We start from the raw sequence: 144,179 nt of genomic DNA, 5'->3' as shown, positions 1-144,179 counted from the left end.
TACTGATTTCTTATTTCTGAGCAATCCATTCGGATTGTGTTAGTACTGCAGGAGCAGAAACCCAGTTAAAAGAACAGAGAAGCTAGCGCTCCGCGTGTCCTTATTTATCCTTTTTAACATGTTCAAATTAGCGAGGTAATCAGTTAACTCAAGTTAACTTTTTCCAATTTTTTGTGCATACTTTTTATTATCGCATTGTCAAAATACACTGAAAACATCCGAGATCCGTAATCTATACAGATCAGAACAACAATTCGATCCGTAATCTATACAGATCAGAACAACAATTCGATCCGTAATCTATACAGATCAGAACAACAATTCGATCCGTAATCTATACAGATCAGAACAACAATTCGATCCGTAATCTATACAGATCAAAACATCAATTCGATCCGTAATCTATACAGATCAGAACAACAATTCGATCCGTAATCTATACAGATCAGAACAACAATTCGATCCGTAATCTATACAGATCAGAACAACAATTCGATCCGTAATCTATACAGATCAGAACAACAATTCGATCCGTAATCTATACAGATCAAAACATCAATTCGATCCGTAATCTATACAGATCAGAACAACAATTCGATCCGTAATCTATACAGATCAGAACAACAATTCGATCCGTAATCTATACAGATCAGAACAACAATTCGATCCGTAATCTATACAGATCAGAACAACAATTCGATCCGTAATCTATACAGATCAGAACAACAATTCGATGCGTAATCTATACAGATCAAAACATCAATTCGATCCGTAATCTATACAGATCAGAACAACAATTCGATCCGTAATCTATACAGATCAGAACAACAATTCCATGTCAAAACAAGTTGACTTTGAGGTTAAAGAAAGTGTTTTGTTATCAATTTACCTGATTTTGCTAACTGTTACTTTGGACAAAATCAAAAGTTCAATTTGAGCAAATTATGAATTTGCCAATATACTTGAATAATCACAGCAAATCCTGAAATAAACTTGATTGCATTTAAAAAAAATAGTTTGACAGCCCCAATTGACATTAAAATGTAAAAATGTACATGTGAAAGTGTAGCCGACAGGAGTGGGTGATGGTTGCTCATGGTCACGCGACCTCAAATGTATGTTGCCCTCTTGTTCAAATGGTCAAGAAATTGGCTTCTCCTGTGGGAGACCCAGATTATAATCCTGCCAGTTGCAAAATTTCGGACACGTGTGATTTTTCTCATGTTAACAAATCACAAAATTTTGCAGATGTGATTCACACGTGTCTGAAAACCACGTTTTTTTTTTCAGATGTGATTTTTTCATGTGTTGTTTTTGTAAGGGTGTGGTTCCTTTCTACAAAGAAGACATTTTGCAAGGAACAGATTGGGAACAGATTGGGAGCTCAACGCTCCAATTAAGGATCGGATCAAAGACGCAAGCAGGTGGTGGTGAGAGCTCCTGTGTCGCACGTCACAAAGACTTCCAAGCCACCTGCGCGAGAGGAAGTCTGAGACCGAATTTGTGTGTGTGTACCGACACTGTAGGTAGCTAGTGCATCAGCGTGTTACTAAGGGAATTTCAGATGTGTGCAGTGTGTCACCTGGGGAATGTAAGGTGCTCAAAAAGACGCAATCACAGACGGACTCACGCACACACCATATTCACATTGGTCATCGCAACACAGTTCAGGTGTTTCTATATATATATATATATATATATATATATATATATATACTTACACACACATATATATATATACACACACACATTTGAGAGAGGCAGAGAGTGCTTCTACACCTGCATTGCTTGCTGTTTGGGGTTTTAGGCTGGGTTTCTGTACAGCATTTTGATATATCAGCTGATGTAAGAAGGGCTATATAAATACATTTGGATTTGATTTGATTTTAAATACATTTGATTTGAGAGACCGAGCGAGAGAGATTAACAGAGAGAGATTAACAGAGAGAGATTAACAGAGAGAGATTAACAGAGAGAGAGATTAACAGAGATAGATTAACAGAGAGATTAACAGAGAGATATTAACAGAGATAGATTAACAGAGATAGATTAACAGAGAGAGAGATTAACAGAGATAGATTAACAGAGAGATTAACAGAGAGATTAACAGAGATAGATTAACAGAGATAGATTAACAGAGAGAGATTAACAGAGAGAGATTAACAGAGAGAGGTTAACAGAGATAGATTAACAGAGATAGATTAACAGAAATAGATTAACAGAGATAGATGAACAGAGATAGATTAACAGAGAGAGCTTAACAGAGATAGATTAACAGAGATAGATTAACAGAGAGAGATTAACAGAGAGAGAGATTAACAGAGAGAGATTAACAGAGAGAGATTAACAGAGAGAGATTAACAGAGAGAGATTAACAGAGAGAGATTAACAGAGAGAGAGATTAACAGAGAGAGATTAACAGAGAGAGAGATTAACAGAGAGAGATAGATTAACAGAGAGAGATAACAGAGATAGATTAACAGAGAGAGTTTATCAGAGAGAGATTAACAGAGAGAGATTAACAGAGAGATATTAACAGAGAGAGAGATTAACAGAGATAGATTAACAGAGAGATATTAACAGAGAGAGAGATTAACAGAGATAGATTAACAGAGAGATTAACAGAGAGAGATTAACATAATGTCAGAATCTGTATTTTTATTATGACACTATAGCCAATGTCCTGACTCGGGTAAAGGCATGATCTGATTGAGTCTAGGCCCAAATGTACAATAACTGCAATGATACATGATTTGATAATTACTTCTGATTTCAGAGGCAGAGGATTTCTTGGGCATTTGTATTAAGGAGTTTATATGATATGGGAATACAGTAGCATGAAAACATAGGAAAAACCACGATATAAGGCATGCCATACGTTATTACATTGCACTCCCACATTTTTGGTGTGAATTGCTTGGTTACATTAGACAGGAATACCCTTAAACAATCTCTTAACAAAAGAAAAATCAAAGCTTAAGTGGTGTTACTTTACTTTCAGCCTGGTTGTTATGAGCTTTGGCCTGCACATGACACTGTGCTGTCAGGGGACGGTGAAAATGATGGCAAAGCAAGTCTTAAAATAAGAAGAAAATGAGATGTTTTATTGCCGTTGTGTTGCGCCGTGCTCCTCTAAGAGACAGCCCTCCACAACTCAGGAAGCTAATCTTCTCCACACGCTGTTAATAGCACGCCAGAAAGAGTTGTGAAAAAGAAGAAGGAGAAGACAGCAACAGCAGGAAAGAAAATGTCTAGCTCAAAGTACGCAATTTCACCTCCCCACGTGAACATTTTCAAAATTCAGATTTCTCACCTCCAATTAACAGGGAAAAGGAGGCTGAATTTAGAGCTCCCAGGACATGCTCAATCTGATCGCAACTCGTGGTTGGTAAGAGACCCCAAGAGCAAGGCTGCCTCACAAATCGCACCCTACTACCTTCATAGTTCACTACTTTTGACCAGAGTCCTATGGGCCCTGGTCAAAATTAGTGTACCCTATAGGGAATAGGTTACCATTCCGGATGCAGCCTAAATTAACGGGATTGCTGTTGGCTGACTGAATGAAACCCCGGTGTAAAAGGCAGTAAAGTTAGTTAGCTCAGTTGCTGGATGACGGGCGCCCTGTGGTGTGGCCAGCAGTGCCTTCCCATCGATCTCATCAGCAGCTCACGGTGGGAGACAATCAAAGAGGGCTTTGGAACACTTTGTGTTTTAGAATTGTAGAATGAAGGAAATGATTAACTATTGTGCTGTTGACAATCTGGCTTAGAGGGTGGTATGGGTTGAGGGCAATGTGTGGCATTTGCCTGACTGCCAAATAGTCAATGGTATTATGGTCTCTTTTCAATCAAGTTCTTTAGTGACGCCTTTTCCTAATGATGACAATGTATCACACTGTGAATGTAGTGCTGGAATACATGATAAGACAATAGAATCCCAGTAAGACATACGGATTAATCTGATTACAAAAGGAATGGCCTTCGAATTAGATCTTTTTACTATGTCATCTATGTATGAGGGCTCTGGGAGTGTGGTGCCAGGAAAATAACCTCTTGCTCAACGTCAACAAAACAAAGGAGATGAGCGTGGACTTCAGGAAACAGCAGAGGGAGCACCCCACTATCCACAGGACCGCAGTGGAGAAGGTGGAAAGCTTCAGGTTCCTCGACGTACACATCACTGACAAACTGAAATGGTCCACTCACACAGACAGTGTGGTGAAGAAGGTGCAACAGCACCTCTTCAACCTCAGGAGGCTGAAGAAATTGGTCTTGTCACCTAAAACCCTCACAAACTTTTACAGATGCATAATCGAGAGCATCCTGTCGGGTTGTATCACCATTTAGTATGGCAACTGCATCGCCAGCAACCGCAGGGCTCTCCAGAGGGTGGTGTGGTCTGCCCAACGCATCACTGGGGGCAAACTACCTGCCCTCCTAGACACCTACAGTCAATGTCACAGGAAGCCCAAAAAGATCATCAAGGACAACAACCACCCGAGCCACTGCCTGTTCACCCCGCTATCATCCAGAAGGCGAGGTCAGTACAGGTGCAACAAAGCTGGGACCGAGAGACTGAAAAACAGCTTCTATCTCAAGGCCATCAGACTGATAAATAGCCATCAGTAACACGTTATAGAGGCTGCTGCCTATATACATAGACTTGAAATCACTGGCCACTTTAATAAATGGATCACTAGTCACTTGAATAATGTCTACATATCGTGCATTACCCATGTCATATGAATATACTGTATTCTATCCTATTCTACTGTATCTTAGTCTATGCCACTCTGACTTCACTCGTCCATATATTTATATATTCTTATTTCCATTCCTTTACTAGATTTGTGTGTCTTGGGTATATGTTGTGTAATTGATACATATTACTTGTTAGATATTACAGCACCGTCGGCGCTAGAAGCACAAACATTTCGCTACATCCGCAATAACATCTGCTAAACACGTGTATGTGACCAATACAATTTGGTTTTATTTATGTATTAGAGCATTTTTTGACTTTGTTTTGTGACTCATTTGAAATCCTTTCACCACCCCAAACAGAGCTGCAGGTGTGTCATGTGCGTAGTATAACCACGAAAGAGCAAGACACATACCATGACTCTGTCAGTAGGAGTAACCATACCATGACTCTGTCAGTAGGAGAAACCATACCATGACTCTGTCAGTAGGAGAAACCATACCATGACTCTGTCAGTAGGAGAACCATACCATGACTCTGTCAGTAGGAGAAACCATACCATGACTCTGTCAGTAGGAGAACCATACCATGACTCTGTCAGTAGGAGAAACCATACCATGACTCTGTCAGTAGGAGAACCATACCATGACTCTGTCAGTAGGTGAAACCATACCATGACTCTGTCAGTATGAGAACCATACCATGACTCTGTCAGTAGGAGAAACCATACCATGACTCTGTCAGTAGGAGAACCATACCATGACTCTGTCAGTAGGAGAAACCATACCATGACTCTGTCAGTAGGAGAACCATACCATGACTCTGTCAGTAGGAGAACCATACCATGACTCTGTCAGTAGGAGAAACCATACCATGACTCTGTCAGTAGGAGAAACCATACCATGACTCTGTCAGTAGGAGAAACCATACCATGACTCTGTCAGTAGGAGAAACCATACCATGACTCTGTCAGTAGGAGAAACCATACCATGACTCTGTCAGTAGGAGAAACCATACCATGACTCTGTCAGTAGGAGAAACCATACCATGACTCTGTCAGTAGGAGAAACCATACCATCACTCTGTCAGTAGGAGAAACCATACCATGTCTCTGTCAATAGGAGAAACCATACCATGACTCTGTCAGTAGGAGAAACCATACCATGACTCTGTCAGTAGGAGAAACCATACCATGACTCTGTCAGTAGGAGAAACCATACCATCACTCTGTCAGTAGGAGAAACCATACCATGTCTCTGTCAATAGGAGAAACCATACCATGACTCTGTCAGTAGGAGAAACCATACCATGACTCTGTCAGTAGGAGAAACCTGTGGGACTAAATTACTCACATCAGTCTCTGCATGCAGGCCTTCAGAGTAAAGGTCAACTTGAGAGTTAGTGAGCCATCTCATTGGACACTAGCCTCAGGGATGGAGCAGCCTATGACATGCACAGTTAGCTAGTTACACTCTGCCCCTCCCCCCGGGTCGCTGATGTTGTCTATGGAACACAGGTTAATCCATGAAGATGGAAGCGCCCTGTCCTGCCTCCACTGACCGTGGTGTATCCACGGTGACGATCTGCTGCAGGGCTTATGCCATCGTTATTATAGGGGGCTAATGGGGACAATATTTCATCATGGCTGTAATAATTAAGTCCTGAAACAACCCCACTCCTGGTGGTTATACATGTCAATCTAGAAACACCATCCTCCAGGCCTGTAGTCCCAGCCCAGTAAACAACCTCCTTTTCTGAACAGGTTACATGCAGCCAAGTCCAGTTCTTCACCACTTTTCCCCCAACTCTCTAATTTCTCCCTGTCCCATCATTTCTCCCCTTTCTATCATTCCCTCTTCCCCCATCTCTCCCAGTCCCCATCCCAACAGTGGGAGGGTGTCAGTAATTAAGAGGTGGGCTGACACCAGGAGGCTCCAGAGTGGAAGGGAAGGGGCTGCTACACCCCTCCCCTGGCCAATGACAGGAGAGGAGAGGACGTCCTTCCTTCTCCTCCCCCCCCTCATTCACACAGCAGCCCCACTCAAGGTGACAAATCCAGGTTGGCCCTCAGAGGGATAGGCAACACATGGAGATGGGGTAGGGGAATGGAGGGGGTTGATTGCACACAGAGAAAATTGTGTAATTGAGGTTATGTAGAGAATGGGAACAAGGGGTGTTATGTATTCTATAGTTTGTAATAAAGGAGGTAAAAGTACCTTTTTGCGTTTGAAATGTCTTTGGACACAATGCTACATTCTCATAGTGATGCAGTACGACTATTCTGGACAACATGCTGGTGCAAAACGGACAAGTCTTTCTTGTGTCAAAGTGCTAATTTTGACCTCATGTTGTATGAAATCAATCAACTCAATGTGGTGCTTCCCACCGTGTAGGATGGTATGCTGTGTACAGTAATGGCACTGAGCTGTGTGTGTGTGTGTTTGCTGGTGTGTGTGTGTGTGTGTGTGTTTGCTTGTGTGTGTGTGTGTGTGTGTGTGTGTTTGCTGGTGTGTGTGTGTGTGTGTGTGTGTTTGCTGGTGTGTGTGTGTGTGTTTTCTGGTGTGTGTGTGTTTGCTGGTGTGTGTGTGTGTGTGTGTGCGTGTGTGTGTGTGTGTGTGTTTGCTGGTGTGTGTGTGTATGTGTGTGTGTGTGTGTGTGTGTGTGTGTTTGCTGGTGTGTGTGTGTTTTCTGGTGTGTGTGAGTGTGTGTGTGTGTTTGCTGGTGTGTGTGTGTGTGTGCGTGCGTGCGTGCGCGTGTGTGTGTGTGTTTGCTGGTGTGTGTGTGTACCATGTCGGAAGGACACAATTTGTCCTCGGCCACTGTCCCTCACCCCAGTGACCCTGCCAGCACCCCAACCGGGTTAGTCGGGTAAGGAGGCGGATGAGGTCAGTGTGTCCCCCGTGCCACCAGTGAGAGGACATCTGCCATGCCAGTCTGTGGGCCTGGGATGTCTGCCAGTCACTCCACACACACAGTCCCATCCACAGCCAAGACCACACAGTGCACAACAGAGACTACCATGCCACGCATGTAACAGATCCCGGTGGGTGAGCTCCCAAATTACAACAGAGAGAAAGAAAAACATGCAGGAGTTGTGTTGTAACAAAAAATGTGTGTGAACTGCAGAGAGTTCAAAACTGAATTAGAAATGCATGGATTTCACAAGGTTTCCTCAGGACTTGTAATTGATCTACTTTGGTTTAGATACAAGCATCATGAAACGTCTAACACAATAAATACACTTGACATGGTGAAATTCAGTTTTTTGGACCTAACTTGCTTACCACTTTATTCATGTGATTTCTTCCTTCACAGACCGAATGAAATAATGACCTCTTCCTTAATATTTGGTCAAATCCTTTTTATTTGATATATGGTTTCCTAGAAAAAAGGGTTGCTCAACTTAGCCCCCTCTTCCCTACCATCTGACAAAACCTGATTTTAATCAAATGATTAAAAGCTAAATTTATTATTTTAGTTCTTTCAGATTTTTTATTATCGGTTTCTTTCTATGTATGTTCTCAAGTTGTTATTTTTGACCCCAAGTCAGTCTTTATGCAAAGAATTGAAACCCTGACAACATCAGACAATCGACAATACATTTCATCAATCACAGCATACCCACAAATCCCCCGGAACTGGGAACCTAGCAACAGCAGAAGTGAAGCTCCAAAGATTTAACGATTCCATTCCATTGGTGTATCTTTTCTTAATTGGCAGTGTTTCCACATACTGTATCTCTCTATGTTATTTCAGCGAAAAGGGTGCATTCTGACAGATCTCACTTTATTGGTTTCGCGAAAAACCATGCCGCTCTCATCAACCTTTTATCCCCTTATTTTTAGACAAACGGTAAGGCTGTGGGGTGAAAGGATTCAACTTAGGCAGGAGTTATTTTAGAGTGTAGGCAGAGAGCGATCATTAGGAGAGGAAGCCAATTTTTTTAACCATCAGATACCACTCTGATTTCCCATTGGAGACAGCACACTGGCTATAGTGTCATAATAAAAATGCAGATTCTGACATTCTGTGTCATCTCCTGCTTGAGATCTGAGTACACAGACGTTAATATGCCCGTCTCTCACTCTCTCTCTCTGCTCTCTCTCTCTGCTCTCTCTGCTCTCTTTCTCTCTGCTCTCTCTCTCTGCTCTCTCTCTCTCTCTCTTTCTCTCTGCTCTCTCTCTTTCTCTCTGCTCTCTCTCTCTCTCTCTCTCTGCTCTCTCTCTCTCTCTCTCTTTCTCTCTGCTCTCTCTCTTTCTCTCTCTCTCTGCTCTCTCTCTCGCTCTCTCTTTCTCTCTCTCTCTTTCTCTCTGCTCTCTCTCTCTGCTCTCTCTTTCTTTCTCTCTCTCTCTCTGCTCTCTCTCTCTCTCTCTCTCTCTCATCCTCAATAACAGAAGCTAGGTGTCCTGTATTATCTCAAATAAAAGGCCTATCAAGTTGGATGTGTTAAGCTGTCTACCAAGTTATGTCCTAATCTTAGGCTCTATGTCTGTCTCTTTAGCATATTGTGTTTTCGGTGCTCAGTAAAAGTAAAACAGACATTTGAAAGTCAGACATCTGGTCGTCACTTATATCAGTGATTTTCATTCATCTCTACGTTCATCAGTCTTCAATCACATGTACATTTTTTAGCATTATTATCCCATATTTTTAAATAATCTCTTATCATGGTATGACAACGAACCGTACAGGGACAGCACCCTAACAGAAAGTCATCAAGCCGTCGAAAGTGTGTCCAGTAAATGAAAGGACATTCTTTAAGAAGGGGTCTGTTAAGAGTCTCCACTTTTACCTGGTGCATTGACACTGCCAGTGCCATGACCCCAGATACAGAGAGAGAGTCTGTCAGTATTTATGGTCAGGCACCTCTTTGTACCCCCCTCCCAGGAGAGGAGCACGGTGGGTCATCCTCTCAGTTTGAAGATTAGATTAAACAGAGGACCTGCGTCACCTGTGAGGCTCAGAATAGTCCCGCCTCCATTCTATCATTCTATATATCTATTTATCTCTCCAACAGCATATGGCATGATGAATGTGGAGTGTAGACAGTCAAGGGGAGAGGAGTGCGACTAAAATACGTTAACTAACAGGAGTGAATTACTGTGAATTCAGCTGTGGCAGAGCTGAGTAGCTGGAAAGATGTGTTGACCTCTCTACCCTTGTCTAAATGAATCCACTGGGAGCCACACTGAAAACAAAGAGAACATACACACAAGTGGGTTTTTTCTCTGTTATTTTGTTTTTTCAGGAGTTGCAATTATGGTATTGCGACCGAACTGATGCAGCAGGCGATGGTTTTCACAACTTACATAAAGGGAATACATTACTAAAAGAGGCCCATTAGCGGAGGTACATATGCATGGCTGACTCTCCAAACTAGAAAGCATCTCTCAATGTGTGGTTTCCCATCGTTCCTCTTCTAAAACATACACTGTATGCTGTATTTCATTGGCTGAAACACACTTGTTCGTGTTCAGTGAGACAGTATTGAGCTGCAGTACCATGATGATTCAAGACGACTTTCCTGTTTGTCAGAATCAGAAACATTATACTTTTACTTAAGTTTTAGCTAGGACATACCACAATCATAAACGTTCTACCATGTTAGTGCAGACATCTCATTGACATACTAATATTTTGACATATAACTACAATGGTTCAGCGCTCTATTCAGACTTTATCGCTGAAACATTATAGGTTGTGCGAAAGAAATGTAAAGGAAATTTCCTGCTAAGCCGACACATGCCACGTTGACCTTGCCTGGCTACCCAAACGCTACGCCACGCCCATTGACGTTAGTTTCTTCTCTGCCTCTCTGACGTTTTATAGAACGTAAACACAGTCTAACCATTCTGATTGGCCCAAGAAACCGATGGGTTGGGCCAGAGCACACGTGGGTAAAGTGACGTTGTAAAATTATTCTCTCGTTGGTTAGAGATGATCCAATCACTGATAACCTTGTTTTGTACAACACCCCTCTTTTTGACATCACCATAAACAACTTCAATGATGGCTGTCTCAGACTGAAGTATGTAGTGAATGATAGAGAGGCGTCAAGCAAGCATATAAGTTCAAATACTTTAAAATACTACATAAGTCATTTTTTTGAGGTATCTGTACTTTACAATTGATATTTTTGACTAGTTTTACTTCACTACATTCATAAAGAAAATAATATACTTTTTACTCCATACATTTCCCTGACACCTAAAAGTATTCTATTACATTTTGAATGCTTAGAAGGACAGGAAAATAGTCTAATTCACGCACTTGTCAAGAGGACATCCCTGGTCATCTACTGACTCTGATCTGACGGACTCACTAAACACAAATGCTTCGTTTGTAAATGATGTCTGAGTGTTGGAGTGTGCCCCTGGCTATCCATTAAAATAATGGTGCCACCTGGTTTGCTTAATATAAGGAATGTGAAATTATTTATACTTCTACATTTACTTTTGATACTTAAGTATATGTAAAACCAAATACTTTCAGACTTTTACTTTTTTTTTATACCAACTTTGACTTTTAAAGTAGGATTTTACTAGATTACTTTCACTTTCACTTGCGTCATTTTCTAATAAGGTATCTTTACTTTTACTCAAGTAAGACAATTGGGTACTTTTTCAACCACTACCTAAATGTCACAATTTCTTTCTTTTTTTTACATATTCTAGTGAAACCATGTTGCAGCCATGAGTCAAGAAGACAAAAAGCATATTTTTTTTATCCTGTAGAGTGATATTCAGCATGCTGCCAAGTTAGAAAGTCAGGTAGTTTTTTTATTTTCTTCATCTGTTCCTTAACAACCTGGCAGCTGAGAGACATCTGATTGGACAGTTCTTATCGCTGTGCTGATGCTGCAGCTGGGATATATTTTTGACCTAGCTACCTACACTGTGCTGAGACACCGAACGGAACCTACGTGTGTGTCAATCACAAAGTTTTCCCTGTAGGGGTGTGATGAGGTGCCCTGAGCCCCAGCTAGTGCTACATTGTCTGTCTCTCTGTCACACCAACAGCCCTGTCAAGACACACCCTAATGAGCCAGGCTGAGCCTTACCGTTCACCACCAGTGAAAGCCCCTCATCCCTTATCTCACATATTGATGCAGAAGCGAGACTAACACTGAAAGTTGAATGATTTTATGAAAAACTCTAAGCCATCACGACACCTTGACACACATGACAGTGAGGCCCAAAGTTATACATTTCAATTAAACTTCCTTTTCAAGACATCATTGTGTTGAACTATTCTCCCAGCTTTAATAACCAAGGTTGGAAAGGCCCCAAGGCATGTTTGCCAATAAAAAAATGACAGGACGGATTTTGACACTCTGTAAAGTGAGGGGTGATTCCGTACATGTCTCGCTCCCAGAAGATTACTCAAACAGCTACAGGAATAGAGAGAGACCTGTAGCCTAATGAACAAATGTAAGTCACCTTGGCTTAGGTGAGTGAATAATGGAATTGATAGCGGGCCTAGTTGGAACGTTATCTGCGGGTGTGTCTGAAATTATACTGTATTCCTTACAGTGTACTATTTCAGACCAGGGCCCATAAAGTTATGCTCAAAAATAGTGTGATATATTATAGATTGCCGTTTGGGCCGCAGGCTATGTGAGGCTGAACGTGGGGAGGACGTCACCAGCTTATAGACATACCTCCCGGGTGGTTTTGTCTGAAACAGGAGCTCACACGCGGCTCGGCTCTCACATGAAGGTGACCTTTACATATCTTATGAACAGCTATCTGAGATGTTAATACAAGTATTACTAGTATGTGGATGCTATGATATCTGGGAAATAATGTATGGCTGAATTTCAGAAGACTGTATAGACTGGGGAATGCACGGCTTATGGAATGGAATAGTACATAGCTACTTGCGGTTGCTGGCCCGCCCTCTCTAACCTCTAGGCTACCTGCTGTCCATAAATCACGTTTTATAAAAATATATATGATACAACCGGTCTGCAAACTATTATCTTAATGGGAGTGACTGATACAGTACAGGGGTTAAAGTCTGTTAATTCTAATGGAACGTTACACACACAGGCCTAAATATAGAAACAATTACAACTAAGGGCAATCTTTCTATTCTTCTAATCAATCAAAAATGTAAATTATGAAAGATTTTTCAGTACTTTTGTATCTATTTTTTTACCAGTAATTCTGAAAATAGTGCTCACAAGTCAAAAGTGGTCCCTGAAATTGAAAGAAGGATTTTTAGGCCTTGAGACATGGATTGTGTATGTGTGCCATTCAGAGGGTGAATGGGCAAGACAACATGTTTAAGTGCCTTTGAACAGGGTATGGTAGTAGGTGCCAGGCGCATCTCTTTGTGTCATCTCTTTTGTGTCAACAACAGCTCAGCTGTGTTTTTCACGCTCAACAGTTTCCCGTGTGTATCAAGAATGCTCCACCACCCAAAGGGCATCCAGTCAACTTGACACAACTGTCAGAAACATTGGCGTCAACATGGGCCAGCATCCCTGTGGAATGTTTTCGACACCTTGTAGAGTCCATGCCCCAACGAATTGAGGATGTTCTGAGGGCAAAGGGGGGTACAACTCAATACTAGGAAGATGTTCCTAATGTTTTGTACACTCAGTGTATGTGCAGATATAGTTTAGAAATAAAACACGTTTTATTTTCTATTTAATGTAACCTTTATTTCACCAGGTATAACTGAAAACATCTTCTAATTTACTCAGTTTCCTCCCCATCACTAGATAGGTTCTGAGGACAAGCATCCGTTCACTCTCTCAACACATGTTGGTGTTGCCGCGGCAGCGAGCGCTGGCAGAATTAATACTTGGATGTGAAGCTGCCGTCATGTTACTGAAGAAGAAGACAGTGGCAGAACAGAGCAGAGACGGCAGCCAGCTGTTACACCCCACTAACAACTCTCAACGGGCAACGCTCTTCTCCGCTACACCGTGTAGGTCAGGGAACTGAGGGTGCGTCACGTCTCATCTGACACCCTATTCTATTGGCCCTGGTCAAAAATAGCGGACTATATAGGAAGTAGGTTAGCCATTTGGGTTTAACCATAGGTTATCCGGCTCAATGTGATCGAAAAAACAGGCATCACTCAAGATTCACAGGTCTGATGTGTGTCGGCACGGTGATGACGCACAACATAGAAACAAACGACAGCAGGTGCTTCATATCTGTAGGCATCATCACTTTGTGTAAATGTTCAGGCGTTACCTTGACTATATGCTTATTTTCACAGACGTAAGAACGTGGTATTGTTCACAGAAGGTGGTGTTTAGACTCATGATCAGTAATCAATCAATCAAGCTGTGCACTTTGTTCAACTTTCTGAACAGTGTCCTAGATTTCCACTTGCCATGGATGACTTGGCAGGCTAATTGTCTCCAGTTGTTTCTCATAATAGACAACCTTTAGTAACATCTTAGTAATCATACAGCTACCTATACATCCAGAGACATGAGAAGTAACCTATTAAAGGGTTGAAAATAGAACCATATATATATACCGCATGAGTGAGTCATGTACCGTGGTCTCATGTTAAGTGTGAGTTGAGAAAATGGATTTGTATAAAGAATACGATTCTTAGATTTCTTGGTAAAAGGCATGTCTTTGGAGGTTTCATCAGCCCTGGACTTGACAAATTCCTCCGATAATGAGTCCTTTCGTCTGTGCCTGATACGGTCAAAGCTATATAAATGAAAAAAAATTTGGGGCCAAGCGTTCCTGTATCAGCATCGTATCAGGCACTAGCTGGCGAAAGTGGTGGCTGGCTGGCACTAGGGAATGTAGTGGGGGGGACCCAAAACTCAGATGACATTTCATAAAATCCATATGAGTCCCTGGCCTTTTGAGAGACTGCTAGACGGCTTCTCGGGGTGGAAAAGACAATTAGCAGCATTTCAGAGGCGCAGCGCAGAAGAAAGGCACGGCGTGATTCTTTTGATTTCACATTGACCTCTGGAGGAAAATGTCCCCAGCCACTTAAAAGTCTGTAAGACATTACGGGGGTCATTGTCGGCCATGAGGGCCTGCTTCTTATAGGAACACCTACCATGAGAAGTCCCCACTTAGACCTATATTGTCAAATAATTAAAACGATGTTCATTTTTTAGACATATTTGCACATAAAGTGTTTAACCTCGACAGCTGAGTTACGTCATTATCTACAGTAAATCCTCCATGTTGTGAAAAGGTATATGAAAGCCAAATCTACTGTCTGTGTGTCTCTCTGTACATGAAGCTTGCATCTGCATAGGCCTGTGTTTTGGGAATGTTACAGCCATCCATCCATGCTGAATTGTCACACTGCTGTCAATCATCAATGAGGAAAACTGTCATTATTCCATCACCCTTTGGGTCGTTATCTTCTGAAGGATATCACCTGTCTCCTCATCTCTCTCTCTCTCTCTCTCCCTGCAGACCAAATTAAGATATCTCTGCAGAACAAATTAAGATTTCTTCAAATATGGATTTCCACCGTCTCCCTCTCTTATTTACTATTCCATCCCTCCTCTTTCATTTCATCTGACGGTTACTGCAGGGTTTCATCACTACAGGCTAATAAAACAGAAAAGCTGTTCACAGAGCATACATCTATTTTTATGCATTACATCCATGCAATCAATTTCCGAATGGGTCCCAGATGGCATCCTATTCCCTACATAGTGCACTACTTTTGACCAGAGCTTATGGGCCCTGGTCAAAAGTAGTGCACTATATAGGGATTAGGGTGCCATTTGGGACAAATCTCCGGACAGGAAGCAGGAAGCCTGGGAGATGTATTTGATCATTTGATGCGATTGAGCAGAGAGGTGTCCTGATGGGTTTATGGATTGGTCTAGGAGCTAGGGCTAGCGTTTAATTCACAATCACACCTGAGGCATATTTCACTCCTTAATTACTGATCCCTGCTAACTGCTCCTTGTGGAGCAGCAGGCCGCAAATGACTCCATGTATTACCCATCTTGATTTTCCATTTGAGGAGGGGGAATCTTGATTTTCCATTTGAGGAGGGGAAATCTTGATTTTTCATTAATTTGTACAAATATAAAAAATGGTACCAAGTTATCCATCAAACTACTCATCAATAACATGATCACATTTCTAAGTAAACACAGTACAAAATAAATGATGGTAATTGAATTGCATGTGCAAGACATTTACTCCACAACATCAACACAGTTAGTAAAATTGGATGCAAATGAAGGAGGAAGCCTAGATTGTCCAGGGTCTCTTCATACGCACGGTGCTGAGGGGATAGGAACCATATGCTGCTCACCACAGCAGCTCGAGGTCAGGGTAGGTTGAGGAAAACGAGTTGGCAGTGAACCATCGAGTCAGCCTCATCCATACACCAACCACCATCAAAGACCCAGTGTCAACCCATGAGAGAGAGACAGAGAATGAGAGAGAGAGAGATAGAGACAGAGAGAGAATCGCAGCTTTCCGCATACCCCACCAGGAGCAGTGTAACACACCAATCAACACCCCAGAACCCCCTCCAGAATCCTCAACCCTCCTTCCTCTGGATGCCCTCTGAAACCTGATGATTTCTTTCTGGATGTTTTTGATCCTTGAAAGGAGCCAAAAAAAAAACTGGCAGCAATCAAACAGAGATCATTGGAATGGCAAAGGCTTGTTTATTTCTTTCATTTCTCTGCCTGCCTCCACTTCATCTCCGTGGAGAAAGAGGTCGGCGTGCCCTCTGAGAGCAGCTCTTAATGGCTGTTGATGGGGCTGTGTGATTACTGAGGCAGTACTGGTGCTTGTGTTCCTATAGGCTGCTCTCCTGTACCAGGGCTTAGTTCTCATAGGTTGTCAGTATCAATGCTACATTCCTATTGGCGGTCTCTCTACTCGCCAGCGGTGGCATGTCGGGGGTTAAATCTCAGGGCACAGCAGTGAGTCAGTTAGGCTGGAGGGGGTCTGAAGGTTTTGAAACACTAGCTTGTTCACTAATTTGACCAGGGTCCCAACAAACGCTGTCCGTGAAAAAAGGAGCGTTAGCAACACAACTTCCATTTTTAGCAACCTAGCAACGCCAACGTGGCATGGCAGCTCATTGGCTGCTTTCTCAATGTGTTGATTGGTCCTAAGGGTCCCTCGCTCATTTGTCTGGTCCTTCCATGGCTATTTCACATGTAGTGCACTACCTTTGACAATAGCCCACTGGGTACACACCCTAGTTGAATCAACGTTATTTCTACGTCATTTGTCAATGTATTTTGATGTGGAATCAATGTGGAAAATACATTGGATTTGAAAAAAGTCATCAACCAGGCATGTTTTCATCTAATTTCAAGCAATGTTGTAAACATTGAAATTAGGGTAAGACTTTGACTAACAGGTCATTACATCAATCTAATTTCAACATAACCATCAGAACTATTTATACCTTGACATTGCATTGAACAATCCACACACAAACTTAAAACATATTTTTCATCCTATATTCAATTTATTTGGGGTTGCGGAAATTATGTGGAATTTTAGATTGATTAGACATATTTAATTTGACCTGGTTTCAATGTTGATAGTTAAAATGGTAAGTTTTAATCAACGTCATTGTTTCAACTTAATGCAATCAACCTAAATAAATACTCTGTCCTAGCTTCAGGGGGAAGATGGGCAGGGACTCTGTCCTAGCTTCAGGGGGAAGCTGGTTCCACCATTGGGGTTCCAGGACAGAGAAGAGCTTTGACTGGGCTGAGCGGGAACTGGGGTAGGAGTGAGAGGGACAAGAGAACAGAGGTGGTAGAACGGAGTGCTCGGGTTGGGGTGTAGGGTTTGAGCATACCCAGAAGGCAGGGAGGGGTAGTGCCTCTTGATACTCCGTAGGCAAGTACCATGGTCTTGTAGTGGATAGTAAATATACACTGTATCAAATCAAAGTTTATTTGTCACGTGCGCCACGAATACAACCTTACAGTGAAATGCTTACTTACAGGCTCTAACCAACCAGTGCAAAATAAGGTATTATGTGAACAATAGGTAGTTAAAGAAATAAAACAGTGAAAAGACAAGCTACATTGCCTTGCGAAAGTATTCGGCCCCCTTGAACTTTGCGACCTTTTGCCACATTTCAGGCTTCAAACATAAAGATATAAAACTGTATTTTTTTGTGAAGAATCAACAACAAGTGGGACACAATCACGAAGTGGAACGACATTTATTGGATATTTCAAACTTTTTTAACAAATCAAAAACTGAAAAATTGGGCGTGCAAAATTATTCAGCCCCTTTACTTTCAGTGCAGCAAACTCTCTCCAGAAGTTCAGTGAGGATCTCTGAATGATCCAATGTTGACCTAAATGACTAATGATGATAAATACAATCCACCTGCGTGTAATCAAGTCTCTGTATAAATGCACCTGCACTGTGATAGTCTCAGAGGTCCGTTAAAAGCGCAGAGAGCATCATGAAGAACAAGGAACACACCAGGCAGGTCCGAGATACTGTTGTGAAGAAGTTTAAAGCCGGATTTGGATACAAAAAGATTTCCCAAGCTTTAAACATCCCAAGGAGCACTGTGCAAGCGATAATATTGAAATGGAAGGAATATCAGACCACTGCAAATCTACCAAGACCTGGCCGTCCCTCTAAACTTTCAACTCATACAAGGAGAAGACTGATCAGAGATGCAGCCAAGAGGCCCATGATCACTCTGGATGAACTGCAGAGATCTACAGCTGAGGTGGGAGACTCTGTCCATAGGACAACAATCAGTCATATATTGCACAAATCTGGCCTTTATGGAAGAGTGGCAAGAAGAAAGCCATTTCTTAAAGATATCCATAAAAAGTGTCATTTAAAGTTTGCCACAAGCCACCTGGGAGACACACCAAACATGTGGAAGAAGGTGCTCTGGTCAGATGAAACCAAAATTGAATTTTTTTGGCAACAATGCAAAACGTTATGTTTGGCGTAAAAGCAACACAGCTCATCACCCTGACCACACCATCCCCACTGTCAAACATGGTGGTGGCAGCATCATGGTTTGGGCCTGCTTTTCTTCAGCAGGGACAGGGAAGATGGTTAAAATTGATGGGAAGATGGATGGAGCCAAATACAGGACCATTCTGGAAGAAATCCTGATGGAGTCTGCAAAAGACCTGAGACTGGGACGGATATTTGTCTTCCAACAAGACAATGATCCAAAACATAAAGCAAAATCTACAATGGAATGGTTCAAAAATAAACATATCCAGGTGTTAGAATGGCCAAGTCAAAGTCCAGACCTGAATCCAATCGAGAATCTGTGGAAAGAACTGAAAACTGCTGTTCACAAATGCTCTCCATCCAACCTCACTGAGCTCGAGCTGTTTTGCAAGGAGGAATGGGAAAATATTTCAGTCTCTCGATGTGCAAAACTGATAGAGACATACCCCAAGCAACTTACAGCTGTAATCGCAGCAAAAGGTGGCGCTACAAAGTATTAACTTAAGGGGGCAGAATAATTTTGCACGCCCAATTTTTCTGTTTTTGATTTGTTAAAAAAGTTTGAAATATCCAATAAATGTTGTTCCACTTCATGATTGTGTCCCACTTGTTGTTGATTCTTCACAAAAAAATACAGTTTTATATCTTTATGTTTGAAGCCTGAAATGTGGCAAAAGGTCGCAAAGTTCAAGGGGGCCGAATACTTTCGCAAGGCACTGTATATTGTAACGTCTGTTTGAAGAAGTGGACCAAAGCGAAATGTGGTAAGTGTTCATGATTTAATAATAGAACTGAACACAAAATAACAAAATGAGACTGAACAAAACCAAAACAGTTCTGTCTGGTGCAGACACAAAAACAACTACCCACAAAACACAGGTGGGAAAAGGCTACCTAAGAATGGTTCTCAATCAGAGACAACGATAGACAGCTGCCTCTGATTGAGAACCACACCCGGCCAAAAACACAGAAATAGAAAATATAGAACACAAAACATAGAATGCCCACCCCAACTCACACCCTGACCAAACCAAAATAGAGACATAAAAGGATCTCTAAGGTCAGGGCGTGACATATATACAGTAGTGAGGCTATAAAAGTAGCGAGGCTACACACAGACACTGGTTAGTCAGGCTGATTGAGGTAGTATGTAGATAAGGTTAAAGTGCTATGCATATACAATGGGGAGAACAAGTATTTGATACACTGATGGAATCTAAAATAAAACTCCAGAAAATCACATTATATGATTTTTAAGTAATTAATTGGGCATGATATTTTATTGCAAACTGCAGCAGAATTTTGGCCCACTCCTCCATACAGACCTCCAGATCCTTCAGGTTTCGGGGCTGTCGCTGGGCAATACGGACTTTCAGCTCCCTCCAAAGATTTTCTATTGGGTTCAGGTCTGGAGACTGGCTAGCCCACTCCAGGACCTTGAGATGTTTCTTACGGAGCCACTCCTTGGTTGCCCTGGCTGTGTGTTTCGGGTCGTTGTCATGCTGGAAGACCCAGCCACGACCCATCTTCAATGCTCTTACTGAGGGAAGTAGGTTGTTGGCCAAGATCTCGCGATACATGGCCCCATCCATCCTCCCCTCAATACGGTGCAGTCGTCCTGTCCCCTTTGCAGAAAAGCATCCCCAAAGAATGATGTTTCCACCACCATGCTTCACGGTTGGGATGGTGTTCTTGGGGTTGTACTCATCCTTCTTCTTCCTCCAAACACGACGAGTGGAGTTTAGACCAAAAAGCTCTATTTTTGTCTCATCAGACCACATGACCTTCTCCCATTCCTCCTCTGGATCATCCAGATGGTCATTGCCAAACTTCAGACGGGCCTGGACATGCACTGGCTTGAGCAGGGGGACCTTGCATGCGCTGCAGGATTTTAATCCATGACGGCGTAGTGTGTTACTAATGGTTTTCTTTGAGACTGTGGTCCCATCTCTCTTCAGGTCATTGACCAGGTCCTGCCGTGTAGTTCTGGGCTGATCCCTCACCTTCCTCATGATCATTGATGCCCCACGAGGTGAGATCTTGCACGGAGCCCCAGACCGAGGGTGATTGACCGTCATCTTGAACTTCTTCCATTTTCGAATAATTGCGCCAACAGTTGTTGCCTTCTCACCAAGCTGCTTGCCTATTGTCCTGTAGCCCATCCCAGCCTTGTGCAGGTCTACAATTTTATCCCTGATGTCCTTACAGAGCTCTCTGGTCTTGGCCATTGTGGAGAGGTTGGAGTCTGTTTGATTGAGTGTGTGGACAGGTGTCTTTTATACAGGTATCGAGTTCAAACAGGTGCAGTGTAAAAAAATAGGGTTTGGGGGTGGCACACAATGTAAATAGCCATTTGGTTACCTGTTCAGGAGTCTTATGGCTTGGGGGTAAAAAACTGTTGAGAAGCCTTTTTGTCCTAGACTTGTCACTCTGGTAACGCTTGCCATGTGGTATTAGAGAGAACAGTCTATGACTGGGGTGGCTGGAGTCTTTGAAATTTTTTAGGGCCTTCCTCTGACACTGCCAGGTGTAGAGGTCCTGGACGGCAGGCAGCTTAGCCCCAGTGATGTACTGGGCCATACGCACTACCCTCTGTAATGCCTTGCAGTCAGAGGCTGAGCAATTGCCGTACCAGGCAGTGATGAAACCAGTCAGGACGCCCTCGATGTTGCAGCTGTAGAACCTTTTGAGGATCTCAGGAACCTTGCCAAATCTTTTTAGTTTCCCGAGGGGGAATAGGCTTTGTCGTTCCCTCTTCACGACTGTCTTGGTGTGTTTGGACCATTCTAGTTTGTTGTTGATGTGGACACCAAGGAACTTGAAGCTCTCAAACTGCTCCACTACAGCCCCGTCGATGAGAATGGGGGCGTGCTCGGTCCTCCTTTTCCTGTAGTCCACAATCATATCCTTTGTCTTGGTTACGTTGAGGGATAGGTTGTTATTCTGGCACCACCCGGCCAGGTCTCTGACCTCCTCCCTATGGGCTGTCTCGTCATTGTCGGTGATCAGGCCACTGTTGTGTCGTCTGCAAACTTAATGATGGTGTTGGAGTCGTGCCTGGCCATGCAGTCGTGGGTGAACAGGGAGTACAGGAGGGGACTGAGCACGCACCCCTGTGGAGATCCAGTGTTGAGGATCAGCGTGGCAGATGTGCTGCTACCTACCCTCACCACCTGGGGGCGGCCCGTCAGGAAGTCCAGGATCCAGTTGCAGAGGGAGGTGTTTAGTCCCAGGATGATCCTTAGATTAGTGATGAGCTTTGAGGGCACTATGGTGTTGAACGCTGAGCTGTAGTCAATGAATAGCATTCTCACATAAGTGTTCCTTTTGTCCAGGTGGGAAAGGGCAGTGTGGAGTGTAATCGAGATTGCATCATCTGTGGATCTGTTTGGGCGGTATGCAAATTGGAATGGGTCTAGGGTTTCTGGGATAATGGTGTTGATGTGAGCCATTACCGACCTTTCAAAGCATTTCATGGCTACATTTCATGACGTGAGAGCTATGGGTCTGTAGTCATTTAGGCATGTTGCCTTAGTGTTCTTGGGCACAGGGACTATGGTGGTCTGCTTGAAACATGTTGGTATGTTGACCCCGCAGCCTTGTGTATGTTGACCAGTTTAAAGGTCTTACTTACGTCGGCTACGGAGAGCGTGATCACACAGTTGTCCGGAACAGCTGATGCTCTCATGCATGCCTCAGTGTTGCTTGCCTCGATGCAAGCATAGAAGTGATTTAGCTTGTCTGGTAGGCTCGTGTCACTGGCTTTGGTAGTGTCACTTATTTAGGTAGTGTATGAAAGCTGATCAAATGTGTTGACATGATAGCTCAGCTGAAACAAACACAGCTTGCTTCCAAAGCTAAGTACGGTACGTTGAGTCTGATATCTGGATGGTGCATTACCCCTCATATACCGGTAGGAATCAATATTCAGGAAGTGTTAGACCATGGATTAAAATGTTGTATTTTTGGGGGCGGATTATGGCATGAGGATAATTCAAACATACCATTTAACTATTAACATTGAAACAATGTCAAATAAAATGTGTCTAATTAAACATGAATTTCAACTACCCAATATACTCTAAATTGAATATAGGATGAAAAAATTTACATTTCTATGTGGAATTATGTATACATAATATAAATTAGATGAATGTAACAACCTGTTAGTCAGATTAAGTCAATGTATTTACAGTATGTTGAAATGTTACCCTAATTTCAATGTTTACAACGCTAGTTGAAATTAGTACTGGTTGATGACTTTTTTTTAAATCCAATGTATTTTCCAAGTTCATTCCATGAAATAATACGTCAACAATTTATGTTGAAACAACGTTGATTCAACCAGCGTGTTCACAGTGGGAGGGTGCAATTTGACAGAAAAACCATGACATTTCTCCCTGGATTCCAATAGTACTCTGTTATTTTATTCAGGAGTCAATGGGTTGAATAACCAGGTTATAATCACATTCACTCACTATGGTCTCATGGAAATGTATGGTTGGAAGTTAACATGCAATATAGACAGGCGGAGGGTATAGGAAGCTGCATCATGCGTGGCCAAACTAGAGAGAGATTGATCTTCACAGCTTTCTCTGTCACCTACTGGCCTTTTCTCTCACAGCTCCTGGCATTATTATGTCGAGGCTCTGTGACAGACATTAATGAACACCACCCCCATTCCCTCAGCACTACTTTCCTCTACAGCGTTGACAGGGAGCGGGTGGCGGGTAGCTCTTCTGCTGATGCCACCCTTCCCTTTCTGATTCGCCTCAGGCTCTGATGCCAGCAGAAAAACTGACAGGATCGGTCTTTAGAATAGCAAGGTGGCAATGAACGGTGGAGGGGTCTGTGTTGCTGACACACAAATGCAAGAACGTACACTCACCCAAAGCAATCAGTAATTTACCTACAGTATACGCACATGTAGTGAGCAAACACCGACACATGCAGGTACTGACATTAACACACTCCTTCAGAAATGCCGACATAAAACCACTTTGAAGAGTGAGAGACAGACGCAATCAGAAGAGATATTTAGAATCTCTTGTATCCAACTAAATTGGGTTGATTCTGTGTCTGTCCTTATCTGGCACCCTGCAGATAGAAGAGGAGAGGAAGAGGGGACACGGTCGTCTAGCTAAAGCACTTAGCTGAAACTGAAACAAGCCGCTCAGCTCAGAAGAGACCTGATTTACACTGTGTCAGATTATCTTAATCCCGGGGGTATTGTTCAAGCCCCCTCTCACTCAGGGTTTATGTTTTCAGAGGGGATCTGTTTAAATCTGTAATGAGATTATGGTTGATGAATGGAAAGGAAGATGATGCCAGGATAGGGTCTGGCGAAGCAGAGGAGAGAGCGAGAGAGGGTTATCAATATACAGTATGTCCTCTTCCGCCAGTCAATCATGTCAACCTCCATCACCTATTGATCGACCAAACTGCCAAACCATGCACTATCATCCTGATTCCTGTCTCGAGACAAAATACCTGCTCCTGCGCACTCTCTCTCTCTCTCAATACAATTTCAATTCAAGGGATGTGAACAAAAGTGAAATAAACAATCAAAAGTGAACAGTAAATATTACACTCACACAAGTTCCAAAAGACTCAAGACGTTTCAAATGTCGTATTATGTCTATATACAGTGTTGTAATGATGTGAAAATAGTCTCTCTCTCCCCTCTCAACCAACTTCAGTTAAGATTTTTTTTAAACGTTAAAACCTGGTGGTTGGAAAACCCCAGTGAGTCAGAAACATCCATCCATCGATTGGCCATTTGATTAGCCATTTGATTGGCTAATTGATTGGCCATTTGTAAGTGATAGAAGGTAGGATAGCTTATATTCCTGTCAGGATGGAATTGGTTTTGGCTTCTGTGTGGGAGTGTGTATCATTAGGGGGTTTACTCGTTCTCCTCGCCCACCCGCTCACCCGCCCACGCGCCGAAGGGGAGGGCAGAGCGGCTGAGTAGAGCTTTTATCCCTATGGATGAGCCGGTAGAGGCACTGTGGGAGGATGGAGAGAGGATGGAGAGAGAGAAGAGAAAGAGAAGAGAAAGAGAAGTCTGACCTCCACCAGATCAGTGCACATGAAGTGGAGGATGAGCGTTCATAGTTGTTCTGAGTGTGTGTGTGTGTGTGTGTGTGTGTGTGTGTGTGTGTGTGTGTGTGTGTGTGTGTGTGTGTGTGAGTGAGTGAGTGAGTGAGTGAGTGAGTGAGTGAGTGAGTGAGTGAGTGAGTGAGTGAGTGAGTGAGTGAGTGAGTGAGTGAGTGAGTGAGTGAGTGAGTGAGTGAGTGATTCTGCGTGTGTTAAGCTTGCTGCTGTGAGAGAGTGCGCTCACAGCTTTCATGAGGAGGCCACATCTACACCCAAGGCAGTGTGGGGTTTTAAGGAACACAACGGTTTTCACTTTCCACATATGATCTCTTTCAGCTTCGGCTCAATACAACAACAACTGCAGGAGACAACGGTGAACCTTACAAGGAAACAGTGAAGAATTTAAAAACACTTCTGAAGTTCACACTCTTTTCAGTTGCCTTGGAGACATACAGCACCCCTTCCAAGATAACATGCTACTTATATACCCTTGTAAAGAACATGATATCCTTGTCTTTTACAAAAGTTTGAAAGCAGTTCAGCAGAGTTGAGTGACCCTTAAACACGTGTGGAGTGTAGATGTCTTTAGTCACACAACCCTATGTTTGGCTTCACACTATTTCCCTGAAGGTACTGCACTGCCTTCCAGGTAGATAATAGGAGGAGGCCCCAGTGTCTCTTCACTCCATTAGTGACAGCATTGAGGGGGAAACATGGCCATTAAAAGGTGTGAATCCTTGGAGGAACCAGCTCCATATGCAAACCTCCAGAGAGGTCACCTCTCAGTCCCCTACTGTTCATGTACGCAGGTGTCTCCCAAAATCTATTTGCACATTGCCCACCACCCCTCAACAAACACACACACCTCCTCCTATGACCCGAGCCAAACCAAACTCTGTCAGGGTGGGACGCACCTTTCATGTGGTCCTTTTCATCCTCTCATCCATTCCTCCATCCCTCCACTTCACTGCTCTGTGCTGCTCTCTGCAACATGCACAAACACACACACACACACACACACACACACACACACACACACACACACACACACACACACACACACACACACACACACACACACACACACAGTCTTTGAAGAGGAGGCCTCCCTTTCATGCAGATGTTCTGGATAAAACGACGTGAACTGTCACACTGCCCCTTTTGATGTGGTTTCCCTTCATTTATTCACCCTCCATGAACTATGCATCCATACACTCTCTCTCTCTCTCTCTCTCTCTCTCTCTCTCTGTCAGTATCTCTTTCCATCTCCCTCTCTCTCTGTCAACATCTCTTTCCCTCTCCCTCTCTCTTTTTGTCAGTCTCTCTCTCTCTCTCTCTCCGTTTCACACCTGGAAGTTTGGTGGATGGGACTACCAGCTCTGTAACCTTTGTAATGGTTTGTTTGTTTGTCAATTTGGGTGTACAGGGTGAATACGTGGTCTGTCGGACATTGTTTTCACTTAGGAAATGTAAGAGTCTGCTGTTAATGATAATACAGAAGATCTTCCCAAGGTTGCTGTTGACGCATATCCCACAGTAGTTATTGGGTTCAAATTTGTCTCCACTTTTGTGGATTGGGATGATCAGTCCTTGGTTACAAATATTGGGGAAGATGCCAGAGCTAAGGATGATGGTAAAGAGTTTAATTATAGCCAATTGGAATTTGTGGTCTGTATATTTTATTATTTCATTAGGACACCATCAACACCAAAGGACTCTTGTAGTTCATTCAATGTAATTGGAGAATCCAGTGGGTTCTGGGAGTCTTTAATAGTTGATTCTAGGATTTGTATTTGATCTTGTATATGTTTTTGCTGTTTGTTCTTTGTTATAGAGCCAAAAAGATTGGAGAAGTGGTTTATCCATACTGTTTTGGATAGATAACTCTTTGTGTTGTTGCTTGTTTAGAGTTTTCCAATTTCCCCAGAAGTGGTTAGGTTCTATGGATTCTTCAATTACATTGAGCTGATTTCTGATGCGCTGTTCTATCTTTTTCCACAGTGTATTTCTGTATTGTTTTAGTGATTCACCATAGTGAAGGCTCAGGTTTTCTGGGTATCTATGTTTTTGGTTGGATAGGTTTCTCAATTTCTTTCTTAGGTTTTTGCATTCTTCATCAAACCATTTGTCATGGTTGTTAATATTCTTTGGTTTCTGTTTGAAATGTTTAAATGTGAAGCTGAGAGGTCAAATATACTGTTTAGGTGTTCTTTTTTTTTCTTTTTTCTTTTTTTGAATTTTACCCCTTTTTCTCCCCAATTTCGTGGTATCCAATTGTTAGTAGCTACTATCTTGTTTCATCGCTACAACTCCCGTACGGGCTCGGGAGAGACGAAGGTCGAAAGTCATGCGTCCTCCAATACACAACCCAACCAAGCCACACTGCTTCTTAACACAGCACGCATCCAACCCGGAAGCCAGCCGCACCAATGTGTCGGAGGAAACACTGTGCACCTGGCCCGCCACAGGAGTTGCTGGTGCGCGATGAGACAAGGATATCCCTACCGGCCAAACCCTCCCTAACCCGGACGACGCTATGCCAATTGTGCATCACCCCACGGACCTCCCGGTCGCGGCCGGTTACGACAGAGCCTGGGTGCGAACCCAGAGTCTCTGATGGCAAAGCTGGCGCTGCAGTACAGCGCCCTTAACCACTGCGCCACCATGGAGGCTTTGTTTAGGTTTTCTACTGCCAAGTTTACACCTTCACCAATACAGTGAAACTTCTTGTCCAGGAAGTTGTCTAAAAGGGATTGAATTTGTTGTTGCCAAATAGTTTTTGGGTAGGTTTCTACACTACTTTCCTTCCATCTGTAGCATTTTTTATTAATATGCAGTTCGTTTGGCTTTGAAGCCTCATGATTGAGTATTGCTCTGTTCAAGTACACTGTGATTTTGCTGTGATCTGATAGAGGTGTCAGTGGGCTGACTGTGAACGCTCTGAGAGACTCTGGGTTGAGGTCAGTGATTAAGTAATCCACAGTACCACTGCCAAGAGATGAGCTGTAGGCGTACCTACCGTAAGAGTCCCCTCGAAGCCTAACATTGACTATGTACAGAACAAACCCCGCGTGTGACAGAGCTGCAGGAGTTGTGAACCTTTTTTGTTGGTTGTTTTGTCATAGTTGTGTCTAGGGGGGCACATTTGGGAGGGAATGCTGTCACCTCCAGGTATGTGTTTGTCCCCCTGTGTGGTAAGAGTGTCAAGTGCTTGTCCAGTTCTGGCATTTAGATCGCCACAGACGAGTACATGTTCCTGTTTTGACAAATTTAATAGAGTGGGTTAGGTCTGGTCGATACCAAATTAGCATACCCCCTGAGTCTCTTCCCTGTTTCACACCTTTGTTGGATGGGATTACCAGCTCTCTGTAACCTAGAGGGCAACCATATGACAATGTCTATATTTCCAATTTCTATGATGAAGTCTGGGTTCCTGCTCTTTAGGCCAAAGGCAGATGACCTCAGAACTTGTATATTTCAGGACAGAAACAGTTGAAGTAGAGCATTCGAAGTTTACATACACCTTAGCCAAATACATTTAAACTCAGTTTTTCACAATTGACATTTAATCCTAGTAAAAAATTCCCTGTTTTAGGTCAGTTAGGATCACCACTTTATTTTAAGAATGTGAAATGTCAGAATAACAGTAGAGAGAATCATTTATTTGAGCTTTTATTTCTTTCATCACATTCCCAGTGGGTCAGAAGTTTACATACACTCAATTAGTATTTGGTAGCATTGCCTTTAAATTGTTTAACTTGGGTCAAACGTTTCAGGTAGCCTTCCACAAGCTTCCCACAATAAGTTGGGTGAATTTTTGTCCATTCCTCCTGACAGAGCTGGTGTAATTGACTCAGGTTTGTAGGCCTCCTTGCTCACACACACTTTTTCAGTTCTGCCCACACATCTTCTATAGGATTGAGGTCAGAGCTTTGTGATGCCACTCCAATACCTTGACTTTGATGTCCTTAAGCCATTTTGCCACAACTCTGGAAGTATGCTTGGGGTCATTGTCCATTTGGAAGACCCATTTGCGACCAAGCTTTAACTTCCTGACTGATGTCTTGAGATGTTGCTTCAATATATCCACAAAATTGTCCTCCCTCATGATGCCATCTATTATGTGAAATGCACCAGTCCCACCTGCAGCAAAGCACCCCCACAACATGATGCTGCCACCCACATGCTTCACGGTTGGGATGGTGTTCTTCAGCTTGCAAGCCTCCCCTTTTTCCTCCAAAAATAACGATGGTCATTATGACCAAACAGTTCTATTTTTGTTTAATCAGACAAGAGGACATTTCTCCAAAAAGTACGATATTTGTCCCCATGTGCAGTTGCAAACCGTAGTCTGGCTTTTTTATGGCGGTTTTGGAGCAGTGGCTTCTTCCTTGCTGAGCAGACTTTCAGGTTATGTCGATATAGGACTCGTTTTACTGTAGATATATATACTTTTGTACCTGTTTCCTCCAGCATCTTCACAAGGTCCTTTGCTGTTGTTCTGGGATTGATTTGCACATTTCGTACCAAAGTACATTCATCTCTAGGAGACAGAACACGTCTCCTTCCGGAGCGGTATGACGTCTGCGTGGTCCCATGGTATTTATACTTGCGTACTATTGTTTGTACAGATGAACGTGGTACCTTCAGGCGTTTGGAAATTGCTCCCAATGATGAACCAGACTTGCAGATGTCAACAATTCTTTTCTGAGGTCTTGGCAGGTTTCTTTCGTTTTTCCCATGATGTCAAGCAAAGAGGCACTGAGTTTGAAGGTAGGCCTTGAAATACATCCACAGGTACACCTCCAATTGACTCAAATGATGTCAATTAGCCTACCAGAAGCTTCTAAAGCCATGACATCATTTTTTGGAATTTTCTGTTTAAAGCTGTTTAAAGGCACAGTCAACTTAGTGTAAACTTCTGACCCACTGGAATTGTGATACAGTGAATTATAAGTGAAATAATCTGTCTGTAAACAATTGTTGTAAAAATTACTTGTGTCATGCACAAAGTAGATGTCCTAACCGACTTGCCAAAACTATAGTTTGTTCTCAAGAAATTCTCAAGAAATTTGTGGAGTGGTTGAAAAATGAGTTTTAATGACTCCAACCTAAGGGTATGTAAACTTCCGACTTCAACTGTATATACACACACACAACAGACACCTCTGGGGAGGGCTGTAGGTAGGAAGGAACGGACCCTAGGGGACATGGGGTCTGACTATAGGACCGATGGGAAGGATAATCGAGCTGCTACCCAGCTAAGTAAAGTCCACCTACTGTCCAATGTCCGCTTCAAGATACACAGGGTTTGACTCTGTAAACGGGTGAACGTATCAGTGTCTCTGCAGCATTCGGGAAGATTGTAATTATAAATCACTAGGGCGGTGACGTACACTGACGTTAACTGTCATCATCAACAACAGGAAAGATGTGTTGCGCGTCTGTCTACTGTGGGCTTTCATGCCAACAAAATAACTTTTATGTATCTGCATTTGACAAATCAAATCACAGATCTTAACATGCAATCACTGAGGTAGACTGCTTAAACAAGACTGACGGGAAACAACAATTGTGAGTGAAGGGTTCAGTAATTGTTTAACCAGGCTATCATTTAGGTGGAGCACAGAGAACATCTAACCAGCCGAGATATTAACTCACAATATATGCAAGCTGTGTTATCAACATAACATGAACTACGGAGGCCACCAAGGATCAACATGAATCACATAACATATCTTTACAGAGACCAATCATCTAAGACAACAAACCAAGTACCTACAATACCAGAGCCCAAATTTATATCCTGTGGCGCTCAATCTACTCTCTAATGGAAGGTAAATGCTGGTGGTCATAGTGACCATGGTTACAGAGCACTAAGAATAGACCTGATAAATAGAGAGATGACCCCATCTGCAATCTGCAGATAGAGAACGGCTCTGCTGTCAAATCAAAACAATATCACCACCAGAGAATAGATATATTGTAATAATAATGAAATGTGAAACCAATGCTCCCTTCTCCAATATCATAGTGTTTGCTGAAGCAATTCCCCCTCCTCTCCCCCTGGCTCCCTCTCTCTGGGGGTTGTTCAGCTGGGTCTCCATATGGGTTTAGGACTCAAAGCAGAGGATACGATATCGCCTACAGACTGTTTGCTCTCCTGAGCCTTGCGGCATTTAAAAAAACAATGTCGGGCGGGCAGCTCAGCTCCTGGAAGAAGAGTGGGTGAATGTTTGGCTCTGTGGGGGATGAGGACTTAATCCACTGTCCGAGAGCTGAGGCAGGTGGAGCTGGAACCTCATTGGCTGGTTGGTGTGGACGTTGCCTTGGGAACAGCGGTGGGCTTTGCATTGAGCGAAGAAGGTCCCGGTGAAGAGCAGCTGGGGCTTCTGGGTAGAGCAGGATCTCTTGGCGGGCGAAGCACGGGTCAACAGGCTCTCACTGGTGCACCATGTGATATGTCCTCCCCTCCACAGAGAAACAAGGCAGAGAGAGCCATGCAGATAGAGCTACTTGATGCCAGCTTAAGCGTCAACTTCTGTGAGTGTGTGCGGTGTGTGCAGTGTGTTAGTCGGCATTCCAATTCATCCCAAAGGTGTTTGATGGGGTTGATGTCAGGTCTCTGTGCAGGCCATTCAAGTCCTTCCACACCGATCTCAACAAACCATTTCTGTACGAACCTTGCTTTGTGCCCTGGGGCATTGTCATGCTGAAACAGGAAAGGGCCTTCCCCAAACTGTTGTCAGGAAGTTGGAAGCACAGAATCGACTAGAATGTCATTGTATGCTGTAGCGTTAAGATTTCCCTTTACTGGAACTAAGGGAACTAGCCAGAACCATGAAAAACAGCCCCAGACCATAATTCCTGCTCTACCAAACTTTACAGTTAGCACTATGCATTGGGGCAGGTAATGTTCTCCGGGCATCTGCCAAAACCAGATTAGTCTGTCGGACTGCCAGATGGTGAAGCGCGATTCATCACTCCAGAGAACCCGTTTCCACTGCTCCAGAGTCCAATGATCGACGAGCTTTACAGCACTCCAGCCGAGGTTTAGTATTGCGCATCTTAGGCTTGTGTGAGGCTGCTCGGCCATGGAAACCCATTTCATGAAGCTTCCGAAGAACAGTTTTCTTTTGCTGACATTGCTTCCAGAGGCAGTTTGGAACTCAATAGTGAGTGTTGCAACCGAGTACAGACAATTTTTACGCACTTCAACACTTGGCAGTCCTGTTCTGTGAGCTTGTGTGGCCTACCACTTTGCGGCTGAGCTGTTGTTGCTCCTAGATGTTCCTACTTCACAATAACTCATTAATTTGACCGGGGCAGCACTAGCAGGGCATAAATTTGATGAACTGACTTGTTGTGTAGTCGAGTTTATACACCAGTCAGCAACGGGTGTGGCTGAAATAGCCGGATCTAATCATTTGAAGAAGGGTGTCCACATATTTGGGATTTTGATACTGTTCACCTCCTTATCATAGTGAACTCTGTCAATGTAATCTTCACGTTAACATAGAAATTACAATTATTATTTTTTAAAGCTGTGTAAAACAAAACTAAAAAAACTATTAAAAACGAAGTACTACTCAAACCAACCAAGTAACTGAAAATAACACATATTCATGCAGCATGTCCATCACCACTCCAATGCTGTGGATGTTATGGAACAGCTAGTATGACTCATAGTTGAGACTAGGGTAAGCCTACATGTATTCTCTGCAATATCTGATGTCAAGAGTGAACTTCATAAAGCTACAGCTCTGTTCTACAGTTCTACTAAGCCTTTACAATACCCTACAAGCACCTGGGTGAAAAGGAAAGAACATATTCCAACCCCTCAGTTCCGCTGTAGCTTCTCTGTCCGCGGCAAGCGTTACCTCATAAAGCGCCAGGAGAAAGACAAGGGCCGTCTCTGAAGCTGTCAAACAGTGCCATGGGGAGGGAGGGGGATGCGACACCAACACAGCCTGTCTCTCTCTCTCTCTCTCTTCCCCTGCGATCTGTGGCTTTGTGCTGGGAGAAGATAAACGATTTGGAGCAGCGTGGGATACACTCACCCTGGAAGAGAGCAACAATGCCAAGATGCCGGCGGAGAGATGGCGGTGGTGGGGGTACGATGGAGGGAGGGAGCGAAGGAGGGAGGTAGAGGGTGAGAGGAGGGTGGAGGAGAGGGGGTGGTGAGGGAGGGTTGGTGTCTAAGGGATGTGCAGATGCCTGTGGGCCTGTGAGATGCTTAGAGGAAATAGAATCCAGTCGCCGGGCGGAACTGGCATTGATTTCCCCCCGCAGCTCAGTGCCTGCCTTCAGCCACCACCCCAGCCCAATGGCCCTCTAATACTGTTTGCCATTTTCCCACAAGAGCCCCTAGAGACCGCTTCTCACAAATCAATGGCTGGCTTTTTGGCTGGCTAGACCTTCACCGTGACACAGAGGAAATAGCCAGGATAATAAATACTATCAGCAGCAAACATGATAAGTGCAATACAGTGGAGGTTCAGACCTCTTCTCCCTATAGAGTGGTGTACAGGGAGGGGACTGTCCAGATGTGGTAGTATTGGTCCCTGTTTAGGGGTAGGGTGTGTGTCTGTTTGTGTGTGTATGTGTGTGTGCTTTCAGGTTGTTGGTCACTCATTTAACCAGTTAAATGTAATCTACATAATCCCAAAAAGTAATTATTTATCATGAGAGGGCCATAAACAATAACTAGTAGTGCTGCATACTCCAAAAAAGGTTACAATTCCATCTTCCTGGTAAAATAGTTATAAATGAATGAGGTGTAGTCACTTTGAGGACAGAAGCTCAAGTACACAGTATAAATATGATACAAATATTAAAATACAAAATATTGGATATGATGTATTTTCTATTAAACAAGACTGTATGAATAAGGATTGAAATGACTTGTATGCTTTCTAAATATAGTTTAGCAAACTATCAAATTACAAACTATAAGATTTCACCCTCCTTATAACTGTAAAATACATATTTGTATGTTTAGTGAAAATGTGCATATGTTCTTAAGGTCTCTCTTGCCCCCATCACGGTGAACGTCTAATAGAGTTTCATGAACTCGTTAGAATCACACCTTTCATCTCATATTAATAATGTCCATCTATGACAACCTGGAAGTGTTTTTTCGTTCAAAATCTATTAATTATTTTAGATTAATGGCTATAAATTGATCACTGAATGTGCTACCGTGATGAAACCACTCTCTCCCACTGTGCTACGTTTTAATGATTGCAGGCATGTGCTTTGTCAGGAGTTGGTGGACATTCAGAAGAGCAAAAATAAATGGTAGGAGGGACATCCCAGCTTCAAGGGGTTTCAGATTTCACTACTTCACACAGGCTAAAAAAATATTAAACGATGTACATCGTAACCAGGGCTATCGCTCAATGCAAGCCATCTCGATCTACGGTGTCCACAGATAGATTTCTAAGTGAAAATGTCGGTCGGAACCGGTACCTGAACCACGCAGGTCCCCTAAATGTATTTACTTTGCCACCATGGGCTTTTTTTGCCTTTACCTCCCTTATCTCACCTCCCTTATCTCACCTCCCTTATCTCACCTCACTTGCTCACATCGTATATAGACTTGTTTATACTGTATTATTGACTGTATGTTTGTTTTACTCCATGTGTAACTCTGTGTCGTTGTTTGTGTCGAACTGCTTTGCTTTATCTTGGCCAGGTCGCAATTGTAAATGAGAACTTGTTCTCAACTTGCCTACCTGGTTAAATAAAGGTGTTCTCAACTTGCCTACCTGGTTAAATAAAGGTGTTCTCAACTTGCCTACCTGGTTAAATAAAGGTGAAATAAAAATATATATAAAAAAATAGGGGACTTTACATTGAGTCCTCTGGTTGTTCTCCAGTGCTGCTCAGCCCAGATTATTACTGTAGATACACACTGAAATGGAGATGGATTTCTATGGCCAGACTCCCCCATGGGTGTCTCCGCCTAAAGAGTCCAGAGGGCCCTCCAGGACTAGTCTGTGATTTTAAATACCAACATTTAACCTCATAAGCCACTTTGGGATTCTCTCTCTTTTTCTCTCCTGCTCAATCTCTCCCTAGAGTCCCTTGATGTTTCTTTTTACTCAATATGCAACTGTTGTTTCATTTCGTGCCCTCCCTCTCTGAAATGTGGCATCTATTGAATCAATTATTACTATGCTGGGGGAACATTATTTGTTAAGCCAAGTCAATGCTGCCCTTCAGAAAGAAAGAGATTAGATCCTAACTTCAGACCAGACAGCATCTGCAATACATCATCAACAATCAAGGCAGTCATCACTAGCTAAAGGGTTAGCCCTCCGGAATAGAATGTCGGAATAAAATATCGGAATAGAGCGCTGTCTCAAACAGAGAGGAGGAGGACAGGTTATCTGAGGCCACTAAAGTTCTATGTACGCAGAGACAGAGAGAGAAAAGCTCCATGCATGGTTTTCTTCTGTGAAATAATAGAGATTACAAAGACAGACTGACAATCCTCTGCAACAGACCTGAGACTTTATCCACATGACTCAATGAAATGGTCGCTCTGACTGGTGGACAGCATGTCAATAGAATGTTAGAAATAACTAACACAGAGGAAGGGCAACACTTGTCAAAAACGAGTGGCAACAAGAACCATGTGGGCTGTGTGAGTAAATAAAGAATAAAGAAATGCTATCCAAGTTCCCAATGACTTGACACAGAATTTAAAGCAAGCTTCACAGTGAACTACAAGCAGATTCCATTAAAGTGGCCTTAAGCTGAATAAACAAGAGAACGTATTTAAATCACACATTAGGATTTTCTACACATAGAAACTGTTTTGATGGATCGATCAGCAAACTTTGGCAAAACAAATCGCACCAGTATTTTAGAAGCACAGCACACAATCCTTTCATAGAAGGGTTGTATAATAGTTTCATATTTACAGCGGTTGTATAACGGAGAGCATTTTGCTCCTCAGTTCAACACACTCCTATTTCACTGGAGGTGTTGTAACAAAATCCATAGCATTGCTTGCTTTCCCTGTTTAGAAGGAGCATCTATCCACCACCCACTCTGTCCTATCTCTCCCCATTCAGAAATCACTTTAATCCAGATCAGCCAGCCACACCGCACAGAGACACTAATCTGACTGTCTGCTTTTCACCGTGACCGGCAGGAAAGCAAGCTCAAGCTGCAGAATCTCTTAAACACAGTCAATCTAAATATCTAAACAAGAGTGTCAGGTAGAGGTAGTTACAGGATACCAGTAAGGCCCTTTGCACCAAACACAACCTTCTCATCCTCATTCGTCAAGAGAGAAAAGTCTATTATTACCATTCTGTTGCCAAGCAAACATCGCCATCAGTGTAACTGTCAGAGTGCACTGTGTTGATTAGCCTGTCATCTCCCATTCACACAGAAGAATCTGGTGGAAAGGTGAGGAGAGCTACTTGAGACAGGAGAGCAGAAGAGCTACGACCCCAAAACGAACACCTCAACATTGATTGATGCATTAATTAATATATCTTTCTGTTTTAAAGCTACTTTATACAGCTAATCTGAACCTTGGGGTGACAGCTATTTCAAGAGGTAGCTTGCTACATGCCCTCTGCCTTAGAGAGGTAATATGAAGAAAGAGAAGCAAGTTCCCCTAAAGTACTGAAACATGGATGTGGATAATCCACAGTTATCCGCCTTGTATTTAATTTCTACTCCCAGAACTGCAGCCTATGCAGCATAGTCGAGTCAGATTTGATTTATGACAAGATTATCTGGCTCAAGGAGGGAGAGAGGGGAGGGGTGGTGTAGGGGGGTAGGAGGGAAGGAGTGAGTGAAGGATGGGAGAGAGACAGGTGGGAGGGGGGAGGGGACGTTTAAAAGTGCCACAGCTATTTTAAGTGGTGCGAAACTTTGTGAAAAATGCCAGATGCGATGTCTTCTCGCTGCATATTCAAGTGTGCTCTCAAGTTTCACAAGAAAGTTCTCCTAACATCTCGTCTGTTTGGCTTTGTCACATTTGCGTGGAGGGAAAGGAAGCAGCCTTCACTATTAACACACCAAAAAGTCCCTCGTCTTCTCTTCTGCGCTCCAGCCGACTCTTTTATCTGTGCCATTTGAGCTTGTGAACTTCACAACATACAGTATTCATACCAAGGTATGTGCTCCATTGGGCTGCCATTGAAACAGAACAAAGGGGCATCAGAATTCTCAGGTGTGTGTGAAATATATTGTTCCCGTCTCAAAGATTAATACAGAAGTGTGTGTGAGTGTGTTTGCGTATCGCTGCTCACATAACAACCCATCCAACTGTACTTTTGTGTTTGTGGCTGTATTACAGACAGAGTCCGTCGAGGTTGGGGGCAGGGGCTGGAACCAAAGTGCTGCGCGTCGCCATGGAAACAGCGCCTGAGTGATAAGCTGCACTGCACTTGGAGTGTGAAAACGCTTCACAGCCATATTTCTGTTTATGGAAACGCTACGGAACCAGCTAGCAGCCACCGATCAAGCTGTGAACAGCTCTCCCACTGAACAGATCTCATTGTGCCATATCTCAAGCTGTCTCACACGCTCACACATTTAGCCGAGCAAGAATGAGACGAAGGAAAGAAATACCAGCAACTTGATAGAAAAACGTCTGGGAAAGAAAGTTGTGGTTTTCCTTTCAGTCAGTCAAGGATGAGGCGTTTGAACAAGTTACAAGCTAAAAGCGCATAGAAAGGAGGCGTCATTATCCTGTTCGTGTAGGAGAAAACTCCCTAAAACACTTAGAAACTGCGTATCATTATGTGGCTTAGTTATAATGTCCTTTGTGGTTGCTCATTGTAATATATTTTAGAACAGTGACTTGATCTAGTCAAGTTATCCTATTAATCTCTACTCCACAAGAAAGAATCCTACAGCTCTTTTTTTCTTTCATCATAGAGATACTTCATAGCCCAGAATTTCTTCAAAGTAAAAGCCTCTTTTCAGTGTAACATCAAATTAGAGCAAGGACTGTCATTAATGTAGAGGAAGTCATGTTGCCCGGAATAATAACATGTTAATGGAGAAACACTTCAGTTGGCTAAAGGACATTAGGCGTACTAAAGAGACAGAAAGGAAGCCATTACAGCGAGGCTAGAGTACTTACATCCCTCTTCTGAATGAGGCACCAGCAGTGCATTGATGTGATAATGATTTTCACAGTCTGCTATTTACCTGCTGTTTACTTAGAAACAGCATTGTAAAATTGTTACCCAATATCTTACTTAATAACTGCAGTTTAGTATCTATGAGATTCAGTGGGAAAAAAGCACCTTTAGTACCAGAATCATAAGGTGTGAGTTGAACACAACACATCAACACACCAATTAAATGATACATTTTTATTTTGTGTTGAATTAAAACTTTATATATATATATATTTTTAACCAAAGTAACAGTACTAAACTTTGAGACATTTAGAACCGACACTGATTTGATTTGTACAGACTTTGGCTAGCTCCACATGTTGAATCATTCAAATACTGACAAAGTAGAAAAATATGTCCGCATTACTGAACAAGTAAAAGTTACTCAGTAATTTAACAACGAATAGCACTTGACATCATTCTTCATAGAAACAGCACTAACACCATCAGCTAAGACACTGGTCTTTCTGCTGCTATATGAAAGGCTGCGTCTTTACAATATACACAATCTTTCAAAAGTTTTACAACACCTACTCATTCAAGAGTTTTTCTTTTTCTACATTGTAGAATAATAGTGGAGACATCAAAACTATGAAACAACACTTATGTAATCACGTAGCAACCAAAAAAGTGTTAGACAAATCAAAATATATTTTATATTTGAGATTCTTCAAAGTAGAATTGCCTTGATGACAGCTTTGCACACTCTTGGAATTCTCTCAACCAGCTTCACCTGGAATAATTTTCCAACAGTCTTGAAGGAGTTCCCACATATGCTGAGCACTTGTTGGCTGCTTTCCCCCCGGACTCTGTGGTCCGACTCATCCTAAACCATCTCAATTTGGTTGAGTCCAGGGGACTGTGGAGGCCAGGTCAACTACAACTGATGCAGCACTTCATCACTCTCCTTCTTGGTAAAATTTGGGTTATTGTCCTGTTGAAAAACAAATGATAGTCTGACTAAGCTCAAACAAGATCGGATGGTGTATTGCTGCAGAATGTTGTGGTAGCCATGTTGGTTAAGTGTGCCTTGAATTCTAAATATATATCACAGACAGTGTCACCAGCAAAGCACACCTACACCATTACACCTTCTCCTCCATGCTTAAAGGTGGGAAATACACATGTAGAGATCATCCGTTTACCCAGACTTTGGCTAATGTTCACCTCCGTCTCACAAACACATGCTGTTGGAACCAAAAATCTCCAATTTGGACTCCAGACCAAAGGACAGATTTCCACCAGTCTCACGTGCATTGCTCATGTTTCTTGGCCCAAGCAAGTCTCTTCTTATTATTGGTGTCATTTAGTAGTGGTTTCTTTGCAGCAAAATTGACCATGAAGGCCATTCACACAGTCTCCTCTGAACAGTTGATGTTAAGATGTGTCTGTTACTTAAACTCTGTGAAGCATTTATTTGGGCTGCAATTTCTGAGGCTAGTAACTCTAATGAACTTATCCTCTGCAGCAGGTAACTCTGGGTCTTCCTTTCCTGTGGTGGTCCCCTTGAGAGCCAGTTTCATCATAGCGCTTGACAATTTTTGAGACTGCACTTTAAGAAACATTCAAAGTTCTTGAAATTTTCCGTATTGACTGACCTATGTGTCTTTAAGTAACAACGGACTGTCTTTTCTCTTTGCTTATTTGAGCTGTTCTTGCCATAATATGGACTTGGTCTTTTACCACATAGGGATATCTTCTGTATACCCACCCTACCTTGTCACAACACAACTGATTGGCTCAAATGCATTAAGAAGGAAAGAAATTCAACAAATTAACAGGTGTGCCTTGTTAAAAGTTAATTGAAGTGCATTCCAGGTGACTACCTCATGAAGCTGGTTGAGAGAATGCCAAGAGTGTGCAAAGCTGTCATCAAGGCAAAGGGTGGCTAATCGATGAATATATTTTGATTTGTTAACACTGTTTTGGTTACTACATGATTCCATGTGATATTTCATCATTTTGTTGTTTTCATTATTATTCTACAATGTTGAAAATAGTCACACAACAAAAAAAAACATTGAATGTGTAGGTGCTCTAAAACTTTTGCCCGGTAGTGTATAATTGCACTTTCCATCAGGATTCAATACATTTAAGTGACAAGGGAAAACCCTTCAGTAATTGCATGTATATCAATAAGCATTGATATGGTGAGAAATTCTTTAAAGTGGCAATCAGCAGTTAAAACAATAACGTGTTATCCCCACCACTGTTTTGCTAAAAAGCTGAGGGATGGTGCTGGAGAAATGGAACCACTCTCAAATTCATAGACAGAGTTATGGATGCAAGGACTGACCATCCATGATATTAAAATGATAGTTTTAATCACGGTTTGTTCAAATGTACATGTTTACAAGCATTGGAGTAAAACAAGCTTATATTTTGGGTTCTGATGGGGTACGACAGTTGAACTAAGCTCATGTGGCAATTATAAATTATATTCTTCAAGAATCAATGGGTACATATCAGAAATGTAAAAGTCAAACAAATTGATGTAGCAACGGGAGATTGTCCCTTTAAGACGTGGTAAACAAATGAACTGCATATTGTAAAGTGCGATGGGCAGTGTGAGTGTCTGGGCTTACAGAACAGACAGAGAGCGACAGCTTTCAACCAATGACTGATTGGGCAACACTGGTAAGCCACAAATGATCCCAATCGAGTAGAAGGGATTTTTAATGATATGCTAATTGGCATAGTATGACTCAGAAAGATGGGTCCAGAGAAATATCCTCGTTTTGGTTTCTTCCCAAACTCATTTTCTGCCACATTATCACACCAACAGGGTACAGTTCTTTTCCCCTGGCATGTTTTTTTTTCAGAGCTATGCAACATAAAAGCACAAGATTTATTTTACTACACAACAGTAAGTTCAGGTCCCAGGTGAGTGGTCTATTTTGCACTTAAACCCCAAACAACTGAAAAGTCAAATTAATAAAATTGGCAAAATCAACAATGAAATTAACAATGAAATTAACAATGAAATGAACAATGATAAGACAAGAAAGTAAACAGATACAATTCAAGGGATTCCAAATAAGTGAAAATGTTCACAACACAGATATCAGACCAATATTTTCCTCTCGCTCACCAAACTGAACTACAATGAACTCAATTGGGGGAGAGACTTAAACCACATAGACAGTAGCCCTCTGGGAACCAACCAACAGTCTGATATGAGTCGTCACACAGAGTGATAATGTCATGAGTATGGGCCACTCGCCGGCCTCTGTTCTGTTTCTCTGATGTTCCCAGAAGACCACTGAGATGGTGCGAGAGCCCTGAGCTGGGTGGAGCTTTCAGTTTTGAACCAATCAAATCACATATTATCCCATAGCTCCACCCATAATGCAATGCAGCACACACAGCCTTACTTCAGTCACTGACCACAGAGCCCAAATGCACATCTGACCTACCAACAAAACTCCAACAAAACTCCCTGGTTCATCTTCCAGACCAGTCCCTATCCCTCTCAGAAAAAAGAGGTGTCGGATGAGAAGGCCCCAACCAGCCTGAATTCGTCTCTCATCAGGACACAGATGAGGTGTTGGGGGAGGGCCTTGGAGTAGGGCGCGGGCCGCGGGACACATGTACGCAGCAGGATCTCACGCCCTACAGAGGGAGGGATATCTGGCACACTGGCACCTCCCAATGGCTTTCTGTCATCAGTGCCACCCCCACGTCCTGTGTCTTCTTCCAATGGAGCCAATAAAGCAGCCTGTGGGGATGGGGCAAACAGAAGGTGGCTAACATTCAGGTCGACACAAAATGGAGAATGCAGAGCCCAATACACTTTCCATAGAAAAAGCCAAATAAAAATGTGGAACTGGGCCACGATATATTTTTAGGCAGCCTAAGCATGACCTTCGTAACATACTACACTCCACCAATGAGAGTATGACACCTGAGACTAAGGAAAACATACAACTCATTCTATTGCTCCATATTCTAAGTCATGGGGGAATGAAACAACCTTGACAGCGATCAGAGCTGGCGCAGGAGAAAGCGACTGTACTGGAAAACGACAGCGGCAAATTAACACAATCTATTTTTACTGAGCAGCAACAAATTACATAAATTAACAAGCTGATTACAAATTAACAAATGCCTGCTCACATCACCCAAAATCTCGTTTAAGGCGAGGAAAGGTAAGGAGACATTTAGTGGGCTGGAGCGATGCGGTGCTTGCTTCCAGATCAATGTTTGCATTTGTTTCAGTGGTGCACAGCATAACTCTGGAGGTATGCAAATACAACAAAGCCACACTACGCTTATATCTAAAGCCAACTGGTATCAAACACAACAAAGCCACACTATGCTAATATCTAAAGCCAACTGGTATCAAACACAACAAAGCCACACTATGCTAATATCTAAAGCCAACTGGTATCAAACACAACAAAGCCACACTACGCTAATATCTAAAGCCAACTGGTATCAAACACAACAAAGCCACACTACGCTAATATCTAAAGCCAACTGGTATCAAACACAACAAAGCCACACTACGCTAATATCTAAAGCCAACTGGTATCAAACACAACAAAGCCACACTATGCTAATATCTAAAGCCAACTGGTATCAAACACAACAAAGCCACACTACGCTAATATCTAAAGCCAACTGGTATCAAACACAACAAAGCCACACTATGCTAATATCTAAAGCCAACTGGTATCAAACACAACAAAGCCACACTACGCTAATATCTAAAGCCAACTGGTATCAAACACAACAAAGCCACACTACGCTAATATCTAAAGCCAACTGGTATCAAACACAACAAAGCCACACTACGCTAATATCTAAAGCCAACTGGTATCAAACACAACAAAGCCACACTACGCTAATATCTAAAGCCAACTGGTATCAAACACAACAAAGCCACACTATGCTAATATCTAAAGCCAACTGGTATCAAACACAACAAAGCCACACTACGCTAATATCTAAAGCCAACTGGTATCAAACACAACAACCTACCAAAACACTTAACTATAAAACCAGCAGGCCAAAACTAGTATGTACAGTGCATTTGGAAAGAATTCATACCCCTATACTTTTTTCCACATTTTTGTACTTATTCTAAAATGGATTAAATTATTGTTTTCCCCCTCATCAATCTACACACAAAACCCCATAATGACAAAGCAAAAACATTTTTATAAAAAAATTTGGCTAAAAAAATTAAAAAATAATGAAATATCACATTCACATAAGAATTCAGGCCCTTTACTCAGTACTTTGTTGAAGCACCTTGGACAGCGATTACAGCCTTGATTCTTCTTGGGAATGACGATGCAAGCTTGGCACACCTGTATTTGGGGAGCTTCTCCCATTCTTCTCTGCTCATCCTCTCAAGCTCTGTCAGGTTGGATGACAAGCGTCGATACACAGCTATTTTCAGGTCTCTCAGGAAATGTTCGACGCTTGGCATTCAGGCCAAAGAGTTCAATCTTGGTTTTTATCAGACCGGAGAATCTTGTTTCTCATAGTCTGAGAGTCCTTTAGGTGGCTTTTGGCAAACTCCAAGTGGGCTGTCATGTGCCTTTTACTGAAGAGTGGCTTCCCTCTGGCCACTCTACCATAAAGGCCTGATTGGTGGAGTGCTGCAGAGATAGTTGTCCTTCTGGAAGGTTCTCCAATCTCCACAAAGGAACTATAGAGCTCTGTCAGAGTTACTATCAGGTTCTTGGTCACCTTCTTGGTCATTCTCCCGCGATTGCTCAGTTTGGCTGGGCGGCCAGCTCTAGGAAGAGTCTTGGTGGTTCCAAACATCTTCCATTACAGAATGATGGATGCCACTGTGTTCTTGGGGACCTTCAATGCTGCAGAAATGGTTTGGTACCCTTCCCCAGATCTGTCTCAGAGCTCTACTGACAATTCCTTCTACCTCATGGCTTGGTTTTTGCTCTGAAATGTACTGTCAACTGTGGGACCTTATATAGGGTGTATGCATTTCCAAATCATGTCCAATCAATTGAATTTACCACAGGTAGACTCCAACCAAGTTGGTACAACCACAAATCCGTAGACACGGGCACCCTCATAGATATCATCCTAACTAACTCGCCCTCCAAATACACCTCTGCTGTTGTCAACCAGGATCTCAGCTATCACTGCCTCATTGCCTGCATCCGTTATGGGTCTGCGGTCAAACGACCACCCCTCATCACTGTCAAACGCTCCCTAAAACACTTCAGCGAACAGGCCTTTCTAATCGACCTGGCCGGGGTATCCTGGAATGACATTGTCCTCATCCCTTCAGTAGAGGTTGGCTGGTTATTCTTTAAAAGTGCCTTCCTCACCATCTTAAATAAGCATGCTCCATTCAAAAAATGTAGAACCAGGAATAGAAATAGCTCTTGGTTCACTCCAGACCTGTCTGCCCTTGACCAGCACAAAAACATCCTGTGGGGTTCTGGATTAGCATCGAATAGCCCCCGCGATATGCAACTTTTCAGGGAAGTTAGGAACCAATATACACAGGCAGTTAGGAAAGCTAAGGCTAGCTTTTTAAAAAGAAATTTGCATCCTGTAGTACAAACTCAAAAAAGTTCTGGGACACTGTAAAGTCCATGGAGAATAAGAGCACCTCCTTCCAGCTGCCCACTCCACTGAGGCTAGGAAACACTGTCACTACCGATAAATCCACAATAATTGAGAATTTCAATAAGCATTTCTCTACGGCTGGCCACGCTTTTCACCTGGCTACCCCTACCCCGGTCAACTGCCCGGCACCCTCCACAGCAACCCGCCCAAGCCCCCACCATTTCTCCTTCACCCAAATCCAGATAGCTGATGTTCTGAAAGAGCAAAATCTGGACCCCTACAAATCAGCCGGGCTAGACAATCTGGACCCTCTCTTTCTAACATTATCTGCCGAAATTGTTGCAACCCTTATTACTAGGCTGTTCAACCTCTCTTTCGTATCGTCTGATATTCCCAAAGATTGGAAAGCATTTCCCTCCAGTTCTCTGCTGCCAATGCCTTGAATAAATTGCAAAAATCACTGAAGCTGGAGACTCTTACCTCCCTCACTAGCTTTAAGCACCAGCTGTCTGAGCAGCTCACAGATCACTGCACCTGTACATAGCTCATCTGTAAATAGCCCATTCAACTACCTCATCCCCATACTGTATTTATTTATTTATTTTGCTGCTTTGCACCCCTGTATCTCTGTCACGTTCTGACCTTTTATTTATTTTGTTTTGTATTTATTTAGTATGGTCAGGGCGTGAGTTGGGTGGGCAGTCTATGTTTGTTTTTCTATCATTTGGGTATTTCTATGTTTCGGCCTAGTATGGTTCTCAATCAGAGGCAGGTGTCATTAGTTGTCTCTGATTGAGAATCATACTTAGGTAGCCTGGGTTTCACTGTGTGTTTGTGGGTGATTGTTCCTGTCTTTGTGTTTTGCACCAGATAGGGCTGTTTAGGGTTTCACACGTTTCTTGTTATCAGTTGTTCATGTTTACGTATTAAAAGAACCATGGACACTTACCACGCCGCATATTGGTCCTCTGATCCTTTTCGCCTCTCCTCTTCGGAAGAGGAGGAAATCCTTGACAATCTCTACTTGCACATTCATATTCTGCACATCCATCACTCTAGTGTCTATATGGTATATTGTAATTACTTCGCCACCATGGCCTATTTATTGCCTTACCTCCCTTTTCTTACCTCATCTGCACACACTGTATAAAGATTTTCTTCAACTGTATTATTGACTGTATGTTTGGTTTATTCCACATGTAACTCTGTGTTGTTGTATGTGTCAAACTGCTTTGCATTAATCTTGGCCAGGTCGCAGTTGTAAATGAGAACTTGTTCTCAACTTGCCTACCTGGTTAAATAAAAGATGAAATAAAAAAATAAAAAAAGTTGATCAATGGAAACAGGAGGCACCTGAGCTCATAGAAAAGGGTCTGAATTCTTATGTAAATAGGTTACTTCTGATTAAAGCAGGCTAAAAACTAGTATATACCTAACCAGCAACCTGCCACTACTTTAGTGTACATACTAAACAACAGGATACACCTAGCCTACTGCATATACAGAAACATACAGTCATGGCCAAAAGTATTGAGAATGACACAAATATAAATTTTCACAAAGTCTGCTGCCTCAGTTTGTATGATGGCAATTTCCATGTACTCCAGAATGTTATGAAGAGTGATCAGATTAATTGCAATTAATTGCAAAGTCCCTCTTTGCCATGCAAATAAACTGAATCCCCACAAAAACATTTCCACTGGATTTCAGCCCTGCCACAAAAGGACCAGCTGACATCATGTCAGTGATTCTCTCGTTAACACAGGTGTGAGTGTTGACGAGGACAAGGCTGGAGATCACTCTGTCATGCTGATTGAGTTCGAATAACAGACTGGAAGCTTCAAAAGGAAGGTGGTGCTTGGATTCATTGTTCTTCCTCTGTCAACCATGGTTACCTGCAAGGAAGCACGTGCCATCATCATTGCTTTGCACAAAAAGGGCTTCACAGGCAAGGATATCGCTTCCAGTGAGATTGCACCTAAATCAACCATTTATCAGATCATCAAAAACTTCAAGGAGAGCGGTTAAATTGTTGTGAAGGCGGCTTCAGGGCGCCCAAGAAAGTCCAGCAAGCGCCAGGACTGTCTCCTAAAGTTGATTCAGCTGCTGGATCGGGGCTCCACCAGTAGAGAGCTTGCTCAGGAATGGCAGCAGGCAGGTGTGAGTGCATCTGCATGCACAGTGAGGCAAAGACTTTTGGAGGATGGCCTGGTGTCAAGAAGGGCAGCAAACAAGCCACTTCTCACCAGGAAAAGCACAAGGGACAGACTGATATTCTGCAAAAAGTACGGGGATTGGACTGCTGAGGACTGGGGTAAAGTCATTTTCTCTGATGAATCCCCTTTCCGATTGTTTCGGGCATCCGGAAAAAACTAAAGGTGAGCACTACCATCAGTCCTGTGTCATGCCAACAGTAAAGCATCCTGAGACCATTCATGTGTTGGGTTGCTTCTCAGCCAAGAGAGTGGGCTGACTCACAATTTTGCCTAAGAACACAGCCATGAATAAAGAATGGTACCAACACATCCACCGAGAGCAACTTCTCCCAACCATCCAGGAACAGTTTGGTGACGAACATTGCCCTTTCCAGCATGATGGAGCACCTTGACATAAGGCAAAAGTGGCTCGGGGAACAAAACATCGATATTTTGGGTCCATGGCCAGGAAACTCCCCAGACCTTAATCCCATTGAGAACTTGTGGTTAATCCTCAAGAGGCGGGCGGACAAAAAAAACCCCACTAATTCTGACAAACTCCAAGCATTGATTATGCAAGAATGGGCTGCCATCAATCAGGACGTGGCCCAGAAGTTAATTGACAGCATGCCAGGGCGGGTTGCAGAAGTTTTGAAAAAGAAGGGTCAACACTACAAATATTGACTCTTTGCATCAACTTCATGTAATTGTCAATAAAAGCCTTTGACACTTATGAAATGCGTGTAATTATACTTCAGTATTCCATAGTAACATCTGACAAAAATATCTAAAGAAGCAGCAGACTTCTTGAAAATTAATATTTGTGTCATTCTCAAAACTTTCGGCCACGACTGTACTACTCCCTAGTATACAGCATGGGTCTTCAACCTTATCTTGCCCAAGGACCCCCTCCCAGGCAAACCGGAGACCCAGTGACCCCCATCAAAAGTGATCAAAAACATTTGTTTTCCTACTGTACATGTCTTGTCCTATCATCAGGTGAATGATTTTTTAAATAGAATTTCACCTTTATTTAACCAGGTAGGCCAGTTGAGAACAAGTTCTAATTTGCAACTGCGATCTGGCCAAGATAAAGCAAAGCAGTTTGACACATACAACAACACAGAGTTACACATAAATAAACGTACAGTCAATAACACAATAGAAAAATCTATGTGAAGTGTGTGCAAATGTAGAAGAGTATAGAGTTAAGGCAATAAATAGGCCATAGAGGCGAAATAATGACAATTTAGCATTAACACTGGAGTGATAGATGTGCAGATGATGATGTGCAAGTAGAGATACTGGGGTGCAAAAGAGCAAGAGGATAAGTAACAATATGGGGATGAGGTAGTTGGGTGTGCTATTTACAGATTGGCTGTGTACAGGTACAGTGATCGGTAAGCTGCTCTGACAGCCGATGCTTAAAGTTAGTGAGGTCGATATAAGACTCCAGCTTCAGTGATTTTTGCCATTCGTTCCAGTCATTGGCAGCAGAGAACTGGAAGGAAACGCAGCCAAAGGAAGTGTTGGCTTTAGGGATGACCAGTGAAATAAACCTGCTGGAGCGCATGCTACGTACGGGTGGGTGTTGCTATGGTGACCAGTGAGCTGAATGATAAAGGCAGGGAGAAGTAATCAACTTTTTTTAAATGAATAGATTTGGCAAACAGTTTTTAATTTTGTTGACCTCCCCACATTATAATTGAAAGAGGAAGTGTAAAAATTCTAACATAGCCTATTAGCTAGAACGGTAACTCCAAACACATTTTCGCTAAGAGCAGCAGTTTAAACAAAGGTTAGCCATGTCTTGGCAAAAATGTATGTCCATGTCAAGAAAGCTTACCAGCAGCACTTGCCGCACTGATAGCCTATTTACGCGAGCTTTTTCAAAGCCTATGTCAGATACTCCAGTGACTGTAATTAGTTCCTATGAGTGTAATTTCATCAATATTGAGAGTAGAGAAATAACATTGACATCATTATAAATAAGACGTTCTCCTCTTTTCTACTGTAGGTACAGTGCCTTCAGAAAGTATTCATACCCCTTGACATTTTCCACATTTCGTTGTGTTACGGCCTGAATTTAAAATGTTTTAAATTGAGATATTCTGTCATCCTGTTTGAAATAAGGCACTAAATTAAAACTGGAAAAATGTTGGCAAAGGAATGAACTTTTTGTCCTGAATACACAGCACTCATATTTTCAAGCATGGTGGGGGCTACATCATGTTATAGGTATGCTTGTCATCGGCAAGGACTAGGGAGGTTTTTTTCAGATAAAAAGAAACCGAATAGAGCTAAGCACAGGCAAAATCCTAGAGGAAAACCTGATTCAGTCTGCTTTCCAACAGACACTGGGAGATAAGTTCACCTTTTAGCAGGACAATAACCTAAAACACAAGGCCAAATCTAAACTGGAGTTGCTTACCAAGAAGACATTGAATGTTCCCAAGGCCTCGTTACAGTTTTGACTTAAATCGGCTTGAAAAATGGCTGTCTTGCAATGATCAACAACCAACTTGACAAAGTTTGAAGAATTTTTAAAAAGAATAACGCTCAAATATTGTACAATCCAGGTGTGCAAAGCTCTTAGAGACTTACCCAGAAAGTCACACAGCTGTAATTGCTGCCAAATGTGATTCTAACATGTATTGACTCAGGGGTGTGAATACTTGTGTGAATCAGATATTTCTTTATTTCATTTTCAATGCATTATCTAAAATTTCTAAAAACATGTTTTCACTTTGCCATTTATGGGTTATTGTGTGTAGATGAGTGAGAAAATAAAGAAATATATATATTTATTCTGTTGTTGCTAGTGATATTAATAAATATATATATTTATTCTGTTGTTGCTAGTGATATTAATAAATATATATATTTATTCTGTTGTTGCTAGTGATATTAATAAATATATATATTTATTCTGTTGTTGCTAGTGATATTAATAAATATATATATTTATTCTGTTGTTGCTAGTGATATTAATAAATATATATATTTTTAAATGCACTTTAAATATATATATATTTCTGCGGACCCTGCTTGAATACCCCGGGTGTGCATACTAAACCAACATGCTAAAACTAGTATCTAATATACCAATCTCCACATCCACAGGCAGGTGGTTAGAAGAATAGATGGATGGGAGGAGGAGAGAGGGGAGGTAGTTAGGTAAAAGGTCAGGGGGAGGTTAATTGCTTTAAGAAGCCTGTGTTTCTCCTTTGTATTGTGGAGGTGTGGAAATTGCAGCGGTTCACTGTTACAGACCATAACCGTCCGTATATCTCCCTGGCTGCCTCAGGTAGCCTGAACCTCAGGGTCAGAGCTGCTTGGCAGGTAGATGGAGGGAGAAGACAAGGAGGTGGGTATGGATGGATGAATGTACTGGGGGGTTGGAGGGATGAACTAGGGGTAAGAGGTAGGGGTACTACTAGTGGTTACCTCATCACTGGTGTAATCAGCCAGCTTGACATGAGTGAAAGCAGTGGTAAAAGAGACCAAAATATATATAATAACATAATAGAGAACGAACAAACAGGAAAACAACCAAATAAACAGAAGAAGACAAAGTCAGGGAATTAGAAAGAAGATTAGGTTCTGCTTGAGAAAACATGCCATTCCTCCCAGCGAATGCATCAAATTCTATACATACAGTGGCAAGAAAAAGTATGTGAACCCTTTGGAATTACCTGGATTTCTGCATAAATTGGTCAAAACATTTGATCTGATCTTCATCTACAGTTGAATTCGGAAGTTAACATACACGAAGGTTGGAGTTATTAAAACTCGTTTTTCAACCACTCCACAAATTTCTTGTTAACAAACCATAGTTTTGGCAAGTCAGTTAGGACATCTACTTTGTGCATGACGCAAGTAATTTTTCCAATAATTGTTTACAGACAGATTAGTTCACTTATAATTCACTGTATCACAATTCCAGTGGGTCAGAAGTTTACATACACTAATTTGACTGTGCCTTTAAACAGCTTGGAAAATTCAAAAAAATGTCATGGCTTTAGAAGCTTCTGATAGGCTTTAGACCTCCGAAAGAAAATGTAGACCTCCACAACTCTGGTTCATCGTTGGGAGCAATTTCCAAATGCCTGAAGGTACCATCTTCATCTGTACAAACAATACAATACAAGTAGAAACACCATGGGACCATGCAGCCATCATACCGCTCAGGAAGGAGACACGTTCTCTCCTAGAGATGAATGTACTTTGGTGTGAAAAGTGCAAATCAATCCCAGAACAACAGCAAAGGACCTTGTGAAGATGCTGGAGGAAACAAAACTGTCTATATCCACAGTAAAACGAGTCCTATAACAACATAACGTGAAAGGCCGCTCAGCAAGGAAGAAGCCACTGCTCCAAAACCGCCATAAAAAAGCCAGACTACGGTTTGCAACTGCACATGGGGATAAAGATCATAATTTTTGGAGAAATGTCCTCTGGTCTGATGAAACAAAAATAGAACTGTTTGGCCATAATGACCATCGTCATGTTTGGAGGAAAAAGGGGGAGGCTTGCAAGCCGAAGAACAACATCTAAACCGTGAAGCACGGGGGTGGCAGCATCATGTTGCGGGGGTGCTTTGCTGCTGGAGGGACTGGTGCACTTCACAAAATAGATGGCATCATGAGGTAGGAAACTTATGTGGAATATTGAAGCAACGTCTCAAGACATCAGTCAGGAAGTTACAGCTTGGTCACAAATGGGTCTTCCAAATGGACAATGACCCCAAGCATACTTCCAAAGTTGTGGCGAAATTGCTTAAGGACATCAAAGTCAAGGTATTGGAGTGGCCATCACAAAGCCCTGACCTCAATCCCATAGAAAATGTGGGCAGAACTGAAAAAGCATGTGTGAGCAAGGAGGTCTACAAACCTGAGTCAATTACACCAGCTCTGTCAGGAGGAATGGGCCAAAATTCACCCAACTTATTGTGGGAAGCTTGTGGAAGGCTACCCGAAACATTTGACCCAAGTTAATCAATTTAAAGGCAATGCTACCAAATACGAATTGAGTGTATGTAAACTTCTGACCCACTGGGAATGTGATGAAAGAAATAAAAGCTCAAATAAATAATTATCTCTGCTATTATTCTGACATTTCACATTCTTAAAATTAAGTGGTGATCCTAACTGACCTAAGACAGGGAATTTTTACTAGGATTAAATGTCAGGAATTGTGAAAAACTGACTTCAACTGTATGTCACAATAGACAAACACAGTCTGCTTATGCTAATAACACACAAACAATTATACGTTTTCATGTCTTTATTGAACACACCGTGTAAACATTCACAGTGTAGGGTGGAAAAAGTATGTGAACCCTTGCATTTAATAACTGGTTGACGCTTTTTTGGCAGCAATAAATTCGTTTTCTGTAGTCGCGGATCAGACCTGCACGGCCAGGAGGAATTTTGGACCATTCATCTTTACAAAACTGTTTCAGTTCAGTAATATTCTTAGGATGTCTGGGGTGAACCACACTCGAGGTCATGCCACAGCACTTTAAATCAGGTTGAGGTCAGGACTCTAACTGGGCCACTCCAGAAGGTGTATTTTTTTCTGTTGAAGCCATTCTTTGTTGATTTACTTCTGTGTTTTGGGTTGTAGTCCAGTTGCATTACCCAACTTCTTTTGAGCTTCAATTGGCAGCCAGATAGCCTTACATTCTCCTGCAAAATGTCTTGATAAAGTTGGGAATTCATTTTCTGTCGATGATAGCAAGCTGTCCAGGCCCTGAGGCAGCAAAGCAGCCCCAGACCATGACGCTCCCTCCACCATACTTTACAGTTGGGATGAGGTTTTGATGTTGGTGTGCTGTGCCTTTTTTTCTCTCCACACATAGTGTTGTCTGTTCCTTCTGTCATGACGTTGCCCTCTTTGGGTACAGCGACCACCCCTCCCTCTGTACCGGCCTTTTCTATGCATCACCCCCTACCCCCCTGTCTCCTACACCCAGGCTGCTGTGTTCAGAGAGAGGTCGTAAATTCCTGGAGGAGATTATCTCCTAATGGCCACAGAATATAGAGAGAGTGAAGTTTCATAGAGAACAAAGGCATTTCTTCTACCTCACAGAACTTGAGGTCCGAACAACATTTATGTTCTGGAGAAGGTATAAAAGATTGATGAAGAATCCAGCTACGAACTGGTCCGTTTGGTACAATATTGTGAAACTCATGGGAGACAATACGGCCACATTACCATAACGCTGTTTATATAATAGCCTCAGATATTAGGTTTACATCTAATTGTTGTATAAGATGAATGAGTGAGGATGATACTGTTTGTAAAATTGTGTAATGTGATTTTGGACTGTTTAACAAAGGAAACTCCAATTCCCTTTTGAGTTTAACTAAATCAGAGGACCGCCCATGAGCCCAGTTAGGGTCGGGCATCCTGGGACAGGCCCTTTTCTGCAATTCCGAATAAAAACCCCACCTTGAGAATTTCTCAACAGACCATGTTGCTCTCAATTACTAGAGGACAAAAGGTTGCAGACCAGACTGCTGAATCTTTTAACCATCCCATGTGGTTAAACTCTTAAGACTATCGATACCGACAGAATAAGAACAAGTCTTTGATATTAATTACTAGTCTGCATCTAGGAATTCGGTATCATTGAATGCGAAGACAGACAACCGCCTAAACATCTATCCATAACGACATGAATGAATGTCACTCTGAACTATCCATCCTAACCACGACAGAGAGGGCGGACAAACTCTCCAACAGAAACAAATTTTCAACAGAGACCCCGACCACACTGAGCATAAATATATATATTGATTGCAATTGTTCCAGAATGAGTGAGCGTTCATGTGCAAAGGATTAGCATTTCAATTGTTATAATTATCAACTGTGTGTTGTCTTATCTCAGTCGACCCCCACTTCCCTTTAGTACAACAAGCCACAATGTTGGTTTAGCCCACTAGGGCACATTCCCCTATCATATTTACCATATTTACTTTGTTTGTTTGTGTGTGCACTTCTGTGATTGTTTAGTTAGTTAATAAATAAATAATTTAAGAAAATTGATGTATGGATGACTCATAGTGAAGACTGGGTTCGTGCAGATAACCAACAATTTACGACGTTTGGAATAAGACTAATGTGATGTAAAGAAGAATTCATTAATCAGAAGACTATTGATCAGATATGAAAATATCTGAAAAGTTATATTAGGAAAATTATAACTTTGTAATGTGAATATTTTCCTTGGTGCCCCGACTTCCTAGTTAATTACAGTTACATGATTAATTAGTTAATCACAAAATGCTAATTACAGAGAATCTTTGATAAAAACTAAAAGTCTTAATTTAATGATAGTAAAGACACGACACTTCCAAACAACTCAACTTCAGTTTAATCTGTCCACAGAATATTTTGCTAGATGTGCTGTGCTAACATCCAGGTGCTCTTTTGTGAACTTCAGACATGCAACAATGTTTTTTTTAGAATGCAGTGGCTTCTTCAGTGATGTCTTCCCATGAACACCATTCTTGTTTATTGTTTGACATATCGTAGACTCATCAACAGAGATGTTACCATGTTCCATAGATTTCTGTAAGTTTTTAGCTGACACTCTGGGATTCTTCTTAACCTCATTGAGCATTCTGCACTGAGCTCTTACAATCATCTTTGCAGGACGGACACTCGTAGGGAGAGGAGCAACAGTGCTGAACTTTCTCCATTTATAGTCAATTTGTCTTACCGTGGACTGATGAACATCAAGGTAGAGACACTTTTGTAACCCTTTCTAGCTTTTTGCAAGTCAACAATTCTTAATCTTAGGTCTTCTGAGATCTCTTTTGTTTGAAGCATGGTTCACATTAGGCAATGCTTCTTGTGAATAGCAAGCTCAAATTTTGTGAGCGTTTTTGTTTGGCTGGGCTTCTCTAACCAACACCTCCAATCTCGTCTCATTGATTGGACTCCAGGTTAGCTGACTCCTGACTCCAATTAGCTTTTGGAAAAGTCATTAGCCTCGGGGTTCACATACTTTTGCCAACCTACACTGTGAATGTTTAAATTATGTATTCAATATAGACAAGAAAAATACAATAATTTGTGTGTTATTAGTTTAAGCACACTATGTTTGTCTATTGTTGTAAGATGAAGATCAGATCAAATTTTATGACACATTTTTGCAGAAATCCAGGTAATTCCAAAGGGTTCACATACTTTTTCTTGCCACTGTACATAGCAAATCAGACAACAATCAAACCAGCAGTCTAGTGTTGTACTGTCAACATGGGTCAGATCATTCAAGGGGATGTGGGGAAGGACATTTCTCCTCCCTTCTGTCTCCCTCTCCCTCTTTTCCTATAAACTCACCTCATTTGATTGGCTGATGATTTTAACTGATTTACATATGCTGGGGATAATTACTAGCTTTCTATTTAGAGCTTGGCAACACACAGGCTATAATTTAACACTCAGACATCTTGACGGAATAAAAAAAAAGTGATGTGGGGGGTTGGGAGAGTTTCCTGAAATCCAACTCTTTTTCGCACAGTTTTTTCTTCCAACACACGGCACAGGGAAAGGAGCCAAGACAAACATTCATTCCCTGTTTGAGTTTCAATTATTCTAAGAATCAGATCTGGGTCTGGGGCCAAGGACTGAATCTGTTGATGAACTCTCAGCTCTCATCTCCGGAAGAAAACACATTTATTGGCTTTAAACGAACTTGAATGTTGAACAAAAAAAGAAATGTGTGGTTGGATGTGCCAAGGCCAAAGCAGACAGTATATTTCAATGTGTTACAGCCAAGCATACACTTACTTTCAGAACCAAGACAGGTGCAATTATACAGCACAATGCATGCAAGGGGTAATCTATCATCGCAAGTGCCTTTTAACTGGTCATCTCAGACTATTCAGAACGGCATGAAGCACAGAATAGATAGACAGTAATTTAGTCCAGGTGTCCCTGTCCTTCCGTCATATCAAATCAGACTGAATAAAACAAAGACAACTGTTTTATTGTCTTTCTGCATCTCATAACAGAGAGGACAGAAAACAGATTTCCATGTCTCAGTCTGGTGAATACAGTTAAACAAAAACATCTTATTAAAACTACAGTGACTGGATCTTTGTCTGTCAAAGCCATTCTTTGACAGAAGTTTTTCTTATACTCGGTATGAGTTGCATTATGTGATGGGCAAAAATATTGACTTGACTTAAACCCTTTTACTCTGTGAGGAAGAAGCAAGAAGAAAGTAGTGATAAGTAAACACACTAGAAGACAGACTAGCAGCAGCATGCTTCTTACTCAGGCAGGCAGGATGTCCAGGAGCCTCTCAGGGCCTGGAACAAGGTTGGGGGTGTAGGAGGGGATCAGTAGGGGGGAACATAACATCTCCTGCCTGGGCTGTTAGGCCGACAGCAGGTGTCATGACTGTCTCTCCCTGGTGAGGATCAAAAGGACCCATCAGCTAGCCAAATGTTTGAGGATGACCAGACCCCCCCCCCCTCTCTCTCTCCCACAGGAGATGAGAGGGAGAATTAAGCCTGTTTTATAAATAAATACCTTGGAGAATCTCTCCCCCACTCTGCAGAAATGGAAGGCTGAAAAGGAGAATTTAAGGAGAAGTCTATCTTTAATTCTGTGAATAACACTAGTATCTTTTATCAATGTTTATTATGAATATTTCTGCAAAATCACCGGATGTTTTGGAATCAAAACATTACTGCACGTAACGCGCCAATGTAAACTGAGATTTTTTGATATAAATATGCACATTATCGAACAAAACATACATGTATTGTGTAACATGATATCCTATGAGTGTCATCTGATGAAGATCATCAAAGGTTAGTGATTCATTTTATCTATATTTCTGCTTTTTGTGACTCCTATCTTTGGCTGAAAAAATGGCTGTGTTTTTTTGACTTGGCGGTGATCTAACAAAATCATATGTTGTGCTTTCGCTGTAAAGCATTTTTAAAATCAGACACGATGGGTAGATTAACAAGAGGTTTATCTTTAATTTGTTGTATTGGACTTGTTAATTTGTTATGGCTTGGGAGCAGTCTTGGGTAGTTTGGATGAATAAGTTGCCCAAAGTAAACGGCCTGCTCCTCAGTCTCAGTTGCTAATATATGCATATTATTAGTAGTATTGGATAGACAACACTCTAAAGTTTCCAAAACTGTCTAAATATTGTCTGTGAGTACAACAGAACTGATATTACAGGCGAAACCCGGAGGAAAATCAAACCAGGAAGTGGCTTCTATTTTGAAAACTCCATGTTCCATAGCCTGCCTTTGCTCCATTTAAAGGGATATCAACCAGATTCCTTTTCCTAGCGCTTCCTCAACCAGATTCCTTTTCCTAGCGCTTCCTCAAGGTATCAACAGTCTTTAGACATAGTTTCAGGCTTTTATTTTGAAAAATGAGCGAGAAAGATAACATTGCGTCATTGTATGGCTGGGTGCCAGCAGCGTTTTGTATGAGCAACAGAGTTTGGGCAGCCATTGCCTTTCCCTCTCCTACTGAAAAAGACAGTTGCGGTTGATATATTATCGATTATATATTTTAAAAACAACCTGATGATTGATTATAAAAAACGTTTCTGTGGACATTACGGATACTATTTGGAATTTGTCTGCGTTGTCGTGACCGCTCTTTCCTGTGGATTTCTGAACATAACGCGCCAAACAAACTGAGGTATTTTGGATATAAAAATAATCTTTATTGAACAAAAGGAACATTTGCTGTGTAACTGGGAGTCTCGTGAGTGAAAACATCCAATAATCATCAAAGGTAAACGATTAATTTGATTGCTTTTCTGATTTTCGTGACCAAGCTACTTTGATGCTAGGTGTTCATAATGTTTTGTCGAGCGATCGATAAACTTACACAAACGCTTGGATTGCTTTCGCTGTAAAGCATATTTTCAAAATGACACGACAGGTGGATTAACAAAAGGCTAAGCTTGCTATATTGCACTTGTGATGCAATTCAGCGGTTGTTGATGAAAATTATCCCGTTAACGGGATTGCAGCCATAAGAAGTTAATGTGTGAAAGTTACATATTTCCCCAAAATATTTTTGGGTTTCACGCGCTGCCCTTTCAGCAGAATGTTGTCGAGGGGGTTCCGCCAGCGGAACACCTGCCCTAGAAAGGTTAAAGAACAATCCTGTCAGAAGTGTATTATTTTGTGATATCATTAAGGATGGTGTAACTAAATAACTGTATCTCTGAGGGTGTACACATTCTGGTTGTCAGGTTTGCATCTAAATGTTGAATAAAATATATGATGAAGTATGACAATATTTTTTTAAAGATAGAAATGTGATTTTAGCCTTCTAAATGAGATAATGGCTCTTCATATAAACCTGGGCCCAGTCAGTAACCACGCCCACATGAGCACAGACATTGTGTCGGCGTGTTGGAATGCCCCTAAGACCAGAGTGCTTAAATGGACTTGCTAACGAAATTTACATCAGACCAAAACATGCCGGGTTGCTGTCGCCATGTAAAGTGGTCTTAGCTGTACTCTGAATAATCAACCATTGAGACCAGAGAATGTGAGGATGTGGTCCACATGTTGAAATGGTTAAAACTACAAGACCAGTAAATGGTAAGACCCTCTGAAACTCTCAACGAGTAAAGAAGGTGAAGACTAGACCAAACATTCACAGTCTGCAGCTGGGTATGTGAAGTAGTCTAGGACAATTGACCAAAGACGTGAGGGAAGAACAGATCCCTCTCACCACTGTGGGGTACACCTGGAGGTATCCATTCTAAGAACACTCCAAGACAAAGAAGCCTGCAACTAAGAAGGACATTGTGACCTCTGGTGGGTAACTAGAGACTTACATCAAACTACTCCCCATAGACGGATCGAGTGGTTTCAACAGAGAGACGACAGAGAAAGATATCTACGCGTAAATATATGTTGCATTTCTAATCCGAATGAGCGGTTGTTAGGGTGCTAAATATTCATATTTAGGGTGAACGTAGTTTCCAAATGTATGTACGATAAGTCCACTCTATTTGTCTCTCCCAAGCTTTATCTTTCCCCACCCCCTATCCAATGTGTAACAAGCCGTCATATCGTGTCAGTCCACTAGGGACCTGTTTTCATCGCATTATGTTAGTAATCAATAACCTATACCGTGTGTGTGTTAATGTATTTATGTGTGATTATTTAGTTAGTTAGTAAATAAATAATTTAGCCAATTTGTGTATCGCTGATTCATCACAGATTTACGAAGTCAACGAAGTTCAGAATGAGACTGATATGAGGAAATAATTCATAGTTGACTGTTATTGATGTAAGAGATATTCAGATAATATTTAGAGTTTAAGTCGGGAGATAGTAAGTCACTTAACAACTTTTCCCATGGTGCCCCAAATTCCTAATGAGTTAATTGTTACATGATTAATTTAATCGAGTAATACTTAAACGTAGTAGGTAATTAATCGAGAAATAGCAGTCATCAGATTAATGATAGTCATGACACAGGTGAGCTGATAGTGGCATGACAGCGTTTAGGACAGGCCCCTGTGGGAGACGGTGTGAGTTTGTCTGTTTCCCTGGGTGATGGTGACAGTGTGTTTTACCCTCTGAGCGCTGACAAACAGCTTGTGAATGATGCTGCAGGCTGGACTGCACCCTGCTCTGATCATAGACATCTGAGGTTGCTCCAGCAAAGATCTCATGAACCTGAGAGAGAGAAAAGAGAGAGAGAGAGGGACAGAGAGAGAAATGCACAGAGATGAGGGAAGTGAGGGTCATTTCAGGGGAACATTGTCAGAAAACACACACGCAGGTCAAACACATTCTATTGAAAACATTATACATTTACCTTGGGAACAACAATAATATGTTGGAAAAGGAACTGCACAGTAGAGGTCTTCACAGGTTCAACAGACCCGAAATTCTGAGATGCGACCTGGGACCCGAACAGGTCTCAGGTACTGTATGTGCAATTAAAAATGAATTTACCTACTGGATCTGTCCTCTGTTAATTTACTGTTTGTGTGATGAGAACTGTGCCAACGTGTTATGTGTGTCAGCCAAATGCAACAAAATAAAACACATAGCTTATGTCCAGCTGAAACTGGATCCAGCTGCTCACCTCACGTGCCCCTGCTGCTGATTCTGAGGAGGAGCCTTGGCCTAGGCTACTGTTGATTGCGAAGATGAAGTTATTTTTAATTGAAGTAAAGCAAAGGTTAGAGGAGAAAGAATATAGTGAAAAGAAGTCAACAAATGGGACAAGTTTTAATATTGTAGTGGACAAAGAGGAGAAGAATGTTGATGCAGCCAAACGGACTGTGTGCAACTCGCTATTCAGGTTTGATGCAATTTTCTACCTTTCATTTAATTTTTTTAATTTTTATAGCAATTGTTTAGCCATTAATAATAATATTTATTATTATTATAGGCATGTTGTAAAATAAATAGCATTAGCCTATTGCTGTCACAATATGGTAGGCAATCACAACAAGCTTCAATGCCATACAACTCTCCTTCCGTGGCCTCCAACTGCTCTTAAATGCAAGTAAAACTAAATGCATGCTTTTCAATCGATCGCTGCCCGCACCTGCTCGACCATCCAGCATTACTACTCTGGACGGCTCTGACTTAGAATACGTGGACACCTACAAATACCTGGGTGTCTGGTTAGACTATAAACTCTCCTTCCAGACTCACATTAAGCATCTCCAATCCAAAATGAAATCTAGAATCGGCTTCCTATATCGCAACAAAGCAACCTTCACTCATGCTGCCAAACATACCCTCGTAAAACTGACCATCCTACCTATCCTCGACTTCGGTGATGTCATCTATAAAATAGCCTCCAACACTCTACTCAACAAACTGGATGCAGTCTATCACAGTGCCATCCGTTTTGTCACCAAAGCCCCATACACTACACACCATTGTGACCTGTACGCTCTCGTTGGTTGGCCCTCGCTTCATACTCTTCGCCAAACCCACTGGCTACAGGTTATCTACAATTCTCTGCTAGGTAAAGCCCCGCCTTATCTCAGCTCATTGGTCACCATAGCAGCACCCACTCGTAGCACGCGCTCCAGCAGGTATATCTCACTGGTCACCCCCAAAGCCAATTCCTCCTTTGGTCGTCTTTCCTTCCAGTTCTCTGCTGCCCATGACTGGAACGATTGCAAAAATCTCTGAAGCTGGAGACTCACATCTCCCTCACTACTTTTAAGCACCAGCTGTCAGAGCATTTTACAGATCACTGCACCTGTACGTAGCCTATCTGTAAATAGCCCATCTATCAACCTACCTCATCCCCATACTGGTATTTATTTATTTATTTTGCTCCTTTGCACCCCAGTATCTCTACCTGCACATTCATCTTCTGCCGATCTACCATTCCAGTGTTTAATTGCTATATTGTAATTACTTCGCCACCATGGCCTATTTATTTCCTTAACTTACCTCATTTGCACTCACTGTATATAGACTTTTTGTTTTCTTTTGTTCTACTGTATTATTGACTGTATGTTTTGTTTATTCCATGTGTAACTCTGTGTTGTTGTATGTGTTGAATTGCTACGCTTTATCTTGGCCAGTTGCAAATGAGAACTTGTTCTCAACTGGCCTACCTGGTTAAATAAAGGTGTTCTCAACTAGCCTACCTGGTTAAATAACGGTGTTCTCAACTAGCCTACCTGGTTAAATAAAGGTGAAATAAATAATAAATAAAAATCACACTTGTTGGTAATAGCTGCATAGGCTTAGCCTTCTGTTGAGCCATTTTCATTGGCCAAATTAAGTTCCAGCTGTAATGTTGTGTTTGCCGCAATATAATAGAATTACCAGTAGGCCTACTATGCTAGTAATGCTCAAACAACGAAAAGGAAACCCCAAAGAGGGCAAGATGCAAATATATATATTACTTATTTAGTTTTGTACAGTTACATCCTTTTTCATGATATCCAATTGGTACTTACATTGTCCCATTGCTGCAACTCCTGTATGGCTCGGGAGAATCTTAGGTCGGGAGCCAGTCGTCCTCTGAAACACGACCCTGCCAAGCCACACTGCTTCTTGACACACTGTTTGCTTAACCTCGGGAAGCCAGCCGCACCAATGTGTCGGAGGTAATGCCGTACAGCTGGCGACCGAAGTCAGCGGCCCGACACAAGAATTCGCTAGAGAGCGATGGGACAAGGAAATCCCGGCCGGCCAAACCCTCCCCTAACCCGGACGATGCTGGGCCAATTGTGCACCGCATCATGGGTCTCCCAGTCACAGCCGGCTGTGGGATTGAACCCGGGCTGTAGTGACACCTCAAGCAGTGCGAAGCAGTGCCTTTGACCGCTGCACCACTCAGGAGTTCCCACAAATATTCATTTCATGCCAAAATAACCTGTTCGTATTATCCCTATAAACAAGGACTTGACTTACTTTTGATGTTACCGTAACAAAGTTAAGGAGCTTTTGTGAAGGTTTGGTGTGGTATGGCTATTATTAGGATTAGCTAAGCCTACTGCAGGCCTATGAAGGCAGCGCACACTGACTCCAACAGTTGAACTTGAGGTGAGGAAGAATGTTTAAGGCCTACCAGAGTTACTCCTTTAATATAACAATATAACGCTTATTTTGAAGACCTCTACAGCACAGTTCAGTACACAAAATGTGAAGAGTGAAGACAACAGCCCTCTCCCCTGACACAGCATCTCAGATACAAGACAGGACAAGCCGTTGGTTGTTAGACAGAGAAAGGACAGTTAGTGGCTGGTGGCTGCATGGTGCTTCAGGCCAGCCCTGGGTGTCCTCTTAATGAGGCTTGCTCTCCTGCCTGACTGGCTCTCTAGCCTGGCTGCCCAGAACCTCAGAGGCCCCTAGAACTAATGAAGACTGGGGTCCTCCCTGATATAACCCCTGTCTGTCTGTATCTCTGTCTCTCTCTTCCTATAAGCCTATAACACTGTATACCAAAACCAAAACATCTACACACACTGACTCCCTCAAATCACTCACAAACACGTGGTCCATTCAAAACATGTCCCTTCCCAGTGTTCGCACACGCGTGTGTGTTTGCCTTACCTTTATTACCTTACAAATAATGATATGTTGTGGAAAATTTGCTGCGAACTAAATAGTGTGCCACAAAAAATGTTTGCCATTAGTTATGAATCTGCGGCAACCGTTGGCAACAATAATATTTATTGCCACTGGTGGCAAACAGTTCGTAAGTTATTTTTTTTAAAGTAATCTGTGGCAACAATATCTATTCCCACTAGTGGAAAACAGTTTACGAGAAGCCGTTTCTGGTGAAAACATGTGTTCAAAGACCAGTAACTGTTGACAACCAGTCAGGTGGGGAATAAAAATCAGTTGCAAATGCAAACAAAGTGATCTAGTTAGCTAGATACCTAACTTAATAATTACACTTCACAATACACTAATGGATGGTGGTTAGCAATGTCATTTTTTATGGGATAGAGTGAAACACATTTTGTTGCTATAGCAGTTTGAAACTGTCAGCACCACTAACTGGTTAGCTAGCTAGCGGCTAGTGCTTAGTTAACGTTAGCTATGATATTTTTCACAATTGATGTGATAGCTAGCTAGATAACTAATGATCAAATCAAATTGTATTTGTCACATGCGCCGAATACAACAGGTGAAATGCTTACTTCAAGCCCTGAACCAACAATGCTGTTTTAAGAAAAAAAAAAACTAACAAATAATTAAAGAGCAGCAGAAAAATAACAATAGCGAGGCTATATACAGGGGGTACCTGTACAGAGTCAATGTGTGGGGGCACCGGTTAGTCGAGGTAATTGAAGTAATATATACATGTGGGTAGAGGTATTAAAGTGACTTATCATAGATAATAACAGAGAGTAGCAGCAGCGTAAAAGGGGTGGGGGGCAATGCAAATACTCTGGCTAGCCATTAGAAGTCCAGTAGTCATAAGGCTTGGGGGTAGAAGCTGTTTAGAAGCCTCTTGGACCTAGACTTGGCGTTCCGGTACCGCTTGTCGTGCAGTAGCAGAGAGAACAGTCTATGACTAGGGTGGCTGGAGTCTGACAATTTGTAGGGCCTTCCTCTGACACCGCATGGCATAGAGGTCCTGGATGGCAGGAAGCTTGGCCCCAGTAATATACTGGGCCATACGCACTACCCTCTGTAGTGTCTTGCGGTCGGAGGCCGAGCAGTTGCCATACCAGTCAGGATGAAAGAAATAAAAACTGAAATAAATCTCTACTATTATTCTGACATTTCACATTCTTAAAATAAAATTGTGATCCTAACTGACCTAAGACAGGGAATTTGGATTAAATGTCAAGAATTGTGAAAAACTGCGTTTAAATGTATTTGGCTAAGGTGTATGTAAACCTCTGACATCAACTGTATTATTCTCCTAAATATTAGGCATAACTAGGGCTGTGTCGGTCATGAAATTTCGTCAGCCGGTGATTGTCAAGCAAATAACTGTTGGTTATTAATTAACAAACACATTTAGCATCCCCTGGCTTCCACACATCCACTGATACAGACCTTTGGAACATCTACATTTTTATAAAGCCTAATAAATCCATGTAATATAGCCTACACCTTCACAATAAATCCATTATTTATTTTAGACAGGCCTAAAGAAGCACGATATGAAGAAAATGTAGTCTATTTCAGAACAGAATAGCTTACTTTGAGTTGTCCTTATGTTAAGTCCTGTCGTCTATCTAAAGGATATCCAGTCAGAGCCATTGGAGTTGGTTAAAGGGGTCCCACAAGGTTCTATACTTGGTCCATTACTGTTCACGCTCTACATAAACAATATCGGTGATGAGATAAGAAAGTGTCAAATTCATTTATATGCTGATGACATTTACGTATGTACTCTATTGCTTCAACGGCTGACCAAGCATTATCATTATTGGAGACCGATTTTAAGATATTACAAGGGTCTTTTATACAGCTTTATACAGCTGAAACTAGTTTTAAATGCAAAGAAAACACATTTTATGATTTTTAATAGGTTCAAAAAGTTGGTTGAAAATACACTTGCACTTACGAGCTTAGATGGTTCTCAAATTAATCAGGTCTCTGCATATAAATACTTAGGGATATGGTTGGATGATGAACTGTCTTTTAAAATGCATATTGATGAACTTTGTAAAACGGCTAAAAATCAAGCTAGGCTTCCTCTATAGAAACAGGATATGTTTGTCCCCTACAAATAGAAGACAAATTGTGCAAGCTACTTTTATGTCTGTTATAGATTATGGGGCTATTATTTACATGCATGCTACGGCATCAACACTTAAATCGCTGCATGCTACTTATCATTGCGCACTTAGGTTTATTATTACGGGTGCTAGCTACAGAACTCACCACTGTGTTTTATATCAAAATGTGGGTTGGACTTCGCTGTCCGTGAGACAAGAACAACATGCTCTCGTGTTTGTCTATAAAACACTTCTGAATAAGCTACCTTCTTATTTATCATCACTCATCAATATTAGAATTAGAATTCCTAAAACCAGGTCGCAAGCATGGATTATACTCTAGGCCCATGCGATTTCCACAGAGTTGGGTATGGCTGCCTTTTCCTGTTATGCTCCTTGCCTATAGAATAACCTGCAGACTAAACTTAAACTTGAGACTCTTGTCCCCCTTGCTCATTTATAATATTTATTGGAGCATTTTTATTTTTGAATTGGGGCGGCAGAGTAGACTAGTGGTTAAAGCGTTGGACTAGCAGCCGAAAGGTTGCAAGTTCAAATCCCCGAGCTGACAAGGTACAAATCAAGGTACAAATCTGTCGTTCTGCCCCTGAACAGGCAGTTAACCCACTGTTCCTAGGCTGTCATTGAAAATAAGACATTTTTTTATTTATTTTATTGCTTGTAACTGTTTTGGGTAATGCAAGTTCTTGTGCTGTTAGTAGAATAACCTGTTAGGGGAATAACCTGTTAGTAGAATAACCTGTTAGTAGAATAACCTGTGAGGGGAATAACCTGTTAGTAGAATAACCTGTGAGGGGAATAACCTGTTAGTAGAATAACCTGTTAGGGGAATAACCTGTGAGGGGAATAACCTGTTAGTAGAATAACCTGTTAGGGGAATAACCTGTTAGTAGAATAACCTGTTAGTAGAATAACCTGTTAGGGGAATAACCTGTTAGGGGAATAACCTGTTAGGGGAATAACCTGTGAGGGGAATAACCTGTTAGTAGAATAACCTGTTAGTAGAATAACCTGTTAGTAGAATAACCTGTTAGGGGAATAACCTGTTAGGGGAATAACCTGTTAGGGGAATAACCTGTTAGTAGAATAACCTGTTAGGGGAATAACCTGTTAGGGGAATAACCTGTTAGTAGAATAACCTGTGAGGGGAATAACCTGTTAGGGGAATAACCTGTTAGGGGAATAACCTGTTAGGGGAATAACCTGTTAGGGGAATAACCTGTTAGGGGAATAACCTGTGTGTAAATGTAACAATCTGTTGCTGTATTTTTTTATGTGTTATCTGTAATGGTTTTGTTTGTCTTGTGTAGTTTCTTAATCATTGTACCTAAACTGTATGTGTAAACATGTATACGCAGGGCCCAGCTGTAAAAGAGACCTTGGTCTCAGTCTGTGTTCCTTGTTGAAATAAAGGTAGAATAATAATAATCTGGCTATGCCAAATGGCTGTGGGCTACATTAGTTAATTTAGCAGACAGGATTTGCTTAGAATTCCGTGGCATTATTTTATAGTATGAAGAATACAAAATGAACAAAGCTGAATTAAATAGAAAGGATCTTTTCTCCAAACAATGAGAAATTGCGCACATATGGCTATTCTGTGTTGAGTGGATAACAAAGAAATGGGTATCATTAATTTGGAGTTATTAATGTAACTTTAGTTGTTCCATAAACGTTGGGATAAATGTTTAGATGTACTTCTCCCAGAGTGCTGAGCGCCCCGAATTTTTTTATTTATTAATTTTTTTACCTTTATTTTACTAGGCAAGTCAGTTAAGAACAAATTCTTATTTTCAATGACGGCCTAGGAACAGTGGGTTAACTGCCTGTTCAGGGGCAGAACGACAGATTTGTACCTTGTCAGCTCGGGGAATTGAACTTGCAACCTTTCTGGTCCAACGAATCACTGCTCACTTACATCACTCTCCATCATATGATCGGGTGTTTCTCACAGGCTACAAGTGAAGACAGACACATCGGGGACGCAACTGTGTGTGTCCTTATCCAATTCTGAGGTGCATATTGAAGATATTTGAAGAACTGTCCAGATTTACTTTCGTCAGCCAACAAGATGAGTAGGCCTAACAAACAGCAAAAGCACTAGCCTATGTCAATCAACTATCCCCATCGTACAAAAGTTTGAGATTGAAACATTCTGTTTCATGGAAACATGGCACCCTTGGGATATGTTGTCGGAGTCGGTACAGCCACAGGATTCTTCATAGGTCGCACCGACAGAAATAAAAATCTCAAAATCATTGGCCACATTAATAAATGGATCAGTAGTCACTTTAATAATGTCACTTTAATAATGATGTTTACATATCTTAACATACTCATCTCATGTGTATATACTGTATTTTATACTATCTATTGCATCTTGCCTATGCCGCTCGGTTATTGCTCATCCATATATTTATTTATATGTACATATTCATCTTCCATCCCTTTAGATTTGTGTGTATCAGGTAGTTGTTGTGGAATTGTAAGATTACTTGTTAGATATTACTGCACTGTCGGAACTAGATCACAAGCATTTCGCTACACCCACGTTAACATCTGCTAACCATGTGTATGTGACCAATACAATTTGATTTGATTTGATTAGGCAAAAGGAATGGCAAATAAGTCTGGCTGCACAACCAATTGGCAAACGTACTGCAAATTGAGAAATCATGTGACTAAACTGAATAAATAGAAGAAGAATTATACTATGAAACAAATATAAATAGAATGATAATAAAAAGCTTTGGAGCACCTTCAATGAGGCAAACACAGCTTCATCATTCATTGAATCAGATGGCTCATTCATAACAAAAGTGACTGATATTGCCAACTACTTTAATGTTTTTTTCATTGGCAAGATTAGCAAATTTAGGTATGACATGCCAGCAACAAATGCTGACACTACACATCCAACTATATCTGACCAAATTATGAAAGACAATCATTTTAATTTTGAACTCCGTAAATTGAGTGTGGAAGAGGTTAAAAAAGTATTGTTGTCTACCAATAATGACAAGTCACCAAAGTCTGACAACTTGGATGGAAAATTACTGAGGATAGTAGCGGATGATATTGCCAGTCCTATTTGCTATATCTTCAATTTAAGCCTACTAGAAAGTGTGTGCCCTCAGGCCTGGAGGGAAGAAAAAGTAATTCCGCTACCTAAGAATAGTAAAGCCTATAGTCAACGAATCAGCTTGTTACCAACCCTTAGTAAAGTTTTAGAAAAAATGGTATTTGACCAGATACGAAAGTATTCACGCCCTTGGCATTTTTCCTATTTTGTTGCCTTACAACCTCTTTTTTGAATCATTTGATTTACACAACATGCCTACCACTTTGAAGATGCAACATATTTTTCATTGTGAAACAGACAAGAAATCAGAAAACTTGAGCGTGTATAACTATTCACTCCCCCAAAGTCAATACTTTATAGAAGAACCTTTTACAGCAATTACAGCTGCAAGTCTCTTGGAAGATGTCTCTATAAGCTTAGCACATCTAGCCACTGGGATTTTTGCCCATTCTTCAAGGCAAAACTGCTCCAGCTTCTTCAAGTTGGATGGGTTCCGCTGGTGTACAGCAAATCTTTAAGTCATACCACAGATTCTCAATTGGATTGAGGTCTGGACTTTGACTAGGCCATTCCAAGACATTTAAATGTTTCCCCTTAAACCACTTGAGTGTTGCTTTAGCGGTATGTTTATGGTCATTGTCCTGTTGGAAGGTGAACCTCTGTCCCAGTCTCAAATCTCTGGAAGACAAGCAGGTTTCCCTCAAGAATTTCCCTGTATTTAGCGCCATCCATCATTCCTTCAATTCTGACCAGTTTCCCAGTCCCTGCCAATGAAAAACATCACCACAGCATGATGTTGCCACTACCATGCTTCACTGTGGGGATAGTGTTCTCAGGGTGATGAGAGGTGTTGGGTTTGCCCCAGACATAGCGTTTTCCTTGATGGCCAAAAAGCTCAATTTCAGTCTCATCTGACCAGAGTACCTTCTTCCATATGTTTGGGGAGTCTCCCACATGCCTTTTGGCGAACACCAAACGTGTTTACTTATTTCTTTCTTTAATCAATGGCTTTTTTTCACACACCTGTAAAGCCCAGCTCTGCGGAGTACAGTGCCTTGCAAAAGTTAAATGAAAAAAAATGTAAAACGGAAAAGTGGTACGTGCATATGTATTAACCCCCTTTGCTATTATGCCTTAAATAAGATCTGGTGCAACCAATTATCTTCACAAGTCACATAATTAGTCAAATAAAGTCCACCTGTGTGCAATCTGTGTCACATGATCTGTCACATGATATCAGTATATATATATCTGTTCTGAAAGGCCCCAGAGTCTGCAACACCACTAAGCAAGGGGCACCACCAAGCAAGCGGCACCATGAAGACCAAGGAGCTCTCCAAACAAGTCAGGGACAACGTTGTGGAGAAGTACAGGGTTATAAAAAAATATCTGTAACTTTGAACATCCCACTGAGCACCATTAAATCCATTATTAAAGAATGGAAAGAATATGGCACCACAGCAAACCTGCCAAGAGAGGGCCGCCCACCAAAACTCACAGACCAGGCAAGGAGGGCATTAATCAAAGAGGCAACAAAGAGACCAAAGATAACCCTGAAGGAGCTGCAAAGCTCCATAGCGGAGATTGGAGTATCTATCCATAGGACCACTTTCTCTCCTGGCTCAAAGTAGAGGAGAGATTGACTTCATCACTACTTGTATTTCTGAGAGGTATTGACTTGTTGGAAGCACAGAGCTGTCTGTTTAAATGACTAGCACACATCTCAGACACCGATGCATACCCCACAATACATGCCACCTGAGGTCTCTTCACAGAAAAGACTATGGGAGGCGCACAGTACTACATAGAGCTATGACTACATGGAACTCTATTCCACATCAGGTAACTGATGCAAGAAGTGGAATCAGATTTTAAAAAACAGATAAAAATACACCTTATGGAACAGCGGGGTCTGTGAAGCAACATAAACATAGGCGCAATTTTAACATTTAATCCTAGTAAAAATTCTGTCTTAGGTCAGTTAGGATCACCACTTTATTTAAGAATGTGAAATGTCAGAATAATAGAAGAGAGAATGATTTATTTAGCTTTTATTTCTTTCATCACATTCCCAGTGGGCCAGAAGTTTACATACAATCAATTCGTATTTGGTAGCATTGCCTTTAAATTGTTTAATTTGGGTCAAACATTTTGGGTAGCCTTCCACAAGCTTCCCACAATAAGTTGGATGAATTTTGGCTCATTCCTCCTGACAGAGCTGGTGTAACTGAGTCAGGTTTGGAGGCCTCCTTGCTTGCACACGCTTTTTCATTTCTGCCCACACATTTTCTATGGGATTGAGGTCAGGGCTTTGTGATGGCCACTCCAATACCTTGATTTTCCTTAAGCAATTTTGCCACAACTTTGGCAGTATGCTTAGGGCCATTGTTCATTTGGAAGACCCATTTGCGACCAAGCTTTAACTTGATGATGTTGCATCAATACATCCACATTTTCCTACCTCATGATGCCATCTATTTTGTGATGTGCATCAGTCCTTCCTGCAGCAAAGCACCCCCACAACATGATGCTGCCACCCCCGTGCTTCACGGTTGCGATGGGGTTCTTTGGCTTGTAAGTCTCCCCCTTTTTCTTCCAAACATAACGATGGTCATTATGACCAAACAGTTCTATTTTTGTTTCGTCAGACCAGAGGACGTTTCTCCAAAAAGTACGATCTTATTCCCCATGTGCAGTTGCAAACCGTAGTCTGGATTTTTTTAATGGCGGTTTTGTAGCAGTGGCTTCTTCCTTGCTGAGCAGCCTTTCAGGTTATGTCGATATAGGACTCATTTTACTGTGGATATAGATACTTTTGTACCCATTTCCTCCATTATCTTCACAGGGTCCTTTGTTGTTGTTCTGGGATTGATTTGCACTTTTCGCACCAAAGTACGTTCATCTCCATGAGACAGAACGTGTCTCCTTCATGAGTGGTATGACGCTGTGTGGTCCCATGGTGTTTGTACTTGCATACTATTGTTTGTACAGATGAACATGGTACCTTCCAAGCATTTGGAAATTTCTCCCAAGGTCTTGCCTGATTTCTTTTGATTTTCCCATGATGTCAAGCAAAGGCGAACTGAGTTTGAAGATAGACCTTGAAATACATCCACAGGTATACCTCCAATTGCCTCAAATTATGTCAATTAGCCTATCAGAAGCTTCTAAAGCCATGACATCATTATCTGGAATTTTTCAAGCTGTTTAAAAGGCACAGTAAACTTAGTGTATGTAAACTTCTGAACCACTGGAATTGTGATACAGTGAATTATAAGTGAAATAATTTGTCTGTAAATAATTTTGGGAAAAATTACTTGTGTCATGCATAAAGTAGATGTCCTAACCAACTTGCCAAAACTATAGTTTATTAACAAGAAATTTGTGGAGTGGTTGAAAAATGAGTTTTAATGACTCCAACCGAAGTGTCTGTAAACCTCCGACTTCAACTGTACATCGAAATGTTGTTAATACACAAAGTAAGCAAAAACCGTATCTAATTTGCATATTCATAATGAGTTTGCAGCAAAATTGGCACAACAAAACACATTTTTACATGAAAATATGAGATTGTTCAGCAAATTGGCCAAAGAATTGCCACTTCTGTCTGACAGAAGCCAGTTTTTTTTCGGTAAGGGTTAGCATTCCTACACATGCCCCTCCGAGCAGGGTATGATGTATGATGAAATGAGAGCAGGCGTGTGATAGCTTGTGATCATTTTATTCCATTGAAATTGTTATTCTTAATTTTTAAAACTTATTTGTATTCTTATTGTTGTCACATAGTTGAGAGGTGTACCTGCAAGTAAGCATTTCATTGCACCGGGTACACCATGTGTATATGTAAAATAAATTTGATTCTATTTTGGATCCTATTTTGATATCAATGAAGAGAGAATGACGGAAGGTACACATGAGAGGACACAACCGAGGATTGGTGCCATGGAGGGATGGTTAAAATATGTTGGCTGGTTCTATAGGGGAGTTCTCTTACCAATACCTTAAGAGCACTGTCTGCATACCTGTCAATAACACTTAAGCAATTCATGTTTTCAATAGGTCTAACTCTATCTCAATTGGGCTAACCTGAATAGAAATTGATAGGTTTGAAGCAGTTGGATAGATTTACTTAAAATCTACAGGTATTTTTGTATATCTGCAGAGGTCTCTGGCCATACTGGTTAACATTACATTATTTCTCTAAGGGCATGCTGTTGTGTCCTACTGTACCTCTCCAGATTCTCTGCGTCTTTGCCCGGTTCTGCCTTCCCGATACCAAACTTAGACTTCAGAGAGCGGGAGCGGGCAATGACCATCTCCACCGCAATCAGCTGGCTGATCACATCCTATTGGAGACAAATACAGTCACTGAGGACTGGGGTGGGTGGTAGGAGTTTGGGGTGCAGGATTGGAAAGGCGTATCAACTTGCCACTCACCTCCAGTTTCTTGTAGTCTGGGCTGGGGTGGCGCAGCAGCTTACCGGCATGAGAGGTGGCCTGTTGGATGGCCTTTCTTGCAGATAGGATGTCCTCTTCGGACTCTGGACAGGATGGAGAGAATGAGAGAGAGCGAGAGAGTGACTGAAAGAGAGAGAGGAAGATGGACACGGGGAAAGAGGGAGAGAGATATTCAGCAGCTGTCACTCATCCTCCTCCTTTTCCTTGAGGATGGCAGCGTGGAGGATGCAAGGCAGGGGATGGCAGGTCAGGTCTGCTGGCTTCTGTACTGCCAAGTAGTGCAGCACCTAGGGGAGAGGAGGAATATAGAAAACAAACACTCTCTCGCTTACAGCCATTATGATTGCAGAGGTTGTTAGGGCAAGGTACTTGACATTTCAAAAGGCATTGCTCTTTTATGGAACTGGTTCATCTGCTTCTTTTGACTTATAGAGGCTGCCTGCCATATAAATGCAACTGACCCATTTCTAAGCCACGCTCCATAATTACGGACAACTAATCGCAGCTCTTGAATGGATAGCAACTGTCATCGAGTCCAACACCTCACGTTCAAGCTCGTTCAAGCTCACGTTTGAAACACATCAAAGGCATTACAAAAATGAAGAGTTTTCATCCAAAAACAAATAGTTTGAATGGCTAAATAATTGAACAGTGCAACAGGGGTACTTCCTGCTGTTGTTTAAAATGCAGAGACTATACTTTTGTTATATTGTTTGCTAGCTCTTGACCACCCAATGTTGCTAATGCTAGCCAGTTAATATAACTAGCTTTTTCAAAATGTTAGCTAGCTAGCAATTTTGTCATGTTATGAATACAACTCTAGTCTGCTGTCGACATCAGAATGCGTTTTCAGAGCACTAGTTAGATCCAAAAGTGGTTAGTAACTTTGGCTGCATGCTGACAGTGCATTCAGAGCCATCCAGTGGATAGCCACACTTTAACCTTCATTTTACCAGGTTCCCGTGAAGCAATTGTAATGACAATGTTGTGTCTTTGGCTATGCCGGATTAAGTGATATGACATGCTATCCTATTAAAATAATTTCTCTGTAATTAATATTACCTGATTGAGCTAATCATGTAAATGTAATTAAATAGAAAGTCGGGGAACCACAAAATAATATTTTTGGAGCAGTTATCTTCCGAATAAACTCTTAAAGACCTAGTAATATTTTACATAAATAGCAGTCAATATTAATCGTCACCTTATTATTTCAGTCTCATCTGAAAGTTGTAAATTCTTGGATGTCTTCACAAACCCTGGCTAACAAGTTGAATCAGCAATACAAAATTGGGTTTAATTATTTATTTACTAAATACCTAACTAATCACACAGAATTACATATACACAGAATGAATCATACCTTGATTACAAATGAAGTCATAAAGGAAAACGTCCCTTGCGGGCGGAACAGATATGACAAAGAAAAGGGGGCTGGGTTTGAGTGAAAGAGCGGGAAGACTTGAGGAACAAAGGGAGAAGCGATGTCTCCATCGTAAATACAGTATCTTATGCATTCTAAATTACCACCCATTTGGAAAAGGAAAATGCAATAAATATTTACTCTGAGCTGCGTTTCAGTAGGTTGGTGGTAGATGGAAGGCCTTTGAAGAATGTATCTGCTGGTAAATTGGATACGTTGTAGTAACGTTGTTGTGTGGTAGACGGGATACTCTGTCTGTTCTTCCCTAGCCCACGTTTGCAGCTGCTTTTGCTAACTCAACGGCTAGGAGGTATCACTTCTGCAGTGAATAAGAGTTCAAAGTTCATACCATTCGCAACCAAAGCTCACGCTGAGATTGGCTTCATTCTGTAGTTATTATCTGAACCATTCTGACATCGGTCTGTCGTCCTCACATCCTCGGAACAGCAGGTTACATTTTCGTCAAAGCTTTATATAGTGGAGCGAGAAGGGTGTGTTTGAAAGGTTTTATAACCCATGTCTCTTCACAGGGGCGAGCCACTGATTGAGCAGAGCCCTAACCTTATGAAAACCCAAATCTCTCATTTGGAAGCTAAAATTACATTTAATCTTTTCACCAATAATTTTATATTCAAACATTTAAATTGAACAACAATTCCATGTGAATCCGATAACTACAATGTGCAGATTTTCCACTGTAGAGTTTATGGGGGGGGGGGGGGGGGGGTATTTATGACTGTCATAAACCTACCCCCAGGCCAACGTCATGACAACAGTCCATTATAACATACCAGAGCATCTCACTTTTTACCTAAATCTCATTTAAATTATACAATTTAACTACGACGTTGTCTTGTCACCAGTCTGAAGTATAGCCATATCTAATGTCGTACATTTATAATTAGGAGGTTTTATTATCTGTTTTAACAAACCTTGTTTATTTTTGTACTTAAGAATTGTATATATTGTTTATATCGTTAATATATCGTTAATTGTATATATCGTTTTTTTCTGGTGTGGTTTTCATATAAGCCCTTGTGCTTCCAGCCACACATGCACACCGTTTATATATTTATTTGTTTCGCGGTTTATCAATTGTTTTTCTTTCGCGCAAATAAATTAAACAACATTCTTATTAAAACTAAAAGTAGTCTGTATTTAATTTCATTATGTATTAAAACCACAGGATTTCATCAGTGGTTAGAAGGGAGAATTGGGCTTCCCGGGAAAATGTTGTCTGAGGTTGCAACAGTAAAAAAGGGAGGCGGGGCTTGGCGAAGGGTCAAATGTGTTGGTTGGCAACTCTGCATTTTAAGGATACTGCTCTTAATCCAACGCAGGGTCATTCGTAATTTTTTTTGTGTGAGTCAGTGATGAGATTCCAGAAACACAATCTGATTTGGTATACCCTAATGACACACAACCCTTCAGGCTCTGTTGCACTGGGATAGAACAAACGGCACAGCACAGCACTCTAAAGATGTTGCAGAGTGACTTCCTTGTGGTGATGATCTTGACTGCAATCAGTGTGGAATATAGAAGCACTCCTGTCGTCTACCTACCTAAGAGGACAACTTAGTGGAGCAGCAAAAAAATGTAAATCAGAAAATTAATTCCAAACTAAATCGGTGCACCTGGAGTTTACCCAAAAGAGCCGGCTGGCTGGCGGCAGACGGATGAAGGACGCAGTGCTGATGATGACCGACCTTCCAAGGCCCAGCAAGGTTCCCCTGAACTCAGTTTAAACTCTCAGCGAGGGTACCCGTGGCAGGGAGGGGAGGGACACCTGTGTGTGTGTGTGTGTGTGTGTGTCTAATAGCAGGGACACCTTGTGTTCTGACCTACTTCTACCAGCACTGCGTGGTGATTGGCTGAAACAGGGACAAACAGGCAGAGTGTGTAGTGAACCTGGGAGGGGTCAGTTCTCTGAGCTGGCAGCCCTGAGCTTCAGGACAGGCGGAGCTGACATTCACTGAGTCTCAGTTGAGCAGCTCAAAATGGAAAAGTATTACCTGTCACAGTCAGAAGCCTTTTTCTCCTAGTGACATAAAAACATGATTGCCCCTAAAAAACAACAAATCCCTTTGAAAAAATGGCCTGTGGCATCAATGAGTCAGAAACATTTATTCTAGTGTAAAAATGTACTACAAAGTCAGTCAGTTTTGTCTAAAAACGGAATTTGTAACCTGAGTGCATCACAATGAGTACATGAAGGTTGGGTTTGGACTACAGTTATGTCAGCAATTCATGCCCCTTTTTGCCTATTAACCTGGGTCTCGACCCCGCCCTGTGCAACTGGGTACTGGACTTCCTGACGGGCCGCCCCCAGGTGGTGAGGGTAGGCAACAACATCTCCTCCCCGCTGATCCTCAACACTGGGGCCCCACAAGGGTGCGTTCTGAGCCCTCTCCTGTACTCCCTGTTCACCCACGACTGCGTGGCCACGCACGCCTCCAACTCAATCATCAAGTTTGCGGACGACACAACAGTGGTAGGCTTGATTACCAACAACGACGAGACGGCCTACAGGGAGGAGGTGAGGGCCCTCGGAGTGTGGTGTCAGGAAAATAACCTCACACTCAACGTCAACAAAACTAAGGAGATGATTGTGGACTTCAGGAAACAGCAGAGGGAACACCCCCCTATCCACATCGATGGAACAGTAGTGGAGAGGGTAGCAAGTTTTAAGTTCCTCGGCATACACATCACAGACAAACTGAATTGGTCCACTCACACAGACAGCATCGTGAAGAAGGCGCAGCAGCGCCTCTTCAACCTCAGGAGGCTGAAGAAATTCGGCTTGTCACCAAAAGCACTCACAAACTTCTACAGATGCACAATCGAGAGCATCCTGGCGGGCTGTATCACCGCCTGGTATGGCAACTGCACCGCCCTCAACCGTAAGGCTCTCCAGAGGGTAGTGAGGTCTGCACAACGCATCACCGGGGGCAAACTACCTGCCCTCCAGGACACCTACACCACCCGATGCTACAGGAAGGCCACAGGAAGGCCAAGATCATCAAGGACATCAACCACCCGAGCCACTGCCTGTTCACCCCGCTGTCATCCAGAAGGCGAGGTCAGTACAGGTGCATCAAAGCTGGGACCGAGAGACTGAAAAACAGCTTCTATCTCAAGGCCATCAGACTGTTAAACAGCCACCACTAACATTGAGTGGCTGCTGCCAACACACTGTCAATGACACTGACTCAACTCCAGCCACTTTAATAATGGGAATTGATGGGAAATGATGTAAATATATCACTAGCCACTTTAAACAATGCTACCTTATATAATGTTACTTACCCTACATTATTCATCTCATATGCATACATATATACTGTACTCTATATCATCGACTGCATCCTTATGTAATACATGTATCACTAGCCACTTTAACTATGCCACTTTGTTTACATACTCATCTCATATGTTATACTGTACTCGATATCATCTACTGTATCTTGCCTATGCTGCTCTGTACCATCACTCATTCATATATCCTTATGTACATATTCTTTATCCCCTTACACTGTGTATAAGACAGTCGTTTTTTGGAATTGTTAGTTAGATTACTTGTTCGTTATTACTGCATTGTCGGAACTAGAAGCACAAGCATTTCGCTACACTCGCATTAACATCTGCTAACCATGTGTATGTGACAAATAAATTTGATTTGATTTTGATTTGATTTAACACGTGGTGGCACCGAGCTTCCTGGGAAAAGACTGGGTGAGTTCGCTTTGCATGGCCCAGTGATAGTCTAGTATCATAGCAGCATAGCCAATGATACTGTGATGTAACTAATTAAATACATAGCCTCTACGTAACACGTTATGTGAGAAGAAGATTTGCATAGCTAACGTTGCACCTGAAGACAAGTTTGATTCCTGATGTTAGCTAACTAGCTTATAATCAATCAAACCCGATGACATGCTTGATGCACGCTACCAGCTTTCATTCAATAATGTTTCAACACGAACTGGCTGACTATGGTCCTTGTTTGTTGTGATTGAATGGCAAAGACACACCCAAGAAACACCCACATCAAACCACACCCCCAAGACAACCCTTGTTTGCCTTCTGTCATGGCCGCTAACATTTCTTAATGAGCTTTGATGGAAAAACAAGGCCAAATCAGGAAGTGCAGTTGACGTTTAAATCATAGTCAGTGATTGACAATGCACAATGGCTTTGGATAGAAGCTGCCCTTAGGCAGAGCTCATCCTACCCAAACCCTAACCTTGGGGGGGAAAAATCCAAACTGAACTTATCCTACCCAAACGCTAACCTTGGGGGGGGGGGGGGGAATCCAAACTGAACTTATGCTACCCAAGTTCTACTGCCTGACAACTCAAAGTGAATTCATCCACTGCTCTAAGTTCACTACATACTTCCGTCTGAGACTGCAATCGTTGAAGTTATTTGTGGTGATGTCAAAATGAGGGGTGTTGTACAAAACAAATCCATCAGCGATTGGATCATCTCTAACCAATCAAAGTATCAAAACCAATGACAAATGTCAAAACGCCGCTTTACCCACGTGTGTTCTGGCTCTGGTCCAACCCATCGGTTTCTGGGACCAATCAAAACGGTTAGAATGTGTTTTGTATTCTAGAAATCGCCAGGGAGGTACTCAAATCCAGACTCATTGCAGAGAAAACTAACATCAGTGGGCATGGCATAGCGTTTGGCCGGAGCAAGGAGTTTGGGTAGCCAGGCAACAAATCCTAACCTTCATTGGAAAAATCGCAATCTCAGTTTATCCTCCCCAAATCCTTTGTGGGAAAAACACCAAACTGAACTCAAGTTCATATTGAGGGGCAACTTCATCCAAATCAAATCAAATTAATTTATATAGCCCTTCGTACATCAGCTGATATCTCAAAGTGCTGTACAGAAACCCAGCCTAAAACCGCAAACAGTAAGCAAAGCAGGTTTAGAAGCACGGTGGCTAGGAAAAACTCCCTAGAAAGGCCAGAACCTAGGAAGAAACCTAGAGAGGAACCAGGCTATGTGGGGTGGCCAGTCCTCTTCTGGCTATGCCGGGTAGAGATTATAACAGAACATGGCCAAGTTGTTCAAATGTTCATAAATGACCAGCATGGTCAAATAATAATAATCACAGTAGTTGTTGAGGGTGCAGCAAGTCAGTACCTCGGGAGTAAATGTCAGTTGGCTTTTCATAGCCGATCATTAAGAGTATCTCTACCACTCCCGCTGTCTCTAGAGAGTTGAAAACAGCAGGTCTGGGACAGGTAGCACATCCGGTGAACAGGTCAGGATTCCATAGCCACAGGCAGAACAGTTGAAACTGGAGCAGCAGCACGGCCAGGTGGACTGGGGACAGCAAGGAGTCATCATGCCAGGTAGTCCTGAGGCATGGTCCTAGGGCTCAGGTCCTCCGAGAGAGAGAAAGAAAGAGAGAATTAGAGAATTAGAGAGAGCACACTTAAATTCACACAGGACACCGAATAGGACAGGAGAAGTACTCCAGATATAACAAACTGACCCTAGCCCCCCGACACATAAACTACTGCAGCATAAATACTGGAGGCTGAAACAGGAGGGGTCAGGAGACACTGTGGCCCCATCCGATGATACCCCCGGACAGGGCCAAACAGGAAGGATATAACCCCACCCACTTTGCCAAAGCACAGCCCCCACACCACTAGAGGGATATCTTCAACCACCAACTTACCATCCTGAGACAAGGACGAGTATAGCCCACAAAGATCTCCACCACGGCACAACCCAAGGGGGGGGGGGGGGGCAACCCAGACAGGTAGATCACATCAGTGACTCAACCCACTCAAGTGACGCACCCCTCCTAGGGACGGCATGAAAGAGCACCAGTAAGCAAGTGACTTAGCCCCTGTAATAGGGTAGGGTTAGAGGCAGAGAATCCCAGTGGAAAGAGGGGAAGCGGCCAGGCAGAGACAGCAAGGGAGGTTCGTTGCTCCAGAGCCTTTACATTCACCTTCACACTCCTGGGCCAGACTACACTCAATCATACTGTATGACCCACTGAAGAGATGAGTCTTCAGTAAAGACTTAAAGGTTGAGACAGAGTCTTTATTTATTTATTTATATTTATTTTACCTTTATTTAACTAGGCAAGTCAGTTAAGAACAAATTCTTATTTTCAATGACGGCCTAGGAACAGTGGGTTAACTGCCTGTTCATTATGTTTTCGAATGACATCCCCAAGAGGTAAAATATATTGTGAATCCTACTTCTGTTCGGTGCTCATCGATGCCTACCGTCTCAGCCTACTAGACAATGCTTTCTCTGTTCATTAAGTTACAATGGACAATACTATTCTAAATGCTCCTATGTCCATACCTTCTCAGCTTCCTTGGTGTCGTCAAACAGGCGAGCAGGGGTGGTCTGCGAGCAGGGGTGGTCTTGGCTGTGGCCCACGCCTCCATCCACATGTTCCCCGGGATCTTCATCCTGGCACTCAGGTCACCCCTGACCACCGTGTCCACGCTCTCGTCCACCACCTCCTCCTCAAAGTAGTCCCTGGGGGAGTACCACCGCACAAAGTCCTCCAGGGTACAGCCCGGATTCGCTGCCTGACACAGAATCAGACACAGGCAGGCATGTCAATGTTTCATTATGTTTCTGAGCTCTACACAGTCAATACAGTGCCTTCAGAAAGTATTCATACCCCTAGACGTATTCCATATTTTTGTTGGGTTACAGCCTGAATTCAAAATGGATTAAATATTTGTTTTCTTCTTACCCATCTACACACAATAACCATAATGACAAAGTGAAAACATGTTTTTTGAAATGTAATGCACATTTACTGAAAATGAAATCCAGAAACATCTCATTTATATAAGTTTTCACACCCCAGAGTCACTACTTTGTAGAAGAACCTTTGGCAGCGATTCCAGCTGTCAGTCTTACTGGGTAAGTCTCTAAGAGCTTTGGATTGTGCAACATTTTCCCATTATATTCTTCACAATTCTTCAAGCTCTGTCAAATTGGTGGTTGATCATTGCTAGACAACCAATTCTTAGGTCTTGCCTTAGATTTTTAAGTAGATTTAAGTCAAAACTGTAACTCGGACACTCAGTAACATTCACTGTGTTCTTGGTAAACAAATACAGTGTAGATTTGGACTTGTGTTTTAGGTTATTGTCCTGCTGAAAGGTTAATTCATCTCTGTGTCTGATGAAAAAGCAGACAACCAGGTTTTTATCCTGAAAAACTCTCTAGTCCTTAACGATTACAAGCATACCAATAACATGATGCAGCCACCACTATGCTTGAAAATATGGAAAGTGGTACTCCATAATGTGTTTTAATGCCCATGCAACTTATGTGACTTTTTAGGATACTTATTGAGTCAAGACATTTCAGGTTTTTATTTTGTATTAGTTTGTAAAAAAAATCTAAAAACATAATTCCACTTTGGCATTATGGGGAATTGTGTGTAGGCCAGTGACACAAAATCTCAACTTAATCCATTTTAAAATCAGGCTGTAACACAACAAAATGTGGAACAAGTCAAGCGGTGTGAATACTTTCTGAAGTCACTATAAGTTTGGCACAGAGGAGACCACTCAATCTCAGTGAAGCAACAGTAGATGGATTGATGACAATGAGGCTAAAGCATGAATAACTGAGACAGGAGCTCTCCTCCGTAGCCTGGGGGCCCAGGACAGGAAAAACAGAGACACAGACAGACAGGAGCTCTCCTCAGTAGCCTGGGGGCCCAGGACAGGAAAAACAGAGACACAGACAGACAGGAGCTCTCCTCCGTAGCCTGGGGGCCCAGGACAGGAAAAACAGAGGCACAGACAGACAGGAGCTCTCCTCAGTAGCCTGGGGGCCCAGGACAGGAAAAACAGAGACACAGACAGACAGGAGCTCTCCTCAGTAGCCTGGGGGCCCAGGACAGGAAAAACAGAGACACAGACAGACAGGAGCTCTCCTCCGTAGCCTGGGGGCCCAGGACAGGAAAAACAGAGGCACAGACAGACAGGAGCTCTCCTCAGTAGCCTGGGGGCCCAGGACAGGAAAAACAGAGGCACAGACAGACAGGAGCTCTCCTCCGTAGCCTGGGGGCCCAGGACAGGAAAAACAGAGACACAGACAGACAGGAGCTCTCCTCAGTAGCCTGGGGGCCCAGGACAGGAAAAACAGAGACACAGACAGACAGGAGCTCTCCTCAGTAGCCTGGGGGCCCAGGACAGGAAAAACAGAGACACAGACAGACAGGAGCTCTCCTCAGTAGCCTGGGGGCCCAGGACAGGAAAAACAGAGACACAGACAGACAGGAGCTCTCCTCAGTAGCCTGGGGGCCCAGGACAGGAAAAACAGAGACACAGACAGACAGGAGCTCTCCTCCGTAGCCTGGGGGCCCAGGACAGGAAAAACAGAGGCACAGACAGACAGGAGCTCTCCTCAGTAGCCTGGGGGCCCAGGACAGGAAAAACAGAGACACAGACAGACAGGAGCTCTCCTCAGTAGCCTGGGGGCCCAGGACAGGAAAAACAGAGACACAGACAGACAGGAGGCTTCTCCTCTGCTGATGTCCCCCTGCGGAAGAAGTGTGTGTCTGTGTTTGTGTGTGCATGTGACGCGTGTGTGTTTGTATACATGTGTCCGCGTGTGTGTGCACAACACACTGAGTTGAGGAGGGGGCTGGTATGTGCTGCATGGCTGTCATATTACCCACCATTCATCAGCGGTCCATCCTCCCTACTCTGCACCGGCAGGGACTGGGATAATTAAAGCTAAAATGCCAGATTATGCTTGGCTAAGCACAATTGCACACAGAGCCGGTTGGCCCCGGCCCCGAGACAGCTCACACTAAATTTAGAGGCCATTCTAACTCAACTAATCGCTATACCTGAGTACACAACATTCTTCTTCCTCTAGTTTATAACCTCTCTCCCTCCCTCCCTCTCTTGTCAGCTGTTGTTGGAGCTCAGAGAGGACAGAAGAAGAAGAGGTTGAGAAGAACATACTCCAAAGTAGAGCATTTAGTGGGCCAGTTAAAAACAGACCGGGGTAATGCGACAAAAAGTTGCGACTGTGCCCCTCCGACAGAACACTATTTGTCAGCGTTTGTTACCGTTGGGAACAAAGGGGGTGGAGCCGGAAGTCCCATCAGAGACGTTTAAAGATGGTGACCTGATGTTCCGAACCTCTTGGGTCCAACAGCAAGTTAGCAGGTGAGGCTGAATGCTACTCAGCAGAAAAATGTGGTATGGTGACAACAGAGATTAATTCAGCTTGTTTTGGCCTGTTTCTATAACTTTAATGGAGCTATTAAATGTAACTTGGCTAAATGCATTCAAGATACATTCATAGTGGGATTGTAAAGAGCTGTTTTGTAGATTTGTCCTCATGACAAAGGAAGGAAATTGACTTTAATCTTCAAAAGCATTTTCAGTACCAGTCAAAAGTTTGGACACACCTACTCATTCAAGGGTTTAGTGAATAGTGAATACATCAAAACTATGAAATAACACATATGGAATCATGTAGTAACCCAAAAATTATTTTATGAGTAGGCACCCTTTGCCTTGATGATAGATTTGCACACTCTTGTCATTCTCTCAACCAGATTCACCTGGAATGCTTTCCCAACCGTCTTGAAGGAGTTCCCATATATGCTGAGAACTTGTTGGCTGCTTTTCCTTCACTATGCGGTCCAACTCATCCCAAACCATCTCAATTGGGTTGAGGTTTGCTGATTATGGAGGCCAGGTTATCTGATGCAGCACTCCATCACTTTCCTTCTTGATCAAATAGCCTTTACACAGCCTAGAGGTGTGTTTTGGGTGATTGTCCTGTTGAAAAACAATTTATAGTCTCACAAAGCATTTATAGTCTCACTAATCCCAAACCAGATGGGATGGTGTATCGCTGCAGAATGCTGTGGTAGCCATGCTGGTTAAGTGTCACCGGCAAAGCACCCCCACACCATCACACCTCCTCCTCCATGCTTTACGTGGGAACCACACATGCGTAGATAATTCGTTCACCTACTCTGCGTCTCACAAAGACACAGCGGTTGGAACCAAAAATCTAAAATTCGGGCTCATCAGACCAAAGGACAGATTTCCACCAGTCTAATGTCCATAGCTTGTGTTTCTTGGCCCAAGCAAGTCTCTTCTTATTATTGCTGTCCTTTAGTAGTGGTTTCTTTTCAGCAATTTGACCATGAAGGCCTGATTCACGCAGTCTCCTCTGAACAGTTGATGTTGAGATGTGTCTGTTACTTGAATACTGTGAAGCATTTATTTTGGCTACAATTTCTGAGGCTGGTAACTTTAATGAACTAATCCTCTGCAGCAGAGGTAACTCTGGGTCTTCCTTTCCTGTGGCGGTCTTCATGAGAGCCAGTTTCATCATAGTGCTTGATGGTTTTTGAGACTGCACTTGAAGAAACGTTCAACATTCTTAATTTTCCGCATCGACTGACCTTCATGTCTTAAAGTAATGATGGACTGTCATTTCTCTTTGCTTATTTGATATGTTCTTGACATAATATGGACTTGGTCTTTTACCAAATAGGGCAATATTCTGTATAACACCTCTATCTTGTCACAACATAACTGATTGGCTCAAATGCATGAAGGAAAGAAATTCCACAAATTAACTTTTAACAAGGCACACCTGAAATGCATTCGAGGTGACTACCTCATGAAACTGGTTGAGAGAATGCCAAGAGTGTGCAAACCTGTCATCAAGGCAAAGCGTGGCTACTTTGAAGAATCTCAAATATATTTTGATTTGTTTCTCACTTTTTTGGTTACTACATGATTCCATATGTGTCATTTTATAGTTTTGATGTCTTCACTATTATGTTACAATGTAGAAAATAGTAAAAAATAAAGAAAAACCCCTGAATGAGTCGGTGTTTACATTTTTTACTGGTACTGTATGTGTTGAGTTTTCTATGTCCCGTGTGGCTCAGTTTATAGAGCATGGTGCTTTGCAATGCCTTCGATTCCCACGGGGGACCAGTATGAAAAAGCACCTAAATGTATACACTCACTAATGCAAGTCACTCTGGATAAGAGTGTCTAGTAAATTGTAAGATGTATTAATCCTGATACTGTTACTGACATAACATCAACCACTATTATTCAACACCATGGAGGCTTCACATGGAGATACTTCCAAAATGAAATTATTTTAAGTGCATTTAGTACTAAAACAGACATCAGCTAAATAAGACACACCCAACATAATATCTAATACGAAGCATTTCATTGATATTGATAACACAATTAGCATGCCCTCCACTGTGCCACTGTGAGAGATGAGGGAGATTGTGAGAATCTAATCAAACGCCCCCCCCCCCTGTCTGACACACTGACTGACCGAGAGGTCTGAGACCACTAATAGGCTCCTGTGCCACTCACCCAGTCTGGGTGGCAGTGAGTGTGTGTGTTTGTGTGCCTCTCTGTGTGTGTGCCTGTGTGTGTGTGTGTGTGTGTGTGTGTGTGTGTGTGTGTGTGTGTGTGTGTGCGTGTCTCTCTCTTTGTGTGTGTGTGTGTGTGTGTGTGTGTGTGTGTGTGTGTGTGTGTGTGTGTGTGTGTGTGTGTGTGCCAGCGTTAATGTCAGGGTGTGTGTACTGTATTGTCGGTCTAGTTGTCAGTGTGGGTGTGTGAGGAGTTGTCTAGTTGTCAGGGTGTGGGTGTGTGAGTGTGAGTGTCCTCACCTTAAAAGACTCCATGTCTGAGAGCAGACAGGCACTCTGCATGCGAGCGCGGAGGTGGGAACCCTCGGCTGACGTGCCCAGTTTGGCCAACACCTCCGACTGCTCCTCCAGCAGGTCCTCTGTCATGGGCGCTGGCTCCTATGGAGTGGGAAAGAGAACATTCAGAGTTTCAGTGTGTTTTAGGGGGTTAAGTGGATGTATGAAGTAGCATGGGGGTGTGTGTGTGTGTTGTTTTTCAAGACACGGAAGCCGGAAACCAACCCTAAACATTTGACTATATGTGCCAGGAAATACAACACAGTACTTATTAGTGTGTGATTGTGACACTAGGTTTGGCCCTGTCAGTTACTCTGAGCAGGACAGAGGACAGACTGACAGCTTGTCAGATTCATTAGGGCCCTGTGGAACACTGGAACACCTGAGGCACCTACAACCCTCTGCCAGAACACCCACAACCCCCTACCAAACCCCCATCAGCCCTGGCTAATGAACACTGCTTCTGTCTGGTAGAGCCATGTCCACAGTCCACATTCCTGTCTAGTCTCCATGTTCCTAAAGGGCAACTGAACACTGCACAATGTTCTCTAAAGTCTGTCTCGGTTCCACAACTGGTAAGGCAAGTCATGATCACAGCCACTCAGGTTCATAAATCAAATGGTTATTTGAATTAACACAAAATACTGACTGTAGAGGGGGTCGGCCGAACTTGCTTGATGAGTTCCCTTGCTTGATGAGTTCCCTTGCTCTTGTGAGTCACACAGAAAACACAGGTTCAATCCCCAGAGAGTTATGTACAAGATTCACTAGTTCAGATAAAGCTGCTAAAAGAAAAGTCCCTCATTTCATAAGAGAATAAAAAGGAATTCTGATTCTGCACCCTGGCCAGGTCCTACTAATCACCCCAAACAGGCACCCAAAACAATGACAAAAAAAAAAATCTAAGCACCAAAAACAACCACAAACAGGTACCCCCAAACAACAAAAGCATCTAAAACAGTGGCCAAAAACAACCACAAACAGGTACCCCCAAACAACAAAAGCATCTAAAACAGTGGCCAAAAACAACCACAAACAGGTACCCCCAAACAACAAAAGCATCTAAAACAGTGGCCAAAAACAACCAGAACGCAGATTTTTCACACAGTCGGCCCGGGGATTTGAACCAGCAACCTTTAATTTACTGGCCCAACCGCTAGGCTACCAGGCACCCCACTATTATCACATTGTGATTCTTTGTGGTTGTTTTGGGTACTTTTGGGTATCCGTTTATGGTTGGTTATGGGTGTTTTGGGGTACTTTTGGGTTGTTTCGGGTACCTGTTCGTGGTTGTTTTGGGTACTTTTGGATTGTTTTAGGTATCTGTTTGTGGTTGTTTTGGGTACCTGTTCGTGGTTGTTTTGGGTACCTGTTTGTGGTTGTTTTGGGGTACTTTTGGGTTGTTTTGGGTACCTGTTTGTGGTTGTTTTGGGTACCTGTTTGTGGTTGTTTTGGGTACTTTTGGGTTGTTTTGGGTACCTGTTTGTGGTTGTTTTGCGTACCTGTTCGTTGTTGTTTTGGGTACCTCTTTGTGGTTGTTTTGGGTACCTGTTTGTGGTTGTTTTGCGTACCTGTTTGTTGTTGTTTTGGGTACCTGTTCGTGGTTGTTTTGGGTACCTGTTCGTGGCTGTTTTGGGTACCTGTTCGTGGTTGTTTTGGGTACCTGTTCGTGGTTGTTTTGGGTACCTGTTTGTGGTTGTTTTGGGTACCTGTTTGTGGTTGTTTTGGGTACCTGTTTGTGGTTGTTTTGGGTACCTGTTTGTGGTTGTTTTGGGGTACTTTTGGGTTGTTTTGGGTACCTGTTTGTGGTTGTTTTGGGTACCTGTTTGTGGTTGTTTTGGGTACTTTTGGGTTGTTTTGGGTACCTGTTTGTGGTTGTTTTGCGTACCTGTTCGTTGTTGTTTTGGGTACCTCTTTGTGGTTGTTTTGGGTACCTGTTTGTGGTTGTTTTGCGTACCTGTTTGTTGTTGTTTTGGGTACCTGTTCGTGGTTGTTTTGGGTACCTGTTCGTGGCTGTTTTGGGTACCTGTTCGTGGTTGTTTTGGGTACCTGTTCGTGGTTGTTTTGGGTACCTGTTTGTGGTTGTTTTGGGTACCTGTTTGTGGTTGTTTTGGGTACCTGTTTGTGGTTGTTTTGGGTACCTGTTTGTGGTTGTTTTGAAAATTACAGGCCTCTCTCATCTTTTTAAGTGGGAGAACTTGCACAATTGGTGGCTGACTAAATAGTTTTTTGCCCCACTGTACATACATACAGTACCAGTCGAAAGTTTGGACACACCTACTCATTACAGGGTTTCTTTATTTGTACTATTTTCTACATTGTAGAATAATAGTGAAGACATCAAAACGATGAAATAACACATATGGAGTCATGTGGTAAAGCCTTTTCATTATTTGTCTTCTCTTGCTCTGATATAAACTAGACTGTTTTTCAGGACTTTGAGCTTGGCTTAGTTTGATGAAATCATTCATATTATACCTGTGTTTTGAAGGGATAGTTCACCCAACAACCGTATTCCCTATTTAGTACACTACTTTTGACCAGAGCCCTATGGGCCCTGGTGAAATGTGTGCACTATATAAGGTATAGGGTGCTATTTAGTACGCAGAAGAGTTTGGAGGTATAAATAGTGAAGAGGAGAGGAGCGGCGGCCAAACACTTTACCCACTGAAGACTAATTCAACCCAGGGAAGGAAGGTGTGACTGCCGAGCAGAGCAAGTGTGTGTGAGCAGTGTGGAGCGGAGCCAATCCGCCTCATTACAAATGAAGTGGCATCGCCATGAATCTAAAACACCTATCTCTGCCTGCCCCCACTCTTCCCCTTCCCTATCCCTGCTGTTTAAAAGACAGAGAGAGGGAGGAGGAGTGTGAGAGGAGAGAGGAAGATGGATAGGGAGAAAGAGAAAAATGTGTTAGAGAAGGAGAGAGAGCGAGGAAATGTCTGAAAGGGACTAGAAGAAAAAGCGGAGATGGAGACAGATTCAGACAGAGACATACAGACATACAGACATACAGATAGATGGATGTAGGGAGAGAGAGAGAGAGATTCAGATAGAGACATCCAGACATACAGACATACAGATAATCGATAGATGGATGTAGGAAGAGAGATGGAGACAGATTCAGACAGAGACATACAGACATACAGATAATCGATAGATGGATGTAGGAAGAGAGATGGAGACAGATTCAGACAGAGACATACAGACATACAGATAATCGATAGATGGATGTAGGAAGAGAGATGGAGACAGATTCAGACAAAGACATACAGACATACAGACATAGCACAGACATACAGATAATCGATAGATGGATGTAGGGAGAGAGAGAGAGAGATTCAGTCAGAGACATACAGACATAGCACAGACATACAGATAATCGATAGATGGATGTAGGAAGAGAGAGAGAGACAGACAGAAGAGGAGCGAAAGTGTCATGGAGAGGACAGACAGCAAGAGAAAGACAAAAGAGAGGAAACAGACGTGTATTAAGGGATAGTGGGTGTGATATATGACTGATAAAGACACGTTTGGAGAAAGGTGTATGGATGAGAGGGAGAGAGACAGATGAAGAAAAGACAAGTACAAAAATCTCCACATGATACACCAGCGTGTGTGTCTGTCTGTCTGTGTGTGTGTGTTTGTGTCTGGAGACGCCCATGCCTAGCCCACCAGAGGATCAGTCTTCTTGCCCTCTACTTCCTGTGTTTGAGGGGTGCAAAATCCACTTAAACATCACTGGATTGATTGCTTTCATTTGACTCCTGCTTGTGCCTGTCTTGCTCGTGCCTGTAGTTTTTCCCGGATAACGTTACGACCACGGAAGTGACCTGCCAAACACACCCCGGTAACGGCTGAAATGGGCTCAATGGAATACATTGTCTTTCCGTTGCATCTATAAGAACGCTAAAGCTTCGCCAGTGAATAAACGCATCGTCCCAACACTTACATCACAAGGAGAAGAAAAATGACTTTATTTTCACGCACATTTATTTTTTTGTGGAATAGAAAAAAATTGAATTTAATACAGTTAAAATGTTTAATAAATTAGATGAGCTGAAATGAAAGTAACTTCCCGAAAATGAACACTCAGATTATAGTGATATATCTGACCTTGCAAACATTGTAAAGTATAGGTGTAATCTAGAGCCAATCGCGTTGATCTGCTATTGACACACTTGTCGAATTACGCAGCAGAACGTGACAACAGTAATTAATGAGGCTAGACAGATCAGGTTAGTGCAGGTAGGCATGGACAGAGCACATTTTTGGTGGTTAACAGCCCTTTTCCACCCCTTTATGCTAATCTATCCCTATATATAGTCTACCATTATATTTATGCAAATGAGGCACATCTAACTTTCATTATTTTAATACAAAATATTTTTTACAAATACCTCATATCACTACAAAATGTATATATAATCTAAGAAAAAATTTGAAATCTGATAATAAATTGAATACCCGAACTGTTTTTATTTGTCTGTGCCATTAAAATGTTTTATGTGTCATAATTCAGTAAATATCTGATTCATTTTAGTTTGGAGTATCTTCATTCATTGTCCAACTGTTGTTTTTATTACAATTCTGTGTGTGTGTGTGTGTGTGTGATGGAGATTGTGCACGGTCCAGACAGCCACCGCAGCCTCAGAGCCTGTGTGAAGCCGTTCTAGAAGAAGTGCTGACACTCATTTATTTTACACTTACACCCTTCATCCATCTCTCCCTCACCGCTCCACACAGCACATGATCGTTCCGCTCTCTTAACTAGGCAAGGCATCCATCCTCGCCTCGCCTTTTTCCAACATCTGCTATGTGTGTCTGTGTGTGTCCGGGGTCGTCTTTGTGTGTGTGGATAGAGTTCAGACAGCCACACTCTCCCCTCCTCAGTGACCGCCTATCGCCTCGTGTTAATCATTGACGAGGGTCAGCCTCACCCCATTGCATTAATTAGCTCTACTTTTCAGCCCCATCTATAATTGATGAAGAGGAGAGGAGCTACAAATCACTCCAGGAGCTGGGCTCTGGGTTCAGCAGGGAGAGAGGGAGGAACGGAGGGGGGGGGACACGGAGGGAGGGACGGAGGGGGGGCACGGAGGGAGGGACGGAGGGGGGGACACACACGGAGGGAGGGAGACACGGAGGGAGGGAGGAGGGACAAAGGGAGGGAGTACACAGAAGGGAAGGACGCAGGTTGGGAGGGAGGAGACACACTCACAGCATAGAGGCTAAATCAGTAGTGGTCACCACATTTGAGAAGTCATTGCCTTTATAATAAGATGTATTATAGTAGCTATCTGCCCCCAAAAGCCTTTGAAAATTAGAGGCTGAGCACTAATGCTTTTGTGGAGTTGATTCTGTCAGTCTCGGTGTCACATCATTCTTCTCATTACCATACTTATTAAGATCAACCCTTTATCTGTGACTTTTAAAGATAATTAGGGGTTTTATATTACAACTATGATTTATTACAAGTCTGTGAAAAATGAAATATGCACTGTGTGCATGTACTGAATTCGTCAGGTACTGCGTTAAAGTGATTTATGGTACCACAGTAACAATGAGTTACTGGATCGTTACAATATAGTAATGAATAGATCAATGTGTTAGACTGGTGCAGATTGTGCAGTAATCTACAATGACTGGCTATGTGTCTAAACAGTGCCATTGATAATGATATGGTAGGTATTTGAACATACACTATATATACAAAAGTATGTGGACACTCCTTCAAATTAGTGGATTCAGCTATTTCAGACTCACCCGTTGCTGACAGGTGTATAAAATCGAGCACACAGCCATGCAGTCTCCATAGACAAACATTGGAAGTAGAATGGCCTTACTGAAGAGCTCAGTGCCTTTCAACGTGGCACCGTCACAGGATTCCTTTCCAACAAGTCAGTTTGTCAAATTTCTGCTCTGCTAGAGCTGTCCAGTCAACTGTAAGTGTTGTTATTGTGAAGTGGAAACGTCTAGGAGCAACAACGGCTCAGCCGCAAAGTGGTAGGCCACACAAGCTCACAGAACGGTACCGCTGAGTGCTGAAGCGCATGGCACATAACATTGTCTGTCCTCAGTTGCAACACTCACTACCGAGTTCCAAACTACCTCGGGAACCAACGTCAGCACAATAACTGTTCCTTGGGAGCTTCATGAAATGGGTTTCCATGACTGAGCAGCTGCACACAAGCCTAAGATCGCCATGTACAATGCTAAGAGTCGGGTGGAGTGGTGTAAAGCTCACCACCATTGGACTCTGGAGCAGTGGAAACGCGTTCTCTGGAGTGATGAATTACACTTCACCATCTGGCAGTCCCACGGACAAATCTGGGTTTGGCAGATGCCAGGAGAACGCTACCTGCTCCAATGCATAGTGCCAACTGTAAAGTTTGATGGAGGAGGAATAATGGTCTGGGGCTGTTTTTCATAGTTCCAGTGAAGGGAAATATTAACCCTACATTCTAGATGTTTCTGTGTTTCCAACTTTGTGGCAACAGGTTTTTAGTGTTTCATCATGACAACTGTTTTTTATTTATTTAACCTTTAATTAACTAGGCAAGTCAGCTTACTTACAATGACGGCCTAGGAACAGTGGGTTAACTGCCTTGTTCAGAGGCAGACGACGGAGTTTTACCTTGCCAGCTCGGGGATTCGATCTAGCAACCTTTCGGTTACTGGCCCAACGCTCTAACCACTAGGCTACCTGTGCACATTTCCCCCGTGCACAAATATCGAGGTCCATACAGAAATGGTTTGTTGCGATCGGTGTGGAAGAACTTGACTGGCCTGCACAGAGCCCTGACCTCAACCCCATCGAACACCTTTGGGATGAATTGGAACACGCCCAACATCAGTGCCCAACCTCCCTAATGCTCTTGTGGCTGAATGGAAGCAAGTCCGCGCAGCAATGTTCCAACATCTAGTAGAAAGCCTTCCCAGAAGAGAGGAAGCTGTTATAGCAGCAAAGGGGGGACCAACTCCCATTTGCTTACCGCCCCAATAGGTCCATAGACGACGCAATCGCAACCACACTGCCCTAACCCATCTGGACAAGAGGAATACCTATGTGAGAATGCTGTTCATCGACTACAGCTCAGCATTTAACACCATAGTACCCTCCAAACTCGTCATCAAGCTCGAAATCCTGGGTCTCGACCCCGCCCTGTGGAACTGGGTACTGGACTTCCTGAAGGGCCGCCCCCAGGTGGTGAGGGTAGGTAACAACATCTCCACCCCGCTGGTCCTCAACACTGGGGCCCCACAAGGGTGCGTTCTGAGCCATCTCCTGTACTCCCTGTTCACCCACGACTGAATGGCCCCGCACGCCTCCAACTCAATCATCAAGTTGCAGAAGACACTACAGTGGTAGGCTTGATTACCAACAACGACGAGACGGCCTACAGGGAGGAGGTGAGGGCCCTCGGAGGGTGGTGTCAGGGAAATAACCTCACACTTAACGTCAACAAAACAAAGGAGATGATTGTGGACTTTAGGAAACAGCAGAGGGAGCACCCCCCTATCCACATTGAGGGGACAGTAGTGGAGAGGGTAGTAAGTTTTAAGTTCCTTGGCGTACACATCACGGAGAAACTGAATTGGTCCACCCACACAGACAGTGTGGTGAAGAAGGCGCAACAGCGCCTCTTCAACCTCAGGAGACTGAAGAAATTTGGCTTGTCACCAAAAGCACTCAAACTTTTACAGATGCACAATCGAGAGCATCCTGTCTGGCTGTATCACCGCCTGGTACGACACCTGCTCCGCCCAAAACCGTAAGGCTCTCCAGAGGGTAGTGAGGTCTGCACAACGCATCACCGGGGGCAAACTACCTGCCCTCCAGGACACCTACACCACCCGATGTCACAGGAATGCCAAAAAGATCATCAAGGACATCAACCACCCGAGCCACTGCCTGTTCACCCCGCTATCATCCAGAAGGCGAGGTCAGTACAGGTGCATCAAAGCAGGGACCAAGAGACTGAAAAACAGCTTCTATCTCAAGGTCATCAGACTGTTAAACAGCCACCCCTAACATTGAGTGGCTGCTGCCAACATACTGACTCAACTCCAGCCACTTTAATAATGGACAAATTTATGTAAAAAATGTATCACTAGACACTTTAAACAATGTCACTTAATATAATGGTTACATACCCTACATTATTCATCTCATATGTATATACTGTACTCAATACCATCTACTGCATCTTGCCTATGCCGTTCTGTACCATCACTCATTCATATATCTTTTTGTACATATTCTTCATCCCTTTACACTTGTGTGTGTATAAGGTAGATGTTGTGAAATTGTTAGGTTAGATTACTCATTGGTTATTACTGCATTGTCGGAACTAGAAGCACAAGCATTTCGCTACACTCGCATTAACATCTGCTAACCATGTGTATGTGACAAATACAATTTGATTTGATTTCATAATTTTGATGTCTTCACTATTATTTTACAATGTAGAAAATAGTACAAATAAAGAAAAACCCTTGAATGAGTAGATGTATCTAAACTTTTGACTGGTGCTGTACGTAATATACCCAAGTGACATGGGTGTACAGGGGTGTGGTGCTTGTATTACAGTATATACGGTAATATACCTGAGAGAAAGATATATAGGGGTGTGCACTACATTAAATAGAGTATTATAAACTGGGTGGTTCAAGCCCTGAATGCTGATTGGCTGATAAGCCGTGGAATATCAGACCGTATACCACGGGTATGACAAAACCTATATTTTTACTGCTTTGACTACGTTGGTTTATAATAGCAATAAGTCACCTCAGGGGGTTGTGGTATATGGCCAATATACCACGGCTAAGGGCTGTATCCAGGCACTCCGCGTTGCGTCGTGATATATTAGCCATATACCACACCCCCCTCTGGCCTTATTGCTTAAATATACCTGAGTGACAGGGATGTACAGGGGTTCCTTGGAGTTGAGCAGGGTCAACTTCCCGTGTGGATGGAGCCGACCCTCCAGGCTTGCCCGCCTTGGCCCCGACCTCTTTAGCCCCGCCCTTCTTGCCGTCTGTAGAGGGACCGTCTTTCACCACCTCTGTGTCGCTCAGACACTCAAAGAACTCGTCTTCGCTCTCACTGTAGCTCCACGTGTCCCGTGACTTCCCAGGAGACACCTCTATCGCGCCCACCACCGTCGCCGCACTCTCCGGACCCAGAGCTCCCATTCTCGACCCTGACACTTTTCTCTCCCTCTTTCTTCCTCCTTTCGCCATTTTCCTCCCTCTCTTCCTCTCAGTGCAGCAGTTGAGCATTTTGGAGAAAGACACACAAGCAGCAGAGGGCATGCTTTTGGGAGGTATGTGTCTTTTGCGTGTGTGTGTGTAATTCTACCCGGTACAACCTTAAGGGGGAGCGAGAGAGAGAGAGAAGGAGCAGCGAGAGAGAGAGAGAAGGAGCAGCGAGAGAGAGAGAGAAGGAGCAGCGAGAGAGAGAGAGAAGGAGCAGCGAGAGAGAGAGAGGGGGAGCAGCAAGAGAGAGAGAGGGGGAGCAGCGAGAGAGAGAGAGGGGGAGCAGCGAGAGAGGGGGGGGGGAGCAGCGAGAGAGAGAGAGAGAGAGAGAGGGAGCAGCGAAAGAGAGAGAGAGAGAGAGAGAGAGAGAGAAGGACCAGCGAGAGAGAGAGAGAGAGAAGGATCAGCGAGAGAGAGAGAGAGAGGGGGAGCAGAGAGAGAGAGAGAGAAAGAGGGAGCAGAGAGAGGGAGCAGAGAGAGGGAGAGAAAGAGAGAGCGAGAGAGAGAGGGAGCAGAGAGAGAGAGAGAGAGAGAGAGAGAGAGAGAGAGAGAGAGAAGGAGCAGCGAGAGAGAGAGAGGGAGAGAGATGGAGCAGCGAGAGAGAGAAGGAGCAGCGAGAGAGAGAGAGGGAGAGAGATGGAGCAGCGAGAGAGAGAGAGAGAGAGAGAGGAGGGAGAGAGAGGGGGCAGAGAGGGAGGGAGCAGCGAGAGCGAGAAGAGAGAGAGAAATAGAGAAGCGAGAGAGAAAGAGAGAGAGAGAGAGAGGGAGCAGCCAGATAGCGAGAGCAGCGAGAGAAAGAGAGGAAGAAGCGAGAGGAAGAGGCGAGAGTGAGAGAGAGAGAGAGAGAGGGAGCAGCGAGAGAGAGAAGCGAGAGAGAGAGGGAGCAGAGAGTGAGAGGGAGAGAGAGGGAGGGAGAGAGAGGGAGCAGAGAGTGAGAGGGAGCAGCCAGAGAGCGAGAGCAGCGAGAGAAAGAGAGGAAGAAGCGAGAGAGCGAGTGAGAGAGGGAGCAGCCAGAGAGCGAGAGAACAGCGAGAGGGAGCAGCGAGAGAGGGAGCAGAGAGAGAGAGAAGCGAGAGAGAGCGAGAGCAGCGAGAGAAAGAGAGGAAGAAGTGAGAGAGAGAGTGAGAGAGGGAGCAGCCAGAGAGCGAGAGAACAGCGAGGGAGCAGCGAGAGAGAGAGAGAGCACAGCGAGAGAGAGAGCAGCAAGAGAAAGAGGGAGCAGCCAGAGAGAGAGAGAGAGCAGCAAGAGAGAGGGGAGAGAGAGGGACTCAACAGCGAAGAGCGAATGAGCAGCTCGAGAGAGAGAGAGAGAGAGAGAGAGAGAGAGAGAGAGAGAGAGAGAGAGCAGCGAGAGAGAGCAGCGAGAGAGAGAGGGAGTTAGAGGGAGAGAGAGGGAGCAGCCAGAGAGCAAGAGCAGCGAGAGAGAAATAGAGAGAGAGAGAGAGAGAGAGAGAGAGAGAGAGAGAGAGAGAGATGGAGATAGGCTGATAAGCCGTGGTATATCAGACCGTATACCACGGGTATGACAAGAGCAGCGAGAGAGAGAGAGAGAGAGAGAGAGAGCAGAGAGAGAGGAGCAGCGAGAGAGAGAGAGAGAGAGGGAGAGAGAGGGAGCAGCCAGAGAGTAAGAGAAGCGAGAGAGAGATGGAGAGAGAGGGAGAGAGAGGGAGCAGCCAGAGAGTAAGAGCAGCGAGAGAGAAATAGAGAAGCGAGAGAGAAATAGAGAAGCGAGAGAGAAATAGAGAAGCGAGAGAGAAATAGAGAAGCGAGAGAGAAGCGAGAGAGAAATAGAGAGAGAGAGAGAGAGAGAAATAGAGAGAGAGAGAGAGAGAGAGAGAAGCGAGAGAGAAATAGAGAGAGAGAGAGAGGGAGCAGCCAGAGAGAGAGAGAGCAGCAAGAGAGAGAGAGGGAGGGAGAGGGAGCAGTGAGAGAGGAGAGAGATAAGGAGAACTAGAGGAAGAGAGGGAGGGATGACGGGAGGAAATGGCAAAAGTAGGGAGAAAGAGGGAGAGAAACGTGTCAGGGTTGACCGAGAATGGGTGCCTGGGACCGGAGAGTGCGGCAACGGTGGTGGGCGCGATAGAGGTGTCTCCTGGGAAGTCACGGGACACGTGGAGCTACAGTGAGAGCGAAGACGAGTTCTTTGAGTGTCTGAGCGACACAGAGGTGGTGAAGGATGGTCCCTCTACAGACTGCAAGAAGGGTGGAGCTAAAGAGGACGGGGCCAAGGCGGGCAAGCCTGGAGGGTCGGCTCCACCCACACAGGAAGTTGACCCTGCTCAACTCCAAGGAACCCCTGTACATCCCTGGTCACTCAGGTATATTTAAGCAATAAGGCCAGAGGGGGGTGTGGTATATGGCCAATATACCACGACGCAACGCGGAGTGCCTGGATACAGCCCTTAGCCGTGGTATATTAGCCATATACCACAACCCCCTGAGGTGACTTATTGCTATTATAAACCAACGTAGTCAAAGCAGTAAAAATATAGGTTTTGTCATACCCGTGGTATACGGTCTGATGTCCTGAAGGGCAGGTAGTTTGCCCCCGGTGATGCGTTGAGAGCGAGAGCAGCAAGAGAGAGAGAGAGAGCAGCGAGAGAGAGAGCAGCGAGAGAGAGAGAGAGAGAGAGCAGCGAGAGAGAGAGCAGCGGAGAGAGAGAGAGAGAGAGCAGCGAGAGAGAGAGAGAGCAGCGAGAGAGAGAGAGAGAGAGAGCAGCGAGAGAGAGAGAGAGAGCAGCGAGAGAGAGAGAGAGAGCAGCGAGAGAGAGAGAGAGAGCAGCGAGAGAGAGAGAGCAGCGAGAGAGAGAGAGAGAGAGAGAGAGCAGCGAGAGAGAGAGAGAGAGCAGCGAGAGAGAGAGAGAGAGAGGAGAGAGAGAGAGAGAGAGAGAGAGAGAGCAGCTAGAGAGAGAGCAGTGAGAGAGAGAGAGAGAGAGAGAGAGAGCAGCGAGAGAGAGAGCAGCGAGAGAGAGAGCAGCGAGAGAGAGCAGCGAGAGAGAGAGAGCAGCGAGAGAGAGAGCAGAGAGAGAGAGAGAGAGAGAGGGAGGGAGCAGCGAGAAAGAGAGAGAGAGGCGAGAGAGCGAGAGCGAGAGAGAGGGAGCAGCGAGAGAGAGAGCAGAGAGAGAGAGAAGCGAGAGAGAGAGCAGAGAGAGAGAGGGTGAGGGAGCAGCGAGAAAGAGAGAGAGAGAGAGAGGGTGAGAGAGCAGCGAGAGAGAGAGAGGGAGCAGCAAATGAGAGAGAGGGAGAGCAGCGAGAGAGAGAGAGAGCAGCGAGAGAGAGAGAGCAGCGAGAGAGAGAGAGAGAGAAGCGAGAGAGAGAGCAGAGAGAGAGGAGCAGCCAGAGAGAGAGAGAGGGTGAGGGAGCAGCGAGAAAGAGAGAGAGAGAGAGCAGCGGGAAAGAGCAAGAGAGAGAGAGAGAGAGAGAGAGGGTGAGAGAGCAGCGAGAGAGAGAGAGAGGGAGCAGCAAATGAGAGAGAGGGAGAGCAGCGAGAGAGAGCAGCGAGAGAGAGAGCGCAGCGAGAGAGAGAGAGCGCAGCGAGAGAGAGAGAGCAGCGAGAGAGAGAGAGCAGCGAGAGAGAGCAGCGAGAGAGAGAGAGAGAGCAGCGAGAGAGAGAGAGCAGCGAGAGAGAGCAGCGAGAGATAGAGAAGCGAGAGAGAGCAGCGAGAGAGAGAGAGCAGCGAGAGCGAGAGCAGAGAGAGAGAGCAGCGAGAGCGAGAGAGCAGCGAGAGAGAGAGAGCAGCGAGAGAGAGAGAGAGCAGCGAGAGAGAGCAGAGAGAGAGTGTGAGGGAGCAGCGAGAGAGAGAGATAGAGAGAGATAGAAGGAGAGCAGCGAGAGAGAGAGAGAGGGAGCAGCGAGAGAGAGAGAGAGGGAGCAGCGAGAGAGAGCAGCGAGAGAGAGATAGAGAGCAGCGAGAGAGAGAGCAGCGAGAGAGAGATAGAGAGCAGCGAGAGAGAGAGGGTGAGGGAGCAGCGAGAGAGAGATAGAGAGAGAGGGAGCAGCAATGAGAGAGAAGAGAGGGACACAGTGCTGCCTGGAAGCCTCTTCCTCTTATTAAAGTGATTGCCGTTAAAGAGGCTCTCACTGCTCTCCGCCTCGACTTTCCAGAAAGATATTATCTCTCTTTCCCTCTCACCCTCCCACTCTCCCTGTCTCTCTGGGCATCTTTATTACCACCTCTCTCCCTCCTTCCCTCTTTCTATTCTTCTCTCTTTCTCTCTCCATCCTTTCCTCCCCCAGGTGAGGAGTGGGTGGCTGAATAAGAAAAGTGTTCATGGGTCTATCTGGGCTATCTGCAGACGTCTGGCAGGGCTGTGGGGCTAGGCAGTGCTCACTCTCTCCATCCTTCTATCTCTCCCTCTGCTCCCTGTCGACTCACTCTCTCGCTCCCTCTCCATCTCTCCCTCTGCTCCCTGTCGACTCACTCACTCCCTCATCATCATCATCATAAGACATTAGTATCCGTTGGCTGAAACTCACCATTCTGTTCTGACGTTCTTAAATCATCCTCTCCAGGATCAATTTACACTAAATTCAGCAAACTCCCTGAGGAGAAATGTACCAATTCTGCACTACAAGTATCTCTGCCAGACTAATATGCAAAACAAAAAAAATTAAGATCCTGGTGTACAGTCGTCCTGGTGTACAGTCGTGGCCAAAAGTTTTCAGAATGACACAAATATAAATTTTCACAAAGTTTGCTGCTTCAGTGTCTTTAGATATTTTTGTCAGATGTTACTATGGAATACTGAAGTATAATTACAAGCATTTCATAAGTGTCAAAGGCTTTTATTGACAATTACATGAAGTTGATGCAAAGAATCTAAATTTGCCGTGTTGACCCTTCTTTTTCAAGACCTCTGCAATTTGCCCTGGCATGCTGTCAATTAACTTCTGGGCCACATTCTGACTGATGGCAGCCCATTCTAGCATAATCAATGCTTGGAGTTTGTCAGAATTTGTGGGTTTTTGTTTGTCCACCCGCCTCTTGAGGATTGACCCCGAGTTCTCAATTGGATTAAGGTCTGGGGAGTTTCCTGGCCATGGACCCAAAATATCGATGTTTTGTTCCTAGAGCCACTTAGTTATCACTTTTGCCTTATGGCAAGGTGCTCCATCATGCTGGGAAGGGCATTGTTCGTCCCCGAACTGTTCCTGGATGGTTGGGAGAAGTTGCTCTCGGAGGATGTGTTGGTACCATTCTTTATTCATGGCTGTGTTCTTAGTGAGTGAGCCCACTCCCTTGGCTGAGAAGCAACCCCACACATGAATGGTCTCAGGATGCTTTACTGTTGGCATGACACAGGACTGATGGTAGCGCTCACCTTGTCTTCTTCGGACAAGCTTTTTTCCGGAATCCCCAAACAATCGGAAAGGGGATTCATCAGAGAAAATGACTTTACCCCAGTTCTCAGCAGTCCAATCCAATCCCTGTAATTTTGCAGAATATCAGTCTGTCCCTGTTGTTTTTCGTGGAGAAGTGTCTTCTTTGCTGCCCTTCTTGACACCAGGCCATCCTCTAAAAGTCTTCGCCTCACTGTGCGTGTAGATGCACTCACACCTGCCTGCTGCCATTCCTGAGCAAACTCTGTACTGGTGGTGCCCCGATCCCGCAGCTGAATCAACTTTAGGAGACGGTCCTGGCGCTTGCTGGACTTTCTTGGGCGCCCTGAAGCCTCCTTTTGTGGCAGAGCTGAAATGCAGTGGAAATGTTTTTTTGAGATTCAGTTCATTTGCATGGCAAAGAGGGCTTTGCAATTAATTGCAATTCCTCTGATCACTCTTCATAATATTCTGGAGTATATGCAAATTGCCATCATACAAACTGGTGCAGCAGATTTTGTGAAAATTTATATTTGTGTCATTCTCAAAACTTTTGGCCACGACTGTACAGGTAGCTTATGCTATCATCATATTAATACATATGAATCCATTTTAATCCATTCTTCCTAAACAATTAATTTTGGCATTCAGATTGCTTTTGTGCTGGATTAATGCTTTCATGTAGCTATTGTTCATGTTGGTGTGTTGGGCTTTATCAAAGACTTTGCAAAGTACTTTGCTGTTGTTGCAGGCCTTCAAGGGGGAAGAGGACATCTCTGACAAAGCCTATTTGGACTAAGTAAACAGACTTAGTAATAATTATAGCGAGGTCTGTATCTATACAGTTGATAGACTAGACCCAACTGTGCACATATGGACCTCACTGCATTGATTACTGAGGTTGTTCACACAGTAAACTACAGACTATTAAAAATGTATGATCGGTTAGTTACCTGGAGTTTCTGGTGGAGGAGACAGCAGCAGAGGAGGTGTGGGGGACCACCGGCCAGTCTGAATCAGAGGAGACAGCAGCAGAGGAGGTGTGGGGGACCACCGGCCAGTCTGAATCAGAGGAGACAGCAGCAGAGGAGGTGTGGGGGACCACCGGCCACTCTGAATCAGAGGAGACAGCAGCAGAGGAGGTGTGGGGGACCACCGGCCACTCTGAATCAGAGGAGACAGCAGCAGAGGAGGTGTGGGGGACCACCGGCCACTCTGAATCAGAGGAGACAGCAGCAGAGGAGGTGTGGGGGACCACCGGCCACTCTGAATCAGAAGAGACAGCAGCAGAGGAGGTGTGGGGGACCACCGACCAGTCTGAATCAGAGGAGACAGCAGCAGAGGAGGTGTGGGGGACCACCGACCAGTCTGAATCAGAGGAGACAGCAGCAGAGGAGGTGTGGGGGACCACCGGCCACTCTGAATCAGAGGAGACAGCAGCAGAGGAGGTGTGGGGGACCACCGGCCACTCTGAATCAGAGGAGACAGCAGCAGAGGAGGTGTGGGGGACCACCGGCCACTCTGAATCAGAGGAGACAGCAGCAGAGGAGGTGTGGGGGACCACCGGCCAGTCTGAATCAGAGGAGACAGCAGCAGAGGAGGTGTGGGGGACCACCGGCCAGTCTGAATCAGAGGAGACAGCAGCAGAGGAGGTGTGGGGGACCACCGGCCACTCTGAATCAGAGGAGACAGCAGCAGAGGAGGTGTGGGGGACCACCGGCCAGTCTGAATCAGAGGAGACAGCAGAGGAGGTGTGGTGTGACCACCGGCCAGTCTGAATCAGAGGAGACAGCAGAGGAGGTGTGGGGGACCACAGACCAGTCTGAATCAGAGGAGACAGCAGAGGAGGTCTGGGGGACCACCAACCAGTCTGAATCAGAGGAGACAGCAGAGGAGGTCTGGGGGACCACCGGCCAGTCTGAATCAGAGGAGACAGCAGAGGAGGTGTGGGGGACCACCGACCAGTCTGAATCAGAGGAGACAGCAGAGGAGGTGTGGGGGACCACCGGCCAGTCTGAATCAGAGGAGACAGCAGAGGAGGTGTGGGGGACTACCGACCAGTCTGAATCAGAGGAGACAGCAGAGGAGGTGTGGGGGACCACCGACCAGTCTGAATCAGAGGAGACAGCAGAGGAGGTGTGGGGGACCACCGACCAGTCTGAATCAGAGGAGACAGCAGCAGAGGAGGTGTGGGGGACCACCGACCAGTCTGAATCAGAGGAGACAGCAGCAGAGGAGGTGTGGGGGACCACCGGCCACTCTGAATCAGAGGAGACAGCAGCAGAGGAGGTGTGGGGGACCACCGGCCACTCTGAATCAGAAGAGACAGCAGCAGAGGAGGTGTGGGGGACCACCGACCAGTCTGAATCAGAGGAGACAGCAGCAGAGGAGGTGTGGGGGACCACCGACCAGTCTGAATCAGAGGAGACAGCAGCAGAGGAGGTGTGGGGGACCACCGGCCACTCTGAATCAGAGGAGACAGCAGCAGAGGAGGTGTGGGGGACCACCGGCCACTCTGAATCAGAGGAGACAGCAGCAGAGGAGGTGTGGGGGACCACCGGCCACTCTGAATCAGAGGAGACAGCAGCAGAGGAGGTGTGGGGGACCACCGGCCAGTCTGAATCAGAGGAGACAGCAGCAGAGGAGGTGTGGGGGACCACCGGCCAGTCTGAATCAGAGGAGACAGCAGCAGAGGAGGTGTGGGGGACCACCGGCCAGTCTGAATCAGAGGAGACAGCAGCAGAGGAGGTGTGGGGGACCACCGACCAGTCTGAATCAGAGGAGACAGCAGCAGAGGAGGTGTGGGGGACCACCGGCCACTCTGAATCAGAGGAGACAGCAGCAGAGGAGGTGTGGGGGACCACCGGCCACTCTGAATCAGAGGAGACAGCAGCAGAGGAGGTGTGGGGGACCACCGGCCAGTCTGAATCAGAGGAGACAGCAGAGGAGGTGTGGTGTGACCACCGGCCAGTCTGAATCAGAGGAGACAGCAGAGGAGGTGTGGGGGACCACAGACCAGTCTGAATCAGAGGAGACAGCAGAGGAGGTCTGGGGGACCACCAACCAGTCTGAATCAGAGGAGACAGCAGAGGAGGTCTGGGGGACCACCGGCCAGTCTGAATCAGAGGAGACAGCAGAGGAGGTGTGGGGGACCACCGACCAGTCTGAATCAGAGGAGACAGCAGAGGAGGTGTGGGGGACCACCGGCCAGTCTGAATCAGAGGAGACAGCAGAGGAGGTGTGGGGGACTACCGACCAGTCTGAATCAGAGGAGACAGCAGAGGAGGTGTGGGGGACCACCGACCAGTCTGAATCAGAGGAGACAGCAGAGGAGGTGTGGGGGACCACCGACCAGTCTGAATCAGAGGAGACAGCAGCAGAGGAGGTGTGGGGGACCACCGACCAGTCTGAATCAGAGGAGACAGCAGAGGAGGTGTGGGGGACCAACGGCCAGTCTGAATCAGAGGAGATAGCAGAAGAGGTGTGGGGGACCACCGGCCAGTCTGAATCAGAGGAGACAGCAGAGGAGGTGTGGGGGACCACCGGCCAGTCTGAATCAGAGGAGACAGCAGAGGAGGTCTGAGGGACCACAGACCAGTCTGAATCAGAGGAGACAGCAGCAGAGGAGGTGTGGGGGACCACCAGCCAGTCTGAATCAGAGGAGACAGCAGAGGAGGTGTGGGGGACCAACGGCCAGTCTGAATCAGAGGAGACAGCAGAAGAGGTGTGGGGGAGCACCGGCCAGTCTGAATCAGAGGAGACAGCAGAGGAGGTGTGGGGAACCACCATCCTGTCTGAATCAGAGGAGACAGCAGAGGTGGTGTGGGGGACCACCGACCAGTCTGAATCAGAGGAGACAGCAGAGGAGGTCTGAGGGACCACCGGCCAGTCTGAATCAGAGGAGACAGCAGAGGAGGTGTGGGGGACCACCGACCAGTCTGAATCAGAGGAGACAGCAGAGGAGGTGTGGGGGACCACCAGCCAGTCTGAATCAGAGGAGACAGCAGCAGAAGAGGTGTGGGGACGTCATTTCCGGTCACAACTTGCAGGCTTGTTTTCGAGTTGCTGTGCGTTTTGTTGCTAACCTGTTTTGCTACCTGACAACTTTACGGTTTTCACTTTTTAATTACCGTTCATATATTTATTTATTTTTTCCTCAACTTTTTCACTCCGGACGCTTTATCTGGACACGATTCGTCAGGACCTCCAACAGCCGAAGCTAAGTAGTAACATTAACATGATGCCTTCTAATTGCAGCCGCTGTACTCGCCTTAGCTGTGCTGCAAGCCCAGCTTCAGACGCAATCGTTAGGCAAGGGTAATTTCAGTGTAGGAAAGGATGAAATAGCGTCTGTGGCACCAGTAAGTACAGATAGTAGTGTAAATCCCCTGGCACAGTCCCCGCAGCCGGACAACTTTCTCACGGTTTCTGGAAGGAAATGCTGTAGGAACGCTCAACCGGTGTCGCTCATTCAGCCGACAGAAACTTTCAACCGGTTTTCCCCATTAAGCAGCGGGTCGGAGTCAGAGGCCGATTCTTCTCTGGTCTCTACTCCTCCCGGTACGGGGTCTGAGACGCCGAAGCTTCCCACCATTAGCTCTGACAAATTGAAAACTCTAGTCATTGGCGACTCCATTACCCGCAGTATTAGACTTAAAGCGAATCATCCAGCGATCATACACTGTTTACCCGGGGGCAGGGCTACCGACGTTAAGGCTAATCTGAAGATGGTGCTGGCTAAAGCTAAAACTGGCGAGTGTAGAGAGTATAGAGATATTGTTATCCACGTCGGCACCAACGATGTTAGGATGAAACAGTCAGAAATCACTAAGCGCAACATAGCTTCTGCGTGCATATCAGCTAGAAAGATGTGTCGGCATCGAGTAATTGTCTCTGGCCCCCTCCCAGTTAGGGGGAGTGATGAGCTCTACAGCAGAGTCTCACAACTCAATCGCTGGTTGAAAACTGTTTTCTGCCCCTCCCAAAAGTTAGAATTTGTAGATAATTGGCCCTCTTTCTGGGACTCACCCACAAACAGGACCAAGCCTGACCTGCTGAGGAGTGACGGACTCCATCCTAGCTGGAGGGGTGCTCTCATCTTATCTACCAACATAGACAGGGCTCTAACTCCTCTAGCTCCACAATGAAATAGGGTGCAGGCCAGGCAGCAGGCTGTTAGCCAGCCTGCCAGCATAGTGGAGTCTGCCATTAGCACAGTCAGTGTAGTCAGCTCAGCTATCACCATTGAGACCGTGTCTGTGCCTCGACCTAGGTTGGGCAAAACTAAACATGGCGGTGTTCGCCTTAGCAATCTCACTAGGATAAAGACCACCTCCATTCCTGTCATTACTGAAAGAGATCATGATACCTCACATCTCAAAATAGGGCTACTTAATGTTAGATCCCTTACTTCAAAGGCAATTATAGTCAATGAACTAATCACTGATCATAATCTTGATGTGATTGGCCTGACTGAAACATGGCTTAAGCCTGATGAATTTACTGTTTTAAATGAGGCCTCACCTCCTGGCTACACTAGTGACCATATCCCCCGTGCATCCCGCAAAGGCGGAGGTGTTGCTAACATTTACGATAGCAAATTTAAATTTACAAAAAAAAAAATGACATTTTCGTCTTTTGAGCTTCTAGTCATGAAATCTATGCAGCCTACTCAATCACTTTTTATAGCTACTGTTTACAGGCCTCCTGGGCCATATACAGCGTTTCTCACTGAGTTCCCTGAATTCCTATCGGACCTTGTAGTCATAGCAGATAATATTCTAATCTTTGGTGACTTTAATATTCACATGGAAAAGTCCACAGACCCACTCCAAAAGGCTTTCGGAGCCATCATCGACTCAGTGGGTTTTGTCCAACATGTCTCTGGACCCACTCACTGTCACAGTCATACGCTGGACCTAGTTTTGTCCCATGGAATAAATGTGGTGGATCTTAATGTTTTTCCTCATAATCCTGGACTATCGGACCACCATTTTATTACGTTTGCAATTGCAACAAATAATCTGCTTAGACCCCAACCAAGGAACATCAAAAGTCGTGCTATAAATTCACAGACAACACAAAGATTCCTTGATGCCCTTCCAGACTCCCTCTGCCTACCCAAGGACGCCAGAGGACAAAAATCAGTTAACCACCTAACTGAGGATCTCAATCTAACCTTGCGCAATACCCTAGATGCAGTTGCACCCCTAAAAACTAAAAAAAAATTCTCAGAAGAAACTAGCTCCCTGGTACACAGAAAATACCCGAGCTCTGAAGCAAGCTTCCAGAAAATTGGAACGGAAATGGCGCCACACCAAACTGGAAGTCTTCCGACTAGCTTGGAAGGACGGTACCGTGCAGTACCGTAGAGCCCTTACTGCTGATCGATCATCCTATTTTTCTAACTTAATTGAGGAAAATAAGAACAATCCGAAATTCCTTTTTAATACTGTCGCAAAGCTAACTAAAAAGCAGCATTCCCCAAGAGAGGATGACTTTCACTTTAGCAGTGATAAATTCATGAACTTCTTTGAGGAAAAGATTATGATTATTAGAAAGCAAATTACGGACTCCTCTTTAAACCTGCGTATTCCTCCAAACCTCAGTTGTCCTGAGTCTGCACAACTCTGCCAGGACCTAGGATCAAGAGAGACGCTCAAGTGTTTTAGTACTATATCTCTTGACACAATGATGAAAATAATCATGGCCTCTAAACCTTCAAGCTGCATACTGGACCCTATTCCAACTAAACTACTGAAAGAGCTGCTTCCTGTGCTTGGCCCTCCTATGTTGAACATAATAAACGGCTCTCTATCCACTGGATGTGTACCAAACTCACTAAAAGTGGCAGTAATAAAGCCTCTCTTGAAAAAGCCAAACCTTGACCCAGAAAATATAAAAAACTAATCGGCCTATATCGAATCTTCCATTCCTCTCAAAAATTTTAGAGAAGGCTGTTGCGCAGCAACTCACTGCCTTCCTGAAGACAAACAATGTATACGAAATGCTTCAGTCTGGTTTTAGACCCCATCATAGCACTGAGACGGCACTTGTGAAGGTGGTAAATGACATTTTAATGGCATCGGACCGAGGCTCTGCATCTGTCCTCGTGCTCCTAGACCTTAGTGCTGCTTTTGATACCATCGATCACCACATTCTTTTGGAGAGATTGGAAACCCAAATTGGTCTACACGGACATGTTCTGGCCTGGTTTAGATCTTATCTGTCGGAAAGATATCAGTTTGTCTCTGTGAATGGTTTGTCCTCTGACAAATCAACTGTAAATTTCGGTGTTCCTCAAGGTTCCGTTTTAGGACCACTATTGTTTTCACTATATATTTTACCTCTTGGGGATGTTATTCGAAAACATAATGTAAACTTTCACTGCTATGCGGATGACACACAGCTGTACATTTCAATGAAACATGGTGAAGCCCCAAAATTGCCCTCGCTAGAAGCATGTGTTTCAGACATAAGGAAGTGGATGGCTGCAAACTTTCTACTATTAAACTCGGACAAAACAGAGATGCTTGTTCTAGGTCCCAAGAAACAAAGAGATCTTCTGTTGAATCTGACAATTAATCTTAATGGTTGTACAGTCGTCTCAAATAAAACTGTGAAGGACCTCGGCGTTACTCTGGACCCTGATCTCTCTTTTGAAGAAAAGACCATTTCGAGGACAGCTTTTTTACATCTACGTAACATTGCAAAAATCAGAAACTTTCTGTCCAAAAATGATGCAGAAAAATTAATCCATGCTTTTGTCACTTCTAGGTTAGACTACTGCAATGCTCTATTTTCCGGCTACCCAGATAAAGCACTAAATAAACTTCAGTTAGTGCTAAATACGGCTGCTAGAATCCTGACTAGAACCAAAAAATTTGATCATATTACTCCAGTGCTAGCCTCTCTACACTGGCTTCCTGTCAAAGCAAGGGCTGATTTCAAGGTTTTACTGCTAACCTACAAAGCATTACATGGGCTTGCTCCTACCTATCTCTCTGATTTGGTCCTGCCGTACATACCTATACGTACGCTACGGTCACAAGACGCAGGCCTCCTAATTGTCCCTAGAATTTCTAAGCAAACAGCTGGAGGCAGGGCTTTCTCCTATAGAGCTCAATTTTTATGGAACGGTCTGCCTACCCATGTCAGAGACGCAAACTCGGTCTCAACCTTTAAGTCTTTACTGAAGACTCATCTCTTCAGTGGGTCATATGATTGAGTGTAGTCTGGCCCAGGAGTGGGAAGGTGAACGGAAAGGCTCTGGAGCAACGAACCGCCCTTGCTGTCTCTGCCTGGCCGGTTCCCCTCTTTCCACTGGGATTCTCTGCCTCTAACCCTATTACAGGGGCTGAGTCACTGGCTTGCTGGGGCTCTCTCATGCCGTCCCTGGAGGGGGTGCGTCACCTGAGTGGGTTGATTCACTGTTGTGGTCATCCTGTCTGGGTTGGCGCCCCCCCCCTTGGGTTGTGCCGTGGCGGAGATCTTTGTGGGCTATACTCAGCCTTGTCTCAGGATGGTAAGTTGGTGGTTGAAGATATCCCTCTAGTGGTGTGGGGGCTGTGCTTTGGCAAAGTGGGTGGGGTTATATCCTTCCTGTTTGGCCCTGTCCGGGGGTGTCCTCGGATGGGGCCACAGTGTCTCCTGACCCCTCCTGTCTCAGCCTCCAGTATTTATGCTGCAGTAGTTTATGTGTCGGGGGGCTGGGGTCAGTTTGTTATATCTGGAGTACTTCTCCTGTCCTATTCGGTGTCCTGTGTGAATCTAAGTGTGCGTTCTCTAATTCTCTCCTTCTCTCTTTCTTTCTCTCTCTCGGAGGACCTGAGCCCTAGGACCATGCCCCAGGACTACCTGACATGATGACTCCTTGCTGTCCCCAGTCCACCTGGCCATGCTGCTGTTCCAGTTTCAACTGACCTGAGCCCTAGGACCATGCCCCAGGACTACCTGACATGATGACTCCTTGCTGTCCCCAGTCTACCTGGCCATGCTGCTGCTCCAGTTTCAACTTCCACCTGACTGTGCTGCTGCTCTAGTTTCAACTGTTCTGCCTTATTATTATTCGACCATGCTGGTCATTTATGAACATTGAACATCTTGGCCATGTTCTGTTATAATCTCCACCCGGCACAGCCAGAAGAGGACTGGCCACCCCACATAGCCTGGTTCCTCTCTAGGTTTCTTCCTAGGTATTGGCCTTTCTAGGGAGTTTTTCCTAGCCACCGTGCTTCTACACCTGCATTGCTTGCTGTTTGGGGTTTTAGGCTGGGTTTCTGTACAGCACTTTGAGATATCAGCTGATGTACGAAGGGCTATATAAATAAATTTGATTTGATTTGATTTGATTTGGGGGAGCACCGGCCTGTCTGAAACAGAGGAGACAGCAGAGGAGGTGTGGGGAACCACCGTCCTGTCTGAAACAGAGGAGACAGCAGAGGAGGTGTGGGGGACCACCGACCAGTCTGAATCAGAGGAGACAGCAGAGGAGGTGTGGGGAACCACCGTCCTGTCTGAATCAGAGGAGACAGCAGAGGAGGTGTGGGGGACCACCGACCAGTCTGAATCAGAGGAGACAGCAGAGGAGGTCTGAGGGACCACCGGCCAGTCTGAATCAGAGGAGACAGCAGAGGAGGTGTGGGGGACCACCGACCAGTCTGAATCAGAGGAGACAGCAGAGGAGGTCTGAGGGACCACCGGCCAGTCTGAATCAGAGGAGACAGCAGAGGAGGTGTGGGGGACCACCGACCAGTCTGAATCAGAGGAGACAGCAGAGGAGGTGTGGGGGACCAACGGCCAGTCTGAATCAGAGGAGACAGCAGAAGAGGTGTGGGGGACCACCGGCCAGTCTGAATCAGAGGAGACAGCAGCAGAAGAGGTGTGGGGGAGCACCGGCCTGTCTGAATCAGAGGAGACAGCAGAGGAGGTGTGGGGAACCACCGACCAGTCTGAATCAGAGGAGACAGCAGAGGAGGTCTGAGGGACCACCGGCCAGTCTGAATCAGAGGAGACAGCAGAGGAGGTGTGGGGGACCACCGACCAGTCTGAATCAGAGGAGACAGCAGAGGAGGTGTGGGGGACCAACGGCCAGTCTGAATCAGAGGAGACAGCAGAGGAGGTCTGAGGGACCACCGGCCAGTCTGAATCAGAGGAGACAGCAGAAGAAGTGTGGGGGACCACCGGGCAGTCTGAATCAGAGGAGACAGCAGCAGAAGAGGTGTGGGGGAGCACCGGCCTGTCTGAATCAGAGGAGACAGCAGAGGAGGTGTGGGGAACCACCGTCCTGTCTGAATCAGAGGAGACAGCAGAGGAGGTGTGGGGGACCACCGACCAGTCTGAATCAGAGGAGACAGCAGAGGAGGTCTGAGGGACCACCGGCCAGTCTGAATCAGAGGAGACAGCAGAGGAGGTGTGGGGGACCAACAGCCAGTCTGAATCAGAGGAGACAGCAGAAGAGGTGTGGGGGACCACCGGCCAGTCTGAATCAGAGGAGACAGCAGCAGAAGAGGTGTGGGGGAGCACCGGCCTGTCTGAATCAGAGGAGACAGCAGAGGAGGTGTGGGGAACCACCGACCAGTCTGAATCAGAGGAGACAGCAGAGGAGGTCTGAGGGACCACCGGCCAGTCTGAATCAGAGGAGACAGCAGAGGAGGTGTGGGGGACCACCGACCAGTCTGAATCAGAGGAGACAGCAGAGGAGGTGTGGGGGACCAACGGCCAGTCTGAATCAGAGGAGACAGCAGAAGAGGTGTGGGGGACCACCGGCCAGTCTGAATCAGAGGAGACAGCAGCAGAAGAGGTGTGGGGGAGCACCGGCCTGTCTGAATCAGAGGAGACAGCAGAAGAGGTGTGGGGAACCACCGTCCTGTCTGAATCAGAGGAAACAGGCATGATGATGATGATGATTCAGTGTACTGTCACAGTGTATATCCTAAACCTCATTATTGATGGGATTCCAGTTCAGGTTCAATCCAATGTTTTTCTATTACAGAACCCTTCAGGAATTGACTGGGTGGATGTCTGAGTAGATGTCTATTAAAATGGACCAATTCCATATGAACTTAAATTGACAGGAATATAAATGGATTTGATCCCAATCGATGCTGTGCTTGTTACTGTGTCCCATTAGGTAGCAATCGAAGGTGTTATAATCTGGGGTCTTATTCATCGGGGCACACCGTAGCAAAAGGGAAAACAGAAAATATATAGTTTCTTACTGGACCGAACTAGTCCATTTTCTTCTGTTTGTTGCGTAATAAATAGGACCATGTTCTCACCAGAAGACTAGGTAGTTTAGAATTGGTCCTAATGATAAATCTGTTGTTGTTTCCCCTATTGGGGAGTAATAGAAAGTGTAATCCAGCTCAAATCTGGTTCTTCTCACCCATAGACGAGGTCGTTGTTCTCCCAACGGTATCTCATCCCCAGGACAAACTTCTGCCAGAGGTGAGCCACGGCCCGGACCCCTCCACGGTAGAAGTTGCCTACTGAACACAGCCCTGGAGTGCAGTGTGACACAGTGACTACTGAACACAGCCCTGGAGTGCAGTGTGTCTGACACAGTGACTACTGAACACAGTCATGGAGTGCAGTGTGACACAGTGACTACTGAACACAGCCCTGGAGTGCAGTGTGACACAGTGACTACTGAACACAGCCCTGGAGTGCAGTGTGACACAGTGACTACTGAACACAGCCCTGGAGTGCAGTGTGACACAGTGACTACTGAACACAGCCCTGGAGTGCAGTGTGACACAGTGATAGTGTGGTAAAGCACAGACAGCAGACCTACATAGTCGTCAGAATCCTTCCCTTCTGGTTCCCCGTCGGTGTGTGATGGAGCAGCCTTTCTCTCGCTGTTCTCTGATGACTGTTTACCTTTGGCTGCGTCTGGGAAGAGATACTGACACCATACACACACAAATATAAGCGTACATACTCTCGTACATGGGAACATCCATTTCCTTACCTTGACACAAAACATCTCTGAAGGAACAATCCTGCTACGAACCGAGTGTCTGATTTGAATGTTTTATTTAACAACTGTCTGACTTACCACTGAGCCTCTAACACAGGGTTTCCTAAACTCGGTCCTACCCTAGCGCTACACAATACAGGGTATCCTGTGTCCTACCCTAGCGCTACACAATACAGGGTATCCTGTGTCCTACCCTAGCGCTACACAATACAGGGTATCCTGTGTCCTACCCTAGCGCTACACAATACAGGGTATCCTGTGTCCTACCCTAGCGCTACACAATACAGGGTATCCTGTGTCCTACCCTAGCGCTACACAATACAGGGTATCCTGTGTCCTACCCTAGCGCTACACAATACAGGGTATCCTGTGTCCTACCCTAGCGCTACACAATACAGGGTATCCTGTGTCCTACCCTAGCGCTACACAATACAGGGTATCCTGTGTCCTACCCTAGCGCTACACAATACAGGGTATCCTGTGTCCTACCCTAGCGCTACACAATACAGGGTATCCTGTGTCCTACCCTAGCGCTACACAATACAGGGTATCCTGTGTCCTACCCTAGCGCTACACAATACAGGGTATCCTGTGTCCTACCCTAGCGCTACACAATACAGGGTATCCTGTGTCCTACCCTAGCGCTACACAATACAGGGTATCCTGTGTCCTACCCTAGCGCTACACAATACAGGGTATCCTGTGTCCTACCCTAGCGCTACACAATACAGGGTATCCTGTGTCCTACCCTAGCGCTACACAATACAGGGTATCCTGTGTCCTACCCTAGCGCTACACAATACAGGGTATCCTGTGTCCTACCCTAGCGCTACACAATACAGGGTATCCTGTGTCCTACCCTAGCACTACACAATACAGGGTATCCTGTGTCATACCCTAGCACTACACAATACAGGGTATCCTGTGTCATACCCTAGCACAACACAATACAGGGTATCCTGTGTCATACCCTAGCACTACACAATACAGGGTATCCTGTGTCCTACCCTAGCACTACACAATACAGGGTATCCTGTGTCCTACCCTAGCACTACACAATACAGGGTATCCTGTGTCCTACCCTAGCACTACACAATACAGGGTATCCTGTGTCATACCCTAGCACTACACAATACAGGGTATCCTGTGTCCTACCCTAACACTACACAATACAGGGTATCCTGTGTCATACCCTAACACTACACAATACAGGGTATCCTGTGTCCTTCCCTAGCACTACACAAAGCTTGATGATGTTGATATTTGAAGCAGCTGTGTAGTGCTAGGGTAAACAACAAAACGTGCGCTGGGGGGGGGGGGCAGGTCTAGGCCAATGGCAGTGTGAGCAAGTAGGGAATAAGGTACTGCTTGAGCAATGGCTTCACGGCTGATCAAGAAGCTGTTCACACAGCAGGGCCAGTAACTGAGGAGTCTGGCTGAAGACTCTCCTGCTCTCCTCTTGTGTAGTACAATGTCAGCCAGCCTAAATCACCATATGCCTTTAGAAGGTAAGAGTGTGTGTGTGTCTGTGTGTCCGTTGTCATGCCTGCTCTCTCTCACCAGCGGTATAGAGTTGAGCACGTCATTTCTGAGCGGTGATTCGTCAATGCGGCGGTGGCGGCGTTAGCGTTAGCGGGCGCTGTGCACCATGTTGGAGACAGACAGCTTGGGGATGGGCACGGCTGTGGGCTCCGTCAGTTTAGACAGGGCTGATGTCGTCTAATGAGGAGAGAGTGGAGGGGGAGGGACAGAGAAGCCATTCACAGGGAGGGTGTGAGGGTGGGCTCTGACTGAGAAGAGAGCGCAATTCTCCCTTCACAAGCAAACAACAAGCCAAGAGTCCAGAGTGGCTTCTACTTCCCATCATCTGCACTGACGTCTGCACAAATCCCCCTAGAGAATACACCATATTGGTGTCCACATCACCAACAAACTAACATGGTCCGTGCACACCAAGACAGTCGTGAAGCGGGCACAACAAAACATATTCCCCCTCAGGAGACTGAACATATTTGGCATGGGTCCTCAGATCCTCAAAAGGTTCTACATCTGCACCATCGAGAGCATCCTGGTTGCATCACTGCCTGGTATGGCAACTGTTCGGCCTCCGACCACAAGGCACTACAGAGGGTAGTGCGCACAGCCCAGTACATCACTGGGGCCAAGCTTCCTGCCATCCAGGGCCTCTATACCAGGCGGTGTCAGAGGAAGGCTCTAAACATTGTCAAAGTCTCCAGCCACCCTAGTCATAGACTGTTCTCTCTGCTACCGCAAGGCAAGCAGTACCGGAGCGCCAAGTCTTGGTCCAAGAGGCTTCTAAACAGCTTCTACCCCCAAGCCATAAGACTCCTGAACATCTAATCAAATGGCTACCCAGACTATTTGCATTGCCCCTCCCACCCTTTTACACCACTGCTACTCTCTGTTGTTATCATCTATGCATAGTAAATTTAATAACTCTACCTACATGTACATATTACCTCAATTACCTCGACTAATCAGTGACCCCGCACATTGACTCTGTACATAGCCTCGCTATTGTTATTTTACTGCTGCTCTTTAATTACTTGTTACCTTTATTTCTTATTCATATTTTTTTAAACTGCATTGTTGGTTAGGGGCTCGTACGTAAGCATTTCACTGTAAGGTCTACACCTGTTGTATTCAGCATCTCACTGTAAGGTCTACACCTGTTGTATTCAGCATCTCACTGTAAGGTCTACACCTGTTGTATTCAGCGCATGTTACGAATAAAATGTTATATTGGAAAATTAAAGAAAGAGATGTTAAGACTATTGAGATACACCCCAGTAGCCATAGAACACATGACCTACCTTCCTCCTCAAATGGACCTCTTCCCAGAATCTCCTCTGACTCCTTCTTGGAGCACAGCTTAAAGAACTCTGTCAGGAAGTCACCTGGGATGGAGAAGATGAGATCATCACTAGTTACCATAGCCACAAAGTCATAAAACCCACTTATTTCTACAATTTATTTTCTTAAAATGTGATTTTAAACCTACTCCTAACCTAAACCCCTAACCTTAACCAAACTGCTAACCGTTTGCCTAACCCTAACCTTAAAGATGCACTATGCAAGACATTTTTACTTCCATACATTTTTAAGATATAGCCAATTTTGACTTTGTGGCTGTGGTAGCAAGTGACAACCAGAAGATGACGTTTATTTCAAATTCAAAAAGCTTTTTTTTGTCCATCAAATTTGACATTGAGTGAGTCAACATCTGAGTGAGTCAACATCTGAGTGAGTCAACATCTGAGTGAGTCAACATCTGAGTGAGTCAACATCTGAGTGAGTCAACATCTGAGTGAGTCAACATCTGAGTGAGTCAACATCTGAGTGAGTCAACATCTGAGTGAGTCAACATCTGAGTGAGTCAACATCTGAGTGAGTCAACATCTGAGTGAGTCAACATCTGAGTGAGCCTTTGGAACTCCCTTTATATACATCTGATGGATGAGGGAGCATTTTAAACCACGTTACATGGACATTCATAATATTCTATAGGATTTCTATAATGTAGGATCAGTATTTCTGTGAGGGGGGTCTAACTAACCGAGCAAGCACGTGGGGTTGTCTGTGCTCCTGACTCGGACTGACAAATGAGGGGCCTGGAGTGGGTCCAGGTCACAGTGAGGTCACACAGAGAGCACATAAGGTCAGACCACACAGGGGAGGGAGGTAAACTGGCCCTGGATCAGATCAGTGGTTCACATTTACCATTAGAGTAAAGATTAGGCCTGAATATAGGCTATTAAACATGGGGCACTGACGGGAAGAGAAGATTCATTTGTTATTGTGGTTTACTTTACAACCAGATATTGACCTGGTGTTCATTTAGAGACTATATAGTGGAAAGTAATTACCTGATAATTATCTATTGACTTTTTGCTTTATTTTGGATCCTTGAAATAAGAACCACTGAGTATCAGTTGCCATATAATATCTATTACCCAGTCAGCCAGTCAGTCAGTCAGGGAGGATACCATTTCAGTTGACAAGTTGACCCGAGGCAAGTCACATCTTCTCTAAAACCCCAAAATATTACATCTAACATTTCTACCCCAGAACGCCCTAAGGGGATTCACCAATAAATACAACCAGCAAAATAAACCCCAAAACAGTCCTTGAAAGAGGACCATCTTGTTTTTGACAGGCTAATCTAAATGTTTCTGCATCCAGGTGCAGAAATCTCTGATTCCCTTCAAAGAAACTCTTTATACAATGGAGCTCAAGCGCATTTAGGACGGAGGGACTTGAAGAAAAACACCGTTAATATGAAGCGATGGCTCACTGAGCACCATTTCATCACTAAACTGAAAAGCGTAAAATCATTCAGCATGAATTAATTTCAGCTTTAATGCAGTTGAACGAGCGAGCGGTGTTGCTGGGGCTGAGGTACTTGTTATATCCTCTCCCACACACCTCCTCCACAATCGCCCTCTCAACACCTACACTGTCTGGCACACAGGATATTAATATGGGGAACAACCTTTCAGTGTTCCAAAGGTATGGAGAAGTTGTTTTACTGACCTGGATGTTCTTTCTTTCTCTTCATCTACCTCAATGCTCACTTGCTTTATAAGCTCAACCAGGAGGGTGATTCTATTTATTGAAAATGACACCTCTATATTTGCTGTCATTTGGTAAGAGGACAAACAATGTTTTTGATAGATCGTATCTCAGGCTGTTAAGATGTTCCATCAATGTGTGTCAACCAGCAGGTCAGAGGGGAGGGAGGGAGTGTGGTGGTTGACACTCACGAGTACACATCGTTATCCCCACTTCTGTCAGGTGGGGCCAGGTGGTCAATAGGTGAAGCTCACAGACAACAATGAAAGAAAATACCATTTTGTTTGTTTTGCTTTATATACGTCTCACTATAAGCTACAGTTTGGTCAATAATGAATTAAAGGCTCATGCCAAAGACGTCAAGAATACACGTGAACAATGAGATAAATCTCTCTAAATCAAGCATGCTTTGACATGTCGTCATGGCTACATCAGTCCAACCTGATTGGATCCTCACACGCTCTGAACGGCAGCTTCCCAAACTCCACCCCTCACACCTCCCCTCTGAGGAGACCGTCGAAGTCTGGAGGCAACGGGAAAAAACACACACAAAAAACACACTTTCACCTTTTACAGTTCAATCATGACTTTGATTCAACTCCAAATACTTTCACTTAGAGGAAACTGTGAACACTTCCTATGCTTTTTCATCCTCAATGCCTTGAAGGCAGGCAAATTCATAACAGTACAAACTAAAGGACCAAATATACTCTTGTGTCAAATATAAAAACCTCAAATTGACCCTCCACCCACTGCCATTCCTCTCAGGTCCCATTCAAGAGGAGCAGAAATATTGTCAGTTTGTGTGAGCCGTTTAAAAAGCTCTCTGACCTCCGACCTTGTACCGCCTTCCCTGCACCACTCAAAGACTCAAGCATCTATTTGCAACACTAAAATGTACCCCGGAGAGCAGCACTTAATATAACTGTGGGAAGAACCATCCACTATTGAATTTGGAGCAAAGAGAGAGTGAGTGGATTATATCAGTTTGCTAAAATGTTGGTCACGAGTACGTAGGCGTTGAACGACCAAAGCTTCCAAAACGCCCTGTGGACTAGCCTAGTGGGGTACGAAATTATTGACACCCTTGATAATGATGACTGTATAAACTGAATAATTCAAATACTGAACTATAATGTATGCTATTTTGCTTTCACCGGTCCTGGGGCCCTTGTCAACAGCGTCATTGAAATTTACAGAGTACCAGGACATTTTAGCCGAAAACCTGGTTGCCTCGGCCAGGAGGCTAAAATTGGCCGCAAGTGGATCTTCCAGCAAGACAATAACCCCAAACTCACATCAAAACCCACAAAGAAATGGTTAATTGACCACAAAATAACATATTTTGCAATGGCCATCATTAAAAAAAACCTGTGGTTTGAATTGAGGAGGGCCGTCCATAAGGGCAGACGAATGATATCAGGCATCTGGAAGGATTATGTAAGGAGGAATGGTCTAAGATCCCTCCCAATGTGTTCTCCAACTCATTAAACATTTGAGAAAAAGGCTCAGTGCCATTTTCCTTGCAAGGTGAGCTATTGAAAGGTATTGAAAACAGGGGTGTCAATCATTTTGACCCCTCGCTTGTTGAGAGAGAAAAAGTATTATTTGTAATTGTATTAATATGCAATTATATAAATTTTCACTTTTTTTTTGCATACAATATAGGTCAGTAGTTTTATGATTTATTTTATTCGGTCATTTTTTCTCATCTTTATGAAGAGTGTCAATAACTTCAGACCCCAATGTATGTCTAGCACCTTTTAGATTTCTGACTTGATATATCAGTTGCCCTCCAAACTCATTCCTGTTTCATATTTTGTGGTTTTACTGAACAGATAGGGATGTGGTTTTACTGAACAGATAGGATGTGGTTTTACTGAACAGATAGGGATGTGGTTTTACTGAACAGATAGGATGTGGTTTTACTGAACAGATAGGATGTGGTTTTACTGAACATATAGGATGTGGTTTTACTGAACATATAGGATGTGGTTTTACTGAACAGATAGGATGTGGTTTTACTGAACAGATAGGATGTGGTTTTACTGAACAGATAGGATGTGGTTTTACTGAACAGATAGGATGTGGTTTTATAAAAGCAGACAGGAAAGGTAGGAGGAGTGCGACTGGGCTCGATTCAAACCCACATCGACGCTGGTATATAAGTGTGCCGGAGTTAGCGGCACGAATAACTAGACACATTCCTTCCTGTTTCGTGGGCTGAGTGGTTGTTGTGTGTACCTGGGGGCAGCTGAGGCCAGGAGTACTGCTGCCAGTCCTGCAGGACGTACGTGAAGCGGATAGCGGTGTTGATGGGAGGAAGAGGAGACAGGGGACAGACCTGAAGAACAACAGAGGAAATAGAAACATAAATAGAGACAAGGTTATGTAATATCTTGTGCTATCCATCATATCTAGCAGGGGGCTGGGTACCCAGACAAAGGTTCAGCCTAGTGCTGGACAACAACAAAAAAGAGGCCCAATGAAGATTCGCCATTGAAAGTGAATCTTAGTCAAACACTAGGCTTACTCTCATTCGGGGAAACTTGACCTACAGTTAGTCTGGGGTGACCCATGTGAAAGAGCTAAAAGGTTCATGTTAGGCTTGAAGTCAATTAGACCAGGTCCTTCCATACTCACCGTCTTGGACTTAAAGATGTCCAGCAGGCCTGAGAGGTGGTTGTATTGTCTGGGCACCTTGCGGAGGTGGACCATCTCAGGGTCTGTACGCATCCCCGGTCCCTGGCACTCCCCACGGTACATCCTCCTCCACTTCTGCTGGACCTGAACAAACATCGGCACCTGGCTGTACGGCATCCACAGGGGAAATAGAGGACTTTTAAAAAGGGTAGGTCACTTCAAACGTTGATGTTTTGTGGGAGAGCAGCCACACGTTGAAATCCTGTGGCTACTGTAACTACTCTCTGTTCTTGTGTCAAGATGAGTTAGTCACATGCCATCGGCAGTTAAGATCCAGCTATAGAAATATTTCCGATTTGACTAATCTTTCAATTGGTTTGGGATTGAGGCATACATTTGGACCTGCACAACAGATGACGTTTGATTTTAAAGTGATCCCTTTAACTTTAGAGACATGCCAGGAATCTCTGGTATCAATGTGGAAGAGCAGCCACAGGACTGAAATCCTGTAACTCCCTCCACAACCCTATTCTACCACCACAGCTACACAGCAGCACCTGGTGCACAGTAGAAGAACTACAGACAAAACATACGCCACCTAGTGGATTGAACAAGTAAATCATTTAATAATAAGCTTTGTTCCATATTTTACATTTACGTTAGTCATTTAGCAGACGCTCTTATGCAGAGCGACTTTCAGTAATGAGTACATACATTTTCATACTTGTTTCCACCCACATACTGACCTTGAATATTATTCTATTCAAAAGTATGTCATACTTTCTCTAATTTGAAGTCACAAAACAACATTATTTGTAATAACTGATACATGCATCAGTGACAGAACACGTGCTCATGAAGCTATGTGCTCATGAAGTTACGTGCTGATGATCTGATACATGCTTCCTCTTACTCTAACCATGTGTTGTTTAATGTCTCTCTGCCACACAGTAAACTCCCAGAGAGACAGTGAGACCAGATGACCTTGCTACAGAGACAGAGCTACAGATCTACTGCTACCATCTTCCATTCAGCCCAGTGTTGCCATGGATACCAGCTGACCTACCGCAATACGTGATGCCACGGAGGGCTGTACTCACTTCCCACAGTGTTGCTATTTTAAAACATGGCTTGTGACATTATATAGAAACACACACAAAGAGAATGTTGCAACTAGCTGTGTGAATGTGTAGGAACCTCAGCATAGATTCATGATTAGCTATAGGACACATTGGCAGTATCAGCTCTTCTTTAATTTGTCAAAGCAAATTCTGTAACAAATTTGAACTTGATTTTCCAAAAGAACATAAACAGTTGCTGTATAACTGTGACTTATAGCAGTTACTGTTCCCAAAGAGACAGGAATATAATATCAGCTGAATACAGTATTCACTGTTGCTACGGTCACCTACCAGTCTGCATTGGCCAGAGAGATGAAGCTACGGTCACCTACCAGTCTGCATTGGCCAGAGAGATGGAGCTACGGTCACCTACCAGCCTGTGTTGGCCAGAGAGATGGAGCTACGGTCACCTATCAGCCTGTGTTGGCCAGAGAGATGGAGCTACGGTCACCTAGCAGCCTGTGTTGGCCAGAGAGATGGAGCTACGGTCACCTACCAGTCTGCATTGGCCAGAGAGATGGAGCTACTGTCACCTACCAGCCTGTGTTGGCCAGAGAGATGGAGCTACTGTCACCTACCAGTTGTGTTGGCCAGAGAGATGGAGCTACGGTCACCTAGCAGCCTGTGTTGGCCAGAGAGATGGAGCTACGGTCACCTACCAGTCTGCATTGGCCAGAGAGATGGAGCTACTGTCACCTACCAGCCTGTGTTGGCCAGAGAGATGGAGCTACTGTCACCTACCAGCCTGTGTTGGCCAGAGAGATGGAGCTACTGTCACCTACCAGTTGTGTTGGCCAGAGAGATGGAGCTACGGTCACCTACCAGTCTGTGTTGGCCAGAGAGATGGAGCTACGGTCACCTACCAGTCTGTGTTGGCCAGAGAGATGGAGCTACGGTCACCTACCAGTCTGTGTTGGCCAGAGAGATGGAGCTACGGTCACCTACCAGTCTGTGTTGGCCAGAGAGATGGAGCTACTGTCACCTACCAGCCTGTGTTGGCCAGAGAGATGGAGACAGAGCTGAGGAGCAGGTTGCACTTGGACTCACTGATGACTGCCTCCCAGTTGGCCCCAGGGGAGATGACCACAAACTCACGCATGCCATACCTGCAAACACAGACTGGATACTTAAAATGTGCAATATGCAGAAATCTCTGCCATTTCCAAGTTGCAAAAATTCGAATAGTTTGCCTCATGTCAGTTTATGTGACAAAACAAGCAGTCATTGTGTAGAGAATCATTGTACCATCTAAACCACTGTGAAATATATTTCCAGAACCAAAAATGTTGTATTTTCAGCTGTTTGAAGCTGGTGTCCCAAATGAAAGTAAAAGGTAGAAAAACTAAACTGGAAATTGGGAAGCATAAAAGCAGGACACATACAGTGAGCTCCTAAAGTAATGGGACAGTGACACATGTGTTGTTGTTTTGGCTCTGTACTACAGCACTTTGGATTTGAAATGATACAATGACTATGATGTTAAAGTGCAGACTGACAGCTTTAATGTGAGGGTATTTTCATTCATATCAGGTGAACCGTTTACAAATTACAGCACATTGTACATAGACTGTCCGCTTTTGAGGACCAAAGGTATTGGAACAAATTCCCTTATATGTGAATTAAAGTAGTAAAAAGTTGTGTATTTGGTCTCATATTCATAGCATGCAATGACTACATCAAACTTGTGACATACAATTTTGTTGGATGCATTTGCTGTTTGTTTTGTATTGTGTTTCAGATTATTTTGTGACCAATAGAAATGAATATTAAAGAACGTATTGTGTCATTTTGGAGACACTTTTATTGTAAATAAGAATAGAATACATTTCTAAACACTACTACATTAACGTGGTGCTAACATGATTACGGATAATCCTGAATGAATCGTGAATAATGAGTGAGAAAGTTAGACGCACAAATATCATACCTCCCAAAAATGCCAACCTCCCATGTTATTGTAATGGTGAGAGGTAGCATGTCTTGGGAGTATGCTATTTGTACGTTTGTAACTTTCTCACTCATCATCATTATTCACGATTCATTCAGGATGATCCGGAATCATGGTAGCATTCGCATTAATGTAGAAGTGTTTAGAAAACATATTCTATCCTTATTTACAATAAAAGTGACTCATAAATGACACAATACATTATTTACCATTGATTTCTATTGGACACAAAGTAATCTGAAACACAACCAAAACAAACAGCAAATGAATCCAACAAATGTGTAGAGTCACGAGCTTGATGTAGTCATTGAGTGCTATGAATATGGGACCAAATACCTCACTTTTTACTACACGTGAATTTGTCCGAATACTTTTGATCCCCTATCATTATGGATGAAAATACCCTCAAATTAAAGCTGACAGTCTGCACCTTAACCGCAGTCATTGTATCATTACAAATGCAAAGTGTTGGAGTACAGACACAAAAAAACAACAACATAAAATATAACTGTCCCAATACTTTTGGAGCTCACTGAAGAACAGATCTAATGCTTCCTAGGTTTAGAATGACACGTACATAACTCACATTTCTATGTGAATATGGTCAGGTAGCCCAAAAATGACATATTGCTGCTTTAAAATGAGAGCAGACAGCTACTACACCATCTATCAAGTCAGGTCAAACTACAACCTCTATAATATACATTGTAAAACACAGCAGACAGATTTGGTGTTAACAAATATCAATAGCAGTAGTGAATGTCTGTCTTGAGACATTTTAATACCCATCTTAACATAAAGATTTGTGGTAAAGGTTAGAGGTTAGGGAGAGGAGACCTGGATTACTGTACTCATTAGGGATGCACGATATATCGGTAAGCATATCGAAATAGGTCGATATTAGCAAAAATGCCAACATCGGCCCAATGTCTAGCGTTTAACGCCGATGTGCAAAACCGATGTCAAAGCTGACGTGCGTAAGTTTATAAAGGAAGGTAGATGAAGTAATGACGCCACGGAAATATACAGCACTACACAGAACACAAGCTAAACAAGTTCAAGTCGAGCAGTCATTTGAAAGAGCAAGACAACTCAAAGGCGAAACCCATTAACGCCAAGATAATGGAATTCATTGCCCTTGACAATCAACCATTCTCTGTCGTGGATGATGACTTTCGCTGACTGGTTGAGCACCTCGAGCCCCACTACACACTACCAAGTAGGTGCTATTTTTCAGATGTTGCCCTACCAGAGTTACACAGTATTGTTGAAACACACATCCATGAGCTACTTGCTATGGGCATCACTGCTATTAGCTTCACGGCTGACATTTGGACCAGCGATGTCAGCCCAGTGAGCATGGTGAGTCTGACAGCACAGTGGGTCGACGAGGATTTGTACTGAGGAAAGCCGTATTGCTCAAGAATGTGCTGGTTCTCATACCGCTGCTGCCATTTCAAATGGCATATGAGAACATGCTTGAAACATGAACACCCTCCTAGCCCCATTCGAAGAACTGACACGAAAAATAAGCTCATCAACTGCGTCTGCAGCAGACATGATACCCTCTGTCATGGCATTGAAACACCTGCTCCGTAAAACTGCCGTTTTCAAGGAGCGGGACACTAATCTGGACACGTATAAGAAATCCTGCTATGCCCTCAGACAAACCATCAAACAAGCAAAGTGTCAATACAGGTTTAAGATTGAATCCTACTACATCGGCTCTGACCTTCTTCGGATGTGGCAGGGCTTGAAAACGATTACAGACTACAAAGGGACAACCAGACGCGAGCTGCCCAGTGACACAAGCCTAGCAGACGAGCTGAATGCCTTTTATGCTCACTTCGAGGTAAGCAAAACTGAAGCATGCACGATAGCACCAGCTCTTCTGGATGACTGTGTGATCACACTCTCGGTAGCCGATGTGAGCAAGACCTTTAACATTCACAAAGACCTTCAACATTCACAAAGCCACAGGGACAGATGGATTACCAGGACGTGTACTCAAAGCATGCTCGGACCAACTGGCAAGTGTCTTCACTGACATTTTGAACATCTCCCTGACTGAGTCTGTAATACCAACATGTTTCAAGCAGACCCCCATAGTCCCTGTGCCCAAGGAAGCAAAGGTAACCTGCCTAAATGATTACTGTCCCGTAGCACTCACGTCAGTAGCCATGAATCTTTGAAAGGCTGGTAATGGCTCACATCAACAGCATCCTCAAGACACACTCCAATTCGCATACTGCCCCAACAGATCCACAGATGACCCAATCTTAATCGCACTCCACACTGCCCTTTCCCATCTGGACAAAAGGAACACCTATATGAGAATGCTGTTCATTGACAACAGCTCAGTGTTCAACACCATAGTGCCCACGAAGCACATCACTAAGCAAAGGACCCTGGGACTAAACACCTCCCTCTGCAACTGGATCCTGGACTTCCTGACGGGCCGACCCCAGATGGTAAGGATAGGCAACAACACGTCTTCCACTCTGATCCTCAACACTGGGGACCCTCAGGGGTGTGTACTTAGTCCCCTCCTGTACTCCCTGTTCACCCACGACTGAATGGCCAAACACAATTCCAACACCATCCTTAAATTTGCTGACGACACAACAGTGGTAGGCCTGATCACCGACAGCAATGAGACAGCCTATAGGGAGGAGGTCAGAGAACTGGCAGTGTGGTGACAGGAGAACTGGCAGTGTGGTGTCAGGACAACAACCTCTCCCACAATGTGAGCCAGACAAAGGAGCTGATCGTGGACTACAGGAAAAGGCGGGCCGAACAGGCACCCATTAACATCAACGGGACTGTGGTGGAGCGGGTCGAGAGTTAAGTTCCTTGGTGTCCACATCACCAATGATCTATCATGGTCCAAACACACCAAGACAGTCATGAAGAGGGCACAACAAAACCCTTTCCCCCTCAGGAGACTGAAAAGATTTGGCATCGGCCCCCAGAACCTCAAAAAGTTCTACAGCTTCACCTTCGAGAGCATGGTTGCAACAAAGACCCCAGTCACCCAAGTCATAGACTGTTTTCTCTGCTACCACATGGCAAACGGTACCGGAGCGCCTAGTCTAGGACCAAAAGGCTCCTTAACAGCTTCTCCCCCCAAGCCATAAGACTGCTGAACAACTAATCAAATGGCCACCGGACTATTACATTGACACCCCCCCCAACTCCATTTGTTTTGTACACTGCTGCTATTCGCTGTTTATTACCTATGCATAGTCACTTCACTACTACCTACAAATTATCTCTAACCTGTACCCCCGCACACTGACTCAGTACCGGTACCCCCTGTATATAGCCTCCACACTGACTCAGTACCGGTACCCCCTGTATATAGCCTCGTTATTGTTATGTTATTGTGTTACTTTTTACTTTAGTTTATTTGGTAAATGTTTTCTTAACTCTTCTTGAACTGCACTGTTAGTTAAGGGCTTGTAAGTAAGCATTTCATCGTAAGGTCCACACTTGTTGTATTCAGTGCACATGGCAAATAAAGGTACAAGGACCGCTACCACGATGCAGACAAATAAACAGGGTTTACGTGAAATGATACAGACACAGTTGGACAATATGGAAACGGTGGCATTGCACACCAAGAAAGAGAAGTCACGGACGGACAGGGCTTGACATGTATGATGAAATCCTGGATGAGATTGAACAAATGAACAAAGAAACAGCACAGAAAGAAATAGGTTTTACTGGTAATGGGGACATATGTAAATGCCAACAAAATAACTTTTGGGTCAGTGTGTGTGTGTGTTTCAACTACACTGCTCAAAAAAATAAAGGGAACACAAAAATAACACATCCTAGATCTGGATGAATGAAATATTCTTATTAAATAACAAAATCACACAAAAATTATCAATGGAAATCAAATTTATCAACCCATGGAGGTCTAGATTTGGAGTTACACTGAAAATTAAAGTGGAAAACTACACTACAGGCTGATCCAACTTTGATGTAATGTCCTTAAAACAAGTCAAAATGAGGCTCAGTAGTGTGTGTGGCCTCCACATGCCTGTATGACCTCCCTACAACTCATGGGCATGCTCCTGATGAGGTGGCGGATGGTCTCCTGAGGGATCTTCTCCCAGACCTGGACTAAAGCATCCGCCAACTCCTGGACAGTCTGTGGTGCAACGTGGCGGATAGAGCGAGACATGAACTCATGGACATGAACAGATGTGCTCAATTGGAGTCAGGTCTAGGGAACGGGCGGGCCAGTCCATAGCATCAATGCCTTCCTCTTGCAGGAACTGCTGACACACTCCAGCCACATGAGGTCTAGCATTGTCTTGCATTAGGAGGAACCCAGGGCCAACCGCACCAGCATATGGTCTCACAAGGGGTCTGAGGATCTAATCTCGGTACCTAATGGCAGTCAGGCTACCTCTGGTGAGCACATGGAGGGCTGTGCGGCCCCCCCAAAGAAATGCCACCCCACACCATGACTGACCCACCGCCAAACCAGTCATGCTGGAGGATGTTGTACTCCTACGGCCTCCTCCACGTCTCGTGACAGACACAGCAAACCTTCTTGCCACAGCTCGCATTGATGTGCCATCCTGGATGAGCTGCACTACCTGAGCCACTTGTGTGGGTTGTGTGGGTTGTAGACTCCGTCTCATGCTACCACTAGAGTGAAAGCACCGCCAGCATTCAAAAGTGACCAAAACATCAGAAGCATAGGAACTGAGAAGTGGTCTGTGGTCACCACCTGCAGAACCACTCCTTTATTGGGGGTGTCTTGCTAACTACCTATAATTTCCACCTGTTGTCTATTCCATTTGCACAACAGCATGTGAAATGTATTGTCAATCAGTGTTGCTTCCTAAGTGGACAGTTTGATTTCACAGAAGTGTGATTGACTTGGAGTTACATTGTGTTGTTTAAGTGTTCTCTTTATTTTTTTGAGCAGTGTATATTTTGGGCCTGAGAAATAGGCAGTTTCATTTGGGTATGTTTTTCATCCAAACACTGCCCCATACACTCAACAGGTTAATTACTTGTTACTTTTATCTCTTATTCTCATCCGTATTTTTTGAAACTGCACTGTTGGTTAGGGGCAACCTCTTGATCCTACCAATACCGGATCCGGGAGCGTGACTACAGGCTCAGCTCATTACCATAACGCAAAATGCGAAATATTCTTAGAAATATTTAACCTCCACACCTATACAAGTCCAATAGCTCAAATGAAAGATAAACACCTTGTCCATCTACCCAGCAAGTCAGATTTCTAAAATGTTTTACGGCGAAAACACACCACACATTTATATTAGACCACCACCGAAACAAAAGACCTGCGGCGGCCATTTTGTCCCAGAAAATATAAAATTATAAAAGCAGGATTAAAAAATAAATCATTCACTAACCTTTTGAAAATCTTCATCAGATGACAGTAATAGGACATGTTATACAATACATTTGATTTTTTTTCAATAATATGCTATTTATATCCATAAATCTGTTTACAATGACAAGATTTTTGAAAAATGCTACTCAAATGTCCAGAGAAATTATGATAGCTCCGACAGATAACGTCAGATAACAAGCAATACACATGACTAAATATACATGTTCTACATATAGTTACAAAGATACACTTCTTCTTAATGCAACCGCTGTGTTACATTTATTTTTAACGTTACAGTTTGGTTTCAAGTTGTGTGTCTCCATATTAGCATATGCTTACAGCTTCAGCTGAAATGCACCCAAAATGACTTCTGGTCCCGCACTCTTGCGCATCAAACTTCAAAATTACATATTATATGTCGACTAAACTGGTCAAACTAAGTGCAGAATCGAGCATTAGGATGCTTTAATCGTGTAAAACAAAGATCAGCGCGAACAGATAAACCAAAGTCAATTGGTGCTTCATGGAAAAAGTGTCCGGCGTGCGCAATAGAGTGCCTGTATTTCCGCGTGACCCGAATGATTTCACCCTCCAAAGGATGGGGGCGCGCTAGATTCTAACAAAGGACGCGTCATTTGAAAGCAGACATCGCGCTGAACACACAGAAACTATTCCTGGATTCGTAGCTGGTTGGAAAGGGTGGGGGCGATGACGTCAAAGTTGACCCAACTTTGCTGTTGAGAGGAGGGTGTTTGGAAGAAAGGCTGCCCTGGGAGTTCTGCTTTACATACAGACATAATTTAAACGGTTTTAGAAACTTTAGAGTGTTTTCTATTCAATAATAATTATTATATGCATATATTAGCAATTTTGGGAAAAAATATTTTCAGTTTACTATGGGCACGCACTTCCTCCAAGGGGGGCAGTATTCAGCCATAGGATCAAGAGGTTAGGGGCTCGTAAGTAAGCATTTTACTGTAAGGTTGTTGTATTTGGCACGTGACTAATAACATTTCATTTGAACCCTCAAAAGAGCCTCCAAAGCGAGACCACACAGACCTCGAGAGTTCGGTTTGCTTGATTTCCGTGGACCAGTTCTCTTATTTAAGACAATGTGAACGCAAAGCTCCCCAGGTTCACTTGTCATTATTCCAGCATCACACACTAAACTACTGCAGCACTGTTTCCCCTGCTATAACCCCTCACATTGGTGCCACAAAAGGGAGATGATGATGTGCAGTTTCTCTGAATTAAATGTGTGCTGTTTTTGGATATTGATTAGCGATTGTCAAGGGCACACAGACATTCCAAAATGTGTGGAGTTCTTAGTTCCAGTGGGGTGATGAGAGTAGTGTACTATGGTCATTTCACAAGAGTAGTAGGATGGTTTAAAGAGTTCTAGATATTTGAGTCAGGACAGCTAATCAGCTGTACCAGTGATTGTCTGAGACGGGAGTTTTTTTACCTCTCGTGTTGTTATTCAGGATTTGGACCACGGTGGACATGAGCTGCAGCTCGCCATCTCGTTGGTCTAAAGGAAGATGAGTTTATTTCTTCCCCTCGTGTTGAGGTTAAAATTTCCAACCATTTCAAACATGTTGCTCTCGCCTCACGTTTCCTGGTCTGATGTTCATTTCATTACCAAACCTTTTATGCACTCTGGCTGAAAAGGGCGGTTCCATCAGTGTGACACGCTCTCTGACATCATCGTAGCGTGGCTAATTATACACAGATTATAGTGAATAGATTCTCTTATACCTCATAAAGTCAAATTCCTATCTTAACAAAGATACTTTCATTTTTCCCATTCTATATGCACAATGTATTGGATGAAAACTTGACAGATAAACTGGATATACTTTCCAAGTTACAGTATTTTGTCCACCCAGTTTTTAATGACATCACAAAATGAAAAACAATATGGCATTAGTTTTCTATAGCTCCCCACTAACCAGTCCCCATATGCTTATGTTAGAATTATTGTCCCAGTATTCACGTTTGACCGTGTTAGAGTATCGCTGAAGAAAACTTCTGTGAAACAAAGAACATTCCTTGGGTTAAATCCTGGAAGGGGAGAGAGTTTCCTTCTCCTGTAATCTACAACATGGGCGAGAGATTGCCCATTGCCAAGCTGATCTGACCCATTCTGATCCTCACAGGACAGTCATGACTTATTATTATTATATATTTTTTTATACGGATAGCCAGGGGCACACTCCAACACTCAGACATAATTTACAAACAAAACATTTGTGTTTAGTGAGTCCGCCTGATTCGACCAGGGATGTTCTCTTGATAAGTGTGTGAATTGGACCATTTTCCTGTCAAGTACTTTTGGGTGTCAGGTACAATGTTTTCTGCCGGAATGTAGTAAATTAAAAGTTTTAGTTGAGTAACGATAGATACCCAAAGAAAATACTTAAGTAGTACTTTAAAGTATTTTTCTTAAGTACTTTATACCACTGATCTTTAATCAGGTCAACATTCGCAAAGGCCACAGGGTCGGACGGTATTCCTTTGCGCGTTCTCAGAGCTTACGCAGAAAAGCTGGCAGGCATATTCAGGTCAACCTCTCCTTGTCCCAGTCTGTAATCCCCACATTTCAAGCTGACCATCATCATTGCTGTTCCCATGAACTCTAAGGTTTTCTTCCACAATGACTACCGCCCTGTAGCACTCTGTCGTGTCTTTGGCTATGCCGGATTAAGTGATATGACATGCTATTCTATAAAATAATTTCTCCGTAATAAATATTACCTGATTGAGCTAATCATGTAAAAGTAATTAACTAGAGAGTCGGGCACCACAAAATAATATTTATAGAGCTGTTATCTTCCGGATAAACTCTTAAAGACCTAGTAATATTTTACATCAATAGCAGTCAATATTATAAATAAATATTTACTCTGAGCTGCGCTTCGGTAGGTTGGTGGTAGATGGAAGGCCGTGTTGCCCAACCGAGTCCTTTGTCCTTTGAAGAATGTCTCTGCTGGTAAATTGGATACGTTGTAGTAATGTCGTTGTGTGGTAGACGGGAAACTCTGTCTGTTCCTTCCTAACCCTCGTTTGCAGTGGCTGTTGCTAACTCAACAGCTAGGAGGTATCACTTCTGTAGTGAATAAGAGTTCAAAGTTCATACCATTCGCAACCAAAGCTCACGCTGATGTTGGCTTCGTTCTGTAGTTATTCTCTGAACCATTCTGACATCGGATCGTCGTCCTCACGTCCTCGGAACATGGGGTTATATTGTCGTCAAGGGCTTATACAGGAAGGGAGAGGAGGTGTTTGAAAAGTTTTATAGCCCATGTCCCTTCATAAACAGTGAGAATCGCAGAATGGTGAACTTAACTAAACGACGGAGAGTTTTGACTGTGATATTAGATTGCTTCTTGTGTAAATATTTTCTGTCTGGATTTTAATGATTTGTATGATTGAGCAGAGCCCTATCTTATGAAAACCCAAATCTCACATTTTAGAAGCTAAAATCACATTTCATCACATCACGAATAAATTGAATGTGAATCCGTGTGAATCCGATAACTCTGATGTGTAGACTTTCCACTGTAGAGTTTGTCATCTTATCATTGATGAGAATGTCTCAGATGACAACCGAACTGACATCATATTCATCAAGTACCACCGCATAAGTTCAGTTGGTCGGATTACCAGAATATAGTTCATTTCCCCCCACCTTCTGATGTTCCCAGAATCTCTAAGGGTTTTGCAAATGTAACATCAGTAGGGTAGAGAGAGGAAAAAGGGGGGAAGAGGTATTTATTCATAAACCTACCCCCAGGCCAACGTCATGACAACTCACATCTGTAATCATGAAGAGCTTTAAAAGGCTGGTTATGGTACACATCAACTCCATCATCCCAGACACTCTAGACCCACTCCAATTTGCATACCGCCCCAATAGAGCCATAGAAGAGGAAATCTCAATTGCACTCCACACTGACCTAGATAAGAGGAATACCTCTGTGAGAATGCTGTTCATTGACTACAGCTCAGTGTTCAACACCATAGTCCCTTCCAAGCTCATCGCCAAGCTTTGGAACCTGGGAATGAACACTTCACTCTGCAACTGGATCATGGACATCACCTCTGCCACACTGACCCTCAACATGGGGGCCCCGCAGGGGTATGTGCTTAGTCTGCTCCTGTTCCCCCCCTTGGTGTGGCATCATGACAATGATCACAAGAGCAGCTGCTCAACGATTTCATGGCTCCAATGTAGTTCCACCTCGGATACCACCAAAACATCAGCTTTGCGGGTTGATCTAAGTGAATCTAGGCCTAAGTGTATTCAGGTGTGTTGGGGCGTGCCCACTAATTGGCCACAACTGATCTTAATGAATGCTTATGTCCTTTGAAATGGGGTCTGTTTGAATAGACAAAAATGAACAGCTTTGCGTAATAAAAAACATAGCATGCTAGCTCCATCCTGGTGGCTCAGTGCACTAATTACATTAATAGAAAGGATAACAGTTTTAATCTCACTGATGCTGTGTCACAATAAAACATAGGACATATGAGAGTTATTTTACTATCTGTGTTTGGTGATTGGACAAAGTTTACTCAAAATAAGTTAGCAGTCTTATTAAAAGTCTTGAAACATTCAGTGAAATTTAAGGAAGTTATTGCAAAACCTCCAAACACCTTTCATTTCTGTTCTCAAAACTTTAATAAAACCTCCCAGGAGAATTTAAGGAACCAGAGTAAAACAAATCAAAATCAAATCAAATGTATTTATATAGCCCTTCGTACATCAGCTGATATCTCAAAGTGCTGTACAGAAACCCAGCCTAAAACCCCAAACTGCAAGCAATGCAGGTGTAGAAGCACGGTGGCTAGGAAAAACTCCCTAGAAAGGCCAAAACCTAGGAAGAAACCTAGAGAGGAACCAGGCTATGTGGGGTGGCCAGTCCTCTTCTGGCTGTGCCGGGTGGAGATTATAACAGAACATAGCCAAGTTGTTCAAATGTTCATAAATGACCAGCATGGTCGTATAATAATAAGGCAGAACAGTTGAAACTGGAGCAGCAGCACGGTCAGATGGACTGGGGACAGCAAGGAGTCATCATGTCAGGTAGTCCTGGAGCATGGTCCTAGGGCTCAGGTCCTCCGAGAGAGAGAAAAAAAGAGAGAATTAGAGAGAGCATATGTGGGGTGGCCAGTCCTCTTCTGGCTGTGCCGGTGGAGATTATAACAGAACATGGCCAAGATGTTCAAATGTTCATAAATGACCAGCATGTTCGAATAATAAGAAGGCAGAACAGTTGAAACTGGAGCAGCAGCACGGCCAGGTGGACTGGGGACAGCAAGGAGTCATCATGTCAGGTAATCCTGGGGCATGGTCCTAGGGCTCAGGTCCTCCGAGAGAGAGAAAGAAAGAGAGAAGGAGAGAATTAGAGAACGCACACTTAGATTCACACAGGACACCGAATAGGACAGGAGAAGTACTCCAGATATAACAAACTGACCCTAGCCCCCCGACACATAAACTACTGCAGCATAAATACTGGAGGCTGAGACAGGAGGGGTCAGGAGACACTGTGGACCCATCCGAGGACACCCCCGGACAGGGCCAAACAGGAAGGATATAACCCCAACCACTTTGCCAAAGCACAGCCCCCACACCATTAGAGGAATATCTTCAACCACCAACTTACCATCCTGAGACAGGGCCGAGTATAGCCCACAAAGATCTCCGCATTGGCACAACCCAAGGGGGGGCGCCAACCCAGACAGGATGACCACATCAGTGAATCAACCCACTCAGGTGACGCACCCCTTCCAGGGACGGCATGAGAGAGCCCCAGTAAGCCAGTGACTCAGCCCCTGTAATAGGGTTAGAGGCAGAGAATCCCAGTGGAAAGAGGGGAACCGGCCAGGCAGAGACAGCAAGGGCGGTTCGTTGCTCCAGAGCCTTTCCGTTCACCTTCCCACTCCTGGGCCAGACTACACTCAATCATATGACCCACTGAAGAGATGAGTCTTCAGTAAAGACTTAAAGGTTGAGACCGAGTTTGCGTCTCTGACATGCGTAGGCAGACCGTTCCATAAAAATGGAACATAAGAACATAAAAACACTCTCAGAACCTCCCTGCAACCTAAAAATACACGTTTTTAGAACATTACCAAAAATGGCATTAAAAGGTTGCCATGTTTGGACTTTTAGGAAACGTTCTGTTAAAGTGATGAAATACATATAGTACATACATACATATAGTTGAAGTCGGAAGTTTACATACACCTTAGCCAAATACATTTAAACTCAGTTTTTCACAATAACTGACATTTAATCCGAGTAAAATTCCCTGCCTTAGGTCAGTTAGGATCATCACTTTATTTTAAGAAGGTGAAATGTCAGAATAATAGTAGCGAGAATGATTTATTTCAGTTTTTATTTATTTCATCACATTCTCAGTGGGTCAGAAGTTTATATACACTCAATTAGTATTTGGTAGCATTGCCTCTAAATTGTTTAACTTGGGTCAAACGTTTCGGGTAGCCTTCCACAAGCTTCCCACAATAAATTGGATGAATTGTGGGTCATTCCTCCTGACAGAGCTGGTGTAACTGAGTCAGGTTTGTAGGCCTCCTTGCTCTCACACACACACTTTTTCAGTTCTGCCCACAAATCTTCTATGGGATTGAGGTCAGAGCTTTGTGATGGCCACTCCAATACCTTGACTTTGTTGTCCTTAAGCCATTTTGCCACAACTTTGGAAGTATGCTTGGGGTCATTGTCCATTTGGAAGACCCATTTGCAACCAAGCTTTAACTTCCTGACTGATGTCTTGAGATGGTGCTTCAATATATCCAAATCATTTTCCTGCCTCATGATGCCATCTATTTTGTGAAGTGCACCAGTCCCTCCTGCAGCAAAGCAACCCCACAACATGATGCTGCCACCCCCGTGCTTCACGGTTAGGATGTTCTTCGACTTGCAAGCACCCCCCCCCCCCCTTTTCCTCCAAACATAACGATTGTCATTATGGCCCAACAGTTCTTTTTTTGATTCATCAGAGCAGAGGACATTTCGCCAAAAAGTACGATCTTTGTCCCCATGTGCAGTTGTAAACCGTAGTCTGGCTTTTTTATGATGGTTTTGGAGCATGTGGCTTATTCATTACTGAGTGGCCTTTCATGTTATGTCGATATAGGACTTGTTTTACTCTGGATATAAATACCTTTTGTACCTGTTTCCTCCAGCATCTTCACAAGGTCCTTTGCTGTTGTTCTGGGATTGATTTGCACATTTCGCACCAAAGTACGTTCATCTCTATGAGACAGAACACGTCTCCTTCCTGGGCTGTATGACAGCTGCGTGGTCCCATGGTGTTTATACTTGCGTACTATTGTTTGTACAGATGAATGTGGTATCTTCAGGCATTTGGAAATTGCTCCCAAGGATGAGCCAGACTTGTGGAGGTCTACAATTTTTCTCTGAGGTCTTGGCAGATTTTTTTTAATTTTCCCATGATGTCAAGCAAAGAGGCACTGAATTTGAAGGTAGGCCTTGAAATACATCCACAGGTAAACCTCAAATTGACTCAAATGATGTCAATTAGCCTATCAGAATTTTCTAAAGCCATGACATCATATTCTGAAATTTTCCAAGCTGTTTAAAGGCACAGTCAACATAGTGTATTTAAACTTCTGAACAACTGGAATTGTGATACAGTGAATAATATGTAAAATATTCTGTCTGTAAACAATTGTTGTAAAAATGACTTGTGTCATGCACAAAGTAGATGTCCTAACAGACTTGCCAAAACTATAGTTTTTGCCAAAACTATAGAGATTTGTGGACTGGTTGAAAAAGGAGTTTTAATGACTCCAACCTAAGAGTATGTAAACTTCCGACTTCAACTGTACATGTAATTCTGTGTGATTATTTAGTAAATAAATAATTACGCCAGTTTGTCTATTGCTGATTTAACTTATTAGCTAGGGTTCGTGCAGATAAAAGTACTTACGGCGGTCAGAATGAGATTGAACGAGGTGACGATTAATAATTGACTGCAATTGATATAAAAGATCTTCGGATCTTGTGTAGGCCTTCATTGTAAATAATAATTTGTTCTCTACTGACTTGCCTAGTTGAATAAAAATATATATAAAATTAAGAAACGTTTTGACTGTACAGACTAATTGAGCAGTCTTGCAATAGGCAGGCAGACATGCCTCTCAAGAGAAAGGCTGTGCCTTGTCAGCTTGGGGATATGTTCTTGCAACACTTTAAGTTACTAGTCCAACGCTCTAACCACTAGGCTACGCTGCTGCCCCATTTACAAACCCCAATTTTGCCTTCTCAAGTGTGACATCTCACACTTCTCAAAAATATTTCCTACAGATCACACGGACCCACAACAAATTTGAAAACAAATAAAAAATACTGCAGTGTGCCATCACAGTAGCAAGATATGTCTTGAGTGGTCAGGGGTCAAGTGTGACATCTCATACTCCTCTAAAAAGTGCTAATCATTATTACTCCCTTACCTAATCCATGCACTGGGTTGTGGGGTATTAAAGACAATGCAATGCTAACTGGAGAAAATAGCACAACATATGATTGTGTGGCTCATGTTGCTTGCGATGCCAGGGGCGTGGGTTTGGTTCTAGCTGGGGCGCCCATGTGTAAATATATGCACACACTACTGTAAGTAATATAAAATAATTTACTTAATGGAATTCACACGTGTATCAAAACTGGGGCCGAGAGACTGAAAAATAGCTGAAATCTCAAGGCCATCAGACTGTTACACAGCCATCACTAACACAGAGTGGATGCTGCCTACATACAGACTTTAGATCATTGGCCACTCTAACAAATGGATCAATAGTCACTTTAATAATGCCACTTTAATGATGTTTACATATCTTGCATTACTCATCCCATATGTATATACTGTATTTTATACCATCTACTGCATCTTGCCTATGCCGCTCGGTCATTGCTCATCCATATATTTATATGTACATATTCTTATTCCATCCCTTTACTTAGATTTGTGTGTATAAGGTAGTTGTTGAGGAATTGTTAGATTACATGTTAGATATTACTGCACTGTCAGAACTAGAAGCACAAGCATTTCGATACACTCACAATAACATCTCGTACCATGTGTATGTGACCAATACAATTTGATATGATTAAAAGTCTGAAAAAAAGTATGTTTTTCCTAAAACGTTAAACCGGAGGCTCAAAGATGTTTTCTCTAAGGGGGAAGAGTTATCTATAGAATATTGTGTATGTTATATGAAGAGGATGGTGGTGACAGGGGAGGGAAAAAAGGCCACAATCTCAATGTGTGACGTCAGTCTCAGATAGAGGTAGTGAAAGAGAGAGCATGTGTGTCGCCAGTCTCAGATAGAGGTAGTGAAAGAGAGAGCATGTGTGACATCAGTCTCAGATAGAGGTAGTGAAAGAGAGAGCATGTGTGACATCAGTCTCAGATAGAGGTAGTGAAAGAGAGAGCATGTGTGATGTCAGTCTCAGATAGAGGTAGTGAAAGAGAGAGCATGTGTGTCGCCAGTCTCAGATAGAGGTAGTGAAAGAGAGAGCATGTGTGTGCATGCCTTGTGTCTGTGTAATAATAATCATAGATGGGTGACTATATTTGTCCTATTTCAAACGATCATGAAAAACTTATAAGAATTGAATATGGCAGAAGATTATTCGTACAAGCTAAGATTTTGTATGTCAGTGGTGTATTTGTATGTGTTCATTTAGTTACATTGTTGTTCTTTATGTTGACTAACAAAAATAAAAACAATGAAGGAAATAAGGTCATATTTTCAGCACATACTTTTCTTATATTCATAGATGAATCTTATACTTTGTCTCATATATCATACCATATCTTTGTAGGAAATTCACCACAATCATGTATGGCATAAGGTATAGAAGTTAACACATATACTGTACAGTACATGACCAAAGGTATGTGGACACCTGCTCATCGAACATCTCATTCCAAAATCATGGGCATTAATATGGAGTTGGTCCCCCTTTGCTGCTATAACAGCCTCCACTCTTCTGTGGAAGGCTTACCACTAGATGTTGGAACATTGCTACAGGGACTTGCTTCCATTCAGCCACAAGCGCATTAGTGAGGTCGGGCACTGATGTTGGGCGATTAGGCCTGGCTCCCTGTCGCCGTTCCAATTCATCCCAATGGGGTTCGATGGGGCTGAGGTCAGGGCTCTGTGCAGGCCAGTCAAGTTCTCCTCCACTGATCAACAAACCATTTCTGTATGGACCTCGCTGTGTGCACGGGGGCATTGTCATGCTGAAACAGGAAAGGCACAAAGTTGGAAGCACAGAAACATCTAGAATGTCATTGTATGCTGTAACATTAAGATTTTCCTACACTGGAACGAAGGGGCCTAGCCCGAACCATTAAAAACAGCCCCAGACCATTATTCCTCCTACACCAAACTTTAAGTTGGCACTATGCATTGGGGCAGGTAGTGTGCTCCTGGCATCCGCCAAACCCAGATTTGTCCGTGGGACTGCCAGATGAAGTGTGATTCATCACTCCAGAGAACGTGTTTTCACTGCCCCAGAATCCAATGGCGGCGAGCTTTACACCACTCTAGCCAACACTTGGTCTTGCGCATGGTGACCTTAGGCTTGTGTAAGGCTGCTCGGCCACGGAAACCCATTTCATGAAGCTCACAACGAAATTATTCTGCTGATGTTGCTTCCAGAGGCAGAGTCACAACCGAAGAGACGATTTTTACACAGGCGCTACAGCACTCAGCGGTCCCGTTCTGTGAGATTGTGTTCTACCACTTCGCAGCTGAGTCATCATTGTTCCTTTCCACTTCACAATAACAGCACTTACAGTAGACCAGGGCAGCTCTAGCGTAACCGATGTGAAATGGCTAGCTAGTTAGCGGGGTGCCGCCAGTAGCGTTTCATTTGTTGACGTCACTTGCTGAGACCTTGAAGTAGTTGTTCCTCTTGCCCGGCAAGGGCCGCGGCTTTTGTGGCACGATGGGTAACGATGCTTCGAGGGTGACTGTTGTCGATGTGTGCAGAGGGTCCCTGGTTCGAGTCCAGGTAGGGGCGAGGAGAGGGATGGAAGCTAAACTGTTACACAAGCAAGACAGAAATTCAGCAAACTGGGTGTCAGTGTTCTCCTTGCATTGTTCTAAAGCTGTGTGAGGCCCGATGCCCGACGGGGTCAACAGAGGACACCAAGTACTTTGTCTGTCTGACCAGGTGAGTTGATTTATGGTTCTGTACTTACAAGCAAAATGTTAAATACAAAAATTTTAAAGGAATAGTTCAACCAAATAACTGTTTCCTTACCTTGAATGTAGTGTCTGGGTAAACAGAGATTGGAATCTACACTGACTAAAGACTAAAGTAAAACAAACCAAGTGTGGATACAAATTTCTATAACTTAATTATGTCAACCTCTAGCGTAACCGATGTAAGTCAAACAAAGGTAAATGTGACATCTGACCCAGTCAGTAAATCATAATAACTTGCAGCCAGGTTGAATAACATTCGGTCCTCTTTGCAGTGACCAGAAACAGCGCCCATCTGCTGAACACCTATTGGGCCACCCTTTCTTTCCCAAGGATGTCATCTTTGTTTAGAACCTACACAACGCTGTTGGGCGCTATTTCCTGAGTTCATTAAGAAGTGAAAACCCGTAACACCCACATCAAGAATGTATATACACACACACACACACACACCACCTTCAGAAGTTGTTTAGGGTCCCTTTGAAATGTCAGTTTGTCCATTAAAATATCAAATTGATCCGAAATAACATGTAGACATTTAATGTAAATCACTATTGTAGCTGGAAATGGCAGATTTTTAATAGAATATCTATCTACATAGGTGTAGAGGCCCATTATCAGCAACCATCACTCCTGTGTTCCAATGGCCACATTGTGTTAGCCTTTTAGCTAATTGATCATTAGAAAACCATTCAGCAATTATGTTAGCACATATGAAAACTTTCTGATTAAAGAAGTAAAACTGGCCTTCTTTAGAAAAAGGGGAGCATCAGCATTTGTGGGTTTCAATCACAGGCTCAAAATGGCCAGACAAAGTCCTTTCTTCTGAAACTCATCAGTCTATTCTTGTTCTGAGAAATGAAGGTTATTCCATGCGAAAAATTGCAAAGAAACTGAAGATCTCGTACAACTCTGTGTACTACTCCAGTCACAGAACAGCACAAACTGGCTCTAACCAGAATAGAAAGAGTGGGAGGCACCGGTGCACAATTGAGCAAGAGGACAAGTACATTAGTGTCTAGTTTGAGAAACACATGCCTCACTAGTCCTCAACTGGCAGCTTCATTAAATAGTACCCACAAAACACCAGTCTCAACATCAACAGTGAAGAGGCGACTCCGGGATGCTGGCCTTCTAGGCATCCCGGAGGCGTTTGTTTCTCAAATTAGACTAACGTACTTGTTCTCTTGCTCAGTTGTGCACTGGGGCCTCCATCCTGGTTTAAGCCAGTTTGCACTGTTCCTTGAAGGGGGCAGTACACAGTGTTGTACGAGATCTTCAATTTATTGCATGGAATAGCCTTCATTTCTCAGGACAAGAATAGACGGACGTGTTTCAGAAGAAAGGTCTTCGAAACCACAAATGCAGATACTCAACTAGTCTAAAGAAAGACACGTTTTAAGCTGTGGTAACATAATTACAAAAGGCTTTAAAAATGATCAACTTGGATTAGCTAACAATGTGCAATTGGAACACAGGAGTGGTGGTTTCTTATAATGGGCCTATGTAGATATTCCATTAAAAAAAACTGCAATTTCCAGCATTAAATGTCTACACTGAGTTTATGATCAATTTGATGTTAATACAAAACCAAAGACATTAAGTGACCCCCAACTTTTGAACAGCAGTGTAAATCTGTCAAATTCGCATAATATACCGTATTTAAATTCCTTTTCAAATGTATTGCTTGAAACCTTTATCACCCTTGGAACAAGATCGTGCAGCGGATACAAATAGGGCATTTGTATAACATTTAGCTTCCATTCTCTTCATATAACATACCAATCAATCATACAACATAGGTCAAGTTAAGGTAGTGTCAACCTTAGGATTTATTTGTAGAACTTAAATAAAATAATAAAAACTAGTTGTCAAGATTTGCACTTGCCTTCTTGTTTTCAAAACCACCGTCTGTGCCCAAGAGTATAAGTACTGGTGGAACATAGCATCTTGGCCTCAATACCAACTGTCTGCACACTGAAATAAGAACTAACCAGTCAAAGAACAGTTCTTAGTTTGTGTCCACAATTGAGAACGATATCTGCCATATCCAGTAGGAAACGGACCGTTAAGCCCAATAACCAGGCCACGTCACTGAACATTAACAATCCTACATTATTTACCATTACTGATTTACAGCTTTGCATCTATCGGCTACAGGGTCAAGCCAAGCAACCATTTTATGTAAATGCACTTCACAGCAAAGGTTAGGCATGTAAACTATAGCACTAGTATTACTGTCCTCGTGTCCTTTGTTTTTGTTGCGAGGCACAGCCTTTGGCATCCAGCTTTAGGTCATCTTGGAGGTCCCCCCCCCCAATTGTTGTACAAATTGCATGGCCTCTGACAACATGCCAGGTGGTTGGTACGGTTTGTAGGGTCTGCACTGGAGGAAATCCAGACCCTACAAAGGGATGGAAAGGTCGAAGGTCGAGTGCACTCTACCGGCAGCCATGCGTAGTACAGGCTCTAAGCACAACAGTGGAACGCTGCAGTCAGAATCACCAATGACAGGACTCCTACATCAAGTTACAATACTCTTTCTCCATCATATATAATATATATATATATCTTATACTTACAAGCAGCTCCAAACCTGAGTATTTATGGTATAGCTTTTTAAACATACAAAAATGTATGTACATTTATCTCCACTTTCTGTAAACAGCAGTCTGCATTCTGCTTTATCCCTTTGATGATAGAAACATGCGGATCATCGATACAGTATTGAGTACTAAAAAAAACGTGTTCAAAAAAAATATATATATATCCAGCTTCCATTGGCGGCCATGTTTGGCGTGCCCAGCCTTCCTTCTCTACTCCCGACTGACAAGCCCTCCAGTCACAAGAGGACCGCTTGCCTTGTTTTCTCACTGGATTAGTTGTGGAAATGTAATTATTTAAAAGAAAATAAATTGCATCTTTCATGCCTTTTCAGTATACCTTTTTTCAACATTGAAACTAGGATGACCAACTAACTCACGTCCACATTTCAAGACCCATCCAGAGAATATGGACTAAGGACCAAGCAGCAGCTACAGATACAGAAACAGGCAGTACTATACCAGCACCTCCAAGAGATCAGATGATCGGGAAGCATAATTATATATTTTTGTCCTACACTTTGCTTTATATATTTTTTGCTTTACCTTCCATTGCCTTGCTATAAAGGGTTCATGAGTTTATTCCTTGGGCACTTAACAGGAAATGGGAGCATGTCAAAAGTGTCTGTTTGGTGCTGGCAGTACCCCAGCCGGCGACCTCAGGGCCGCGGCTCTCCATTGGCTTCTTGTCCAGTTTCACTAGGGTGCTGAGATGTCCGTAGCCCACCTGGTATGTGACAGGGGGAGGAGGGGGAAGGGAAGGTTAAAACCAGAGCTGTGAGACGACACACACTGTGACTGCAGCTGAACAGAGGAACAATGAGAGGAACTACCTGCGCTGCCCTTGGAGCTTTTGCTCGTTTTGGAGGAGTGGTGGTTGTGGCCGGCAACGTTGGGGTGTACCCTCTTGCGGGAGGAACTGGAAACAGAAGCAAGGGCCGGGCCCGCCAACCCCTCAACGCTCCCTAGCCCCAGGGGGCTCCGGAGGAGGGCCGGCCCGACACCTGCTGGCCCCTCAAGGCCCCCCCGGCCATTGCCGCTGTGCTGTGCTGCGTGGAGCTGAGAGTGTCCGTGCTGCTTGTGGTGGCGGTGGGCAGACTGGTCCCGATGCTTCTCCTTGCTCACCAGCGGGCTGGAATGTTTGCTTTTGGGCCCACCCTCATCAGAAGAGCTGTGGCGCTCAGAGGACACCTTGATTTTCATCTTCAGCTCCTCTTTGCTGGCCACGCCCCCCTGAGAAGGAACTGGGAGGCGGAGTTTGAGTGAGCCCCCCTTGTCCCGTTTGTCAGAGGGGAGCCTGTCTTGGCCTAAAACGGCCAGCTTCATTTTAAGAGGAGATGAAGTGGTGCCGCTGCTGCTGCTGCTCCCTGGGTTAGAGTGGGGCTGCATGTGTTTCCTGTGGTCTGACTGGACAGAGGATATATAGGCATCCCTGCCCTCAGGCTCCATAGCCTGCTGCTCTGTCTGTTTGCGTTTCTGCTGCACCGCCAGCTCGGCAGCGTGCTTCTCTCTGTACTTGTCCAGGGACATTTTCTGGGCAGGCGGGGGCTGTTGCTGCTGCTTCCCCCCCCCTGCTACAGCCTTGTGTTCATGTTTAATAGGGTTGAACTCCATGGTCTTATCTGGTCTGTGTGGGTTCAGAGAGCCGTGCTGCAGAGACAGTGAAGCCCCCTGCTGGAGGCCTAGTGTATCTGTTTTGAGGGAATAGCCTCCTCCCTCCGAGCGACCCCCCATGTCCTGGGGCCAGTCGCTGGGGGCGGTGAAGGTGTAGGAGCTGCCCTGCATGGAGGCGATGGAGTCCAGGGAGAGGGGTCCACTGGCGTGACCCGGCAGTGGGACAGGGAACGAGGAGGCTGCTTTGGAGAAGGCTGGGTTGGAGACCCCAGGGATGCCGTCTCCCAGGGAATGTTCGTGGACCAGGGAGGGTCCTGGGTAGGGGTCGTTCGCCTGAGAGCCATCTCCCTTGGGCTTCTTGGCAGCTTGTGTGGCCTGGTATGGGGGAGAAGAGAGAATGATGACGTGGTTGTGAAGAGCATGAAACTACACTGAAATAAAAATCAGCAGACACCAAGGACAATCTACAAATCAGAGGCAGTGAGAGGTCTTAATGATGATTCAACAGAGAATAACTTCTGCTAACCCTCCAGTTCCGTATCCTCTTCAACCTGCTCGGCGTCTTCTCCAGAATCTGAAGGAAGTCGTGTGTCAGTTCTGAAGGACAGGACACTTGGTTTTAACACCTAATATAAAATGGCAATAATAACATACACCCACACATTTCTCATTGACGAAAACAAAACGATTCTCCCAAACTAAAACAATGTAACTAAGCATTCTGCATGTTTTTCCGACTACGGGCGTGAACTAATGAACTATAATCTAAGAGTCACCATCGAGAAGCTCCAGCGTGACAGAGTTGTCCACGTACTCCCACCAGTGTTTCCCATCAGTGGAGACGGGGATCTCCCAGTTGGACCATTTACAGGCCAGGTGGATGCAGACGCAGGCGATGA

The 144,179-nt window shown here is 43.9% G+C and overlaps 1 protein-coding gene and 1 pseudogene across 2 annotated transcripts in view; both read right to left on the bottom strand.

The window, feature by feature from the left end:
• Positions 1-40,329: 40,329 nt before the first annotated feature.
• LOC109870753 (rab3 GTPase-activating protein catalytic subunit-like) lies at positions 40,330-121,684 on the bottom strand (annotated as a pseudogene).
• Positions 121,685-140,866: 19,182 nt separating this feature from the next.
• LOC109870862 (cyclin-T2) overlaps positions 140,867-144,179 on the bottom strand; it is a 10,494-nt gene continuing 7,181 nt past the window's right edge. For both annotated transcript variants that reach the window (XR_004205630.1, XM_031805702.1), the window contains exons 7-10: positions 144,057-144,179; positions 143,807-143,877; positions 142,500-143,655; positions 140,867-142,393 (exon numbers count right to left, since the gene is read on the bottom strand). The exon at positions 144,057-144,179 is cut by the window's right edge and continues 41 nt beyond it. Coding sequence is in view for 1 of the 2 variants with exons in the window: in XM_031805702.1 (XP_031661562.1) it covers positions 142,326-142,393; positions 142,500-143,655; positions 143,807-143,877; positions 144,057-144,179 (1,418 nt within the window). In the remaining variant the exon portion in view is untranslated. The remainder of the gene's footprint in view (positions 142,394-142,499; positions 143,656-143,806; positions 143,878-144,056) is intronic.

This window comes from Oncorhynchus kisutch, linkage group LG26 (genome assembly GCF_002021735.2).
Source record: "Oncorhynchus kisutch isolate 150728-3 linkage group LG26, Okis_V2, whole genome shotgun sequence".
In the NCBI taxonomy this organism is placed as follows: domain Eukaryota; kingdom Metazoa; phylum Chordata; class Actinopteri; order Salmoniformes; family Salmonidae; genus Oncorhynchus; species Oncorhynchus kisutch.
This window is presented reverse-complemented; position numbering and strand designations above follow the sequence as displayed.